The following is a 144179-nucleotide window of genomic DNA, read 5'->3' as shown; positions in this document are numbered from 1 at the left end:
TTAGAGGGCTCCTAGGACTGGCAGCAAATCTTATGACAAAGATGTTGAAGACAAGACCCTTGTACCTTGTCCATGACTCAATTTTAGCAACTGGCCAGCCATGTCTGGAGCATTGGAGAGCGGTAACGGTTGCTGAAAGAGGATTTTGCCTGTGTTTAAAGGCTCCGGTGCACCACGGTGCTCCAATTATTCCACCTTACCGCTTGAACCCTTTCCGCTGAGCCCCTGTGTGCCCGCGATTAGAGCAATGAACCTGCTCCCTCCAGACGGCCGGCGCGAACCGCTGGCAAGCGCTCAAAACAGAGAGTCACCAAGTGAGACCCTGAAAAGGACAGGGAAAGACGGTGCAAAAGAAACAAGAGGAGGGAGGGTTTCGGTGTCTATTAGGAGCTCCAGCTGTAAGGGATTTGGCCTGACATTTTTGCAGTGCAATTAGGGAGCTCTTTTTTTGCTCCTCGCAGCTATCATGAGATGCTTCTGCGGCTTCTGGTCTATGCAGGGCTTGAGCCAGGGGTATATCAGGCCAGTTTCAGAGCGATGGCTTTGCATGATGGGTTTGATTCGAGCCCATTAGGGATGTAATACATTCATGAACGAAAAGCAAGGTGCCACCTGATGTCTGCCCGCTGAGGGAAAGAGATGTCACCAAACCCGAAATTGGGAAACACAGAGAGCACCGCGAAAATCACGGAGATGCTCCCAGATCGGGCCGGGGCCCGGCAGGGTTATTGACAGAGGTAACTTTGTCTGTCTGCCAGAGTTGAAAGCCCTTGACAGATCTTAGGCCAGGCTGTTTGATCAGTGAGGTTTAGACAGGCCGTTGGTGATCCTCCCATGGTTGCACTGATTACAGAACAGAGGATCCTTTCTTTCTTTCCAAATGCAGTCTTTGATTCTTTCGGTTCTCATGCAAGCATTCCTCACCCAGGGGTTGTGACCATTCACACTGACCAATGGTTACCATCCTCCATCTTTCTGTGGAGAGCTTCAAGGTTTTGATCTTCAGAACGAATCTCCTACATTCTGAGGATATTTCTGCTTTTGTAAATGATAGAATACATACACTATTATGACAAAAGTCTTGGGACACCTTCCTACTCTTTGTTTCAGCCTTAAACATTAGCACCACTGGCAGGAGGAGTTCAAAACACTGATCATCTTCATCTACAGTGGCACCTGTCAAAGGGCTGGATATCTTAAGCAGTCAGGGCAAGCTTAAGGATCTGAGCCACTTTGTTGTCAGAACATCTCCAAACCATCAAGCAGGTCTTGTCTGTGTTTTTTGAAAGGACAACCGGTGAACCAACAACAGGGTCATGGGCATCTAAGGCTCACTGATGCTCATGGAGGTTGTACCTCACAATGTACAGGACTGAAAGGATCTTATGCTACCATCTGAAGGAGGCCACTGAATACATTCAGAGGTCTTGTGGAGTCTGTAAACCCTTTAATCTGCTGCCTCATTTATCACATCAACTAATGAAGCTAAAGTCTGAACTACAGAAGCCATGCAACTCAGGATCTCAGGAAGGGCTTTGCTTATTAATATTAAATGCCAAAACATCTGGTCACACTGGCATGTGTCAAGCGGTGGCAATATAAGGCAGCAAGGGTCTGATAGTTCCTTGTCCCATGAGTTTATCAGTCACTACCTGTGTTAGCTAGTTAGCATTAAATGGGCCAGCCATGGCCTGAAGGTAAGAGCTTTGTGACCGGAAGGTCGCCAGTTCGATCCCCTTAACCAACAAGATGCAACAGAAGTGCCATTGAGCAAGGCATTCAACCCCTTCCCTAACTGCTTCCCAGGCAGCGCAGCTAGTATTGCATGTGTGCTCACTGGATGGATGGTTTAAATGTGGAAGACAAATTCTTGTGTGTTTGCAGCCCAGCTGGTTATTGAGTGGCTCCTCCCTCTTCTTGCTTCCAGCAGCATTATACAGATTTACAGAGTTTACATACCTGTAACGTCGCAAATTCAGTGGCCAACGGCATCCCCTTTGCATGTAACAGTTTTCTCCATTTTGGAAAAGCACTTTCAATGTTTGCGGCAGCTCAGCATGCTTTTTGTGCCCTTCGCAATTCTCAGACCACACATGTTCTGATGCCATTGCTCAAATAATGATTATTTGATTAGGTTCTACATATTTTACAGTTTTAATAAGTAAAATTAGTAATTAGCAATTGACTAATGTACCATTAAGCTCTTCAATATAATATTTAGAACAGGTTCACAACTTGCCTTTTCGAGGAAAGCTCTGCCACTTTAGTAACAGTATCAGGCTCACATTTCATGGTCTTCATATCTTTGCTAATTGCGATGTCAACAGGGTAACTTTGTCAGGTGTCACTCTTCACTCTTCAGCTTTTGTTGGGCTAAATTACGGAGAATAAAGATGGCTAATTGTGGCTTGATTGGCTTGCTACCCTGACCCCCCCAGTTAAATTTTGCAGCCTAATGCCACTCAGAAGCAAATGCCATGTGTATGCTTTTCTGACATGCTGACAAAACCGTATTTTTCAAAGACGTTTTTTTTTAATTATCTTAACTTGTCAAGCTCCTTGCGAGAATTATCTGTGATTAAAATCCCTCACAATTTCATACTTTGTTCTACCACGATTGTCACATTATAACACTGTTTGGGCAATTACTGCCTCTTTCATAGGGGAATTACTTTTGCATTTCATAAAAAAAGGAGCTGCAAGAATAATTGCATGTCTTTTTTCATTCCATCTTCTCCCTCCCCTCGCTCTCTCTGACTCTCTCTCTCTCTCCTCCCCTCTCTCTGTATATAAGCAGAGGAACAAATAGGCAGGCGTCGAATGAAATTTGTTTGAAACTGCGAATAACTCAAGAATAAATCCGCCGTCGTCGAGGGGATTCCGCATCAACCCCAAGCTTTCTGACTGGGAGGGAAAACAATGTGCATATTGACTCTGACTCTCAGAGAAGCTTACATTTCCACCACCCCTCCCCTTCCAACCCCCACCCACCCTCTCCGGCTCCCGCTCCTGCTCCCCTCCCTGCAGCCTGAGACAATTCAGGCGGCTGTTTTGACATGCTTGAGAAAACGATGCAGGTGCAATAGCTGCTCGTGCCGACGTAACCCAGCTCGCTTGGTTTGCTTTTGCTTCTGCTTTCCCAGACGTTCAACGCTGTGAGCCTGGTTAGTGTTTATTGTCGTTGTGCTGGGAGTCGGAATGACATGCGCCAAGCCGAGCCGAGCTGAGCCAAGGTGGAAGACATAAAACGTTCTCTTCCAAATCCTCTGAGGCTTCGCTGTTCCGACTAAATGCTGCCTTGAACCCTGCAATGCCCCTGCAGTGACCCTAGTCCACTGGTCCACAAGTATGCACATGTGGGCAGCCTGATGTCTGCAGCACATTGTTCATTCCTTCTTCCTTCCAGCAGCATTATACAGATTTACGGAGTTTACACACCTGTAACGTCGCCAATTCAGCGGCTAACTGCATCCCTTTTGCGTGTAACAATTCTCTCCATTTTGGAAAAGCACTTCCAATGTTGGTGGCAGTTCAGCATGCTTTTTGTGCCCTAAGCAATTCTCAGACCACACATGTTCTGATGCCATTGCTCAAATAAAGATTGTTTGATTAGGTTATACATTTTTTTGCCTAGTTTTAATTAGTAAAATTAGTAATTAGTAATGGAGGAGACGTGTTAAGCCCTTATCCTCCTAGTGTTGAAAGCTTTGCCAGCGCAGGTGGGTTAATTAGCAGTACAAAATTTTGCAAAGAAAATTGGCAAACAAGATTAAAAATATGTAAAAACATCCTAATGTTTTTTTGGTCTTTTTTTTTGTTTTTGGGAAAACGGGGACAATATATATATTCAAAATTTAATAATGTATAAAATTTACAAACTGCTCCATCACAAGTCGTAATTTACTGGGACAAAGTAATTAAAGTAATAAGCCACAAGAGGCCCAGTGCTACTGCAATTTTATCACAGCGATTCCTAAAATTGTCTTTCCTGTGATAAAGTTGCATGTGGCTTATTGCTTATTTAAAACCGTGGCTTATTGCTTGTTTAAAATATAATAAATACACCAATGTTCAATTCATTAATGTATTTATTTACAAAAAACTTACAATAAACTACTCTTCAGCAACACAATGTAGTTCATTAACATTTAGCAGTTAGCTAGGCAACATGTAGCTAGCCTAGTCGCACCGCAAAACATAATGTGTTTACGTGAATTCAAGGTTTTTAGCTAGGCAGATTTTCCCTCTTCCGGAAGGGACTCTACATGGGGAAGCATCTTCATGCTGTAGATAGTAGACAAACGTCTGGCATGATGGTGGGAGAGACAGGAAATGTAAAGCTAGAACGGGTGGGATGTGAAAGGCAGGCCGTCATGAGTCACAGCAGCCGTGATGGGTGTCCATGGGTGGATGGCATTGCAATATCATCGAAAGGGGAATATAGCCTGTCCCCCTGCCGTTCCTGCCTCTCTCTGTGCTGAGGGGAGGGTAATCGGCCTCCTCAGCTCCAGCTCCCCTTTCTGTAAGGCAGCATCATTCGCAAGTAAATCCTTCAGGAGCGTTGTTATTCATTCCTGCTATTTTGTTGGTGTTGTTTTTTTTCGATAGATGGGATATTGAGGAATGTAAAGGCATGTGAATCAGAGGTATGAGGAGTGGAAGCTCAGCAAACATGAAATTCAGGCCGTTCAGGGTCTGGATGCTGAGTGGAGAGAGTTGAGGCCTTTTCCAATGGCAGAGCTCCCCCTACAGGAGGGAGAAGGAACACCTCAAAATACGCCCACCTCGCTCAGGCCGGGAAAAAAAAAAGAGCAGAGCTGCCTTGTCACAGCATAATCACAATCTCACTAAGCAGACCTCCTTTCGGCTTATTGCGAAACTGGAGACGCGCATTCATTCGCACACAAAGGCGGCGTTCAAAGCCCTAAACGAAGCTTTTACGGCCTGCTCGCGAGAGCCCGGGCGCATCTAGCTGACTGACGGACTCCGGGCCCGTTCACTCCACCGAGGGCTGCCTTATAACCCTAACAAGCCTTTCATGAACAAAAGAAAATAACCCATGGGATTCTGAAACAATTCACAGGTCCCACCTGATAATCACTCTCAGCCACCCCCCCACCCTCCCGCCCCCCTCAAACTTGTCTCCATAGCTTCGAAAAAGCAAAGGCCCCTACTGATTCAATTCAAAATTAGGGAGAATAAGAAATTGCCTTTTCGAATTGCTCAGGCCTGACGTGATAGGGAGTGAAGTGGGGGCTGAATGCTAAGCATAGAGAAGTGGCAGTGGAGCATGACCCCCACATGCTAATCTGAGAATAGACGAAACAAGCACAATGACCAACAAGCGCGGTCCAAGATCAGCCTTGAAGCTAGGGAGCAGGCACCCAGGCAAATGTGCAAACCGCCCAGTCATCAGCAATGACATTAAGCACTCTAATAAAGCGTAACCTTGAAGAGGCGGCGGCTGAGAAGATTCAGGCTTTCTCAAGGTGGCTTCGCCTTTCGCCTTGTAAACATCACACTCTGGCTCACCGCTGAAGCGAGGCGCACTCGCGAGGTCAGCAGCATCTGTTTATTGCTCCCTTTGGTTTAATGTTTGCGCTATAAAACCTGGAAAATTCCCCATAAAAGCCAGGAGCAGAGCCGGAAATACTCATCTCACCCCTGCGAAGAACCGTGAACCTGCAGCTTAGACAATACACGTCCAAAAGTTTGTAGACACGTCCAGGATTTTTTCCCAAATCAAATGAAAAGGTATTAAAAGGGAAACTCCTTGTATCCTTTGCTGCAGTAAGAGCCTCTACTCTTCTGGGAAGGTTTTACCCTACATGTTGGAACATTGCTGGAACAGAATTTGATTGCATTCAACCCTTATAAGTTTTAGTATTATTGTAGTCAGGTCCGTTCTGGATCACGAACGCCACTCCGGCTCATCTCAAAGGTACTAGAGAGAATGCAGTCCCACTGTTTCACAGATCAGGGCTGGGAGCTTCTATACTCCATATCTTGCCAACACTTGGGCATGGATTTGGCTCATGTGCAGCTCCTCCATAGCGCCCCACTCTATTTGCAATGCATGTCTAGAGAGCTGTGCCCATGCAGACAGTTGCCTAGTGCCTAATTAGAAGGACATATGGACACTTTGGGATATATTTATTGCGGTGGTTCCCAATCCTGGTCCTGGACAATGTCCTGATTTGACTTCATCTCCAGAACATCCAACAAAATATGCAGCAAAGTACCATAGCAGAGAACCACAGGGTTATTTCAGTGGTTATCCAATGTGTCGGCTTTGGCATGGAACCTTGTAAGCTTTTTAAAAGCACTGTTTTTTAAAGCATCCATCCTTTTTGGCTGGGGAGTGGAAAAGGCCTTTGTTTTTCTGCGCTCCTTGAAGCAGATGCTGAGTCAGAAATTGTCCACACTCAAACTTCATATGCTTGCTGTAGAGCTTTGAACAATCTTATTTTGCTGACACCTCATTTCCCATCACTGTATCTGCTCACAGACATTGCTAGTAATGCTACAAATCACAGGGGCTTTCCCTTCCTAGTAGGCCAACCCTTGGGATCTGACTGCTCCTGGGGTTCGGGCATGTTCAGACATCACAACCAATTGTTTGAGGACCTACCTTGATTGGATTTTAGCTTGCAATCAACTGTGCATTAGTTTACTGGAAAAGATGGCGATTTCTTCTCTGGTAGGTGGTGGTCAGGTGCGGAATGGCTTGGGACAGGGTTCAGATTCCACACTTGCTGCTGTAGGTCAGTTCAGGCTAGATTATAGGCCTGTCCAAAGCTCTACACCCAGGATATCAAAGAACCACTCTCTCATTGCTCATCTCACTTGCTGCTTTAGCGTCACCCTCTAAAGAGTCACTGGATCAGGCTGGGATGTAAAGCGGGTCATTGGGCAGGCAGCGGCACGGTTAGTTCCACGGGAGGTCTTTCATTTAAAAGGCCGGAGCTGGAAAATGTCAGCCAGTGAAAACAGTCCAGCTTTTAGAGTCGCCAGCCAGGCTGCTGGAGCGACGGACCAGGGAGTGGATCTGAAGCCCGGCTACACTGGCGCTGATTAAGTATTCAGCACTTTAGATTGAGAAAAGTGAATTATTGAAAGTGGAGTGCTCAGCAGAAAGGGAGGTGAGGGCACAGCTGCGAGAAACACCGTAGCTTAGAGGAAGGGGATGGCTGTGGCAGGTTAAGAACCTCTGGAAGTGATTGGAATTGTAGTGTAATATGCCCTTGTGAAAGCATGTCGAGGGGTAGGCTGCCCATCAAAAGTTTGGGTACTCAGAATGCACCCAGATGCACCTAACTTACACCCCGTTCACCCCTGACACCCCATTTGCCAAGACTGCATCTGCTCACAGACATTGCTAGCAATGCTGCAAATCACAGGACACACTAGTTACAACCTTTGGGACCTGACTGTTTCTGGGATCCCTTCTCAAACAATTGTTGGGCTCAGTTCAAGGACCTACCTTAATTGGATTTTAGCTTGGTCTCACCTCAACATTAGTTTAATGGAAATGTGCAAGAAAAGGTCGTTTCTGAAATGTCAGTTGATGGTGGTCGGGTTCGGAATGGCTTGGGACATTAGTCCTTGGAAAGAGGGCAAGGTGTCTCCAAACTTCTGACGAGCAGAGTGTATGTTCAGTGAATCAAGCCCAAACACACACACATCTCTTGTGCAATCAAGTGAGGACGCCTCCAGTTAAAAGGACCAACGGGGACCAAAGGCAAGGCGACGATAAAATTTGGAACCTGTCCGCCTCCTGTAATCTCGGCCCCTGCAGGAAGAAGCGGAACGATGGATCTTCAGGGTGGGGGTTGTGGGGGTTTCGCTGGCATTTCCCCACGACCTGTCCTCTATCCATCCTCCAGTGGCTCTATTCGGGCTGGGGAGGAGTGCCAATAATGTGTCGGCCTGCTGATGGAGGGAAGCACAGAGCCTTGCCAGATAAGACATGCCTCTTTATTTCACCCCCAGCCGCCCAATTCCACCATTGAAATGCCAGCAAGGCTTCGTTCCCACCCTCACCCCAACACACACAGCTACCACTTTGTACCACAGGACCTAAAACATCGTAATAAAACTTCGCTGGAATCGATTCTACAGAAGAAGAAGGGAGCAGGAAAAGGCTTACTGCAGCTTTCTTTTTGGAAGTAGCAACTGAAGAGTACCTTCTAGACCGCTGTCAGAATGGACACATGATCATTCTAGATCCGGGTCAGTTCTGGATGTAGTGGGCCAAAGTCCAAGAGCGTTCAGTGATGCCCCTGCTCAAACTCATCTAGGCCTCTAGGACCAGAATGACACGATGACCCCTGCTTTAGATGATATAGTATAATAGAGCATTTAACCCTGAAACTAACTCACAGACAACCGAGCTCAGTACACAATGAAGCTGTTAGTCCTCACATAACTACAGTTCCTTTTTTTGTGTGTGTTCACAGATGTTGTTGATATTAAATTCCATTACGGAAACCCCCCAGATCTGGTGTAACAGTTTGTTTATTGCCTAAATAAGAAAGGGTGATCATCGAATACTGGGTCTCTTAGCAAGAATTCACATGAAGAGCCTAATTAGGCCACCTGCAAGCTGTAGAACACAGCATGTTTGAACATCTGTGCTTCCTATCCTGTTGCTTTATCTATAGAAACGAGGATTGTTAGAACTTTGTGGAATGGGGCTGAGCACTGGTCTATATATATCGATTGCTTAGATATTATTGTGACCCTTAAATCATTTAACACAAGAAAATTCTAGTCTAGGGTAATAACACATGTTGAATAAGTTCAACTGTCCACTTATTTTACCATCTTTACCATTCCTTTTTCCTTCTTTTGGCATTAAACAACTACTTGGTCAATAAATGGAGTCAGCTTGGGTGAAGGACCATGCCCAAACTCCTCCTCTCCATTACTACGCACACTAAAACCACCCCTCTCCTGATTCTGAAGGTCCCATCTAGGCGTAGTTGATGGTAGCTAAGAAAATGACAGAGTAGACAAAACATCAGTAGCCAGTCAAAACAGGAGCAACAGGAGCTGACAAGGTCTCCAGAATGTTCCAGAAGGAAGCAACATTTCACACCCTACCCTCTGACTGCCACAGGAAAATACCAGCTAATATAAAATACATCATTTTTCGTGCAGAAGGAAGTTGTAGATTGTAAAAGTGTAGACAACAAGGTCATTTGGTGTGGTTTGGTGTAAAATACATTGTTACATTGCTTAAAATCCCCTTAACACTCTGAGGCCTATTACACACTAATGTGTATCACTCACAGCTGGTGGGGCTATTCTTTGGCAATAGAAGTTTGTAGTAACACTTTCACCCCAGAAAGGAGGACACTGCACAAACTGCTCTCCATCATGGACGATGATGGTCACCCACTGCACACCATCATTATGGACCAAAGGAGCAAGTTTAGTGGCAGGTTGCTGTCTCTACACAACTGCTCTACAGACTCAGGAGATCCTTTGTTCTGAGAGCCATCATATAACAGACTGAATCTCTTATGTTTAATCATAGGTTTATTTATCTGCACATCCTGTACATCTGGACACTTTACTTTACTTTAATACCAATATATACACGAATACACATTCCTTATTGGTTATAACGACACTGCCTTTCATCTCCTGTTGGTTTCAATTGCACATTTTAACATTTTATTTTATTTATCCTTATTATTGTAATTATTGTATTGCATTGCTGTGTTGGATTGTGCAATTGCTATTGGCTGCTAAATTTCCTTTGGGATCAATACAGTATCTGTCTATCTATCTGTCTATCTATCTGTCAATCTATATAGATGCCTGTACTTTCTCTCTGTTACAGTCAGTGGGGTTGACATGGGCTAAATTGGCCCACATAACGTTGCTTTAATGATACAGAATTTGGTAGCAAGTTGAAGCTCTCCTGTAATCTGGTTCACACAGATCATTAGCTTAGCGCAACGCTTTACAAAATCCATTTTTCCATAAAGGTGCCACTAAGAAGAGACTTGGTTTCACAATGAAAAGTCAAGCTTGGCCTTGGGTTCCCCAAAGGGTTGTACCTTTTGATCATTATATAATAGAGCAACTATCAGCTTGGACGCTCGCTCTGCAGTTTAATGAAGGTCCTTATGGTGTGCAGCATTTGGGGACACTGCTCTGGACAGTGCAATTACATATTGTGACAGATCCCTTCTTATTAAACGTTGGAGACAATGTTGGCTCCATTCGCACCGTCACGCGACTCAGACTAGACCTGGCAGTAGCTCCCTGCTCAGTTAATGCTGCTAATTACGCTGGGGGAAAAGGCATTTAAAAAAAAGGGCCAGAGAGAGTCACACAAGACTATTTCTATCTGCTTAGGGCTTAATTATGACCTTGGTGTGTGTGTGTGTGTGTGTGTGTGTGTGTGTGATGGAACGTCTTTAACTCCAGCTAAACTTCATGCTCTCCTCCAGCACTGTGCCACTAACTACCAGCCTATAGAGTCTCGTCTCTCTGGCACTGCAGTAATGAGCTCGAAAAATGAGCGGCTTTTTAAATGGCTCTCATGCAGCCCTAGGGTGACGAAGGGCCACAGACGCGGCTCAGATAATGTATTTCACACTGATGCATGCATGGGCCCTTCAGCGCGTGACATCCATGTTCTGCTCTGCATTAGGAAGCCATGGCCTGTTTAGCAATTAGCAGTAGGAAAGCCATTAGCAGTATGCACAATGGAAAGGCTGTGCAATAATGTGTCTATGAGCAATGAAGAGGAAAGTGGACTTTGATTGAAAGTCCAGCAGAGAATCTTAAGGCCTTTTCTTTGAAACAGCACTTTTCTCTTAGTCTGAGCATTTTCAGAGTCCAAAATATAAACACACCCACTCACAAGTTCGGAAATGCCTTGCCAAGACCAAGGCCTCCTAACTTCCCGTTAGCACTCGTCGGATTGACCAACACGCAGTACAATGACAAAAGCCGAAGAGCTCAGGTCAGATTGGAGAAGATTGGATGTAATCGTGGTCAGTTATATCACTTGAAGCGATTCCAAGATCACCAGTTCAAACAACTGTATGTACATTTTGGAAGAAGACCCAAACTGTCACCTTCAGCTGAGAGGAAAACACTTCTGATGGTTGGGAACAAACCAGAAACCACTCAGGCACAGACATGCCATTACCTGGAAGCTGGAAGCTGGAAGGTTTACGGCCCCATGAGCTGAGAGGCCCCTGCTCAATAATCAACACCTTCAAGGTCCACTTTGACAGCTGACCACATGGTCAAGCCTATCGGACGAGAGTTTTACAGCGAGGAGACCAAAATTACACAGATTGTCCACAATGACCACAGGTACACTGTGTGTCCAAATGTTTATGGACACTACTTCTTATGAATGCACCCATTGCTGACACAGATGTGCGAATGCACACATACAGCTTGTCTAGTCCCTTTGGAGAATAATGGCCAATAGATTAGGACTATGGCCTCCTAATGCCAGGTATAGGCTAGAGGGGTCCCCAGCATTGAGCTGTGGAGCAGTGGAACTACTGTGTTCTCTGGAAAGATGGATCCAATACCTTTGGGATGAGCTGGGGAGTTGAGGTGGAGGAATGAGGTGGGGTGGTGATTGCCCAACATCCTGACCTCAATAACTTTACTCTTGTCGAGAATGCAATCAAATCCTCACAGCAATGCACATAGCTCCTCCAAAATCTAGTAGAAACCCTTTATTCACTGGACAGTAGAGACAGTTACTCCAACAAAAGCAGGACAAACTCTTTTCAATAGCCTTGATTTAGGAAGAAACAATGAATGAGCAGGTGTCCCAATACCTTTGTCCATATAGAGTATGTTTGGAGGAGGTATCTCGGTATCTAACGGTATCCAGCAAACCATTAGGTAGATGTTTGAAGCATCAGAGCAACAGAGAAGCTCAACTCGGACTCAAACCGTAGAGACCTGAGACTCTACTCGGACTTGAACCTTAGGGACTCAGAGACTCAAGACTCGACTCGACTTGGACTTGCGAGATGCGACTTGTGAACATCTCTGCTGCACACAACACACAACACATGTCTCGGGGTCCTTGTACCACTTGCACAGACATTTGGCTTAAAATTGTGACGATAGGCTAAATTATTTACATTGTTATAAATAATTCACCGCCGCTGAAAAAAGTAAGCATTGCAGACTGTTACCAATCTGTCTGTGTTCATGTATTTTAATGTCTTCTGCAGAGGCTTGCATATAGTAGCTGGCAACGCTTAGAACGGTTCCCAATTAAAGAATAACATACAACCAGGCAGCGTTTCTCTGGAGGAACAAGAAACAACTCTTGGGACAATGATTCGTGCCAGTGCTGAAGGCCGAGCTGAAGACGCCGCTCAACAATTCAGGGCCGGATAACGAAAAAAGACAGCAGCACTGAGGATGGTGGTGAAAACAAGACGTCGCAGAAGAACCAGAAGCCCAACCTTTCCAAAGACTGACAGTCAGAGCAGGCTGAAGAACCCGCAATGCGACCCAGATTTGTTGCAATATTAATTAACCCCGGTCGCTCTCTGTCATCAAGCAGTGCACTCTCTCCCATCGTCTCACCCCTTCCTGATGCACAGCACATCCGCTAGTGACAAAGACAGCGATTACAGTTGGGCACAAAGGGAAAGCCGACTCCTTCACAACTTGACAATGCAATAAAGTTGCCGTTCACGGGATTCACAAGCTCCGTACACAGTTTCAGTAAATAATCCTCGCCCCCTAATCCCTGCAAGGCCTTTGAAGACAGACTGCTGTGAACAAGGTAATAGAAAAGGAGGGACGGCGGAGGAATGCCGTTGTTCTTCACTGTCCCTGGCGTGCCTTAGCTTTCTCCACACGTGCCGCTGAGAGTTCCCGCAGGCCAGGGGAAGGCGCTGGGAGTCGGTGGACATCTGAGATAAAAATAATTAGCACTAGCAGGTCCTAATTCAAAGCCGCTGCATAATAGCTGGAGTGTGTGTAAGCACAGAGCTGAAGAATGTCGTGGGGTTGGGTGAGGAATTGTTGAGATGGATTAGCGTTGGAGAGACAGAAAGACTGTTGAGTGTGAAGGATAGCAGGTGATTTGTTGAACCTCCTGATGCTGATTTGAAGGGCCTGGAATTCCCTAAAAATTGTAACTGTGGAAGGATAATATTGTAGAGCTGGGTCCAAGCTTCTCAGCATTATTTTCAACATTCAGTGTTTAGAATTATAATTGTGGAATTCACATATAGATCATACAGGTTTGATGAGCTTTTATATTTCTTTAAAAGATGCCATCAGAAAATTTCAGATAGAATCTTTTACTTCACATCATTATTGTCCTAAACAGTCACATCTCCTAAATAGTTTCATTTCTAAGTTTTATTTCTATCCTCAGCAGATTTCTAACTTTGGACAAAAAAGGTTCATCAAATGATCACTGTTACCAACCAAAACAACCAGCTAATCTTTTGTTTTAATTTCATTGATTAATTGATAGATAGATAGATAGATTGATTGATTGATTGATTTATTGATAGACAGACAGACAGACTGATTGACAGACAGACAGATAGACAGATAGATAGATAGATAGATAGATAGACAGATACATAGATAGATTGATAGATAGATTGATTGATAGACAGATAGATAGATAGACAGATAGATAGATTGATAGATACATAGATAGATTGATAGATAGATTGATTGATTGACAGACAGATAGATAGATAGACAGATAGATAGATTGATTAATTGATAGACAGACAGATAGACTGATAGATTGATAGACAGATAGATAGATAGATAGATAGATAGATAGACAGACAGACAGACAGACAGACAGACTGATTGATTGATTGATTGATTGATTGATAGACATACAGACAGACAGACAGACAGATAGATAGATAGATAGATTGATTGATTGATTGATAGACAGATAGATAGATATATAGATAGATAGATAGATAGATAGATTAATTGATACCCAACATAAATATGGTGCATTAGCTAAGGTATATTACCATTCCTCCACCTGTACACAATCCTACTTGAAAATTTCAGACGCATCTAGTTCGGGTTCAACACCTGCAGATAACAATGTTGCTCTGAAAACATCTGGAAGTACGACTCGCAAAAGCCCAGTCAAGAGGCTGTCACTCATCTGAAACACTGTTAACAACTGGGTTTGTAGATGAGGCTCTCTAAGCAAACATGAATCATTTACCTGTGTTGATCATTCAAATTCAAGAACACACGCACAGCTGTTGGATACAGGCCTTGCGCTTCACTGTACTGTTAATCGTCATGGTAGCGTGAATGAAACAGTGTCTTTCGCTTTGTAAAATATCATAAATGGATCTAATGTGGGAGGGATAATACAGCTGGCAGTAGCAATCCGAAATGATTCTGACTGATTGCAAATGAATTAGGCACCCTTTTCCAATAAAGCATTAGCTGAGACTGGAGTGGGGATGCCATTACTTCTGTTACAGAGCAAAAGCATTCATAAACAGGGATGTCGATCAGATTTCCAAAGCTGTATACTTAGATAGATATATAGATAGACAGATAGACAGATAGATAGATAGACAGAGCGACAGATAGATAGACAGATAGATAGATAGATAGATAGACAGATAGATAGATAGATAGATAGACAGAGAGAGATAGATATATAGATAGACAGACAGATAGATAGATAGCTAGACAGACAGATAGATAGACAGATATATAGATAGAGAAAGAGATAGACAGAGATATAAATAGATGGACAGACAGATAGATAGACAGATAGATAGATAGATAGATAGATAGATAGACAGATAGATAGACAGATAGATAGATAGATAGACAGATAGATAGATAGATAGATAGATAGATAAACAGATAGACAGAGAGAGATAGATATATAGATAGACAGACAGAGAGACAGATAGATAGATACTTTATTGATCCTGAAGAAAAGTTAGCAAAAACAGACCTCCTTTGGTATCCATAAAGTATGTTACACATAATGTAAAGAACAACTGTCAAGAACTGAAAAATGGTCCAAAATGGAGACACAAGGTTTTTGCATGACAGTGACAATATTTTTGTCTATTCATAAACATAAAAGTAAAAATTCTAAAATAAAAATGTCCAAAACGTCCAGCCACTTACAGTGGACAAAGTGAGGCAAAAAGCACTGCCCAGCCCAGCACCACTTTGTGGCACTGACACTGCCCACGCCAAAGCCATCAGCCTGTGAAATGTGGCAGCTAATGCCTGAGCAATTCCGCCAGGCACAATCTGAGAATAAATCTCAGCTGGGGAGGAAAATAAATAAATAAAAAAGTGGGGAAACACTCCACATCCACATAGCTGGCATTTGGGCTCCCACCTTTACCACCACAAGGACAGAAATGGGGTTGTCGGGTTGTCGGGTTGTTTATTAGCCGCTAACCCTGCAAAGAGCGCCTGCTAGCTCTATGGGTTTGACACCCTCCTCCATCCGATCCCAGGCCTGGTGGTGTTTATTTGGCTTGCCGCCAGGCATCATCATCATTTTCGTCCTTCAGGCCCCTCTGTCCAGCCAAAAGATGAAAGAGCATGCTCACTTTTTCTTCCCGCTGCAGCTTCACTTTTCATGTCGGAAAACATCAAAATCAGGGCACAGGTTAAACTCAGATGACTTTCCTGCTTTGTTGTGGGTGGCCATGTCCACCCTATACCTGTCTCTCTCCGAGGCTTCAAACACAAGTGAGCAGTATGGCTCCAGAAAGAAGATTACTCTTCTGGGTACAACTGGCAGAAGATCTGGGATTTCTTAGGTTTTTATTTTTTTATTATTTTAATTATTAAACAAGCCACAGTCTGGATGTCAGCATCTGCATAAGTATTCCATTTGCGTCTGTGGCCAGCGCCTCTGCTTTTAATGGCAGCCTGCCAGTGTATACATTAATGCGTGTACAAATCAAACCGACCCTAGGGTTGTCAGAATCAATCCCCATCTACAGCTGATAACACTCAGGATGTCATGTGCCAGGATCCAGCGGCAGGGCGCTCAGGCCCTGATCTGCCTCTGATCATCCTACACTTTGGTGAAAGCCTCCAGGGAGTGGATGTGGAAGGAGTGCGAAACAGAAGAAAGAAATAGCGTTGTTGTAGCGAGAACTGAGGACTGCCCATGGTCCAGTGGGTGTAGAACAGTGGGAAGCATTCAAATCAGATACAGCCTTTCAGAGCAGAATCTGCAAGCGCACAGGTTACCAGAGTTCAACCGTTTGAACATGGGCCCAGTTTTGCTAGAGGATCATCATACAGCTGGGGTCACACTTGTAAGTCAGGAGAAGAACCTACAAGAGCATTCCTGTAATCATACAGATGCTGTTGATGGTGTGGCCACATACTTCCAGAACTTCTCCATGCATTACATCATCGCTGCTGGCCGACAGCCTCTGAGAAAAATATATTTGGATTCAGCACCTGCTTCGAAAATGCCATTTTGGACATTCCAGCCTCTGGTAGTGTGCCACTAATAGGAAATATGAATATGAGAGATTAATAACTGGCATTTTCAATCTGGCATAATGCAGAGCTTCTAAAAAAAACAGGTATTTTCCTTTTGTGAAGCTTCAACCAGGTGTGGAGGGCTACACGGTCAGATGTCAATATGTATCGCCTTCAGTTCTGCCTCCGTGTTGAGTCCCTTTCTCTACAGAGCGTTCATTTCGACCAAGCCAGCCAGACAGCGAGACGCTTCTCTCAATGGCTCCCATTGTTTGAGAGAAAACAGGTGTGCAAATAGCTTTGGCGTGGTATTATGCAGCTGTTGCAGAGGAGGACATGTGCTCCATTCCTCGACGAGAGTGATATTATCCAAATTGTATAAAATAGCACACAGGACGGGATGGACTCGGACTCATGCTAGAGATGCTAGAACATGTTTCCATTTTTTTGTCCTCTACTTTCTCCCAGTTTCTGGTTGAAGGTCACTCCCCATCATAAGGTACCTGCTTTGGTCCATCAGGGCAGTAGGCATGGAACCCACCACAGCTCCAGGTACCACCAGCTTCATCCTCAAGTACCTCAACATATTTGCTAAGAAGTCCAGGCGGCTGGCCAGAATAAGAATAATTCCTGATGTGGCAAAAAAAAAAGGGCAGCATTGGTATTAATGATATGTGGGCTGACCTCTGTTGCCAAGCAGTGCTTCTGCAAGGCACCGGACAGGTACGCTACAGTTTGTTCTTTGGTTGCACATTTTCTCTCGCATCCAATACATCTTTCTGGCCAAATAGTGCCATACATCATCTATTACAATGCAGGGGGAAATGATAAAGTAATGACATAAGCACCTACGGTAGTTTGAGAAATCTGAAGAACCTCCAAAAAAACAAATCCTCTGAAAACCATTGGCGAGAGTAAGCAGAGGTTAACAGAGGACGGCGATATGATGGATTGGAACAGAAATGCTGGCTAATAAACTCTTGGCTCTGATCCCCCGTCTCCGCAAAAGGAAAACTACAGGGATTGCTGTCCTCTGCTTTCTTTGCCTTTTACTACCCTAAAGTGCCACATCGGGGACATTTAACTTTCATTAATGCGGCCCGCTGACAGCTGATCCAGCATCTCTCTCTGTCTTTCTGTTCCCATCTAGATGAGCACTGGAGGATGGCAGGTACACAGCAGGGAGCCCGTGTTGCAACGGCTGCGGTGGCGACAGTGGCTGTAGTGGAGCAGCATTCCCAATATGGCCGCTCTTGGGGCACAGAGCATGTGGCCTGCCCAGCTGCTGTAACGAGGTGATTAAAGCCAGATCAGGTTGGAGAGTCACTGAAGAGACCGAAGTCCCTTTCTTGCTATACCTTTGCTGTACTCGAACAGCTCCCAAAGCGCAGGAATATACGGCTTGTTGGAGTTTGATGCAATGCTGTTCGGGTTCGGCAATGCGCCCATTATAAGTTAACACATATACGTGCCGCCAGGATGAGGACCAGAGGTTTCCATGTCTGAGCAGTCCCTGCTGCAGGTCTATTATGTATTCACTGATGCACTCAAAGTGTTCTAGCGCACACCTTAGGCCCCCTTCATCTGACGCCTTCGTTTGGCCTCATTAGTGAGTGCTGGTGAAGGAGTTTCTGGGCTAATGAGTTTTTTGTCGTACATTATACAGTGGTGAGCTGGAGAGGAATTCTCGGCGGGTCAAAAAAATGTCAAAAGAACATTAAAAGGAGGTCTGCCAGATGATTAGTGGTGAGCTATGACAGGAATATCAAACATTGGTCATGCTTAAGACTACTGATTTTCTCATTTGTACGGTAGGTTGTTTGTAGAATCAAGCACTTTTTAGAATGAGTGAAAAAATGGTTGGGTGGCATAGTGGGTAACACCATTGCTGTGGGACAATAAGATCAGGATTTGATTCCACATCCAGACTATTTCTATTAGAAGTTCTTTTGGCAGCGCTAACTTTTAGAGATTTATGAATATCAACTGCATCAGCTCCTCATCCAGCAAGTCCAGTGTCCACCAGCTCCAAGGCTTCCCAGACCTCCCAGCTCTGTACTCTTAAAAATAAAGGCGCTGGTTTATTAGTTGGGTTGGAGCATTCGGTTTGAATGAAGTTCATGTTGTCTAACTCGGTCATGCAGATTCCTCCTGTACAACATCCGGAGAATTCCACCCTTCCTCTCTAGAGAGTCGCCCAGGTGCTGGTTCAGTCTCTCGTCACTTCAAGACTTGACCACTGCAGCTCTCTCCTTGCTGGTCTCCCTCTGCGCACCGGCACAGGTCATCTTCAACGGTCCTAAATACACTCATGTTCAGCACCACTGCTGTGTTCTCTCTTCACGGTAGCTTCCTGTAGCTGCTGCCCAGGTCATCAGATTCAGAACCCTGACTCTGGCCTACAAAGCCAAGACTGGACCAGCCAGCCCCTCTGTACTTGATGGCGATGGTCAAAAGCCGATCCGCACCAAGAGCCCTTCCAGCTTCAAGTACGGCTCGGCTCGACCCACCATCCTTTAAGATCCACGGAAGACGAGCGTCCAGACTTTTTACTGTCCTGCACCGAAGTGGTGGAACGAACTTCCTCTGGGTGTCCGAACAGCAGAGTCCAACACTCGCTGTCCTCAAACCCAGACTGAAGACCCTCCTCTTCTGAGAGGACTTGGGTGAATAGTAGAGTATTATGGTCTCCTTATTGACTTGTGTTTAGTAGAGTCTAAACTTAGAGGATCTTTGAACTATTAGTCTATTTAAACTAGCTGAGGTTTTTCTTGAGTAAATAGCAAAGCACTTTTGTAAGTCGCTCTGGAGAAGACCGTCTGCTAAATGCTGTAAATGTAATGTAAATGTCTAACAACATGAATCCAGTCTTATTTTTTTTTTATACAAATCTGATTAAACATCATGCCTCCAATTAATATTGTTAATCAAACCCTAATCAAGAGCTTAATGTGTTGCTGTTTCTGACGCTACACAGTGAGACTCTCTGGATTCAAACATAGACCAAACATGGTGGGTCTCGAGAAGAGCTATCCTTTCCTTTTTGATCTCTTTTTATTTTGTATTTCAAGACCAGGTTCTCTCCACCAACTCTCCTCTGCTGTTGGGAGTTCTCCTTCATTAGCTGAATCCTGGCTGTTCAGGGACGTACAAAACTCCAGGCTTGTGGAGTCTCTTCAGGACTGGAGCTACGTTACCCGACATGGAAAAACAAAAACAGCTACACTGATCTCAAGTCAGTACAGCAAAGTGAAAAAGGACAGCTTCTGCTTTAGGCCTACAGAGGGAGGCTTTTTTTTTTGTATGGTAGTCGTGTCATACCAGATAAGCCTATGGCAAACTAACCCAGAGATGAACTCACAAACTCTGCTGTTTGTATTTGCTTTAAGGAGGTCGCTCATGTTCTCTCTTATTTGAAAGGGAGTCTGTGCACATGATTACCAGAAGCGCATGGTGATTATGCAGGGCAAAGTTTGATCCTGACTGTTTGTGTGTGGCCTAAAAAAAAAAAAAAAAAGCTCTGCTCTCTAATTTAATCCAGAGCTGAATCACATATTTACATCAAAGTGCACCTTGTACAGTAGAGCCAACTTCAAAGGGAAGGCATGCGACAGTCATTCCAACCTCATATTTATTTATCTGTCATGCTCAGTCATTTCTTAATGTATTCATTTTGTTCCCTGCGGTTCTCAGTCTTGGTAAAATTCGACCAAACAAGACGTTCCTTGGTCCAATGGAAGGGAATCCTCTAACAGGGCCTTTGATTTTCGCCTTGGTGTATGTTCTTGCAGTAGCTGCATACGCCAACATTTGCATGCATACTTATACATGGCCCTGGATGACTTCCAATAAACAGATATTCAACATAACGCTTGCTGTAAGATAGCCAGCTGAAGTTTATGCGGTACTGAGCTACGTAACACCCACTCACCTTCAGCATAGGGAATCTGCAGAGTCTAAATTCAGGCAGATATTGGCTTTGCTTGATTATCTAATTACAATTTCAGCACCCATAATCCACCATAATGGAGGAAGAAAAACAACCTCGAATCTGACTGCATGAGGGGAAGGGCTACAACTTGCTCCACTGAGTGTTATCATAAAGCTAAGGGCGCCCTCTGTTGGTCATACATACATGCACAGTGTCTTTTTCAGGGGGGAGGTACTGGGCCTGGGAGCTTCTGCCCACTGTATAGTCCTTTAAGGAATGAGATGATATGGCTAGCTAGAACTGATTAGTTCAGTATGTAATGTTATTTAAACTGTTATTTCTGATTCCCATCGCTACCAGTGCTTCTCAGCTCTAGAACCGGATGCTGTCTGGTAAAAACCCCTACAAAACCTTTAAGAAGGACCTTGGTATGAAATTGTATAAAAGTCCCTCAAACATGATTAGGTTCTCCTTGGAACCAAAAGTTCTATGTTCCTCTATGGACTCCCTCAAAGAACCCAACCCAACAACCCATATTTTAAGTGTACACCATAGCGGCAAAACATTATGACATTATGTGCAATGCAGGTGGACTACGGCCCGATTAACAGTAAAGGTCCCTGGTGCTACAATCTATGGAGGCCTTACTAAGATCTTACTGTTCCTAGGTGTATTTCTGTTAATCCACCAACACCCCCGAGGAATGGGTTGATATGTGTTGATATGCTTGCCAGCATACATACCAAAAACCAACGAAACAATAATAAAGGCTCCTAGTGGCTCTTGGGGGAACGTTCTAGGAAAAGAACCTGTGGTGTTCTTTTACATTAGGGTTAGGTTTCTTTAAATGCAATGTTCTTCACAAATAAACGTCTCCATACAAAAGGACGTCTGTATAGAACTACATTTATATCTACATTTAAGGCATTCAGCAGACGCTCTTACCCTTAGCTTTGCTATTTACCAAAGAAAAACCTCAGCTAGTTTGAATAGACTAATAATTCAAAGATCTTCTAAACAGTAGAAGTCAGTAAGGAGACCACTCTGCTATTCGCCCAAGTACTCTCAGAAGAGGAGGGTCTTCAGTCTGGGGTTTGAAGACAGCGAGCGTTGCACTCTGCCGTTCGGACACCCAGGAGAAGCTTGTTCCTTCATTAGTGGTTATTCTATGGTTTCTCCCAATGAACTGTGTTGCAGCATTATTTTTAAGAGTGTATGTCGAAGCAGCAAAGCAGCTATTCGCCCAAGTACTCTCTGAAGAGGAGGGTCTTCAGTCTAGGTTTGAGGGCAGCGAACGTTGAACTCTGCTGTTCGGACACCCAGGGGAAGTTCATCCACCACTTCGGTACAGGACAGAAAAAAGCCTGGACACTTGTCTTCCGTGGATTTTGAGGGATGGCGGGTCGAGCCGAGCCGTACTTGAAGCTCGAATACCTCCCAAATGGTCACAGAGAAATCCAAAAGTGGTTCATCTACAGCACCTCTTAAAGAACCGTTGGCGGCACCTCTAGAAGAGTGTTTGCCATATCAGCAAAACATGAACATGTGTGCAATGTCTGAGGAACACAGTCTGAAAACCATAAGGGTTCCTGAATGGCTTTCGGTGGTTTCAGGAAAAGGCCTTAAGGTGTACTTTCTGTAGCCTACCTACAGCTTCTTCCAACTCCAAGTTCTTCACAATGTGACGTCTCAGTACAAAAAGATTGGATTCCATAGGTGTTGAAAAGTGGTTCTTTTAAAGCATCGCTCCAAAGAACCCTCTGTGGCACCTTTATTGTCAAGATTGTAGAGCATTTGAGCTGCGAAACACTGATCCAAGCCACGGTAAAGTGGAAAGCTGTGAAGCCAAATGAACAGCAAGTGCATCCGTCAAGGCAAACAATCACCTGCTATCGACGTTGGCTCCGGCATTATGCTGCGCTCTGCATTCGTAATAACAGTGAAATTCCGAACAATGGGGTATCGATTTAATGTCACTTGTGTGCCGGCGGCGCGGCGCGTATGAAAGACAGTGACGGGGTGCACTTTTGGACTAGGGTGGGAACAACAAGGCCTCTGGTTCTTTTAGCGGCACAAATCACCTTCAGTTCTGGCCCGGCTCCTCTTTCTGTCCCCGAAACGAAACACCTTTCTTTCGGCAGCCCCATTTCAGTCTCCTCTTTGAACTGTTGTTTTTTTTTTTCTGCATCGTAAGGCCTTATCTCACTTTTCTGCGGAAAGAGCTGACACGCTCTGACACCCTGCCAGGAGAAAATTTGGGCTGCAGAGCCCTGACCCGCTCTTTCTGCACAATCTGCTTGTCAGACGCTGCTGTCGCTCTATATCATCAGCCGAAAGCTAGACTTCTCCGTCGCCACAGCCTCGGCCTCTGCACAGACCCCCACCTTCACCACACTCAGGAATACAGCTCCATTCGCCTGGAGGCGACGGAGTGAGGTAGTATCGGTTGCACCTCAACTCTTCGTTGACTGATAAAAGTAATTAGCCGGCTTGCCGAGTGGTCCCGGCTTTATTCCCTTCGTTTAATCACCAGCTAATTAAAATGTTAGCGAGATAGCCGACTCGCACGGCAGCACGCTGGAGAGTTTCGAGAGTTGCAGCATTCAGGAGAGTGGAGATTAAAGCAGGAGGCTTTCGAGAGGTGAAGCCAGTGTGTTATCAGCATTTTTTAACAATTTCTGCCCATTTTTATATCCAATGATAAGCCTTTGATGTCTGCACCCATACGCTGCAGTGCATTCAACCTTCCAGCTACAGATCATCGACACCATCTTCTCCGCTTTAAGACTCCAATACAGACAGCAGTTATAAAGCTACACTGGCGACGGTTGAAGAGTTTCGTGATACACCGTATTCACAGGGACAGAATGGGACTCGTTATCACTCCGAGATGTACATGATGCAGAATAGCTACCCCAACCTCTAGCTGTGTATTTATTCTCCTCAAATAGCACATAGCCTAATAAAAAAAAGAAGAGCTAAAAATCAGCAAGGAAACATCTCTTTAACCGGGCAAAGACTACACACAGCTTGGCCAGCTCAGGCTGGTTAAACTGGTCGACTAGCTTAGCTCTTAACCAGCATAGGGGATGTTTTTGCTTGATTTGATGGTTTATCTGGTCTACAAGCAAGCTGGACAACCAGTATAACCAAGCTTGGCCATGCTGGTTGACCAGCTTGCTCTTGACCAGCATGACCAATCTGGTTGACCAGCATTACCAGCTAAATCAAGCTGGTCATGCATCATGTCCATGACCAGAAACAAATGTGACATACAGTATACTGCTTAAACAGCTAGTTTACCAGCACAGGGTAGGTGTAGGCCTGGATGACCAGCTTTTTTTAACCAACCTGACCATCTAAGAGACCAGCTAACACCATCCAGAACCAGACACCAGCAAAACCTGGACTCAAAACTTGTCATTTCCTACTTGTATTTATTTCCTATCATGTGAAACTAGCCAGGTAGAACCAAAGTAGAAACTGGAGAAAGCTTTTATCTTAAATATGACAATAACAATAACTAGCTAACATGCTATAAACCAATGCTAGCTTTTCTTCCAGTGCTACAAACAACATATCTAATATTTTGGAGATATGTTGGAAATGTGCTTCACCAATAACCCCAAATAGCTTTAATAAATAATTAGCTACTAATAAACTACTACGTTCACACAGACATGCTAAATTTGATTCACTACTCTTGAGGCTGATGTTGGCAGTTATTGCGTACTCTCAACACTATGAAGTATTACACTGTTAGCTCCAGTTAGCCTGAATTGAACGTCAGCTAGAGTTAGCCTGCATTAGCCTGAGTTAAACCGATTAGCCAGAGCCTGTATTGCAGTTAGTCTGTATTATGCAAAAGCTGTGGTAATGTTAAAATACAATGTATGGGCTTCCTGAGTGGCGTCTAAGCGTCGGCCCAATCATTGCGAGATATCAACCCCAGCTGGATCCCTGGTGATGCCACAGCCATCCATCACCGAGAGTACCAGACTTTGGCTGGGTATGGTCCACTCATTCTTGCTGGGACCATACCCAGAGCTAGCAGTTAGCGCTCTCCTCCAAGCATTGCTACACATGCTAGCTTTTTTCCTTCTTGTCATGCTGCCTGCCATCAGCAGCCGGAGCCAGAGAGAGCACAATTGACCTTCCTCCCTCCGGGCGGGTAGACGTCTCTCTCACTCCCCACATCACTTTAGTGTCAGGGCGTCTGCAGAAGTGGGTACCTGGTGCTTTTCTCAGAGTGCGTTGGTTGCCTGGTGATGTTGCATCGGCCACAGTTTGGCTGGTTGCGAATGTGTCGGAGGAGGCATGTGTCAGCCCTCACCCTCCCAGTGTTGGGAGCATGACATGTGATAGGGGAGAGTACTACTAACGAGTGGGTTGAGTAATTGGCTAAATTACATGAAAACCTTAGCTTGCTTTAGCTATTTAGCATGGCTAAGGTTCATGCCTTGCATCTTTGTGTACCTTCCTGAATGTGCGCAATTCATCCAATAACCTTGTAAAAATCGTTATCGGTATTCAAGGGCAGTAAGGCGAGGATGGGGGTGTAGGATAAGGCTCCAGACCTGCATCGAATAGCATCACACTATTTCGCTTTTTCTGGGGTAAACAAGCAATGGTATCTGTCTTTCTTATGATCTATGTGTTCAGTGCTCTGGAAGCACTGATGATTCCCAATAATACACTCAGACAAAAATGGATTATGATGTAATTTATCACAATAATGATAACACCTTGTCACATTGTCCGCTCCTGCACTCCATATTACTGAGCACAAGCTATGACCTTATCTAATATATTTGTTCCCCAAATCACCAGCAGTAGTTAGAACACCTGCTCTGTTGTAGCTATTTCCTCTTGATAACGGGGGAAATCTGCCTCCTCAGTGTCGAGAGAGCCCCTTTTGGGCCTTACGAGACCTGAGATCTTCCTGCTGCACCTGCAGTGTTTCGTGATCTGTCTCTGTGGTGGGCTGCCTGCTTCATCAGGTCATATTTAGTCTGGGATTGTCTTTGCCCAGAACGCTGAACGTGTGTATTTTTGGCCCATCAATTTAGCCTTTATGATGCAGTGAAGCTGTGGGTGGAAGGACGAGGCAGAGGCAATGACGTGCTGGGGTGTGCAGTTTTGCACTCGGAGAGGAAGCATAGGTAGTGCTGACATGTTTTTTGCAGATTGTTCTCGTGTAGGCCCACAGACCATATGTTCATCGAAAGTGTGTGAAATTACATATTCATGTACATATGCAGGAAGTATTTAATAGATGCTGCTGAGAGTGTGGGCTGGAGACAGCTAGCAGACCTGCTGGAGACACTGGATTTAGCCTGTGTTTAGAGACATCCACCAAAATCCAAAATCAAGGGTATTAATTGTGAGTTAACCCCATTCTGCTGCAGTAATAGCTTTACACTAGATGTTAGAACATTGCTGCGAGCATTTTATGGCATTCATCAATGCCAAAATTATTATATATATTATAAGCAAAAGCTGTGGTAATGTTAAAATACAATGTATGGGCTTCCTGAGTGGCGTCTAAGCGTCGGCCCAATCATTGCGAGATATCAGCTCCAGCTGGATCCCTGGTGATGCCACAGCCATCCATCACCGAGAGTACCAGACTTTGGCTGGGTATGGTCCACTCATTCTGCTGGGACCATACCCAGAGCTAGCAGTTAGCGCTCTCCTCCAAGCATTGCTACACATGCTAGCTTTTTTCCTTCTTGTCATGCTGCCTGCCATCAGCAGCCGGCGGGTAGACGTCTCTCTCACTCCCCACATCACTTTAGTGTCAGGGCGTCTGCAGAAGTGGGTACCTGGTGCTTTTCTCAGAGTGCGTTGGTTGTCTGGTGATGTTGCATCCGCCACAGTTTGGCTGGTTGCGAATGTGTCGGAGGAGGCATGTGTCAGCCCTCACCCTGACATTGTCTGATTGGCGGCCGGGAGAGAGTTTGAACTGCATTAGCCACTTTATCCCACGACAGCCTAATGCTCGGGACCATTTATCCTCTTGGAAACTGCAAAAGCAGACACTGCATGTCAGACTTCATGCTCTCGCTTATCATCGACTCACTTCCAGTCACTGTGGGAAATCAGACTTTGCCTAGATTGCTCGAAATGATCATCGCAGGCTTCCCACAATACCCACTTCAGCTAGCATGTTTACTTTAGCCAAAGGTTAATCAGCCCATGAGTGATGAAGAGCGTATGCTTGCACTGGGCCCCACTGCTACGTCACAGTGCTGGCTTAGCAGATGCCTCTTCGTGGAGTGCGCCGTTAAGGCTTGTTCAGTAGAGGCTAATCAACACCTGCTAGCGAGTTAATTAGGCTGCTTTTGGATGGAGATACGGGCACATAAACTGTGGTGTAATGAGTGCTAAGAACAACTGGGGGGATTTCATTTGCAGTCTGACCTTCACTGATGTGAGCTTCGGGTGTTGGGTTTTAGTATGAGATACAATATTCTGAAACTCCAGGATATTACGAACTGTAGCGGCGCAGCTTATAGCGATGTATCCATATGTGTGCTAACTGTATCCGCAAGCTTCTGCAGGCCTGAATTAGGAGAGGACTACATAAAAGTTCACTGTTGGACCTGAAACTGGTTGGGATTACACAGATTTACATAACCTGAGTTTTACCACTTTACCACATACCACTATCTACTATCACTATCTACTGGCCATGGTATGAACTGCATGGTTACAGAAGACTCAGAAGGTCTGATGTCCTCACATTCGACATCACAGTGATTGATTAAGCTCAGCCTGATTCCTGTTGTGAGTTTGTATCACATTGTTGGTACATCATAAGTGAATTTAACTGATCAGTAACACTTTATACTAAGATCCTGATGTCAATGGTCAAACCCTGATCTGTACCAAGAGGCCCTTTGCGCTTCAAGTACGGCTAGGCTTGACCCACCATCCCTCAAGATGTTTGGAAGACATGCATCTAGACTTTTCTCTGTCCAGGTTCCACTGCCATATATTCAAACTGAAATTTTCAGGAAATCTAGTGAAAACTAAATTCTGGTAAACGTTTAGTTAAACTTTCACTAGATTTCACCACATTTTTACCAAAATATTACCAAACGTTCATCAATTTGTTTTATCAGATTTCACCAATAACCTTTTACCAGATTTTCACCAGATTTCTCCTAATTTTAACCAAACATTAACTACATTTTTACCAGATGTCACCAAAATGTCAGAGACCCTTTACAGAAAGTGTTACTAGATTTTAAGACAATTTCAAGTTGAATATATGGCAGTGGAACCCTGGACAGAGAAACATCTAGATGCTTATCTTCCAAAATTTGATGGTGGGTTAAGCCAGGTAAAAATGTGTTAAATGTTTGGTAAAATCTGACAAAAATATTTGGTAAGTGTTTGGTGATATTTTGGTGAAATCTGGTGAAATTTTAGTAAAGGTTTGGTCAAATCAGACAAAAATATTTGGTAAGTGTTTGGTGATATTTTGGTGAAATCTGGTGAAATTTTAGTAAAGGTTTGGTCAAATCAGACAAAAATATTTGGTAAGTGTTTGGTGATATTTTGGTAAAATCTGGTGAAATTTTAGTAAAAGTTCGGTCAAATCAGATCAAATTTTATATATTTTTCTTTAATATCAAAATATATTTCACAGAACAAAGAAATATTGCAATCTGAGTTTATGTCAGTAGTTCATAGACAGAGATAAATGATGTACATTGTTTTACGGGTCACTGAAACAGCGCACCACTGTCAGGCCACACAGTCATTATACCCATAGTGGGCACTGAGAGCACACCACACTGCACTTCAGCACCTGTTTGGCATTCTCCCTCAGCCCCGTCACGTACTTTCAGTGTGTCGCAGCAGCTTGGACTCGCTCATATCCACAGTGTAACTCTGAAGGGCGACACAAATGGTTCCCATCTGCACGCTTATCCCCCGCTAATCCTCCCCCTGGGGCAGGGCCATTTCTCTTCTCTGTCCACACTTGGGACACCTGTCTGCCTGTCCGTCAACAGTCCCACCTCTTTATTCGCTCTGGCGCGGCCGGTCTCACTTACAGTCAGCAAAGAGGTGCACTTGAGACAAACACAGACTCTCTCATTTCAACAATGGCCAAAGTAGATCCCAAGGGCTTTCAAAGGGATTGGATAGCAGTGCAAGAGAGTGACTGAGCGACTGGAACTGTGCTGTACTTTCCCAATGTTGCTCTTAATCAGTGTTCAAAACTAGTTTAAAGAATATTTTACGCTGTTTTTGACGTATACATAGTAAGTGTGTGACTTTAGTTGGAGTAAAGTGCAGCTTTACAAGCTTATTTACCACCCTGTTATTTCGCTGTAGAATGAAAGTGCAATGCAATGTGTTGTTAGCAAACTGACAAGCTGGTTAGCTTGTAGCCTAGCCCTCGCTCACCTCCCCAGGCTTGGTTTTCTTCTCAAGTCTTCTTCTCAAACCAGTGTTTTCCCTTCTGGTGTGAGTTTACCTCCAGTTTGGCTCAGCTTAGGGGGTCCAGGGAGTGGAACGATGGAGAGTAGAGATGGTAACGGCTAACAGTGGCTAGTGTTCCCCCAGCTTTCACTTCATCGCTAGCCTAGTTTGAGCTCCACTTCTGCGGACACTGGCACAGGAAAAGCCCTGGTCGTGAGGCCTGGTTCATGGGTCTGTAGGTGATGAGCTGCTCTCCAGTATTAACACCAGCATGGGGGGGGTTATGTCAGTTTTGGCCGAGACTGTGATGTAACAGTTTTAGGGTTTTGGAAACTGCCTGTTTTCCAGCTCTGCTCTGGTTCTGCTGGATGTTATTTTGAGGGAGGAACAGCAGTGTTTGAATGTTTGAGGTTCACGGTTTGTCACTTCCATATACTGAACTCTCATTACTCAACTATGCCAAGATAACAACACGGCCTATGGCCTTTCCAATAGCAAGGCTAGGGTTCGATTCCCTGGCCAAGATAGTTGCTGGGTCCTGTCACCCTGAGACATTGTTTCTCACTTATTGACAGACTCACATCCACAGCTGCACACCCGAGCAGGTTCATGGGCAGTTATATTTTCAGCATGCAGTTGGCAGATGTTCCTAACTAGGAGGATAGGCAGCTTGATGGCAGTCAGTAATTGAGAGGAGACAGCGATGTTACCAGGATTCCACTGTTGGGTGGGTATATGAATATGACATGGATGTGTAGGGTGGGCAATTGCATTCGTTTTCCTGACTGACACAAAGTGTTGGAGGATATCTGCTATGGCTTCTATAGCAGAGCCGATTGCAAAAGCGCAGTGAGGCAATCAGCAATTCAGCAACACACAGTGACAGGCTTCACACACACACCTACAGCTAACAGTGCAGCCTTCCTGAGGTGCTGAGAGAGAGCCCTATTACACTGGGAACGGTGGCTATGATTAAACCTGGAGGAAATTGTTCGAACACAAGAAAGAGTAAATGAGGCCTGCGTGAGAAGCCCTCTGACAAGTCCAAAGAAAGGCCTGGATGTCTAATTGTAGCAGAGGGTAAGCATACACTCCCACCCTGACAGTGATGGATGCAGCACAGGTGTGGACCCGAACCGTAAGTAACTCAGGCCAGGTACAGTAAATCATCTGCAGAGATCCACCAAAGCCAGTTATGGATGTTCACACATGACAGACACTTAAATGTCAGTGGACGTCCTGGACAAAAGGAAAGCTGCCAAATATAACGGAGTGCAGGAGGACACCTGAAGTACACTGTGACTGAGGACCTGCATATATGATCATTTATGACAAGCTTAAAGACAGAGTGTTTATATGATCAATAGAATTGATCATATATACAGTGACCATCTGTCCACACGATAAACACTCATTTAAAGGGCCCGTATCCAAATTTTTGACTTGTAATTGATCAGATTTATGGATTTATAATGCTTGATTATATAATATCTGTTATATGTACATGAAAAGGCGTGATTCACTGCTGTGTCACAACGACATATTTGCATATACCAGCTTAGTCCGCCTGCTGCAGCTTAGCTCCGCCCATTCAGGTCAAAGTTATATAGCCAAAGAGTTTCAGCTCAGATTACTTCATGAAGGAGCCACAAAACAGGACAGCCAATTGGAACAGAGCTTATTAGCATGAACCAACACACACCATAGGTTTCATCATAGGAGCGGAAACACAAGAAATATGTAGAATATGGACTTTTATGGGGTTAGCCATGGCTTAAAGGTCAGTATTCTGGTATTCTGTCAGAATTGTTAGAGAGCAGCTCCCCTGACCGGCAGGAAATGGGGGCGGTGCCCTTGAGCAAGGCACCTAACCCCCTATTGCTCCCTAGGTGGATGCCCACTGTCCTGGATGTGTGTGCTGACTGCCCTTTGTCACTAATGTGAGTGTGTGTGTGTTTTACTGGCAAAGATGGAGTTAATTGGCAGGGGGGCCCAGAATTATTAATTAATATTATGTTAATTAAGCCACAAGAAGAGTATTGATTAGAAGAATACAAAGATCTTTGACTAGCACTGGTGTCTGCATCTAATTCAGCCACTGTCTGTAGGCCCGCCGTCCTCCCTCGTTCTACTCCAGCAGTTGCGGCCGGCCACCGGGACAGTCTGGCCAGCGTGAGGCCTGAAGCGCAGGTCATTACAAGCCAACAGGAGACTGACTCCAGTGTCCCACTCATCTTTCACTGGCTGGAATGATTGGCCGCGTTGACCCTCATCTGACCGGCCGCGGCTTGTTAAGAGCAGAACGCTCCTGCTGGCCATGTGTCATTTCGTACAGCGGGGGAGGATTAATTAAAACATCCAGAGAGGAAGGGTGACTGGCACTTGCATCCTGAGGATGGAGAGACCCTGCTGCCTCTGAGCATGTGAACAAGCGCCATTGCAATAACCGGCCACAAGGGGGAGGCAGACCGACGGAGATTAGCTCAGTGCAGCGGTTCACCATCTGTCATGATGCTCTTCCAGTTGAAAGCCATAAATTAATCATTGGAAGCAATAAGGCTGCTCAAAAACAACTGGCCGGCTTAAAGCAGGTTGAACAGCTCAGCTCTCGACCTGCATAGGCTATGCAGCCATGCTGACAGACCAGGAAAAGCATCCATATGGGCACCCACATAAAAACATAGGTGCTTTTATATATATATATATATATATATATATGCAGGTCAAAACCTCAGCTAGTCTGCCAGCTATTTCAGATGGATGACCATCTTTTTAACCACCTTGACCATCAAACACCAGCTGATTATTAGCAAACGCAGATTTTAATCTGTATTTTTTTAGTAGGGCATTTAAGGAATTTTAGACATCTTTATCAGAATCAGAGGCTTTTATTTTGCTTAGTTTGAAAGTGTTCACAACATCCCGTTAAAATAATCATCACGAAGATGACAGAAATCCTCTCATTTTAATCGTTGACGCTAGGTGGCGGTAAATTTCAAGTGATGACAAGTGAGGGATCCTTTAGGAATTAAAATAACTGTAAAACAATAATTATACGCTACTTATTATTAAAAATATAAAATATATTCGATAATCGGGCTTTATTGCTGTGTTTTAGCTGAAAGTATTATCTGCTTGTTTACGTTTCATCGTGCGGCGCTTTTTCTTTTTCTTTTCCCACCCGTACTCCGCCACCCTGCGCGGGGATTGGCTAAGTAGTTCCTGCTCAGAAGCAGCGCACCAATCACAGAGCAGGAGCTGGGCTCGCAGCGGCCGCATTCAGCACGGGGGAGGGCGGGGCTTGGCTGAGAACGGGCGGAGAGCTGCCCACCTCGTCTCGGCACGGCTTGCTGCTGGGGCTCCATGTGGGTTTGTTAACTCTGGGGCTTCACAGCGGCTTTAAGGATGCTGGTTTGGGTCGCACCGCGGCTGGGATTAATTCTGGAGAAGCGAGGTAGTGTTTTGCGGGGACGTGGGGAGGGTTAGAGGGGGTGATCATGAAGAAATGGAGGAAGAAATGAATGAATTGGGGACGCATTGTTTTTTCAGTTAGCCTCTCATTTGTCTGGTGTAATTGGATCTCTCTCTCTCTCTCTCTCACTCACTCATTGTTCACATCAGGGTTGTCTCTCTCTCTCTCTCTCTCCCCCCTTACAGTAAAAGCCTCGCACTGACACAATGTGGACATCAGCCGGGATTATATAGCGAACACCATTCCAGCTGGGTTTGTTTTCCTATCTGCGCATTCATTCATTCATTCACGCCGGTGTCCCTCCAGGAAAGAAGGTAGGACGATTTCCTCTGTCACTCTTCTCATGATCACAACTGCAGTTTGTCTGTCTAATAGAACTAAAACCTCGTAACGAAAGGCGAAAGATAAATAAACAATTGGCTCAAGCATTAATAAAATAAAATTAATAAAATAACCCGCGTCCCCGTGTGTCCCGTAGTGGACAATGCAGCGCCAGACCACCGTGAACGCGCCTCGACTTTATCATATAACTTTCAGAGCACCAGCCTGCGAGCCTGCACGCACATTTCTCATCAGATTTGATTGAATCTGCCTGCTAACAGGTTAGTTACAGGTTAGTTGAATTCAAGGCACTTGTGCTTGGTTGGTTTTGCTGAGCTCCGGATTGGTTCCGCGGCCGTGCGGACCGCGCTTAGCCGAGGCAGAGCAGCCTGAAGCCGGCGAGCGTGCGGGGCTCGGTCGCGGTCGCAGCTCCGGGGGCTGTGGGTGGCAGATGGCAGTGAGCTCGACAGATGTTCGCACATTTTGACAGTGGTTGGGGCAGCCACTCATCTCCATTGTTAGGTGAAGATGCTAAAGAGGTGGAGGAGGAGGGGGGGGGGGGGGTGGAGAAAAGAACAACAACTGGCAGTGCAAATGTTCAAAGGTTGTCCCAAAGGGGTGGAGGAGCACGGACGCCTAATTTGATTAGCAGGACAGGAGGGAGGCCAGGCTGCACTGAGTAAGACTTCCTCTTATTTCTCTCTCTTTTTATTTTTGCAATAAATTCAGATTTATTTCATCTTAGTTTTGAGCTGGTGGCATATTTAACACTTTATATATTTAGCAAATCCAATAATAATGGCTTCTTTCACTTTTAGTACTTAAAAACCTTGTATCTCCATTTTTGCACCTTTGACTTTTTCACTTCGTTTGAACGGACCGCTGTTCTTTACATTGTGTCCAAATTTTATGATGAATGGACCGATAGAAATGCACAAAAATGACCTCCATTGAAAGTTATTATTTTGTGTTTGTGTTTAAGGATCGTCCCAAAGGTGGCAAATTATTAAACGTGTCTCATTTTGGATTCATAACCTTAGTCATAAGCTGGTGGCACGTTTCCCACGTTGGAAAATCCCAGAATAATGTCCACACACAAAAAACTTGTATCTTAATTTTTCACTTTTTGGCATAACTTAATCTGGCGGTTGGTCTCTACATTGTGTCGTAGTCAGTCTTGACGAATGGACCAATAGAAATGCTCCAAAATCAAAAGTTAAAAGTTAAAAAGTTGAGAATTTTTTGTTTACTCCTCATGTAAAGTTCTCATTTTGAAAATCCCTACATTTATATATGCAAATGTTCGAGGGTTGTTCATGGGTCGGCCCGAAAGGCAAAGCTCAGCGTCTGATTTGATTACCGGGCCTTTGTTCAGACCAGAGTTTGAGCAGGCCAAGCTAAACTGAGTAAGACTTACTTTATGAATAGATTCAGATTCATGTAACCGTGGCGTTGAGCTGGTGGCATGTTTCCAACTTTGGAAAATCCAATAACAATGTCCACAAACACAAAGCACGTATCTCCATTTTTCCCTTTTTGGCATAATTTTGGTATAATCAGAATCTGGCAGTTGTTCTTTATATTGTTCTAGAGTTTCTTGACGAATGGACCAATAGAAATGCTCCAAAATGACGTGGAATAACAACATCTGTTTACATTGACTTCCATTGAAAGTTAAGGTTTGTTGCTTCTCCTGTATTGTTGCTATTTGGAAAATAATTACAAAAAGTACTGTCCCAAAACTGGACAAGTATTGGAATGGATCAATGGAAATTCTCCAGAATTCATTAAAAAGTTTTTTTTTTTTTTGCTTCTCCTGTAAAGTTCTCATTATGGAGAGACATACATTTACATATGCAAATGTTCAAGGGGTTATTACATTGTGGCATAGTCATTCTTGATGATTGGACCAATAGAAATGCTCCAAATGACTTTGATGATGATAAGGAATCCAATAATAACGTCCACACACAAAAAGCTTGTATCTCCATTTTTCACTTTTTGGCATAATCTGAAATTTTCAGAATTTTTTCAGACTTCTTGATGATTGGATCAATAGAAATGCTCCAAAATGACTGGAAAAACAACATCTTTTTACATTGACTTCCATTGAAAGTTAGGAAGGCTTGTTACTTCTTCTGTAAAATTCCCATTTTGGCATTTTCCCTTAAACATACATGCTGTGCACAGAAAAAAATCTTATCTCCAAAACCTTCAATGGAAGTCAATGTAAAATATTTGATTTAAGCCATGGAGCATTTCTATTGGTCCACTCATCCAGAAATATTTACACAGGATACAGAGCGGCGCCATGGATCAAAGGATGAATGGACTTTTAAATTTTCTTGCAATAAATGGACCAATAGAAATGCTCCAAAAAGAGATCAATGGGGAAATATATATATATATATATATATATATATATATATATATATGTATATTTACATTGACTTCCATTGAACGTTAAGAAGGCTTGTTACTTCTTCTGTAAAATTCCCATTTTGGAATTTTCCCTTACACATACAGAATGTTGCTGGGCACAGAAAAACTCATATCTCCAAAACCTTCAATGGAAGTCAATGTAAAATATTTGCTTTAAGTCATTTTGGAGCATTTCTATTGGTCCATATATCCAGAACTATTTACATAGGATACAGAGCGGTGCCGTGGATCAAAGAATGATTGGACTTTAAAATTTTCTTGCAATAAATGGACCAATAGAAATGCTCCAAAATGACTGGAATAACAACATCTTTTTACATTGACTTCCATTGAGTTAGTTGAGACTTTTTATGCCTTAAGTTAACATTTTGCAGACGTATACATACACACAAACGGTCAAGGATTGTCCCAAAGACGGTGCTGGACATTTGACGAGGCTAAAAAGGCGGCAAACCTACTGACCTTTTTTTTTCTTTTAATACATTCTGAGCTGGTGGCACATTTAACACTAATAATAACGTCCACCCAGAAACCTTTAATCGCAACGTTGTACATTTACATTGAAATGTGTGATGATGAATGGACCAATAGAAATGCTCCACCACGACTTCCGAACTTTTTTTACATTGACCTCCAGTTGGAGATACGTCGTTTTGAGCTGGTGGCACATTGACCACCTTAAAAATTCCTTAAAAATCAGTATATCTGAGGAAGTTCAGACGGTTCAGACGACCGGGGAGTGAAGTCGTGTCTGGGTTTGAGAAGAAAGGAGACTTTGTCTGAGGATGGACACGTGAAAAGCAGATGCCGACACGCTGGGTTGTTAAGAAGATGAAAACGGGGCCTGGTGTTGCTTTGGCTTTTAGTGGAAACTGACCGGCGAGATGCATCTTCACTTCCAGTCATCTTCACTCGTAGCGCCGGTCAGTTTCCACTAAAAGCCAAAGCAACGTAAAAAAAAAGGCTCAGGATTTAGGCCTGGGTTACTTCTTTGCTCAGGGCTTCATCACACAGCGCCCTCTCCGTTCTGACAGCGGAAACATGAAAGTAGCCTCAAAATGTCCACCGAGCAGCGAGGCCTTTTGAACGTCGCTACTTGATATTTGGATCAGCCGGCGCTTCTGACTAAGTGCCTTCTTTTAGGAAAAAATGCGCAGTTGCATTCAAGTAATTGTCCCTGTTGGATGCACGGAAGAAGTGTAGCAAATCACATTAGCTGTGGGCTCGGATTAAACCTCTGGTGAGCACAAGACCCTGCTTATTTACTCTTGCAGGGTAATGTGTGTGTATATCGTAAAACTTGTATCTCCATTTATTTTTTTACATATATTTATAATGTAAGGCCTCCTGTCAATATATATATATATATATATATATATATATATATATACTTCTGTCAAGGGGTGGGGGCTGTGATAGTCTAGATGACTGGAGAGTCAGAACCAGCGACAGGGTCATGGACACCCAGGGCTCGTTGATGCGCATGGAGGTCCCACCCTCCTCACAACTTACAGGACTTGTAGAAAGGTCCTGCTGCTAACATTGGTCTTGCTGCCAGATACCACAGCAGGACGCCTTCAGAGGCGCTGTTGTGGCGACACACGGGGACCAGCTCAGTATTGGGCATGTGATGCTAATGTTATGGTGGATTGGGGTATAGCTTGTGTTATAGTTCACATATTAATTATGTTTAGGTATTTTTATGTAGCTATATCTATAAGAGGAGGTGGAGACTGTATGTCTGGATATCAAGAGACTGTATCTGGCCAATATCACTTATTTTAGTCCAATCTTTGATACACACAGGACATATCACAGCAAAAAACACACACGTGATATATATATAAACGTAGCCTATTACAGATGTCATTATATATATATGTGTATATAGATATATAATGTATAGCCTATATTTCATTTATATAGTCTATTGCAGTGTGTGTGTGTGTGTGTATGTGTATGTATATATATATATATATATATATATATATATATATATATATATATATATATATACACACAATAGGCTATATATGCTATATATATTTATCGAGCTGGGCAATATGACAATATTGTATCATATCGTAATACATTTTGTTATGATACATAGTATACTTTTCCAAGCATATGGAGGATACTGTTTGTCCTGTTGGTAATAGACGTTAAATAACGTAATTAGATGTTAGTAATTAGTAATTTGATGAAGTTCAGCAGATGTTGAATAAAAATCACTGTACTCAGTACGGAAGAGTATCTAAGTAGTAGTTTTTAAGAATCTGTCGCTACTAATGTTTTTGGTCTGTGATTACGTTTTATGTATTGTGATAAATATTGTGTTTCAAGAAAAATGTCTTTAAATATAATGATATAGTATTTTTACCATATCGCCCAGCCTTAAATATATATATATATATATATATATATATATATATATATATATATATATATATATATATATATATATATATATATATGTGTATATATATATATGTATATATATATATATATATATATTAGTTTTGCTTCTAAAAACACCAAATCACATAATATGATAATAAAATAAGAATAACAATAATTGTAATTAGAATAATACTATAATAATTATTACATAAATAATCTGTAAATGAATTTATTAATTCTTGTTCCTGTGTTTTGATTTTCTTGTATTAAAAGACCAGGACTGCTGCAGGGCTAATTTCAGAGGCCTGGAATAGCTGATAAACTTGCACTAACCAAACTTGATAGAGATTCTCGGACCAGGCCTCATGTAGCTTCGGTCATAACACACCTCAGTAACTCCACTCCTGCAAAGCAGCCCTTCCCTGTCTGCTAAATGTGAGGGAAATTACACTCAGTGGTGTAATTAAACTGGCCTGTAATTCTGAATACTCACTGATGCGTGCTCCCTACACTGCAATTGGTCCAAATAATGTGCGGTTCGGGAACGTAAACACCTTTTATTTCTCATCAGCCGTGGTGTTGAGACTACACCTGCAGTCACTCTGACTCTTAGCTGACGGATATCCCTTACAACATTTAGTCCCGCTTTATATTGAGTGGTTGATGATCGTGTAATTGCACATGAATAAGCCGTGGTGGTGTAGTACACACGGTCCGATCGAGAGTCCAGTAGTGTAGACTGTGTGAATTCAGCATCACCTTCAGTATAGACTCTTGTAATTTCACAAGTGTGTAGAAATAGTGGTAATTGGACAAGCTGTTACTGTTACAGCTATTGCGTATTTACATATGCTGTATCAGTGTAATCCATCTGGAACAGCAAATACTGTTATTATAAGGGTTGTTAACGTGTAGCTTCACAGTTATTAAAGACACTTAACCCTTTAAAGCCTGAACCATCAAATAATAATTGCCAGAAAAAAAAAATATTTTTTACTTAGACTGGAGTGTTTATTTGACCTTTATTTTTATATAAAAACAAATAAACAAACAAACCAAAACAAAATAAATATAACACATTGAATAAAGACTTTCACTCTATCATATTTAATATATCTGGCATGTACTGCTCCTAGTAGTTTTTTTAAGTAAACTAAAATATCTAGAACACAAAAATATAAACAAAATTTAATAAATAAACTGAATATAAATACATATTTATTGACTTTATTTATGTTTTAAATATATACATATTTTTTATAGTAAACTAAAATACATAGAACACAAAATATAAACAAGATATAATAAATAAACTGAATATAAAAATATTTTGAATTGATTTATTTATATATTTTATTATATACATTTTGTTTATAGTTAACTAAAATACAAAGAACACAAAATGATAAACAAAATAAATAAATACATAAGCCAAATATAAATACATATTTCTATTGATTTATTTCAAGATTTTAATATATAAGTTTTTTAAAGTAAACTTAAATATATAACAAAATTTCAAACAAACTATAATAAATTAGTTAAATAAGTAAATAATACATTGGATATTATGAAGACTTTTACTTGATCATATTTGATATATCTGGAATGTATTGCTACCAGCAGTAAACTAAAACAGATTGAACACAGAATTATAAACCAGTATGTATCTATACATTTTCTTATGTAATTCTTTCTTATTTATTTAATTGATTATATATGCCAGTTATTAGTTGTATATAATTTAATAATTATTTAAGGTCATTCATTATTTTATCATCACACTGATGTTGCAGAGGTCTCAACCCCCCCACCCCCCACCCCCCCCAAAAAAAACCCCAAAAAAACAAAAACAACAACAACAGATATTAACCCTTGGCATCAAAGTGATTGCATGTTGGAGGTATTGCGTACAGCACAGCAGAGCATGGTCCCCTTTTTCTGACATCTCCACCAGGAACGCCACTCCCCTTGGAAGCGGCCCTGCAGTCAGCTGTCACTAATCCAGTGATTCCGATAAGGATGCGGTTCTGACTTCCCGGCGATTCCAGATTCCGAGTGCGTTTGCGCAGCATAAATGCATGTGATTAATGCAGATTTGCCTCGCCTCTTTTTCTTCTTGTTTATTTCCTCCTCCGGTGTTTGTAGTTCAAAGCCAAGCTTGGCGCATCTCACGGGCCTGAGGCGGGAGGTTGTGGAGGCCGAGTTGATCATCTGTAAGTGGTGCTTTATCAAAGAGAGTTCAGTGCAGATATCGATCATTTGCCTGTACAGTGGCATCAGTAGCCAGAGTCCCCCCCCCCCTTTCCCCAGGCTTGCAATGTGACTTCCAGGATTAGAAAGCTAAGAGCGTGCAGAGTTTAAAGGCCCGGAAGGCGTCTTTCATTTCTGCTTAACCTTTCCTGATTATTCTGCAACGGATAAAACACTGCATTTGATGGTAGGACTCCTGCGAGGTGTCCAAGAACTTTATGGAGAAGATCGTCTTATGATGGAAGGAGACACTTTTACCCCACTGCTGTAAATGCAAATCACACTTTAGGCCCACCCCCCAAATGGACAGCTGTACACATGCTTTTGTTGACAGTCTGCTTTTATTGGCTGGTTTACGGCACTGGCGACTGGTCACCCCCCCCCAATCCCCCCATGTAGCTTACAGTTTTAGCACTGCTACAGAAACACTGCCATTATTATCTGGCTGTTAGCAAGCTGGTGAGATTGTAGCCAGTTAGCTTGTAGCCTTCTAGTCTTTCCAGAATAAATACACCAGTGCTTTCCCTTCTGATGTGAGTTTAGCTCCAGATTGGTTCTGATGAGGAGGTCCGGCTTGCAGCCAGCTTAGCTTTTAGCCTAGCATGGACTTCCAGTTGACACTGGCACAGGAAAAGCCACGGTTAGGAGGCCTGGAGGTGATGAGCTGCTCTCCAGGATCAACAACACCATATTGTCCTGAGATTTCCGTCAAGTTTTACTAGCTGGAGCTAGTAAAACTCCAGTGGACGGGGGTTATGTCAATTTTGGGTGTGTAAGGATTACACGCGTCAAGACTGTGATGTAACAGTCTGGGGGTTTTGGAGTCGGCCCGTTTTACAGCTCTGATAGAGGCTCGTCACAGGTCGTCCCAAACTTTCATTATTCAACTATTCCAGGGAATGTGCAGTTTTCCATCCTAGGGTCCCTACTGAAGAGGTCAGAGCTACTATTCACAGACCGTGACGTGAATCAGACCAGTAAGACCAGTAAGTTCCCCACCAGTTCAGCTTAGACTTCAGTTTTCCACCGGTTCTTCCTCATACGCTATTTCCTCCTGCCCAATGCGTCGACTCACACGGGTCTGTTTTCCTACCCGTTTCATTTATAGGTCCAGCTCCACGGTTAAAAATATGTTGACCGATGGAACGTTCCAGATCTTAGAGGCCTTTTCTGGCTGGTCATTGGTCACCGGACATTGTGAACCCTGGTCTGATTAGACAACTCGACTGAAGCGCTGCACCGCGCCGCGTCCGGACCGGCATGCTAATTCCAGGTATTAGGGACATCACGTTCAACCTCTGCTCAACCTGCTCAAAAAGATTAACGAAATTCCCTTCTCCTCAAGCCAGCCAGACCCTTGGTCGAAGCCAGGAATGCCGAGACAAAGTGGTTATCAGCCGACCCCTCATTTAATGGGGAGGCTGTAGCTGTAGCTGCTGTAGCTGCTGCTGTTGCTTTTGTCTGGAGACCAGGTCTAAACTTAGAGCCTGTTCTCTCCTGCGCTTGTTGTTTGCCACTCATATCCACTTCAATTGGAATTCTTTCCCCATCAGTGTCAAAGCTCACACCCCCCCCAACCCCCACCTCCCCCACTCTCCTCTCTCTCGCTGTCAGTGTTGCTGCCTTTACTTCAAACTTTCCCTGAGCCTCTTTGATATGTTCCTTTGCAGGAAGGTGTAGCAATTTAGGGCTCGGAAAGCGCTCCTGCCGCAACGAGACGCATCCCAGGTTCATCCGTGTCGCGCCCCGGTTTCCCCGAGTCGTAATTATAAAAAATCAAATAAATAATAAGGAGATGTTGATGTGTTTTGCAGACGGGAATCAGGCTGGGACGAGCACGCCGTGTCCTGGCCTTGCTAGACGAATACGAAAGAGGTCCTTGGTACGATGGTGCTCCGTACCAGACTGTAGACTGGTGGCGTTTGCAGGGACTGTGTCATTTCTCGCTACGTCCCTTTTATAAGCCTGTAATGTGCAATATTCAACACAGCAGGCCTTTTATTCAGAGAATGACATATATTGTATATTGTTCCGGGTGAGCTAGCGCCAGAGACTGCATAGAAGACAATCTTCCGTTTTTTGAACAAACAGCCCCTTCTCTGCTTCGGGAGAGATTGAGGTCATTGTTAATTGAAACTCAGACACATGTTAATTAGAGATTTTTTTTTTTTTTTTTTTTTTGTCCACAGGAGTCTCCCTAATCATCGCTGTCCTTCATTAAATCATGTTCTTTTCAATGCTACGTGTGGAAGCTATGCACTCCACCGAAAACGAGCTGGAAAAAATCCTCAATATTGAGACGGAGACCAAAAATAGATGCTCGGCTAATGAGGTGTGTTCGGCTAATAATGCGTTCTTGTGCTTTGTTTGCTTTCATCTGTTTACTCATTCTTTGCTATTAAATATTCTTCACGAATTCACTAAAATAGATGTCTAATGAAGTAAAAGGATACACCAATCAGCCCTAGCCTTGTACAAGGCCCTTACGTGCCACTACAGCTCACCACAAGACCTCTGCAGGCGCCCTGTGGGGTCCCGCACCAAGACCAGCCATAGCAACAGATCCTTTACGCCAAGGACTCCGCCTTTTAACCCGTCCCGCTTGCCGAGAGCCTGGGTGTCGAACCCACAACCCTCTCATCAATAGCCCCGTGCTGTAACTGCTGAGCCACCACTGCCTTTAAGTCCGGGGAGTTGTGAGGTAGGGCCTCCATGAGAATCAGTGAGTCTTGAGTAGGTACTGACCACTGCATACTGGAAACACCCCACGAGGACCTGCCTTTTGGACATTTTGGAGACATCACAGACGTCTCGGTTTCCTATGCATGCCCTTTCAAGACCTGACTTTTGCTGGCTAATATGTAGATCCAAGATCTGTCGATCCCAGATCGTCAATCCCAGATATGTAGATCCCAGATACGTAGATCCCAGATACCTAGATCCCATCCCTTTGACAGGTTCCACTGGAATCACCTCATCAGTGCTACCCACTTCACCTGTCGGTGGTTTTCACGTTATGTCTGATTGGTGTATAATTGGTCTGGCATGCGTATCCAGCACCTGCCCTGCCAAACAGTATGGTTGCCAACCTCTATTGCAATCAGACACCAGAGAGCTGTCGTGGCGTGTCAGGCTCACTCACTCACTTATTTCCTGCCTCAAAAAAGCCGGACACTCGTATCCTGAAGGTCTCCAGGTGACCACGTTTACGAATTCCAGTGCTGACCTCTCACACCCGCAAACAATGTCCATCACAGCAAGATTTGCCCACACAGAACTGGACCGTGGGCTGAGAGCTAGCCAGAGATCGGCTTGGCACGTCGTACGCCGCTCTGAGACGCCCGCCCGCCCCTTGTCCTTCTCATGTGTTTCTATATGAGCGCTTGAGAGAGTTAAGTGTTGGGGACTGGGGACAGTCTGGACCTCTGGGCTTTCTTGCTGCTGCTGGAGGCAAATGAAAGGAGCAGCGAGAAGAAGGAAAAAGGAGGACTCGTTTCAGAGCACTCTCTGAGGAACAGCCGAGTGCACCGGAGCTGAGATCCGCCATCAGATTGTGTGGGTGTGGGGGTTACAGGTTAATAACTGACTAGAGGGGGGAGAACCTGAGCTCTTTTGTCGTGTCCTGTACCCGGTAGGTCCTGGAGAGCTACCAGTTACAAAGACCCTCAGGCTGAGTCAGCTGATAGCACAGGACCGGAGTCAGGATTCATCATGCAGGCGCTTTTACCCCTTAGGTTCTTGTCCTCTTGAGTATGATGGATGATGTTGAGTAGGTGTGTAAATGTTAGTTAAACCCTCAATCAATCATCAGGGTGTTGGTAATTAGTCAAAGCTGTGTTCCTCACGTCCAGGGGAGGTAGGTACAGTAGGCTTGGGCGATAAGACGTAACTCAGTCCTGCAGATTTCTTCTGTACAACATCTGGAGAATTCGACCCTTCCTCTCTAGAGAGTCGCCCAGGTGCTTGTTCAGTCTCTCGTCACTTCAAGACTTGACCACTGCAGCTCTCTTCTGGCTGGTCTCCCTCTGCGCACCATCAGGCCCCTGCAACTCATCCCGAATGCAGCGGCACGGGTCGTCTTCAATGTCCCAAAATTCAGCCATGTCACTCCACTGCTGCGTTCTCTCCACTGGCTTCCTGTAGCTGCTGCCCGCATCAGATTTAAAACACTGACGCTGGCCTACAAAGCCAAGAACTGACCAGCCCCTCCGTATCTGATGGCGATGGTCAAAAGCCGATCCGCACCAAGAGCCCTTCGAGCTTCAAGTACGGCTCGGCTCGACCTGCCATCCCTCAAAATCCGCGGAAGACAAGCGTCCAGGCTTTTTTCTGTCCTGGCACCAAAGTGGTGGAACGAGCTGCCCCTGGGTGTCCGAACGGCCGAGTCGCTCGCTGTCTTCAAACGCAGACTGAAGACCCACCTTTTCCGAGAATACTTGGACGAATAGTTCTATGATCGCCTTATTGTCTTGTGTTTAGTAATGTCTAAGCTTAGAGGTATCTTTTGAACTATTAGTCTATTCAAACTAGCTAAGGTTTTTGTTGGGTAAATAGCAAAGCACTTTGTAAGTCGCTCTGGATAAGAGCGTCTGCTAAATGCCGTAAATGTAAATGTAAATGTAAGACGGTGTCTTAAAATGAGGATGGTGTTAAAAACGATGATGGCGGGATAAGCTCATTCCTCCAGGTGCATTTAAGAAAGTGGGAAAGAACAAGCCCACCATAGTTGCAAGTTCAGCGACGCTGATGAGCCTGAAAACAGGGGAAAACCCTCCTAAGACCATTCGCTCCACTCTGTGCTCTCGGGTATGAGGCTTAGTCCTCTAAACCTGTGTGATTTGGGCCTCAGTTCGCTGGAACACGGCCTGTGCTGTGGTGTTTAGGCTGCTAGCTAACTTATCTAAGTCTAGACAGCCGAGTCCAAACACAGCAGAACCGGTCTCTCATCTCTCCTTTCCGTTTCTCCCAACACCAGCCGCTCGACTTCGCTCTCAGACACCAGATTTTTGGGTCAGCACTTGTGTCTGGGCTCAGCAGTTAGTCAGCAGCAGCTGCTCTGGGCTTTCTGATACTCAGTGGAGCTGTAGCTGAGCTAGCTAAGCAGAGACTAGCTTAGTGACCATGGAGAAACAACCTTCAGTGTCAGCTTTCTGTGCTTGACTTGAATTAGTTCTGTGTTATCCTGCTAACGGCTAAGCTAATGCTAACCAGCGTCTCTCTCCTGATTCAGAGCAGTTTCATATTTGATAATTTAATACTGGTCAGCATGATGACCAACCCTAAGGTACGGTCAGCTTTGTCCATGCTATAAACATTAGCTGGAATGGAATAGAACATATCTGTTTTACTGTATATTTAGTAATTGTCCAAAACAAATATAGACAGACAGACAGATAGACAGAATATATATGGGGAGACAGACAGACAGATGGATAGACAGATAAATATATATGGGGAGACAGACAGACAGATTGATATATAGATAGAAGGACAGATAAAGAGCAATAGACAGACAGATCAATAGACAAATGGATAGACAGACAGATGGATAGGCAGCTAGACAGTTAGATATCTAAATAGATAGATATAGAGATAAATTGATAGATAGACAGATGAATAGATGGACAACTGAACAAACAAATAGATAGATTAATAGAAAGACAGATCAATAGATAGACAGATAAATGGACAGACAGTTAGATAGATAGATAGATAGATAGATAGATAGATAGACAGACAGACCGACAGACAGACCTACAGACAGTTAGATAGATAGACAGACAGACAGACAGACAGATAGATAGACCGACCGACAGACAGACCGATAGATAGATGGACGGACGGACGGACGGACGGACGGATAGATAGATAGATAGATCAAAAGACAGATAAATGGACAGACAGTTAGATAGATAGATAGACAGATCAAAAGACAGATAAATGGACAGACAGTTAGATAGATAGATAGATAGATAGACAGACAGACCGACAGACAGACAGACCGACAGACAGACCTACAGACAGACAGACAGACAGACAGATAGATAGATAGACAGACAGACAGATAGATAGATAGATAGACCGACCGACAGACAGACCGATAGATGGACGGACGGACGGACGGACGGACGGACAGATAGATAGATAGATAGATCAAAAGACAGATAAATGGACAGACAGTTAGATAGATAGATAGATAGACAGATAGATAGATAGATAGATAGACAGACAGACAGACAGACAGACCAACAGATAGATAGATAGATAGACAGACAGACAGACAGATAGATAGACCGACAGACAGATAGACAGACAGATAGACAGATAGATAGACAGACAGATAGATAGACAGATCAAAAGACAGATAAATGGACAGTTAGATAGATAGATAGACAGACAGACAGTTAGACAGACAAATAGATAGATTAATAGACAGACAGCGAGATAGACAGATAGATAGACAGACAGCTAGACAGACAAATAAATAAACAAACAAATAGACAGATTAATAGACAGACAGATCAATAGACAGACAGACAGACAGACAGACTGATAGAACTGTCCATTGTGGATCATAATTGCTGGAGCGAATGAAACAAGTCGACGAGCAAAAACAAGCCTGGAACCCAGTAGGCCTCCAATCATCCGCGTAATCGAGTTGAACATGTGTGTGCTTTTCCCATCTCTAATGTGCAGCTCTGCAGGATCTAGGTCAAATGGCGTGCAACGTTAAGAGGACCAGCCAAGACAGCCATTATTGTTAGAGCTGCCCCTTCTCTGGAAGTGGGTTATACTGTCCCATACCACCCCCCCCACCCCCCCACCAACAAAAACCTAGCCTTGTTCCCTCGTCCGTCCTGCCCTGTTCAGGCATGGCCGCACAATCACGTCAAGCTAAGCCAAGGAACAAGCAAGTCCTGGCTGTAGTGAACCCTGTGGACTCGGGGGTTCTCTGTTTACCATGGTGGGACTTGTGTGCATAATCCAGGCCTTAGACCCCAGGTTCTGAAATTGTCTGACTGAAGGCAGCTTAATGAGCCGACTGTGTAGCGTTTATACCTGGGCGTAGTTGCGTCTGCGTCGCTCTGGTGGGGTGGGGATGTGGGGGGGGGTCTTTTAATGCCGCTGTGTTTACTCTCTTGGCGTATTGCAAACACTGGTGGCTGAAGCTGAGCGGATTACGTTGGAGTTGAAGCGAAATAGCTGTTGATACTGTTACTAGAATTTCTGCAACGAAAGAGAGAGGACAGTCTGGACGGCCTTTGAACCGATTGAGGCAGAAGGAGGATGACATTTCTGTGCTTGACCGGCTACTGACCGGCCAGTGCTATGCTATGCGTAGGCTACTCATAAGCTACTGCATAAACTGGCCTTTTCTAAAGAGGGATCTGGACATGTTTGACCTATGAGCACCACCGAGATGTTACCTTACCCATCCATCTGAGCTCCTCAATCAGGGGACCTCAGGTGACACAGACAAATGTCCAGTGCTTTTTTAGTGGGGCACAAGTGGGGAACATTGACACGGCAAGGTCGTGTTACTACATCAAGTGGGAATGAGGCTTGGGGGGGGGGGGCTCCCTGTCGATTCCATCTTTAATTAAGTCGGCGTATGGGAGAATATTCAATGAGGAGGGCTGATTTGAAAGAGCAGGGGCACACGTGGCAGAGTGGTGCTTCTGGAAATTTCCCCGAGCTTATCAAAAGGTACAAATTAATCCTCGGGCACGTCTGAAACCCACTCCCCCTGCTCCTTCCCTCGGGAGGCGATGGTCCCATTTGAAATCTTAATCTTTTCTTTTAAAGACAAAGTAGCTGCTCCAACCTTTTCATGAGACGGCCGTCTCGCCTCGTCTCGTCTCGTCTTGTCTCTCTATGTCATAGACAGGGACTGGGTAATAGGACCTTGTGAGCAGCTTGCAGAAGAAAGAGGTTCTTCATTCGTTCGCTCGGCTGCAGCGGCCCTGACTGAGGAACCGGCCATAATGGATGCTTACATGTCACGAAGAATGCTCCTACGGCCCTGAGCGGTGGCAGCGGCGGGGGCTGGGATTGCGTGGGTGCATGCATGCACGTCTTTATTCACTGACGCATCAGTGGGATTCGTGCAATGACAGTGCGGCCACTGTGCTACGAGCCTCCGCCCGTCATTCCCCAGCTCACAAGGGGCAGCTTTGTGTGCATGTCAGCCCCGGCATGGCATAGCACAAAGATGGCGGCGGGGTAATCCAGGGCCCAGGACAGGCCCTTTTAATTATTTATTTATTTATTTAATTAAAAAAAAACGCTGACCCTGGATCCGTTTGGCGTGAGGAAGAGGAGCGTGATGAAGAGGCAGTATCCATCCCCGTCCTGGATTTAATATCCTAATGTGGTCTTGGAATCGCAGATCTAATAAGGAAGGAGAGGGAGAGCGAGCGAGGGAGGGATAGAGAGAGAGAGAGAGAGAGAGAGAGAGAGAGAGATAGAGGGTAGGAGGCCTTTTTCAATAATGAAAACTGGCCGGAGATCTCTCAAGCAACTGGAGGGAGGAGGGTGAGCGGGTGGGGTAGGGAGGGGTGATGCCCTCCATAAATTACCCAGCCCAGAGAGTGACACATGCATCTCCAAAGGCTATTAGAAATGCCAATAACTGGACTCGTTTGTACAGCAAAGATGCAGCAGCAGCAGCAGCAGCAGCAGGCAAAAAGGGCTTTGCTGGGTGGAAATCTCCACGCCGAAGCACTGCTGACCTAGTGGAGTGATCGGCCCTATGAAATCCCAGACTCAACTTCGGAGAGACTGTGGATATCCATCAGTGCAGAGGTAGATCCTCCCAGTCAGTATGGGCATAGCCGTTTATTTACATATATATGATGGGATCAGCTGACTTTTTGTGGGCAGTGCCCTCGGTTCCCTGCTCTTTTAGAGTCCCGTATTTGGATTTTTTAAAATTCTGACGTCTGTAAATGACATTTATCAACGAGGAACGTTTCAGGCTAGCTTTTTGTTCCGGACCCCTAGGAGCGCATTGCTCTGAGAGCTCGGGAGCAGCCCAGAGAACCGATCTCTGGTCCCTTCGGAAATCCCGTGGTGATCTAGGGTCGGCTTCAAGCCAACAGTGGTGCGGTCTGCTGCATGTGTGGAAGTGATCCGAACCCGGTTCAACATTCTGATTGCCGATAAGTCCTTCAGTGTATCGCCGACGTGTCTAAAACCTGCTCCTATGAGAACACCTCCATGTTCTGCAATAATGAAAAGCAATAAGCAGATGAGGCAAGGCTTTCCCATTCGTCATTTGACTGTTTCGAACTGTGTAAAAAAGGAAATCGGGGAAAATAAGCCCCTCCCCTCGAAAATGGCCCAGTGTGCAGGCTAACAATTTCCACGTAGTGCCACGATTAGCAGCACTGAAAGGGGGGAAACTGGACAAATTATGGAATTTGGCTGGAGAACTTAGTGATCGAACCCTAGTGTGCAGGTGGGCGGGGCGGGGCAGGCAGTCCACCAACCATCCAACTTATAGCAGCAGGATCTCACAAACGTGTCAGAAAATTCTTTCCGTTTAGCAGGATAACGTCCTCCACTAAGTGGCGCTATTAGAGCTTTCGTTGAAACATTGTTGAAAGGGAGGAAACTGACAGGAACCCACACCAGCAGGAAACCCCAGTAACATATCTTCAGTAGGGCTGGGCAATATGGTAAAAAATCCTATTTCACGATATTTAAAAATATTTTTTCACGATACACAATATTTATCAAGATATATCGTAATGGTAATTACCAACTAAATACATCAGTAGCAACAGATTCTTAAAAACTACAATTCAGATACTCTCCTGTATTGAACAGGAATTTTTATTCAATTGTATTATTTATAATATAAAGATATAAGTGTTTATTAAGCACTAACCGTCTCCTCCATATGCTTAGAAAAGCATGTTGTGTATCACAATAACAAAATTCATCCCGATACGATAAAATATCGTCATATTGCCCAGCTCTGATCTTCAGTCCAATTTAGTTTCGTTTTGAGATTGTATGAAGTACAAGACTAATTACACCAAATACTACACGTGTTTGAGTCGAGCCCATCTCCAATATTCATGCATTTCTGCGGTTAAGTCTCGAGATCTCATCTGATCTGAAGTCGTAATTCAGAGATTCTACTCATTTTCTTCGGGCCCTTCTCGTACGCCGTCACCCACACAGCTCATTTGCATTCGCATTTACCGCGTTTGGAAGGCACTCTTGTTCAAAGCGACTTACAGAAGTTCTTTGTTGTCTACTCGGAGAGCTCGTGTTTATGCTAATGTAAATAGGCCCGAGTCTGAGGCATCCGTTATTTCATGCTTTGCCGTATCACATGTGGAGTATCACATCTGTCCATCTCGGGCAAAGCTCAGTCTCGTCTCGTTCTCAGTTTGACGTCCTGGCGGTCCTCGCTCTCTGAGTATACATGTCTGTGCCGGTAATTACCCAGCAGATCTCTTTGTTATTAAGCACTAAGGATGTGGTGTCAGTATGAATTAGGGATGAGACAGCCCTGAAGCTGATGGCTGCATGCGCTCATTTTTGAAGATATAATCATCTTCCCTTATGGTACCGGCATACTACACGCACCCTCCCTCCTCCTCCTCCTCCCTCATTCTTTGCATCCTAACACAACCTAATCGCTACGATTATCTCGGCAGGTTTCTCCAAAATGAATGGATTATGCTGACCTACTTTCCAGGGTTTCGGGGTAAAGCTACGTAAAGGAAGGAAGCCCCAGCCGAGTCTGAGAGGCTCCTCCTACCAACGGGCCTTCTGTAGGTCCTGGGTCAAGTCTGGATGCCTCTAAGCTCTGAATACAACCTGATTGTTGTCCGTGATGCATTGTAAGGATTGTGGGCACAACAGGTCATAAGGGGCAGTTCAAAGGTGAGAAAATAAGAAATAAGTAAAACAGGCCTTTCAGGGCCAAACGCAACGGCTAATTCAGGCTAATATGGAAGAAGGGCAAGGTCCGGATCAAGTGGACCTATGGGTTCCAAAGTGATGGACATAGGAGAGCCAAAAGTAAGGGTCAGGAGGAGAGCTGGTGAAGCAAGCAGGTGCTAGGCTAAAAGCTAACCCTAATAGATCCAGCCACTCCGACTACAATCTCTTGAGTTAGCTAACTACACACCATGCTGCCTGCGCACTGAGAGGACCTGGAGAGGACAGCAACACTATTCAGTAAGACAATGGCTAAGCTAGGCTAGGCTAAGTTATGCTGTGTTGCAAGCGTGGGTCATTTCGGTGCCGTAAACCAGCCAATAAAAGCAGAGCTAATCAGTTTTATCAGTTCGTTTTTGTACGATCTCTCTGTAAAAGGAAAATGAGTGTGTAACAGGGTGGTAAATCGCATTTTGCCGTTGTTTTTATTTTTTTACATACAGATGAAGCATTTTTTGGCACCGTTCAGTACCCAGAAAAGGAGATTTCTTCTATCTCGTCTTTATCTTTACCTGCTTGCTCTCATCCATCCACCCTAGTGGAACACTCCAGCTTGTCAAACTTATCAGTCCGCTCTCCCAAAATAACCCACCCCACTGTACTGGCCATCGTCTTCTGGGACAGGGGCTGCTGTCCTCTGCGTTTGTGATGCAGAAGGATAGCTCGGTGTACCTGTACGACCAAAAACGAGACAACAACCCATTACAGCAGGAGGAAGGAGAACAACGCCGATCACATGGGGGGTGGAGGTGGGGTGGAGGTGCATGCATGCAAGCTTGTGCTTCTGGCTTTTCATCAAGCCTTGAACAGGGGGCAGCCTGGCCGGGAACTACAGCACCGAATGCGATCATTTGCTACATTTATTTATTAATGCTACATTTATTTGTGTATTTGTGGCCAGTTTGTTTTCCTGCATCCGGACTTCACCTGCGTTAGCGCTCGGCTTTCCACTCCGCTCGATCGTGGGTGGCCGTGCATGCGGCAGCGGCAGCGAAGGAGCAGGCATCACCGAACCCACTTACTTATCATGCTAGTGGGCTCGCACAGCACGGCTGGATGCCTCTCGTACGCTTTGATCAAGCCCCGAACCCAGGCACTCGCTCGCTCAGCTCGCTCCCTCCCTCCCCCTCCCTTCCAGGTACGTCCAGGGAGATTGCTACAGGTTACCTAAGCATATGACAGTCATCCCGCCTTCCCAAAAAAAGCCCAGTCACTTTCTTTTTAATGGCCTGCCAGGGGTTTTCAGAGAGCATCACGGGTTATTATGCGCATGGTCTAGGAGCGCTGGCTTCCCCTCCCTCCATGCTACCACCACCATCACCCCCACCTTTACCACCACATCCACAAACAAACAAACACACACACACACACATACTATATCCGTTTTGCCGGCACCGTGACAGCGGCCACTGCTAACGCCTGCTAAAAGCAGACGGCTTTTCCTAGCACTGCTAATCTCATTGGGCTTTTTCCCTGCATTTTGGCCGGTCAGGAAGCCAGCACCTAAATAACTGCTCTGGGTTTGAGGAGGGAGCGCTGCCCGGGAACGAGGCAGGCAGGCAGGCAGGCGGGTGGTTGGTTGGTTGGTTTGTTACCCGGCAAGACGGAGGGAGACGAGAGTAGAAGGAAAGACTCAACGTTTTTCAGATTTATTTATTTATTGCATTTTTATGCCGTCACGGCTTAATCTCCGAGGGTTTGGCAGAAAACGTAATGCAATGCAGCGACGATAAATATATTTATGCCTTCCAATGCAGGTCAGAGAACTTCAGCATTCTGCACCGCCGTGTTTTGTGTTTGCAGGTTTTTCAGTAGAGGGGGGCTTTTTGCGCTCCTTTCTGCCAGCCGAGTGCCTAAAATATTTAACAAGGCTTGTGCTATTTTTGGTTTGCTGCTCACTCTCCTCCCTCTGTCTGTGAGTGAGAGTGTGTGTGTGTGTGTGTGTGTGTGTGTGTGTGTGTGTGTGGTCCCACCACCCCCCTACCCTCGCTACCCTTATCCTCTCCGCGATGCCACAGCAGTGACTTTCCCACTGCGAGAGGGATCTGCCCAGGCCGGAGAGGGCAGCCGAGGTGGACGGCGCGGAGGCCCGAGCGTGCATCCGTGCAAAGCTCTAATCAGACAGCGAGGCTCGGTCGCGTGTTCGGCTGGAGAAGATTGACGGAATGCAAATAGTGCACCAGTCACGCGCATGCACGGCGTTCAGTCAGGGCTCGCAGCCTAGTGGCGTGCATGTTAATCAGATTTAGGAGCATCCCAGATCTTTTTTTTCCCCCCGTTTCTTTCTCTGTCTCATCCTTGTTGTTGTTTCACCCCCCTCCCCAACCATGCCCTGCACCTGTCGATCAATGTGACAGACAGATGGGGTATTGCAGAAAGGAAATCGGCATGGAAATCTGTTGTTCTCTCAAACCTAGAGGCCAGGAGCCTGAATTTAAGAACAAATCTCAGGAGTAACGGCATTATCTATCGCTCTGTTTAATAGATGAGGTATGACCACGTGATCCCACTGGGTACACAAACAGCGGCTGGTCTAATCATCCTTTGACCGTACTGGGTGGAGGCTGAATGTGGGAACAGGTCAGTAGATGTTCAGTGAGCCTCCAACACTCAAACACGGCTGTTCCTCCTTCAAAAGAACCTCCAGCAGAACCAGAACTGAGCTGCAAAACAGGCCAAAGTCCAAAACCCCAAAACTGTTACATCACAGTCCTCACATCAAAGCTAAACGCCAGGGTTACTTACTAGCAAGGCTAAAAAGGCTAAGAACTAATGCTAGGCCTGCCGACGCAAGTGCTGCTGTGGTTAGAGTCGCTGGAGCAGCTTTAAACACCAGAACCCTCCGGAGCGAAAAGTTAATGCTAGCCCAACCTGAGCTGACCGGAGCTAGCTCTGCTGCGGTTGGGTACTGTTGGTGCTGTGGTGCATGGACGCCTCTGGAGTGGCTGAAAAGGCTAGAAGCTAACCGAGCTGACAGTCTTTTCTGCTAGTTAACTGCACATAGTGTTGTCTGGACACTAAAAAGGACCCGGAAAGGACAGCACAGCAACATCATCCAGTAAGTACCGAACATCTGTTCGAAGCTAGGCTATGTTAGGCTAGGCTAGGCTAAGCTAGGCTGTGTGACTGTGGGGCATAAGCAGACTTACTGTTTTTGGTTTAAAAGGTAAATGATTTTCAGGTAGAGTAACAGGGTGGTAAATCAGCTTGGTAAGCATTTTGAAGCTGTACTAAAGTCACATGCTTATTTATTATGCATCAAAAAGCTTAAAATACTCAAAATATGCCTTCTGGGGGCTCGCTGGCCGATCGAATCCCGGTCAGGCTGCAAGCCATCGGCAGCCGAGGCCCCAAGAGAGAGAGCGCAACTGGTCTTGCTCTCTCCAGGGTGGGTAGATGGCGCTCTCTCCCCACATGGCTCTTCGGGGCACGTCGGTTGTTCGACGTTCGAAAAATGAGAGGCTTGACTTCGCACATGTCGAAGGGGGCGTGTGTTGGTCCTCCCTTACTAGTGTTGGGGGTCCAAATTGGGAAGAAAATGGGTGAAAATCTCAAAAAAATATATAAATTATCAAAATAATAAATAATAATTCTGTATTATTACAGTTTCTCTTTTAACAAATACATTTTACAGCGAAGTGGTCCTTAGACAGATCACCCACTCTGACATTTCGCTTATAAACATGCTCACGGAGAGGAAGAAGGGGCCTTTATTTGCCGTATGCGGACCGCCTCTCCAGCTACTGTTTGTACACAGCTGCTGCAGTGTATGCCGGAATTCTTTCGGATAACGGCCAAGACGTCCAAACAAAGCGATTCTCCAGCAGTGTGGGATCTCCATCTAGACACACACACACACACACACACACCCTCAAAGCATGCCGTCCTGGGCGAGATGTAAAGGTCAGATGTTTCTCTGTGCTGGCTGCTTGTTTGGGAGTGGGAGAGTCTGCTCTGAGTGATGTCTTTCGGTAACCGCCTTGACAGGTCTTTCACACTGCCGGCGCTGCATGTAGGACCAACCTGAGTTTGCATCAGGAACTGCATTCAGGTTTCTCGCTGGAGGGCCTGTTCTCCATCTTTCCCGGGCTGGAGCAAGGAATTGGTGACGATCTCCTCTCGTGATGCTTTTTTTTTTTTAGATTTTTCGGGCGATTTTTGGATGATAGCGCACATGCTCGATTATCCAGATGGCGGTCTAGACGGTTTGGATTACAGCCTGCCAAAGATTATTTTTTGGGCTGGATGAATTGAATTCGGGAATCGATTGTGGGCGTGGGGGGATATCCTTGTCGGTTTATCTTGGTTTGTTTACTGTTGAACAGATTAGATCGAGAAGAGCTTTCGGAATCCCGAGGGCTTTAGCGGTTATGCTGGAAACCAGTTGGAAGGGATTTGAAAGGGGGATTTTTAATCAAAACGCGACAATAAAAGTGTACAAGCAGTAAGCGTGACCTCATCTGGCACGGCTACCTTCCGATGGTAGTATTCGTAGAGTCAAGTAAACGCACCAAAACGATCGCTGGGTTAAAGACTGCCCAGTTGGGGTAATTTTCACAAGCCCAATGATGGAATACTATATATCAGATCATACACAGGGTCAAATCACACCAGTCTAGCAGTTAAAAGATACTAGTATAAGATCCTTGAGGAACTCCTGGAGTTTTTTTCAGCTGGAAACTGTGGAGGAACCTCTTCAGGTGCTTTGAGGAACCTTCAAGAAAAGGCTTTTAGAAGAAAAAAACTTGCCTTGAAGGTTCCTCAAACCACCTTTAGAGGTTCCTCCACCACTTCTTGTTATCCTGTTCCTACACCTTACTTAGTTGTGGCCACAACTTAGGATCTTGTTCCCACACCTTACCTACTACCTTACCTTTCCTCAAGGTCCAGGCAGATGCTAAGTGTCTCCATTGTCTCCATGCCTTACTACGTTGTGGCCACCACTTTACTTATCTTGTTCCTGCACCTTACTAAGTGGTGGCTACAACTTAGAATCTTGTTCCTATGCCTTACTAAGTCGTGGCCACCACTTACTTATCTTGTTCCCACACCTTATTACCTTACCTTTCCTCAAGGTCCAGGCAGATGCTAAGTGTCTCCATTGTCTCCATTCCTTGCTAAGTCCTGGCCACAACTTAGGCGCTTATTCTTATGCCTTACTAAGTCGTGGCCACCACTTAGTTATCTTGTTCCCACACCTTACTACCTTACCTTTCCTCAAGGTCCAGGCAGATGCTAAGTGTCTCCATTGTCTCCATTCCTTGCTAAGTCCTGGCCACAACTTAGGCGCTTATTCCTATGCCTTGCTAAGTCGTGGCCACCACTTACTTATCTTGTTCCCATGCCTTACCACCTTACCTTTCCTCAAGGTCCAGGCAAATGTTTAGAACCTGAAAGCTGGCCTGTTCACACCTGGCATTAACATGCATTCTGGATCTCCTTCTCCTATACCTCTACTGCCATGACATGAAAGATCTTGCCCACAGAACGTTCCACTCCTACAAAATAAAGGTGCCACAAAGGGTTCTCCGAGTGATGCTATAGAAGAACCAGTTTTGTAAAGGAGCTGTGAGGGTGAGGAGCCTTTACGATGGTAGAGAACCTTTACGAGCGACTTCTTTAAACCATCAGAAGGTTCTTCACAGCTGCACCGCAGGAAAGGGAACCCAGATCTGTGTCTAAATGCTATTTACAAGCTTCAGCTCCAGTGCGAGAGCTTCGTCCTTCTACGCTCTGCATTTTTAAAACCTGCACTCTGGCCACTCAGCTAGACCTGTTCCCTTCGCACGAGATCAGTCAAAGCCGGGTGCGAGAGATATCTCTCCTGCAGGTCATGTATTAGTCTTCGTTACTGTGCTTCTCCCTGACGTGAGGGAAGGTACTTTGCTGAAGAATGTCTTTCTATTTTCTTTCTTGTCTCTTTCACAGAGCTGCTAGGCCAAGAGGGAGCGCGCTAAAAGTAAAAATAGCCTGGTTGTCGTCTTCTGCATGCTAATGTAATAATCATTTCTTTACGCTCGTAAAAAAGGAAGCCGCCACAAATGGTTCTTTGTGCGATGCCGTAGAAGAAGCACTGCTCCAGAAGGAGCCATGCTCGGAGAATAGCACTTTTTGAAGGCTTAAAGAACCTTCAGATGCTGGTGGTCTTTCTGTGGCGTCGCTCAAAGAACCCTTCGTTTTTTTAAGAGTGATGATGTTCGACGAGTCCTCCTGTGAAAAGGTCCAGGGGTACTGGAATGAGCGGAAAGGCTAAAGAGCCGCAGCAGGGTAGACGGGGGTGGGGGTAAATACGAGATCTGTGTGCACATAATCAAATTAAGAATAGCTCGGCTCGAATTACAACCAATTTAGGCACGAGGACGAAATGTACAATGTTCTTTTAGCGTTTTCCTGGTCTGAGGACGAGCTGGAGATCAGATGATCAGCAGAAATAAATAGAAACGGACGTTGGTTTGTCCTTTGGTGTTTCCACCCACCTGTTTGTTTACTTTTCTGTAATATTTTCACTAGAAGAATGAACATGAGCATTCCTACCAACGGTCCAGGCTATATGGGTAGTTGGATGAACATCAGTAACACCAGAATAATAATAATAATCATTAATAAAGGCTTTATTAAAGACAGTCTACCGATTAATGGAGGAAATAATTAGTAGATTAATCTGTAATAAAAATAATTATTAGCTTAATATGAAATAGTTTGAAAGGCTCCAACTTATGTGTAGCTTTCTTATTTTATTATATATATATATATATAATATACATATTTATTTTTTTTGCACCAAAAAGGGAAACTTCTATATATTGTATATACATAATATATATATATAATAATAATAAATAATATATATATATATATATATTATTATTATTACTATTATTAACTTGTTAATGTTTTAATATGTTTATTAAAATATACTGTATAACAATATATATATATATATATATATATATATATATATAAAAAAGCATTTGTTCATTCATTTTTTTTATTCTTTGAAGGGATATTTATATAGAGGATTTTGTCTTATTAGCAGCTTTGCATAATAAACGTCAAGGTATTATACATATGGGTAACAGCTTGGGTCTAGTCCTTGTAGAATAGAGCTACCAATAGAATAGGACTCTCTAGGACTCTCTCTCTCTACATATATGCTGGGCGATATGGTAAAAATACTATATCACGATATTTAAATACACTTTTCTCGATACACGATATTTGTTTATCACGATACGTCGCAATCTGCTTTTATTCTAACATTTTTAACATCTGCTGCCCTTCATCTAATTAAACCAGTCTAATTACTCTGAAACTTGCAGCTGATCAGGGTTCTTTAAGCACTAACAGTATCCTCGATATATTAGGAAAGCATATTGTGTATCACGATAACAAAATTTATCACAATACGATAAAATATCGTCATATTGCCCAGCTCTAATAGATATCAAAAAGCTTACATCTTCAAATACAGCAGTTTTATTGTTATTATTTTTATTATTATTGACTTTTTATCAATAATTTGCTCAAGGTTTCTTCCTTCAGCTCTGAGGGAGTTTTGCCACTGTCGCCGTTGGCTGCTCTCTGGGGGTCTTCGATTTTTCATGTCTTTTTATGTTATAGATTTTTTGTCTTTTACTAATTACTGATTGTGTAAAGCTGATTTGTGACAATAATTGTTGTATAAAGCTCTTTACAAGTAATTTAGATTAGATTTACAGGACAAGGAAAAGTCAAAAAGTGAAAATCTATTTTTGGCAGGACGATAAATAATTCCCGTCCATTTGACAGAAACCAGTTTCTCAAAGGCAACAAAATTCTTTCACTTAATGTTGAAGTAAGCTGTTTTTTACAGGTTTTTTTTTTTTTTGGGTGGGGGTGGGGGTGGTGTGGTGTTGGGGGAGGGACGGCTCTCCTGATCCACTGAAGTTCTTTATCCGTGCTTATCCTCATCTTAACCTCTTACCCTTTTCCAGAAGCCTCCTTCAGGCTATCTCAGCGGGACAGATGTATCTCGGCAGAGCTATAAGATAAGTCTCAGGAAAGGCTGATTTGGTTTGCTAATTTATATATTTATCTCACTCAGAAATGCAGAATTCTCATGCTAATTTTACACTGTACAAACCCTTCCCAACTCCACTCTCTGAGTTTCCGGGAACAACACATCCAAAGGCTGCGAGCTGTCAGGATATGAAAGTGTAGCTTCAAAAGGGTTGATGTGTCCCACCCAAAAAAACCTGGCAACAACAACAACGAAAAACGTCCACATTTATTTATCCCCCATATTTCCTCCACTGTGGTTGAGCTGCATTGTTTCCTGTCTGTGTAACAGGAGCGCAGCGATCGATGGGCTAATATGCCGTATACATTTCTCCGGCGCTTTATGAAAGAGGAAGAATTTCAGTAAGCAGGGGGCAACACAGATACCCACAACCTGCTCTGTCGTGCCGTTAGGAGGCTATCGATCATTAACCCCCCCCCCCCCCCCTCCCTCCCCTCCTCACTACCTCCCTCAGCCCCTCTATCTCCTGTGGGTTCTCGGGTTGCAAGCATCATCATCAGCTATCGGGGAAGTGGAGTAGGGTAACAGACAGGAGGCACAACCTTCACCCTAGGAAAGGGTCGAAAGGCTGGATAGTCTTTTCAGAAGAGCGTCACTCAATCACTGCAGTCGTAGACCTGGGCCTGATTATTTACCCAGCAGGCACTAGGGTTGCAGTGGTATTCTGGCTTTAGGTATACAATTAAAAAAATTGACACCAATTAATTACTACTTTCAGAATTTAATAAACCAGTCAATCGATTAATGGAGAAAATAAGCTGCAGATTAATCTGTAATAAAAATAATTATTAACTTAATATGAAATCATTTAAAAGATTCCAACTTATGTGTAGCTTTCTTATTTTATTTTATTTTATTTTATTTATTATTTATTATTAATTGTTTAAATTACCAGTAAGGGAAACTTGTTACATATATGTTCAATAAAATATATAACAAATTATATATAATAAAGCATTTATTAGTATTTTTTTATTCTTTGAATAATGATTTTATCTGATTATGATGATAATAATAATAATAATAATAATACTTAGTAAATACTGTGTACTTTGTTACCGTGAAACGGTGATATTTTCTTAGAGAGTTACAATTCCGTTCAAATCTCATACCATTGCAACCCTAGCAGGCATCAGCCGTTATTTCGACCTTAGAAAAACATTGTACTCTAACATTAGACAGATGTTCAATTTTAGCTGACAGCAAAAAACAACACTGTGATAATGCAAAGCTCCAACATTAGACAGATGTTGCGTTTTGGTTAACTGATACCACAAACTGTCTAACCACGCTGATATCACGTTGTATGGACGTCGAGATTATGATATTGACCAGAGGTTGGGTTTTTGTCAGCATACCTCTTTAACGTCAATGTGACGTTGGCAGGTGACGTGTGGAAAACGTTGGACTTTGGTTACTTAACATCACTCAAACTCAAAACCAATAGCATATCAGCATCTAATGGCGTTAGAATATCTCGTGGTGTGGACGATAAGATTATGACGTTGACCAGATGTTGGTTTTTGTCCACATACGTTTGGAAGACGTTGGATTTAGGTTTTTAACATCACTCAAACTTAAAACCAATAACATATCCACATCTAATGGCGTTAGAATATCGTGTGGTGTAGACAATAAGATTGACGTTGACTAGATGTTTGGTTTTTGTCCACATACGTTTGGAAGACGTTGGACGTTGGTTACTTAACATCACTCGAACTCAAAACCAATAACATATCAGCATCTAATGGCGTTAGAATATCGCGTGGTGTGGACGATAAGATGATGACGTTGACCAGATGTTTGATTTTTGTCCACATACGTTTGGAAGACGTTGGACGTTGGTTACTTAACATCACTCGAACTCAAAACCAATAACATATCAGCATCTAATGGCATTAGAATATTGTGTGGTGTGGACAATAAGATTGACATTGTGGACGAAAACCAGATGTTTGGTTTTCGTCCACATACATTTGGAAGACGTTGGATTTTGATTACTCAATTTTTGGTCCCCCAACATCACGACCTGCATTTAACCACATATAAACTATATGGTTGGTGGCCAGCTGGGTCGGGTGTGACGCGAACGTCAGCAGATGGTGGAAGATTACCCGGCTGCTTTGGTGGTCGCGCAACTAAAAGCAAAGTGGACAGACTGGAGGTCGAGACTGAATTTAAGGCAGCACAGGGAATACGTCCAGGACGTAGCTGTGGGAAAGACTGTATGCAGATGACAAAAGGACACAAATGGAGCCCGAGGGCTTGAGTTGTCCTCAGAGTGCTCTGTGCTCCCCTGTGCCTCCGCGCCCATTTACTCTCCTGCCTAGAGCCTTTTATCACATGATTACTCAATGTGAAGAAGGGTGCATGTCATTAGCGAGCCACAAGGCCGTGGCTCTCCAAGGAGACTTGCTGTGGCACTTTGTCTCTGCCTTGTGATCCCTATTACAGGTCAGACTGGATGTGGAATGTAAGGCAAGCTCTAGCGCATGGTCTTCCCTTAGGATATTTACCCCTAGACGCCTTAGTGTTACCCTTAAAGTCGGACAGTTCCGCTTGATCCACGGTATCTTCATGTGGTTGTGCTTAGTGGTCAAAGGCTATGGGGTTCAACAGGCTCTCCCAACCACCTTCAAAATCCAGAGTACTAGATTAGCACTAGATAGTACAAGGAGTCTTTAAGCGATGCCATAGAGGAACCACTTTAGGTTCTTTTAGGCCTTAAGAAGTTCTACACCCCTCCAACCCACGCCTGGCCTGGCATTAGGCAGCATGCGGCCAGTAGGTTCATGTTTATTTATCTGCTCCAGAGAGTCCTAATCTATTGGCAGTACTTCTCTACGGGGACTAGACAAGCTGTATGTTTGGGTTTGCACATCTGTGTCAGCAATAGGTGCAGCTTAAAGTAGCTAAATGCATTCATTACAAGGGGTGTCCACAAATATTTGGACATAGCGTGTATGATTCTGCATGTCTGACCTATTTCAGAATGCCGGGGATGAGGTGGAGCGCTGCGGTCATGTGTTCTTCTGGTACATCGGCGCTCCAGTTAACCTGCAAACGGAGGATGTTTGATTGGGTGTGTTCTAGGAAATGACCGGGGCTGGAACTGGACTGTCAATTACAAACATCTGTCAATCTGTCTTTTCCATCCCATCGATTAAAAAGCTTTGTCCGGGGCCTCATCTCAGAGATCCTTTTGTGCGCGTGGGTGTGTGTGTGTATGTGTGTGTCGAGACGGAAGTATGGCCCCGTTGGCCGTCCAGATGTCCATTAGCTTAATTGAATGTAGGAACAGCAGACTGGTGGAGAACTTCTGGAAGGAAAGAGGCAGGGCCAGAGCAGGGGGGATGGGGACGGCAGAGGGGGCAACAAGCCAAGAAGCCAATTTCTCAGATGCCGTCTACGTCGTCCGTCCATGAGAAGGGCCCACTGTAGGACTTCACCTCCCAACGCCCTCTCGGCCCATAAAACCTGCAAGGCCGGCACCCTGCCCTCTCTTTAGCCAAAATGGTCGGGCTGTTGGTGCCCGTACTGACATAATGGTCCCATTACATGCTGGCTTGTGGTGGCAGGAGCCATGAGGCTTCATCCTTTTGTCGTTCAGGCAGACAAAGGGATATTTTTACACGTGGTGGTGGTGATGTTCTCCCACTGTCTGGGCTCTGGAGACACTGGGCTCAGCGACCTGATCCACCCCGAGCCAGTCTGAACCACAGACGCCGTGATGTATGTGAAGTATTCCCAGGTACATACATGTAGCAGTAGGGAGGTCACTGGTTTAAGAGCCTTTAAAAAAAATACAACTCATTCTTGTTCTCGTCAGTACGTGGTTCTGTGTTTAACGATATTTAAGTGTGCGAAAGAATACATTTATCGAGTACTGGAGTCGATGTTTGAGGCATAAATAGTAAATGCGTGACTTTGGTTGGGGTGAGAAATGCTCTGATGCAATTTTACATGCCTATTTACCACCCTGTTATTTTATTCTAGAATGAAACACGTTGATTTTCTTCTTACGGGGAAAATATTTAAAGTAATATACAGTAAAATACAGTAATTCTAGCCTGTTTATTGAAGGCCATCAGCTTGTTGTTGTTTTTTTTATTTTTATTTAGGCCCGATCTGATCCAAATCATTTAATAAGTATAATAAGTATTAGTCGTTACAATCTGATCTTCATGTTTGTATAAATAATCCAGCCCCACAGTTTAGATCAAACGAGCTGCTGATTAATGGATTCAGTAAAATCTATTTATTTTTAGTCTCAGTTTCTTTCTTAGTCGAGACTTTTCTTAAAATCTAATCCAGTCTGACTCTCCTCCCTGACCAATCAGCTCCCAGCTCCTTTACAGCACTGCAGTCTGATCACTTCCATCACTGTGGTTGTTATTGGTCTACTGGTGTGTAATAACTGGTTTATAGTGGGTGAATGTGCTGTTTGTGTGTGCGGTTTCTATAGCGTATGTGTGTGTTAGCATTAGCATTAGCCTCCACTCTGTTCTGAATGGGTTCTTCAGTGCTGGTTTATAAACAGAGAAAGGCGAGTGCCGGTTCTCCGGTTCTCCCGCTGGTAAAACAGAGCGTTTCAGTGAGAGTTTTATAAAGGGTCAGATATTATGGTCTGTTTCAGGTTCCACTGTAAAATAGCTCCACACTGCAGAACCTCAACTCCTTTATTTACCTTCTGAGAACGTCCGCACTGCTGCTGCAGCCGGCTGGAGATAATGTCCGTTAATGGGGGCATTGAGGACAGCAGGTGGCGCTCTGAGCATCGTGGTTACAACAAAGACTCGAAACTGGCGATACCCGATCCATTATAATATGCCTGGACTGCATCGACTCTCTCCATTTCTGTATTTGCACAATTCCTGTTGTCCTTTACTCTTTGAAACAACCGTAATCGCCATTGGAATACATGATTTTAATTAGGGGAAAATATGAGGCGCTGACTGTGGCTCTCTCGTGACCGTATGCAATATCCAGCCATTATCTGGGGTAGAGCTTCTCCACCAAAGCAAACACACAAACTGATATTAATACAAGGCCAGTGCATGTGTTTGCTTTGAGGCCTTGCAGTGCATTATTATGAGTATGATGACATTGTGAGCAAATGTGCTGGAGAAGGCACACGTGTAAGGGAAAGGAGGTCACCGGTTCGTTCTTTAAAAAGAGCAAAGCATGTAGTAGTAGTAGTAGTCTTACGCGGAGACCAGTGCTGTATCGGTGTCGGCGCTGATACCGGCACTCGCCCACAGTTTTGGGGGTTTGCAGTCGGCCTGCTTTCCAGCTCTGCTTGGGTGGTTCTGCTGGATGTTGTCGGGGGGTTGTAGTTCACAGAAATCCCGTAATTCAACTACCCCCCTATAATAGCATTCGACAGTCGTGAGCCGTGGGAATGGAGAACTGCAGCGGACAGGAAAGCTCGCATTACGTTCACCTGAGTAACGAGGAATTAGCACAGCGGTGGTGCATGGAGCAAGATGCTTCAAGAGGAGGATGAAAATCAATAGGTGCTGGGAGGGTTAATGAGCAGATGTACTGTATGTAGCGAGGGGGCTATCCAGACAGCTGGCATGAAGGTAAAAAAAAGCAGCGTTTCGGGGAGCAGGCCTCAAATTGCAGCCCCCCAGGGACTGACCCAGAGTGGATGAAACATGGACGGACATGCTGGATGCAGGATTGATGCTATTATCACGCAAGTGGCTACGCAGCGCTGAGCTAGGCCGAACGTGTGAGCCGCTGAGGCAACTTGCAGGCTCCTCTGTTGTAGTTCAGACCCATACTGAGAACCATGCATGAGGACTAGAAGCCTAGTCTCTGTCTCTAGCATCTGTCAACAGGGTTTTCATGCTACTCATACCATTCTCTTTCTTAAAGGGGTCCTTAAAAAATGGCAAACTACGTTTATCTTGATGTAGTTGAGCAATGAGAGTTCGATACATGGAATTGACAAAGCGTGAAAGAACATCCAGCAGAACCAGGACAGCTGCAAAATGCGCCAGTTCCAAAACCCAAAAACTGTTACATCACAGTTTTGCCCTTTTAGATTTACACCCTCCAAATTTACACACCCAGCACACTAGCAAAAGCCTTTCCAGGCTAAATTTAAAGGTAAGGGTGCACGTATTGGTCACTGTACAGTGAAATGTGTCCTCTGCACTTGACCCATCTGTGGTAGTGAACACACACACACATACACACACACACACTAGTGGAACTAGGGGCACTGAGCGGTGGGCAGCCAACTCCAGTGCTTGGGGAGCAGAGAGGGTGAAGAAGGGCCTTGCTCAATGGCCCAACAGTGGCAGCTTGCCGAGCCCAGGAATCGAACCCACATCCGTTGTCGTCAATAGCAACTGAGCTAAAAGGTAAAAGGTTGCAGTATTTTCAGCGAGCCTCTGGACACTGAGAGGACCCATAGAGGACAACAGCACTGTCCAGCAAAACTTAATAACAGCATAATTCTTATATATTTATTTTTTAAATTGATGTATATTTTTTGTTACAGCGCTGAAACAAAGCTATGCTAAGCGATGCTACGCCACATGGCTCCTGTGAGCCCCCGCAGTGCTATAAACTAGCTAGACAAAGCAGAGGTCATTATTTTTTTTACAGGCTCACCATAAAAAAGGAAAATCAGCGCGAATAACAGGGTGGTAAACCTCTGTAATAAGTCCTGGGACATAATGAGCACAGAATGACATCGAGTGACGGGACAAAAGCTGACTGACAGGCTTCACATTGGCTTTCCTTCATTAGCGCTGCTAATTGGTGACAAAATCAACAGCGGGTCGCGTCGGAGGGCCGCGCCGAAACCTTCAGCCGATGCTTGGTGAGATGACACCACGCGGGACGAGCCGCCGCACCATTCTTCCGCGTCGACGAGGGGAGACATTTACTAATGAGGCCAAGCCTTCCAGCCTGTCAGGCTACTCCATCATGCGCACACACACACACACACACACACACACACACACACACACATATATAAGTGCTTGGTGACTAGAAACAGCACTAAATCACAATTAGAATGACACGGCTTAACAAGCCTCATACCGAGCCCCGCTGTTAATACTGTACACCCCCAGAATTACGACAGCGTAGCTAATAATTAGATCATTTGTATTACTGCGCATTAATTGCTGTGCCGTGGTCATGCTTCGCTGTTATTCTTACGTGTTTATTTTACAAAATGAACGCCAAGACTTCCCTTCTTCATTGCTGGTCTTCAAGAACTCTGAAGGAGCTTCAGCCAAGATTAGCCAGGATTCAGGAAACGCAACCTCCAGCAGCTAGGAGGCGTAAACACAACAACACGGGAGCCATTTCCCCCTCAGATCCTTCTTTAAATACACAAATGTAGCTAATGCTAGGTCAGCTGCGGCTAACAATGCTAACTAACTAGCGCAGGCAGTGACCGATAATCTGTAATCATGCTAGCCATGCACTCGTACACGTACATCTGAGGGAACATCTGTTGATTTCGGTTGTTTACGAAGGTGTAAGGTTGTCTAGTTCGAAATTTAGCTACTTAAGAGCGAGATTTTAAACCTTCAAACACTTTTTACTTTTTAATTAGCCCATTTTTTAACGAAGCCTTTTGAATTAGCTGTTAGCAAACCTCACTGCAACCTGCATGTGTTCCTTTTGTTCGCTAGCTGTTTTGCTTGCAATATCAGGTGGCTAATAGCTCATTGCTATGGGATATAAATGGATGTAGATGTTTGTAGATATGTTTGTAGGTGTAGATTGTAAATTTAGCACGAATACTGCATATATATAATATATAATCATGCTGTTTCTGTCTAGAAACCGCTACAAGGGATGAAGCATGACGCACCGCTACACTGATTAGCGTAGGAGCTTGTCGTTAATGGTGCTAAGCCACTGTGAATAGAGCTATATGGCAATATGACAATATTTTATCGTATCGTATTATCGTATTATTATAAATTGTCTTATTGTGGTACAGAATATGCTTTTATGAGTGAATCGTGAATATTGTTAGTGCTTAAAGAGCACTGATTAACTGTTCTTAACATTAACATGTTTCATTACAAAGAGATTTTTACTATTTAGTTTAATTATTTAATTATTATTATTATTTAATTCAGTGAAGTGCAGCATATTTTGAGTTAAAATCTCGGTACTCAGTATGCGAGAGTATTTTTTAAAACTTTTACGCTGTTGCTGCATTTTGTCTACGTGACAAAATATTGTGATAAATATCGTATATCGTAAAAAACGCTAAACGTCTTTAAATATCATAATAGAATTTTTTTCTCAAGTCAAGTGTATTCACTGTCTGAAAAGTTCTTTGTATTGAAGCTTTAATGAGTTTATCAGTCCCCGCCTGTGTTAGCTAGCTAGTTAGCACCGTTAGCTGCAGTTGACCAGCATTCTGTGTATTTCTCTTTACTCAGCTCTCTAAGGGATGAAAGGTTTATCTACTAGATTTGTTTACGTGAAATTGACGATTTAAACAGTTCAGTTCGAATCGGTCAGGTCAGCCTGACAGGAGATCGGGTAGACGGGTAAACGGAGGCAAGGTCCGGATCGCGGTGCTTTTTTTTAAACAGGCTTTCTCAGGCACCCGATACACACATGCTGAGACCATCGCGAAAGTTCTCATTATTTCGTGATGTTCTAGATATTTGACACTTAAATGATCAGAAATCCAAGAGAAAATCAGGTACTGCTCCTTTAATACCTAAAAAAATGAATAATAATTAAATACAGATGGAATTGATCATTCTTCGGTAACATTAGCTCTTGCTAATTAAAGCGAAAGACAAAGCTCTCCACCTCGTCTCCACGTTTAGTTTATGACTCAGGAGAGAGTCACACAAAGCTGTGGGATAAGCCTTCACCTCGTAAAACAATTTCCATGAATGACGCCCCCCCTCCACTCTCCTCCTCCCCTTTTAGGAGAATTGGATTATCTGCTGTGATTGATTTCCAGGGTATTGTGCAGCGTCTTCGTTTAGAATGTAAATAAATCAGAAGGTCACCTTTACTTAATTAGCTCTGATTTGGGCATTGCTTGGCCGGCAAACGTTGCATTCGGATGTTGGCAAATAAAACGCTGGAAATACATGGATACAAGCCCTTATTAGTACTAGACAAAGTGGCTGTTTGCCTGGATATTCCTGGAATTGCGTTTGGGTGGGGAGGGGGTGGAGGCGTCAGCTGAGGTGTAAGTGCCACAAGTGCAGCTGAAGACGCTTCTAATGTCCCTCCTACATTGGTAGGAATTGTTGGATCTTTCTCTGTTCGTGGGAAAAGTGCCGCCAGCATAGGCCAATATTACCGTCAACACCCTGTTAAAAATGTCAAGTTCTGGTAATGACGGACATCTAACGAGATTGGACCTAAATCCTCGGCATGATAAAGAACCCCAATACTCAACAGCAGTGGAATTTGCGGTTGTACCAGCCAATTTACCACCCTGTTATTCCACCACAGTATGAAACACACTGACTGTCCTTTTATGTATATAAGAAAAAAAGAAAAAAAATACAATAAACTTTGCTGTTATTGGCTGGTTTACGGCACCGGTGTCGGCACACAGAACCCACATTTTATAGTATACTTCTAACACTGTAACAAAAAACACCGCCATTGTTCCAGAGTCTCGCCGGATAGCGCTGCCGCTGTCCTCTGGTTGTGTCCTCTCAGTGTGCCGTGCTGTTGGCAAGCTGAAGAGATTTCAGCAGGTTAGCTTTTAGCCTAGCCCATACTCACGACCCCGGGTGTGTCTTTCTCAAGCCTTACCTTCTGATGTGTGTTCGTCTACCGGTTCGGAGGGAGCAGACGATGGAGAGACGCGATGGGTACCAAAGCTAGCACTGGCTAATGTTAAGTATTAGCCCAGCGCAGGTCCCAGTTTGCTGCCCCTGGCTTTCGCTTTTTTTTTGCTGGACGAGTTTGAGCTGCCCGTCTGTGAAAGCTGGGGTCAGGAGTTTGGACTCTGGAGATGACGTCTGGATCCAAACCTGGGCAAGAAAATACAGGCTTCCTTTCTGGGGCACTTTTAAGCAAGTGATTCTGTGGCAGAGAGCGCCTCGTAATGTGCCCCACGCCAGACCCGGTGTTGATTCTTAATTATTAGGAGAGGGCCTTTGGTTTTAATTGTGTCCACAGCTCTCCTCTGAAAGGACGGGGGAGGGGGCAAAGGTCATGGTGTTTGCACAGTGTCAGCTAGAGTAAGAGGCTTTGGCTCCCTGTAGGCCTCATTAGGCCGTTATGGGAAGTGGAGAGAGTCTGGCCACCGTACCGCGTTTGAGAGGAGCTCTGGCATTTAACTATAAGCGCACCACGTATCTTTAAAAGCACCGGCTTAAAGTTTGTGGCTCAACTCAATCTCAATCCCAGACCAAACAAACAAACATACAATTATATAATTCTTGCTTTATAAAGACATGTGTGTGTGTTAGGGTTGCAAAGGGGTGGAAAATTACCGGTACCTTTTCTTGGAACTTTTGGGAGCTTATTGGAATTAATAGGAAATATTTGATCATGTAAAGCAACTTTATCATACACTATGCGGAGGACAGTGAAATGTGTCCTCTGCATTTGACCCATCTGTGGTAGTGAACACACACACACACAAACACACACACACTAGTGAACTAGGGGCAGTGAGTACACACATACCCAGAGCGGTGGGCAGCCAACTCCAGCACCCGGGAAGCAGAGAGGGCGAAGAAGGGCCTTGCTTAAGGGCCCAACAGTGGCAGCTTGCCAAGCCCCGGGTATCGAACCCACAACCCTGTCATCAATAGCCCAGAGCTCTAACCGCTGAGCCAGCTCCAAATGTGTGCTTCAGCAGTGGTGAGTTGAGCGTCCGGTTTCTAGAAATCATCTGGACATGTGTTGGACATGTGATGGAGGAATAAACAGTGCAGCAGGGGCTGTGGTCCCAATAGCCCTGCAGTGTGTAAGGTGCCATGTGCCTGGGATTTTAGCAGGTTAGCTTTTAGCCTAGCCCACACTCACGTCCCCGGGTTTGTCTTTCTCAAGCCTTACCTTCTGATGTGTGTTCGTCTCCAGTTCGGAGTCCAGTTTGTTTCTGAGGGAGCAGACGATGGAGAGACGCGATGGGTACCACAGCTAGCGCTGGCTAATGTTAAGTATTAGCCCAGCGCAGATCCCTGTTTGCTGCCCCTGGCTTTCGCTTTGTTGCAACCTGATACAGGTTTCCTTTCTAGGGCACCTTTAAGCAAGTGATTCTATGAGTTGGGAGTTTGGCTCGTAATGTATAACACGGCCAGCCCCACGCCAGACCCGGTGTTGATTCTTAATTATTGCCTGGGATCGAGGAGAAGCTTTGCTAATCAGCTGTTTTTGGATCATATCTAATTATTTATTATTATTTGACCCACTATATGTAAGCTTCTCACCTTTAGCTTCGAATATTCCCATTTTATTCCCATTAATTTCTGTTCATTCCAGTAATTACCCGTTTATTTCCATGGTATAGCTTTGAAAATTGCCAGAACTTTGCTACCCTAGGTGTGTGAATGTGTGTGTGTGTGTGTGTGTGTGTATATATATATACATAGCAAGAGCTGGGCAATATGACAACTTTATTTTATCGTGATACACAACACGCTTTTCTAGGCATAATAAAAATGTTGTAAATGCTTAAAGAACTCTGATCAGCTGCAGGTTTCATTACAAACAGAGTAATTAGACTGGTTTGCTTAGATGAAGAGCAGCAGGAGAGGATCTGAATAGTAGTTTTTAAGAATCTGACGCTACTGATGTATTTAGTCTATGACTACGATCATGATAAATATTGTGTATCGTGAAAAATGTCTGTAAATATTGTGATATAGAATTTTTACCATATCGCCCAGCCCTTATATATAGCCTTTATTAAGGCTTTGGGGGAAGTTTCAGCTAGAAATCACATTTTCTTATTTTTAGCGAAAGTAGAGAAGAATCTGGGGTTCAGTCATTTTTATTTCAGGAGGGAATTTCACCTCGGATTGTTCCTCTGTTTCCCATTTCTCTGATTCATGACACATATGCTGATGGAAACATATAGCCTTTTGAACTGATGGCCTGGTATTGAAGCGAAACTTCCAATGGGGTCTATTTATAGCCTTGCCAGATGATGAAAGCTTGACAAATCAAAACTGGGAAGTGTTGTGTTTTATTTTTGTGCTTTTTACCGAACCCTACCACCCTTTTCTCTCAGCTCATCAGTGACAGGCATTCACGGCCGACATGATTTGTGGATCAAATGCTCCTTTAATCTGTGGCTGAGAAAGCAATCTCAAAGCTAGGGGCAAAGCGAGCGTTCTCAAGAACTAAGGCTTGACGTATCCGTGCCTTAGCGAACGCAAAGCTACGGCGGATCTCTCGGCCTGTGTTTTGCTGTTGCGGGAGTCGGCGTAGTAGAGGAGCACGGCCACGGCCTAGCGCGGTCAGTATTAATAGAAGTAATGAGCAGGGATTAGAGCTAGCCTGACGTCGCACCCCAGTAACGAGGCATGCTTTTAAGGAAAGCCTGGTATCTCATTGTCTCCTGCCGACTCCAGTGGCTTGTCTGAAGTGCCCCGCCAATACCACAGTCCCCACCTCCCTACCTTCTACCCCCGCTGGGCTCCAGCTGTCCGGTCTGGAACAGCTGAGGAGCTTCCCCAAGATCAGAGGCATACGCCCAAACCTCTCTGCTTGCACAGCTGACAAAACCCTGCCATGGCGCTATGCACTCAACCCCCCCCCCTCCCATCAGCATACTACCCCAACACTCCCCAGCCTTGCGCCTTTTGCTTCGGGGCCGCAGTGCCGGAATGCACCGCAGTGCCGAGGGTGTGGGTGGCACGCTCTGTTGTTTTAGCAACACGCTCCACTGGTCCCAGGCGTCAAGTCCCTAAACCAAGCGTGTCCGAGACACATATCTGTCACTGGAGAGCGCCGGCCTCTCTCTAGCTTAGATATCTCAAGCCCCAGCCCCTTCTTGGAAAAAAAGCAGACGGCGGAATAATGAAGGCTCCCAAACCCGAGCTTTGCTTCCATTGAAATGGAAGGAGCGTTGCAGTGGAATTATATTATGTATTTGGGTCAGTTTGTGTCAGGCTGGCCTGAGTTTGCTCATCAAGAGCTGGATTTTTCTCCACTAATCTCCGAGTAATGCAGGAAACAAGAAACAGAATCTTTCAGCTGAGATTTTGAAGATGCCCTCGCAAAAAAAGTTTCCTCAGGGAATTAATTCCAACTTTATGTAACTTATGTGCTCTGACCAAGGGGGGACTCTTGTGATGGGCACCAAGCAGCCTCCCCAATCACCTCATCAGCATGGAAGCAAGACCAGTAAGGGCCAGGCTCTGCTAGCTTTTCCAATCTCAACTTTCTTTACACTTCCATCACTCACCCGGGTCTTCGGGCCTCGCCAGATCTGGGGTCACAAACGGCAAACGAGAGAAAACACCACGAGATGCCCCCACCCCTCCTTTCCCACCGCCTTCCTTTCCCTTGAGCCAATATTCTCTGCCCCGTGACCTTCTGTGCAGCTGAGGTGGAGGAAGCCAGAGGAAACCAGCGAGGCAGTGGCTGAGAGGCTGAGCAAGAAGAGTGGAAATGTTGGAAATGAGTTTCCTGCTGGGCACGCCAGACCTGCTGCCAGGGCCCAGGAAGGATAATAACTGCACTGCCTTTGTGGAGCATCTAATTAAATCAAAAAAGAGAGGGGGGGGCAGTTCCAGGTTATTGCCTCTACTCATTAAATACCTACTCAGCCCTCGTACTCCCAGCCTAGCTAGATCACCCAACAAATTTAATTCAGCGCCTGCTCTCAGCGGGAGCTTTTCTCACTAAATGAGAAGAAACGCAGACGAGATGGGACCGTTGCGACTCAAGGTGCGAGCAGAACCTTTGGGGACGTTGATACGTCAGTGGCGGTGGTCCGATGACTGTGGTTGGAGAACTGTAAAACAGTGAACACCCAAGCTCAATTAAAAACGAGGAGTTCCTCAATTTGAAACTATGGAGGAACCTCTTAAGGTGCTTTGAGGAACCTTCAAGGAACCTTTGTCTTCTAAAAACCCTTTTTGAAGATCCCTCGACACCCGAACAGGTTCCTCCTCAAGGAACTTTATACTTTTAAGTGTGCGAGCGAAAGCCTTCTGCTAAACACAATGGCTACTTCAGGAGAATATGGAAACCAGGCTAAAAAGGCTAAAAGCTAACACTAGGCTGACTAGTGTAGGAAGAAGGGCTGACCGGAGAAGGCACCACTGTGGGTCTTCATGCAGGGAAGCTGGTGAAGCGATTGAGTGCTAGGCTGAAAGCTAACCCAGGCTACGATACTGACTGGCTACGATCTCTTGGTTTAGCTAACCGCACACTGACACCGAAAGGACAGCAACACTATCCGTAAGACTTGGGAATAATTACCAAAAATAGTGACGGTGGTCTTGTCACAATGCTAGAAACAGTGCTAGGCTAGCTGTGGATCGTCGTAGTGCCGTAAACCAGCCTATTATAGCACAGTCGATCAATATTTTTGACAGTCAGTGTGTCGGTTTCATTCTGAGGCAAAATAACAGGGTGGTAAATAGACTTGTAACATCTCGTTTTTTTACCTCAACCAAAAATAATCACGATAACTATTTATACATCAAACAACGGCGATAAAAAAAATGATCAGTAAATGCTTTCTTTCTTTGGCACCTTTCAATTTCGCGGTTAAGCAATAAGAACTTAGACTTCTTGTGAATAAAAAAAATTACAGAAGGAAAAAACACTAGAAAGACGCCACAGAGAGCCAGAGTGAAATTTTAAGCATGAATACGTTCGCTAATTATCCTAAAAAAAAAACAAAGCCGTTCGTTCATTTTAAGCTCCAAACAATGAGGATTAGGTACAGAGGTTGGAGGAGATACGCTGCACCTTTACCTCACATCCCCTCACTGCCCTCTCTAATCCCGTCCCAAGCTGATTGAGTCTTGACTTGCGCAGGGTCACCGGTAGCGCTGTAATTCCTAAGCCTGAAGACTGAATGCTAATTTAAGCGACAGCAGCCAGCAACAAAGACCGCCTCTGTTAGGGGTTTTTTTTCTGGAGATCTGGTGCAGGAAATCAAAGCGCCTCCTCCAGCAACACACACTCTCACAGTGGAAGATATTCCGACAAATGCAAAAGCTCAGCCCGTTTGAATGTTAAGACGTTAAGATGAAGGTCTTGATGGCCGGCGTTTAGGACCAGCTTGTGGTGTACAGCTCTAGATTTAGGATCTTCATGTTTCCTAAGATTAAGATTCCTAAGAACCTCCTGGTCAGGTTGTGCACCGCTGCCGGATCTTCCTCAGTGAGGTTTTGTGTAATGTGTGCTGACTGAAATGGGAGATTTCGGCATTATTCCTGCAGAGGTCATTAGGGTCACAGAGGATCAATATCCTTGAAACACGACATGGACAAGTCCGCCCCCTCCAAACGACATTAGAACGCTATCATATCAGTTCCGTCCCGTCATCCGTGCCGTAATGGTGGGGCATGGTATCAGGGACGCGCTCTCGGATGCTGACATTCAAATGCTTGGTGCTTGGTGGTGCCAGGAATTTGAATAACGCTCTGGCTTTCTCTCAGGACAAACAGTGGTGACTCCGATCGAGTGCGAATGGAGGTCGCAGGCCAGGTTTGTCCAGGCTCACAGTGCTGGTGGTGTTAAGTTTTCTTTATTATTAGATGATTAAGGGAAGGATTTGAGACTGGACGGGAATCGACCCGGAATTTATGGGAGTCCTGGTGAGTTATGCCAGAATCTGTCAGCTTCCCTTAACCTGATTTGTTCACCATCAAAGATATTGATCTGGCTTCCCGTCTGATTCGTGCTGCTGATTAGCGGAGTTGCTAAACAGTGGGGGGCTTTTCTGTGTTTTTGAGCAGTGTGATTGCTTCAGCTTTCGGTCTTATCCGAGACTATTCCAGGGTGCATCTTTTCCCCCGTTGACATTCAATCCAAGAGGGGGAAATTTTGCAAGAGCGTCTTGGCTTAGCGCTCAAATCCATCTTATAGATCTTACCCGCTTCCTCCTGGTCGAGATCAAAGTGGCTATCTGGACTCTCTGGGCGCAAGGCCGGAATACCCCCTGGACGGGGCCATTTTAGTCCAGTTTTTGAGAGGGTGTTGGGGTCTGATTGCGTCCATAACTTGGCACCGGATGTCCTGTATGTATGGCAGAGGGTTTTCTTGGTCGAGATCACAGTGGGTGCCTGGAATCTCTGGCCGTAAGGCAGGAATACCCCCTGGACGGGGCCATTTTAGTCCATTTTGTCTGTCCAGCTGCTCATTTCTTCGTTTTTGAGAGGGTGTTGGGGTCTGATTGCTTCTAAAACTTGGCACCGGATGTCCTGTATGTATGGTGGAGTGTTTTCCTGGTCGAGATCATGATGGGTGCCTGAAATCTCAGGAAAACCCCCTGGACGGGGCCATTTTAGTCCAGTTTGTCCGTCCAACTGCTCATTTCTTCTTTTTGAGAGGGTGTCGGGGTCTGATTGCGTCCATAACTTGGCACCGGATGTCCTGTATGTATGCCGGAGTGTTTTCCTGGTCAAGATCAAAGTGGCTACCTGGACTCTCTGGGCGCAAGGCAGGAATACCCCCTCAACAGGCCCATTTTAGTCCATTTTGTCCGTCCAGCTGCTCATTTCTTCGTTTTTGAGAGGGTGTTGGGGTCTGATTGCGTCCATAACTTGGCACCAGATGTCCTGTATGTATTCCGGAGTGTTTTCCTGGTCGAGATCACAGTGGGTGCCTGGAATCTCTGGGCGTAAGGCAGGAATACCCCCTGGACAGTGCGCCAGTCCATTTTGTCCTTCCAACTGCTTATTTGTTTGTCTTTGAGAGTGTGTCGGTGTCTGATTGCATCCATAACTTGGCACCGGGTCGTCTTGTATGTATGGTGGAGCGTTTTCCACATGTGGCGCCCCCTCCTCCTTCCTCCCCCCCTCCCTTGCAAGTTAGTCCCAGTGCTGTACAGCAAGTGCCAAAGCGCCAGGCAATATTCCTCCAGTTCCATTCCAGTCCTCCCCCTCCACTGTCCCACCCCCTCCACGGTCCCTCCCCCTCTCTGAGTAGCTTCCAGGCCCCCTTATAAATCTCCGCCGGACACCAGCGGCCCTCAAGTGGCCAAGGTCACTGGTGCCATTTTGGCTGTCAGTCATACCCCATGGCTCCTTTCAATCCGCAGTGCTTTCTTCCAGTCTGCAGCGCTGTGCACTCAGCTCTTTTCGAGAGAGGGACAGAGGGCGCGAGAAAGAGAGAGAGAGAAACAGAGAGAGAGAGAGAGAGAGAGAAACAGAGAGAGAGAGAGAGAAAGAGAGCGCGAGAGATAGAGTAAATATTACCACAGCAACAAAAAGTCCTGGCACTTCAGTTTTCCTCTGAAGTCGGCCCCCAATTCTCCACACGAGAAGCCCCGGAAGAATCTGCAGGCGCCGGGAACCCGCCGTAATTATGATAATACCACCTGAAAGCTTTTGACGACAAAATGACTTCTCACCCAACCCCGCCCCCCTCACCCCCCCCCCCCCCCCAACATGCTGCTATCTCGACCTTGGTTGGAGGGGAGCGCAAACTATTGCATTTATTGACCTTTAAGCTGTTGTTGCAGACAAGGTTGCTGGTAAGGAAATTGATTTAGGAAGATAGCGATCAGAAAATCCGCCCATCACCAGAAACCCGTTCTTCTGTTTGTGCTTTCAGCTTCTTCTGAGCCCCTCATGATTTCTCCACGAGCCATGCGCTAGCTGCCGCCATGCCATCGGTGATTGCTGTGAAGTGTGATGGACTGCCGCACTCGCAATGAGCGAGAGCGTTAGTCATAAAAGAGCGAATTGACTCTTAAGCCTCTACAGTCAAGCCCATGGAGCTCAGTGTCTTCAGAACAGAGACCTCGGCTGCACCCCTGCTATTATATTCAGCGTAATTACAGTGATCGCAAGCTCTGGAGAGAGAGAGAGAGAGAGTGGGAGAGCGAACGAGAAAGAGAGCATGGGTACATGTGAGAGAGAGCTTGCATGCGCGAGAGAGAGAGGGAGAGCTAGAGATAGGGAAGCTGTAGGAGGAGTGACAAAGCAGCCTCATCTTTTTTCCCAGTCTTCTCTATTTGCTCTGTCAAGGCCTGGTCAGTGCAGAGGCGAATTGCTCTCAGAGTGAGCGAGTGTTTGTGTGTGTGTGTGTGTGTGTGCCCACATGTGCCAGTTCAGTTTGAAAGCCTTTCAGCTAGCATGCATGCGTCACCATGACATCACGACCGGCCAGAAGTGCTCCGCATAACCACTGCCTCCAAGATCAAAGATGGCAATGCCTCGAGGAGCGTCACTTCATGTCAGCCCAGTCTCGAGAACTAATGAGGTCTGCTGTGCAGCTCCAGCTTGTTCAGGAGGTGAAATGCACTTAGCAAAGCATCCGTCTTGATGCAGTATTGAAGGTTTTACCTAATTAATCACATCCAGGATGGATAAACCTGACATTTCGGGACAGCTGTCCGTTTCTGCGCCTTGTTTGTAGCTTGTTTGTAGCAAGAACAGTACTTAGTAGAAAGGAGTATAGAGTAGAAGTACAGTTTTAGGCCTTGTCCACACGTTTCCGTATATTTCCCGTATCATTTCCAAATAATTTCCTTATATTTTCTGTAGAATTTCCAAATAATTTTCATATATTTTCCATAGAATTGCCAAATAATTTCTGTATATTTTCTGTAGAATTTCTGTATATTTTCGGTATAATTTCCAAATAATTACGTATATTTTCCGTAGAATTTCCAAAGAATTTTTGTTTATTTTCGGTATAATTTCCAAATAATTTCCGTATATTTTCCATAGAATTGCCAAATAATTTCCGTATAATTTTTATATATTTTCTGTAGAATTTCCAAATAATTTCCGTATATTTTCGGTAAAATTACCAAATAATTTCTGTATATTTTCGCTATAATTTCCAAATAATTTTCGTATATTTTCCATAGAATTTCCGTATAATTTCTGTATATTTTCCATAGAATTTCCGTATATTTTCCATAGAATTTCCAAATAATTTCCAAATAATTTCCGTATATATTCCGCATATTTTCCGTTGAATTTTCAAAATCCTTGAAGGATTGCTCAGTGGTGGTGCTCACTGTTCTACTGTGCAGCAACTCCGGCACAGATATGACCTTCCTGAAAGAGCCATTAGAAGAAAAGTCCTGTGGATTTCTGCATGCTACTGTTAAGGACTTATTCTGGAGGTTCTATACAGCACCAGAAAAAGGTTCCACCTCTAACAATTAGCTTGGAGCGTATCCATAGGACTGTGAATCGCTCCTTGCAGCGATCATTACATGCACAGCTCTGTTCTTGTAACTGCTAATGGCGGCTAAAGTTACAAAAATGCTCATTTTTATTTTAACGTTAAAGAAAGCCAGCAAAGCCAGGCTTATTATTTTTGGTAATGGCGCCCGTTTAGGACTCTGCATAACCAGACAGCGTGTTAATAACGGCAGCACAGCTGTGAGGTAATGTTTGCATTAGCACAGCATGCCCTCACAAGCCCAAGGCCAGCCAGTGCTGAAACTCCAGAAGAGCTGTTTAGGGAGGGAGCCCTGACCATTAGATGGAATGATGGCCACGCTAGCACTAAACCCAAGAGACAGGCCATGAATCAGTCATGCAAGGGGTCAGGAGCCTGCTATAACCAGCGAGACTACAGGGAAAGGCTGAAGCGCATGCGGAAGCGCCCGTGCGGGATTTGGGGGAGGTGTGGAAGTGAATGGAGGTTTGAATCTCATCCCAAACAGCATTTTGGAAGCACTGATTCTAGCACTATGTATTGTGTGTGTGTGATTCAGCCGCCCCACCACCTCCACCACCACCTCCACCACCGCCCAAGCTCTCTGAATTAATCCAGCCGCCAGAGCGAAGCCCTGGAGGAAAATCGCATCGGCAAACATTGCAATCTCGTCCAATCACGGCCACGGTCCTTTCTTCTGCACGTAAATATAAATAAAAATATAAATAATTTGCATAGTGGAGCGAAAATCAAAAGCCCAAGTCGCCATCTAGGCACCTGTTTACTCCCCTGACCCCCCCACCCCGGTCATACCTCTGCCTTTTTAGAGAGACGTACACGTGGTGTAACAGTGGCGAGGAAGGTGGAATGCGCCACTGCGGGGTTCGGGGGTGGGGAGGTTGAGAGGGGTAAGCATGCATTAAGCTGCCATGTTCGAGTGCGCAGCCTTGACTTGGATACGTGAGCCGTGCTTCGAGAAGAAGGGGGTGTCGTAAGCAGCGGCGGGGTCATGAAAATATTAGCGTGTATATCTGCCGTGGCTCTAGCATGTCTGCCTGCGTGCAGATGCTCTGGATGACTCCAAGGCTTTTGTAACCTGCGCTGAGTGCGGAGAGCCAGGCACCCGTGTCAAGGTTGGAGAGCACATCGATCTCAAACACACAAAAAAAAAGACTAACAAGACATTAGAAAGTCCAAAATCGATCAGCCGTCATAAATTTTGGAGCGAGGTATAGGTCCCCTCCTTATTAGTTCCGACAAGAAATTCAATTCCGGACTCATTTGACCGTACTCGGAGACTACGGCAGCATGCTAGCCGTGGATCCTGCGAAGGCTGGAATTTAATATGATGGAGCTTCGTTGGGTTGAATTGGAGTGAAAGAAATTGAAATTCCTAGCATGTGTTTTCATACTCATACATTATGCTGTCTTATGTTTTACACAAACTTGGACTTTTGGATTAGACCACGTTCTATGTCCGAGATAGCACAGTTTGCTGAAGTCCATTACAACCAGTCCTGACAGCGATTGGCCTTAAGTCACCACAGGACTCCTGAGAAGCTCTTCATTAAGTCCAGTGATTTTTTTCCTCCTAGAAAAAAGTTGGAAACTTGGAATTTTGGGTTTGACCACAGTCCATGTCTAAGGGACAGGCACTTCCCTGGTTTCTGAGCTGGTTTCTTACAGCTTGACTACTGTCCACTACAGCCAAACCTGCCGGTGAGTGTCTTCAAGTCACTGCAGGACGCCTGAAAAGTCGTATAACTGCTGCTCTTCATTGCTCTTCGTTGCTCTTCATTAAGCCCAGGGTTCAGAAACCTGGACTTTAGGCCACATGTCAAGTGCCTGTCTTCCCCGACCTCTCCCCATGGCATGTTGGGAGTTTCTGAGCTTCTTACGGCCTGGCTGAAGTCCATTACAGCCAGTCCTGAAAGCGATTGGCCTTAAGCCACCACAGGACGCCTGAAAAGACGTTTAATCGCTGCTCTTCGTTGCTCTTCATTAAGTCCAGTGTTTTATTTTTGTGTTTCTCCTCAAAAAGAAAAGTTTTTTTTTGGGGGGGGGGACTTTTGACCACGTTCCCTGGCCTCATCCTACAGCCTGTGAGAGTTTTTGAGCTTCTTACAGCTCAGCTATTGTCCACTACAGCCAATCCTGCCGGCGAGTGTCTTCAAGTCACCGCAGGACATCTGAAAAGTCGTTTACCTGCTGCTCTTCATTGCTCTTCATTAAGTCCAGTGTTTTATCTATTTCTTCACAAAAAAAGGTTCAGAAACCTGGACTTTTGGCCACATGCCAAGTGCCTGTCTTCCCCAACCTCTCCCCACGGCATGTTGGGAGTTTCTGAGCTTCTTACTTGGCTGAAGTCCATTACAGCCAGTCCTGACAGCGATTGGCCTTAAGCCACCACAGGACGCCTGAAAAGTCGTTTACCTGCTGCTCTTCATTAAAGTCCAGTGATTGATTTTATGTTTTCCTTCTTAAAAAAAAGTCGGAACCTTGGAATTTTGGGTTTGACCACAGTCCATGTCTAAGGTACAGGCACTTCCCTGGCCTCTGAGCTTCTTACAGCTTGACTAATGTCCACTACAGCCAATCCTGACAGCGAGTGCCTTCAAGTCACCGCAGGACACCTGAAAAGTCGTTTACCTGCTGCTCTTCATTGCTTTTCATTAAGTCCAGTGCTTTATCTATTTCTTAAAAAAAAATGGATGGACCTTTGGCCACATCTCAAGTGCCAGTCTTCCCTGACCTCTCCTCATGGCATGTTATAGTTTCTGAGCTTCTTACAGCTCAGCTACTGTCCACTACAGCCAGTCCTGACAGCGAGTGTCTTCAAGTCACCGCAGGACGCCTGAAAAGTCATTTAATCGCTGCTCTTCATTAAGTCCAGTGATTGATTTATGTTTTCCTCCTGGAAACAAGTCAGAAACCTCCCTGGCCTCATCCTACAGCCTGTGAGAGTTTCTGAACCTCTTACAGCTCAGCTAATGTCCACTACAGCCGATCCTGCCGGCGAGTGTCTTCAAGTCACCGCAGGACGCCTGAAAAGTCGTTTACCTGCTGCTCTTCATTGCTCTTCATTAAGTCCAGTGTTTTATTGTTTTATTGAGAAAAGTCGGAACCTTGGAATTTGGGGTTTGACCACAGTCCATGTCTAATGTCCACTACAGCCAATCCTGACTGTGACGGCCTTTAAGTCACCGCAGGACACCTGAAAAGTCGTTTATCTGCTGCTCTTCATTGCTTTTCATTGTTCTTCATTAAGTCCAGTGCTTTATCACTTCCAAACTAGGAGACAGTGCCAGAGCTTCACATCAGTCAGGGACACCGTAACACAACCTTGCCTCAAGGCTCAAACGTGGACAGAACTGTCTCGGTGTGACCACTCGGGACGACGTCTTTTTTTAATTGGAATGTGAAGGTGGTGGTGGGGGGGTCTGACGTCTGTACCCTAATGATGCAAACATGTCCCCCACGTCCTGACGTGACAAGCCGAGTGACAGACTATTAACCCCCACCAGGCCCCCCTACTCAGACCAGAAGGCTTCATTACTTATGCAGCTCACGTGACCGACTCATCCTTTCATTTCTGAGCCAGCATCAAATTTCTGACCTACTTTCCCCTCCCCCCCCCCCCTCACTTTACCCTGCCAGACTCACTTGTCACTTGCAGGAAAATTCGGCATCGCTGACGACCCCTCCAAACACACATGCCTGTAGACTTGCCTGTGTCGAGCTGGCACGACAATGGAGCCCGCAATTAACCTGTCCACTGGCTTTTCCCACACATCAAAGGGGAGGATTTTCAGACTTCCACTGCGGCAAGACAGATGTCGGAACGCACGCCTCGGTTTCTTATCCCGAAAGCCGAGCGAGCCCCTTATTAGCATGCGGAGATGCCACGTCTGTAGCATGTGTGATGTCTGCCAGAGTGGCCTCTATTTTCCCTCTCTTCCTTCCCTTTCCTCTTGATATTCGGCACAAGTGGCACGTCGGAGCCAAGAGCTTATTTAATTCTCCCTTAAGCTTTTAACAGACTTGGCAATTAATTTTTTAATCACGACGCATCCAGACTCATTCCATGATCTTTAGAAGGCTGGGATGAAACGCTGTAGTGCTTAGTCCAGATGAATTGAACTATTCAGGTGAAGTGGATTGAAATTAGGTTTTTTTCTTTGTCTTTTTTTTTTTGGCTCGTTGCTTGTTTTCACTGCCCTCCCACCTCCTTGTTTATTCTCATAGCCATCCATTACATTCGCTTTTCCCAATATCAGCTTCATTCTGGTCATATTTTCCCGGCTATTTCTTTTGCAAATGAGATATTTTGGCTGCCGCAACAGCTGGCGAGATGATATCGGGAGTGCATCCCATGAAACACAGCCCCTGATTGAATGGTTGTTCTGCACTGTTTGGATTGGTGTAATTTTTTGACACTGCCTTGAAAAGCAGCCAGGCCGTGCCTGCAGACTGCCCCGGGGGTCTCGAGGAGAACGACTGGCTAATGGAGACGCAACCTGCAATTACCTCACAGCTATGACACGTACAATTCCCCCGAAACTGATGCATCTTGCCTGATTGCCTGCAGTGCACGAATACTTGCTTGGATACAGAAGGAAGAGCCTAGAACAGCCTTCTCAGGCAAGCCTCTGCCGACTTTTATTCCACTTCACGGGGCGAAAGCAGCTGAAGTGGTGATCCTTTGCTCCGAGAGGCCTACAGTGCACCGTGCTATTGTGTAACAGAACGCCTCATTATGTCTGTCAGCTGTCCCGTACATCGTCATGAGCGGCGCTATGTTTGTCTTCATTTAGCATCTGAGCGCAAAGAACAGTTGGCACATGTCGCCGCTTGCACCTCGGCTGCACAAGCTGGACGCCCAGGCCTCGTTTCAGGCATGCGATAGCCTTTTCTGCTGTGCTGGGTTGAATTCAGGAGCAACCCTGGGCTCTGTTTTTACTGACCGTGATCCTTTCTCATTTAAAAACATGAGGCAGAGGGGTCAAGGTGCTGTTCAAGACTATGGACACCAGTTCTGCCCTGTTTGTTGACCATCAAAGCTCTTTTTGGGTTTTGGGTTTTTTCATGTTGTCTTAGATTTCAGCAATTTCAAGTTAAGACAAAAATATGATGCCAGGAGTGAGGAGGGGGTAAACGCTTTGCTACAGTATGGTCAGGCTTTCAGTGTTTGACCTTAAGAATGCAGGTAATGGGGGCCCCAGAGCCTGATCATAGGGAGATTGCCAGATCATTCCCTGGTGTTGCCTCAGGCATCCGTGGTCAGGAGTCCCAGAGAGTATAACTGGCCTCGCTCTCTCTGGATGGGCAAGATGGCCCTCCCTCTCCCCCCCAATCACTAAGCATGATGCTAGCCGTGGCCGGGAGTCGCAGACATCCGTGACCGGGAGTCCCAGAGAGTATAACTGGCCTTGCTCTCTCTGGGTGGTCAGGGTGGCCCTCCCTCTCCCCCCAATCACTAAGCATGATGCTAGCCGGTGAGGCTGCCAGGTAGCTGATGTAGCAGAATTAGCAGTGAGTGTTATCCTCTAGCATTGTGTCCTCTGGAATGATGGATGGATTTTTGACTTGGATTTTTGACATCAGCTGGGGATGATGAGGTGGGGTGGTAATCATCCAACATCCTGACCTCACTAACGCTCTTGTCAGTGAATGCAATCAAACCCTCACCTCAATGCTCCTCCAAAATCTAGTAACATACATAAGCAGGATCAAGTCTTTTTATTACCCTTGATTTGTGAAGAAACAATGAATGAGCAGGTGTCCCAATACTTTTGTCCGCATTGTGTATGTTTTAGTGTAAAAATACACCTAAAGGATAAAGGATAAAGGATAAAGGTGCACGTATTCGTCACTGTACAGTGTGGACTGTACAGCGAAATGTGTCCTCCGCATTTAACCCATCTGGTAGTTAACACACACTCACACACACACACGTGTTAGGGGCAGTGAGTACACACACACACCCAGAGCGGTGGGCAGCCAACTCCAGCGCCCGGGGAGCAGAGAGGGTAAAGGGCCTTGCTCAAGGGCCCAACAGTGGCAGCTTGCCGAGCCCGGGAATCGAACCCACAACCCTGTTATCGATATCCCGGCGCTCTAACCGCTGAGCCACCACTGCCCCCACCTGAAACAAGCCTTTAGTGCATTATTTGCATATAAAAAGTGTAACAAGTAGGCTACATGTAGGCACTGGACCTGCTTCGTACATTACCTATTGTGATGCCTCCAAGACCAACATTACCCTAATTCTAAAGCGTCCACAAATTTCTGTCTTTTGGAGTCTTAAGGGATACAGCATCCCTATGTCTGATCTAATGATCTAATGTGCTTTCTTGTGTTGTCTTCAACCACAGCGCTGTGAAGAAGTAGAAGAAGAAGAAAGAGAAGAAGAAGAAGCAGATAGATCCCGTGTCCCCCTCCCCCTGACAGCTCCATCATCTACATCGCTTCTTTCATGCGACTCCCTGGGCCAGACTCCACAGCCAGAATGAACTGTGAGCAGGACTTCGGAGACGGGGGCATGAACGTCACTCTCACCCTCAGGTTGCTCATGCATGGCAAGGTAGGTCAAAAGCGCATGTATCTAAAAGCACACACACACACACCCTCGCGCACACACACACACACCTTACCCTGAAATAGCAACACCTAACAGTAGAAGCTCGGTATTACACGGTATTACACTTCTGATCCAGGATGAAATCATGTGACACTCTCTTGCACTCTCTTGCACTCTCTGAGTAATTCCTGGGCTGTGTTGCCTTTGGGAGACTCACCCTAGAAGCTCAATTGTGTTGATATGAGGGGTATAAATAATACGTATGACTTTGATTGGGGGTTAAAAATGCTCAGATGAGGTTTTCCAATCCTACTTACCACCCTGTTACTTTATCTCGGAATAAAAACGGCTCATAGAACAAAAACACTAGAATTATTCCTGAGATTGCAGCCGGTTAGCTTTTAGCCTTGCCCCCACTCACCTTCACCGGGTTTGGCCAAAAAGAACCCAGTGCCTTCCTTGCTGATGTGAGTTTGGCTCCAGTTTGGTTTAGCTAAGCGAGTCCAGGAGCAAACAATGGAGAGAACAGATGGTAAAAGCTAGGGTGGGCTAGCGTTAGCTTTTAGCCTAGTGCAGATCCCCATTTGCTCCCCTCTTGGCTCTCGCTTGGTGACATCCCGGGTTTGAGCCCCCCTTTTGCAGATGCTAGCACAGGAAAAGCAGAGCCTATAAGGTTCTGGTTCCCGTAGCAACCGGTATTCCCATAACTAGCAGAGTCTGAAGGTGATGAGCTGCTCTCCAGTATCAACACCACCATCTTCTCCTGAAGTCGTCGTCAAGTTTTACCGCTTCACCAGCTTTTACCAAGGCTTCTGCTAGTGGGCGAGTTTGTGTAAATTTCAGGGTGGAAATATAAACAGGTCCAGACTGTGATGTAACAGTTTTGGGGTTTTGGAATCGACCTGTTTTCTGTTGAGTTTGAGGAAACGAAGAAAATAAGGCTTTTGGCTGTGGCTAGGTCTAAGGCTAGGAGAGCCCATGCCCACAGATAAATAAATGATTTACATGTCTGTTTGTATGTAATTAAATATATGTAGAAACAGATAAATGCTTGGTGTATACACATGCACTTAATTGTATGCAAATGGCAAATTTCATTTTCCATTTGCATGTAATTACGCATGAATAAGTTGTCAAATGAAATATTTATACACAGTGCAGTCATTAATAAAACATTACAGATTACTGCTGTGCAGATTAACCCATTAAACTGCCAGGGCCCTTTTGTGGGCACCCACTTTAGACCTTCATCACTCTCTCCACTATATAGCTCAAATATCCGCACTGCAGTTACCGAAAAAATTCTGAGAATTTACTAATAATAAGTATTTGGACAAATAACTGAGAGGTATGAGGGCTTACTGTCCGTTTATTTATCCACTTTTTACATATTTCTAAATATAAGAGATGTAGATGTTCCTTGATGACTTCCTGACCTTCTTCCTGACCCCACGTTTAAAAAAGTCATGGTTAAATAAATAATAATTATACAGAAATCGGGTTAAAAATGTGTGTATGTATATGTGTGTGTGTATATATATATATATATATATATATATATATATATATATATATATATATATATATATATACTTATATATATGTTCATTCATATGAATTAGGTTTGGGGGTCTTACTTAATTTATTAATCCTGTATTCGTTCTCTAATTCTTTATTATTGTCACTGTTATTATTAGTTGTATTATTTTCCTCCTGTTCTTTCAGAAAGGGGTCATGGTTGTTTTCTTTCTGTATGCACTTACAGAATCAATCAATAAATTAACACTTAAGTATGAAATAAATAAATAAATAAACACAAACTGGTCGAGTCAAGCCAGGTTAAAATTGTATGTCAGGACCTGACGACCCCAGACTGGGAGGCATTTGACATAACTGAATTTCGGGAGAAGGACTACGTCCCAAACTCCTCCTCCTGGCCCTCAATCCCTTTATAAAACCCTGCTTTTCAGTCCAACTGCATCCGAGGGTCCGGCTTCATGCGCAGACCACAGTAAAGCCAACCCAGACTCCACCTGGAGTCCGCTCTCCTGTTCCATCGCAGAGTGTGGTCCACACTAGCCAATGGCGTGCTGAGCCCTTGCTGGGATTTGAACTCATGATCCTCAGACTTAAAAAAGCAGCAGTTAGACTGTAGGGCCGGCCTAGAGCTGTGAAACTACACTACATAAAAACACAGTTCTGAGAAAATGTACCTTTCCCGTCTTTGCCTTTCATGCACACATATATACGTGGTTCCACAGCTGTAGAGTGGTGCAGCTGTCTAACTGCCTGCTTGTCAAGACACATCACTAGCCCTCTATGGTCAGGAGTCTGAAAATAGGTAGCCCTCCCTCCATGTCTCAACCTGGTACATTGAACAAATCGAAGAGGAACAAAATGCTCTGTAATCAGTTACTTTATCATTTTAATTTGGCCTAATTCACATTTTACAGTGTAATCAGTCAGCAGTACAGCTGGAGCTCATAATATATGCTTTTAGATCTTTCCTTCCAATTAAGAAAATGATGTTTGTTCCATCTATTCCTGCGGACGCTTCAAATCTCCAGACGGCTTCTCAAAGCTTAAACTGTGTGCCAATAAAATGAAGTGTTGGTGGAGGGATTTGATGAGGACATTGCCGGCCAGCTTTCCTCGGGAGAGTGGAAGCCTCATCTGATTGTGATCAGACGGGTTTGTTGTAGCCGTGACCAGGTCCAGCTCACAGACGTGTAAAGCCACAGACAGATGTCTGGGGAGAAGTGCTCCAATCAATACTCTGACATTTGCTTCATGTTGTTTTCTCTCTTTTTTCTGTTTTGCAGGAGGTTGGAAGCATCATAGGCAAGGTGAGCATCTCTGAATTTCTCATTTGCATTTTATGGATGTGATCATTACCCTGCTGCTGTTTGTTGCACTCTAATACAACATGGATTTCCTTTCTGTTCATATGATTACTGGCGTTAGGTTAGCATTTGGAGGTTACGAGACGTTGACTTTGCTGTAATTGCATAATTTTGCATATTTCATTAATTAATTACACATATATTTCATTTACTTTTGGCATCGGCAGCTTTGTAATTCCAATTACAGCCATTCTACCAAAATACAAAGTACTTATAACCACAAATGTGGTATTAGCTAAAGGTTTAGTCAAAGGTTAATCCAGATTTCAACATCATATCGTCTTAGAATACTGCCCCAAGTCCTCAAATTCTCAAAAAAGCCATTAAAAATGTGAACATAAATAACATCTGGCAGTTGTTCTTTACATGATGATCTTTGCATGTCTTAATAAATGTAATAGAATCCATAGAAATGCTCCAAAATGACTTGGAATTCAATCTTTACATGACTTTAATAGGCCCTAGAATTGAACCTTGTGGCACTCCACAAAGCCACTATACATATAGTATAGTGTATATATGCATAGTTTTCACTGAAGGATTAGGCCATAGAGTCATTATCATGGGGTTTTGGGGGTTAAATAAACCTAATGAGGACTAAATCTGAGCATAGCATTTTGAATTAGCTGTTAGCAGACCTAGCTAGCTGTTTTGTTTACTATATCAGTTGGAAAGTAGTGAATTATTGTGTAATTGTGTATTAGTACTTACTTTGGGCTCTAGCAGTTTCAGATATAGATGATTGTTGGTAGGTTTGCAGGCCTTGACTGTACATTTAGCATGAATACCGCACATGTACTAATGCTATTGACCCAAAGTGTATTTTTCCGCAAATGTTTGTTTTTATTATATTTATTTATTTATTTTTCCGTTACTAAAAATGTCTTGTTTTGACCAAAAACAAATGTCTGCTAAACATTTTTTTGTAGTTCGTCAATTTTAGTAATTAGTAATTTTCTAAACACCAAAGTAGTAAAAACTCAAGTAACTCAAATTGTGAAGTTAATAACTCAAATAATAACTCAAATTCTTTCATGTAAACCATAATTACTAACGAAGTGCTTTAATAGTCTTGAGTGTGTGCAGTATAGTAATGATGAGAATTGCTAGGATTTGTATGATATTTACACCCAGCCATAACATTAGTACCACCTACATAATATAGAGTCATAATATACAGCAGATCTGAGCATTCGAGGTACAGACACGGACTGAAGGTGTCCCGTAGACAAACTTCACCTGCAGATCCTTTAAGTCCTGTAGGCTGGGAGGTGAAGCCTTCATGAATCTGCCCTGCTGACCACTGCGTACCAGTAAAACCCCCAGTAAAACCTGCCCGATGATCCAGTAGTCCAAAAGAACATCACAGCTTGGTCTCCTTTCTTTCTTACGCAAGACAGTGGAAAGCAGGACTTTTTAAAAGCTTTTTTTTATATATATCAAACCACTCAATTAATCCTGGTGGTATACAATAATGATGCCAATTGGTTACATTTCTCATCTCGTATCGTTTAATACTCTCGCTGACACTGTTTATCCCTGAAGGCAGCATGAATGGAGCTGTCTGCGGTGATTTCATAACAGCGAAGCCCATTATCATTAACATGCAGTGTGGAAATGCCACGTGTGTGTGTGTGTTTGTATGTGTGTGTGCTGCTCTTTTGAGCCTTTCACTGTTAGCTATCTCTAGGTCCTGCAGCGTTTATGCACACACACACACACACTCTCTCTCTCTACACTCTATGTTAGCCTGTCCTTGGCTTTCAAAGAATCACTTGCAACATGGAGGGAGGCTTCCTCCACAGAACCACAGACTGCTAATAGGTCCCTGGGTTTCCGCCAGTGTTTTGCCTTTCCCAACACACACTCTCTCTCTCTCTCTCACACACACACACACACACACACACTCACACACACACCACCCATAACCCCCAGGAGAAGAAGCAGACACTAGCACACAGTGAGCTGGCGCATGATGGAGTTGAGTGTGTGACAGATAGTCCAGCGTTCACTGGAGACGGATTGACTTATCAGGGTCTGCGCTGCGGAGCGGCGGCGTCGGGTTGGCTAGACGTTATCTACTCTAGCTGAGGTTGGCTAGACGTTATCTACTCTAGCTGAGGTTGGCTAGACGTTATCTACTCTAGCTGAGGTTGGCTAGACGTTATCTACTCTAGCTGAGGTTGGCTAGACGTTATCTACACTAGCTGAGGTTGGCTAGATGCTAACTATACTGGCTGAGGTTGGCTAGACATTATCTACTCTAGCTGAGGTTGGCTAGACGTTATCTACTCTAGCTGAGGTTGGCTAGACGTTATCTACTCTAGCTGAGGTTGGCTAGACGTTATCTACTCTAGCTGAGATTGGCTAGATGCTAACTATACTAGCTGAGGTTGGCTAGACGTTATCTACTCTAGCTGAGGTTGGCTCGATGTTATCTACTCTAGCTGAGGTTAGCTCGATGTTATCTACACTAGCTGAGGTTGGCTAGACGTTATCTACTCTAGCTGAGGTTGGCTCGATGTTATCTACACTAGCTGAGGTTGGCTAGATGCTAACTATACTAGCTGAGGTTGGCTAGACGTTATCTACACTAGCTGAGGTTGGCTAAATGCTAACTACACTAGCTGAGGTTGGCTAGATGTTATCTACACTAGCTGAGGTTGGCTAGATGTTATCTACACTAGCTGAGGTTGGCTCGATGTTATCTACACTAGCTGATGTTAGCCAGATGTTATTTACTCTACCTGATATTAGCCAGATGTTATTTACTCTAGCTGATGTTTGGTAGATGTTAACTACTCTGATGTTAGCCAGATGTTATTTACTCTAACTGATGTTAGCCAGATGTTATTTACTCTAGCTGATGTTTGGTAGATGTTAACTACTCTAGCTTTTATTAGCCAGATGTTATTTACTCTAGCTGATATTAGCCAGATGTTAACTACTCTAGCTGATGTTAGCCAGACGTTAACTACTCTAGCTGATGTTAGCCAGATGTTAACTACTCTAGCTGATGTTAGGTAGATGTTAACTACTCTAGTTGATGTTAGGTAGATGTTATCTACTCTAGCTGATGTTAGGTAGATGTTAACTACTCTAACTGATGATAAATGTGGTCATTTTTGTAGATTTTTATTTGCTGCTTGATACAAAAGAAAAATTCACACTGTTCTAATTTTCTTTATTTATCATTATTATATATATTTATTTAATTTACCCTTTATTTAACCAGGTTGGTCCCTTAGAGACACAATGATCTCTTTTCCAAGGGAAGCCTGGCCAAGACAGCAGCCTAAAACACACATATATATATATGTACTTTCACTGTCCAGTGAAAAACCTGTATCTCCATTATGGTGACTTTACAGGAACAGGCAGCACATGTCCTGAACTCTGAATGGAAGTCAATGTAGAATAAGACTTTTGTCCCAGTACTTCAGAGCATTTCTATTGGTCTATTCATCCAGGAGTATTTACCCAGTGTACAGAAGCAGCTACAGGGTTCAAACTATTAAAACCCCTAAAAATGGCCAAAAATGAAGATACAGATTTTTCATTGCAGCGTAATATATATATATATACAGTCCCGGTCAAATGTCTGGACAGTGATTGGAGGGGTTTTCATTATTTGACCTATTTCCTACATTTTAGAAAAACAAGACATCAAAATTATGAAATATCCCACCTAAAATATTCCACCCAGTAAAGCCAGTGAGAACCACGTACCTAATTGGCTCATATACATTAGGAAGCACAGACATTCCACTGATGGCTTTTTTTTTTTTACGGGATCCAGCGTTTCCCGACTGTGCTGTTCTGAATGGAAGCTGCTTGGAACCTATTTTAATGGATTTCTAGAAAAACACAGGCCTCAACTTAACGGCAGACTTCAAGCACGAGCCTTGAGACCAAAACAAGAACACTAGGTCAGGTGTGTCTAAACCTCTGACCAGTACAGTGTGTGTGTGTGTGTAAGGGTTTCGCATTGCAGCCCTCCAATTAAAGCAAAACTAGCCTTGCGTTACTCTCTTCAGTTGGGACATAAAAGTCCTCATTGTCCTGATATTAAGACAATAGGGGGAAAGCAGTCAGCCCAGCTCCGCACAGGTATTTGGATCTACTCCCGTAACAGTGATCTGTTCTCCGGTTCCTATAGCGGGGGGGTAGGGGGGTGAGGGTGGGTTCAAGAGCTGTTTACAAGAACCCTGCTCCACTGCGGCCTTCAGCTGCAGCTACTCCCAAGATCCTCAGCCTCTTTTCCTTACAGCAAAACAATAACAGCAATTATTATTGTTTACATTATTATACCCCACTGTATTACATACAGTATTATATGCAAATGTTTGGACACCCTTTTTTTCTGCACCCTTTTTTCTCCAAAAAAAAAAACCTGCTAACCATATCGTCAAATCCGGGTTCTGTTTGGTATCCGTCAACGGATCGGGTTTGAGTACGGAGGCGGAGCCTCGTGGTGAGCAATTCAATCCTGCCTATGCTGTGGAGTGACACACACACCACTACCTGCTGGTGGGATGGTCTTGGCAGCAGTCGGTCACCCCCCTAGCAGCGATACGAGGAACACCAACAGCTCAGGGCTTCCGACTGGACTGGCACTTTCAGCAGGATAATGCTCGCCCACATACAGCAAGGGGTACCCAGTCCTGCCTGCTTGCCAGATTTCTCACCAGTCGAGCGTTTTAATGGGACCGGCTGGGACGCCAGCTTCGGCAACCCCACGAGGGTGCAGGTGCTGCAGGATGCCGTACGGAACCTGTAGGCCTCCACGCCCAACCATATCTCATCTTGCATCCAGGTGAGAGGCGGCCCAGCAGGGTACCAGAGCCTCCTTCAGTTGTACGGTTTCCCTCAAAGGACTGCTTTACGACACCCATCATTGTTTTGATGTTCTTTATAGGGGTTTTGCACAATATTCTTCAAAATCATACGACACCCTATTCTGTAGATATTCACATTTATACCAGTCCACCCCGTCTGAAAGCTCTGTATGTGAGACAGCAAAGGCAGCTTCTGCACAAGTGATTTAAGGGTTATTGATTCCTTTAGTCGTAGCAGTCCGTAGGGCCTCAATCTGGGAGCTGGCTCCTGTGGGACCTGTTCATGCAAAAGCCATATTGCAGCGTAGCGAAGCAGAATTGCTATTAATTATCTGCTCATCTAGTGAAGCTCATTTATTCGCCAGGTAGAAGGACATGAGCGCAGACAGCGAGGCAGGTAGAAGGTTGAAGCAGGAGAAGAGAAGAGGAGCTCATGATGATGTTTTGTCCCTTTGTTTTACAGAAAGGGGAAACTGTGAAGAGGATACGAGAGGAGGTAAGACCTGCTGGGTTTCTTGGTCTCCCTTAAATGTCCCTGTACCTTGACCTTTACACTTTTGGTAGCCATCAGCAAGCTTCTGGCAGAATTCTAGGTAGAGACTTCACCACTATTGTTGGCAGAACTGCTCGAGTTCAGTTGAATTTGTTGGTTTTCTGGCGCAGATCCGACTTTTACGCACAGTCCACATATTTGTGACACACGTATCAGGTCAGGACTTTCCAAAAGCTTGATGTTAGCCTGCTTTCTCCATTCCACAACCACCCCTGATGTGTGTTTGGGGTCACTGTCTAGTGGAAAGCCATCTTCCCTGGACAGTAGAGACAGTTACTCCAACAAAAGCAGGATAAACTCTTTTTAATATCTTTGATTTCAGAGGAAACAGTGGATGAGCAGGTGTCCCAATACTTTTGACCGTATAGTGTAGTTTTCAGATGAACTCTTAAGACAAATATCTGAGTGTCGAACACCCAGTTGTCATTATTTCATCCACGTTATGCAAAATACTAGGTTCCCCTGACAAAGCAAAACGGCCCCAGAGCATGGTGCTACCGCCACCATGTTTAACAGCTGTTACAGTGTCCTCGGGGTTGAATGCCTCACCAGTCCCCCCCCCCCCAACATCTTTCTCTCATCTGACCTTAAAACCTTTCTCCAGAAACTTTTTGTTTGTCTTTAGGGTTCAGCTGAAAACTACACTAATCTGTCAAAAGTATTGGGACGCCTGCTCATTCACTGTTTCCTCTGAAATCAAGGATATAAAAAATGAGTTGATCCTGCTTTTGTTGGAGTGACTGTCTCCACTGTTCAGAGGAAAATGCTTTCTACTATATCTTTTTTAGGAGGTGCATTGCTGTGAGGATTTGATTGCATTCAGTCATGACAGCGTTAAAGAGGTCAGGCTGTTGGATGATGATCACCAGCTCCCCAACTCATCCCAAAAAAGTACTGGATGGAGCACAGACCATCATTCCAGAGAACACTGCAGTTCCACTGCTCCACTGCTTAATGCCGGGGGGGGCTTTATACCCCTCTAGCCCACGCCTGGCATTAGGCAGCATGGTCCCAATAGGTTCATGATGTTTATCTGCTCCTATTCTATTGGCAGTACGTCTCTACAGGGACGTGTGTGTGCATTTGCATAACTGTGTCAGCAGCAAAGGGTGCAACTTAAAGGAGCTGAATGCATCTATTAGAGGTCAAGAGGTGTCCACAAATATTGGGACATCATATGCAATCAAATCTGGACATTTCATCCATACCAAAATCTCAAGAAAGGTGGTCCTGAAGCAAGCGAACCTCCTCCACATCCACACAGACGAGACAGCTCTGTGCTGACACGAAAAGGAGAGGAGCAATAGGAGCATGAATATTTAAATGAAGATTTTCATCTCAAGGGTCCTCAAACACACACACACACACACACAACCTCTGAACACAATACAAATTCATTAACTCCTGCTTAATGACAATGTTGGTATTTCAAGGCTGTTGCCATTAAAGTGTGACAACCTGAGACAGACTGGGTAGGGCTTAGAAGGGAAAAAGGCCCAGGTGGGCCTGTATCTGTGTGTGTGTGTTTGTGTGTGTGTGTACTTGTATTTTATACAGCATCGGGACAACAATGAAGAGAAGCAGGGGTAGGTGTTGGTTGTATGGTTAAACTGTCCAAAACTTTGTGGACACCCCTTCTCATGAATGCATTCAGCTTCTTTACGTTGCACCCATTGCTGACACAGATGTGCAATGCACACACACACACACACACACACGCATACGCATACAGCTTGTCTAGTCTCTATAGAGACGTATTGCCAATAGAATAGGACTCTCTGCAGCAGATAAACCTAGATGGACCTGTTGGCACCATGCTGCCTAATGCCAGGCCAGGCGTGGGCTCGAGGGGTATGTAGAAAGCCCCCCAGCATTGAGCTGTGGAATGATGGTGGTGCTCCATCCAGTCATTTTGGGATGAGTTGGGCAGTTGGTGGATGAGGTGGGGTGACAATCGTCCAGCATCCTAACCTCACAAATGCTCTGAAATGCTCTGTTCTACCAGCGGGAGAACCACACTCCTCTCTTTGGTTCTATAGCAGCTCTAATGCTAATGCTACTGGTAATGCACACACGCTAGGTGATCTAACTGCAGAGTTGTTGAAGCTGAATGGTTGGTCAGGTAGGTCATTCAGACTGGACTGTCAGATATTAAACACTCAGTGACTTTACTGCTGTTTACTAGTGTGGATTAGCATGTCTTACCTAAGGCTGTGAGGCTGCGTTATTTATAGAAACAGAAAGATCGGATCAGATCCGATCGGTATCAGCTGACTCGGATCGGATAAGGGGGTGAAAAACTTGGATCAGGTCATCCCTACTTATTGCATATGGTTACTTATGGTGGTTTATGTAGTGCATATCTTACATATACACCACATAATATATAATACAGCTAGCACATTTGATCCATATATGTGGGACATGCAGCATAAGCGACCCCAGGTCCTCACTCTGCATTAAAACGAGTGTCAGTGTGAATGTGTGTGTGCACCGTGCCGCTGCTCATGAAAAATGCCTTTTTATCCCACCTATAAAGACACTGATGTAAAGCTGTAGCTCCTTATAAGATGCTTTTCTGTCTGGCGCGCACACACACACATTCACACTCATTCACACACACACACACACATTCACACAGGCAGCATAACAATGCCTTTGACAGACATATGCTCCCTGCCACCCTGAAATGAAGACTAATGGTTTTTTGCCTCCTTATTACATAAAGACACAGTCCAGGCCTCTCTCCGGCTCTCCTAATTAGCATCTTGAGGGCCATCCGACGAGGGCCAGGCATCATTTGCCGCTAGGAAGGCACAGCAGGGTCGAGCAGGGGTCAGCAGCAACATCAAAAAGCATGGCGTGCACGCGCAGCTATTTCCGTGCATCGTTTATGCGCGGGCCCAAATCACCACCCCCCACCCCCCCCATCCCCAAACCCCGATCAGCTGCCGCCACTTATCAACACCTCGCGGCTCGAAAACGAGGAACAGCATCCACCGTCTCTTTTATGTTGTTTTGAGGCGAGCAGCTCAGATTAGATGAACGGGAAACCCACACTTTTCCACATCCAGTAAAGCAATAAACAAGAAGCCACCACCAGTGTTTGAGTGCGGAGACGTGTCGGGCAGTCGGGCTGAGGACACACTAACCCAAAACCACTGCACTGGCCCCCACCTTCCCAGGCTGAAGCTTTTTCTTAAAGGCAGTACGGGGGATTTGGAGAGCCATTGTTGTTCATGTTGGTCAAATCTGTGTAGAAGCACAGCAATGCCTTACCTGCTGCTCATTTGCTGGCGTAATTCTATAGCAGTGGCTGTATTTGCGAATAGGGCTTGACCAGTGTATCACTTATCTGATAATATTGTCCAATATCAATCCCTTAAACAGCCTGTGGCTTGCTGGATGACGTCCCTGTAGTATCAGCCGATACCGATCCGATCTGATCCGATCTTTGTGTTTGTAAAAATAATCCGACGAGCTGCTGATTAATACAGTTTCTATAATCAGACTTTCTGGACTGATTAATTCAGTTTAGTCAAGACTTTTCTTAAAATTACTGTTTTATACTGTTTAATATCGTCTAATCCAGTCTGATCTCCTCCCTGACCAATCAGCTCCCAGCTCCTTTAAAACACTGCAGTCTAATCTCTTCCTGTGTGTGTGTGAGAGTGTGTGTGTAGTGGTACACACTCTGGACTGGTATCTGTGGTTGTTGTTGGTCTACTGGTGTGTAATAACTGGTTTATAGTGGGTGAATGTGCTGTGTGTGTTAGCATTAGCATTCTGAACTCGGTTCTGAATGGGTTCTTCAGTGCTGGTTTATAAACAGAGAAAGGCCAGTGCCGGTTCTCCGGCTGGTAAAACGGAGCGTTTCAGTGAGAGTTTTATTAAGGGTCAGATATTTTGGTCTGTTTTCAGGTTCCACTGTAAAATAGCTCCACACTGCAGAACCTCAACTCCTTTATTTACCTTCTGAGAACGTCCGCACTGCTGCTGCTGCAGCCGGCTGGAGATAATGTCCGTTAATGGGGGCATTGAGGACAGCAGGTGGCGCTCTGAACACTGTGGCTAAAAGAAAGAATTGGAGCTGGATTGGGATTAAAATAGCCGATACTCGATCCATTAAAATATGCCTGGGGCCCAGAGTGGTCCAGCGGACTAAGGCGCTGTCACTATGATCAGAGATTCGCTGGTTCGGGAATTGGCGTTGTTGCTCTCTAGGTGGGTAGATGGCGCTCTCTCCCCACATCGCTTTTCTGCTGGTGTCTGCGGGCCGGTGTGTTGTGATGTTGCATCGGTGGCATCGGTGGCAGTTTGAAAAATTAGGGGTTTGACTGAGCAGGGTTGTGGGTTCGATACCCAGGCTCGGCAAGCTGCCACTGTTGGGCCCTTGAGCAAGGCCGTTTACCCTCACTGCTCCCTGGACTGCCCACTGCTCCGAGCATGTGTGCCCACGGTCCACTGTGTGTTTGTTCACTGGTGTGTATGTGTGTGTTCACTGCATGGATTGGATAAAAGTGGAAGCCAAATTCCATCTGTGTCATAAATGGTAAATATGGTTGTCTTGTCTCGTCAAAGATTGGTGGCAGACGGTGGTTCATTTAGTGTTGTGTTTGAACCCCGACCACTAGATGGCAGTGTACTGTCTCCAGATCCCACTGTTATACGTAAGATGGTGTGTTTTCCTTAAATTTGACTTAGAAAAAGCGACGTATTGTGTTGAGTCAAGAGTCGTGTCATTGACCCCTACAGCAGACATGCACCCCCCCCCTCCCCCCTCTGTGTGCGGCGCCCCGTTATGAAATCGCTGGTTGTGACTGAAGTAGATTATGACAGAATTATCCTGCAGTGTGTGTCGCAATCATCCGACGTATGGACGGAGGCGAGGTCCGGGTGTGTGCACGCGTACACGTGTGCATGCATGCGTGTGTGAGACGCTGAGTGATGGAAAGATCAGTGTTAATGGAGAGAGACAGTGGGGGGCCTTAAGGAAGATGATTCACACACTGCAGCCCAGCTCCACTCTTTCTTTAGTCATCTTCACACACACACACACACACACACACACACACACACACACACTGCTGCCACTGGAGAATGAGTCAGTGAGCATACAAGTGGAAGGGAACACAAAACACACACACACACACACACACACACACACACACTAAATGAACATTTATAGTCGCTCAGGCTGTCATCTATTTTTAAAAATATTAGTACACGCACGTCTGTTTCTCTCTCACTCACACACACACTCACACACACACACACAAAATTTGATCAGATACTGTTCTAGTCCACATGCATACTCGCACAGTAACACATGCACACACACACACTTACTTGTTTTTATATTTTACTGGGATGTGGGGTTTTTTATTATACACTACGTGTCCAAATGTTTGTGGACACGTTATACACCTATATAAATAAATATATATAGATCAATTATATTAATTACTCATAAAATTAATTATATTTTTAAAAAGTAGGTCCTGGCAGTGCATAAAAACAAACACATAGACATGTTAACACACATTTACAGTGACTTGTGCATTTTTTTTTTAAATTGTGTACACACACACACACACACACATCCTTTTGTGTGTCTCTCCCCTTTCACTCTGACACACACACACATAAAACACACCCCAAACATCTTTTATCAGACATCGCTTTGGTTCAAATGCGTGCTCATACAGCCACACACACACACACACACACACACTCACACAGATCACATCCCCTCTTCCCCATGCATATTTTAGAGAGCTGCTAAACAAAGCAAAGGAACACAGGAAGCTGCCTCAGCCAGCCATGTGATTACCACACCAGTACTTTGAGGAGAGAGAGAGAGAGAGAGAGAGAGAAGGATAGAGAGAGAAGGATAGGGGGGAGGGAGGGAGGAAGACAGAGATAGCGCGAGAGTGTGAGTGAGAGAGAGAGAGAGAGAGAGCTCTAGGTGGAGTGCAGAGCAGCAGAAGCAATCTTCGTCATCCCTCCCTCTCTCTCTCTCTCTCTCTGTCTCTCTCTCTCCCTCTCTCTCTCTCTCTCTCTGTCTCTCTCTCTCTCTGTCTCTCTCTCTCTGTCTCTCTGTCTCTCTCTGTCTCTCTCTCTCTGTCTCTCTCTCTCTCTCTCTCTCTCTCTCTCTCTGTCTCTCTCTGTCTCTCTGTCTCTCTCTCTCTCTCTCTCTCTCTCTCTCTGTCTCTCTCTCTCTCTCTCTCTGTCTCTCTCTCTCTCTCTCTCTCTCTCTCTCTCTCTCCTGCTCTGGTTTCCTCCTGCTCTGTCTGTGCTGTCGTTTGATTCTCCTTCTCTGGTCTGTCTGTCCCAACAGAGCAGTGCACGCATCAATATCTCAGAGGGCTCCTGCCCAGAGCGGATCATCACCATCACCGGCCCCACGGAGTGTGTGTTCCGAGCCTTCACTATGATCACAATAAAGCTCGAGGAGGTGAGGCGCAGTCCCACACACACACTGCATTAACGTATGACCATCCAAATTAGGCCTATACTGTGCCATGACACCCCATTCACACAATTCACACACGGACACACACACACACTATCAGTGGTCAGCCTTGAATCTAAAGGAAGGAGGCCTCTCTCAGTTTTGAGGTCTGTTATACAACAAAATGTAATAATTGTACACTCACCACTTACCTAATCTGCCGATCATGTGGCAGCTGTGAGTTCCATAATAAATATTCCCTTCAACCATCAGAACAAGGAATAAATACAATTAGTCAATTTTCTTTTCTTTTTTTTCTCCCAATCCGCGTCTGCCAATTACCCCCCCCCCCTTCAGCCCCCCCTAGCACTAGCAATGCTCCCGACACCAGGAGGGTAAGGACTTAACACACGTCTCCTCCCATACATACGAATCCAGACACCACCCCCAACATCTCATTATTAAGAGTACTGAGGGGCAGAGAGAGCGCCATCTACCCACCCACAGCCAGTTGTGCTCTCTCAGACTCCGGCTGCTGATGGCAAAGCAGCATGGCTTGGGATTCGAGCTCACGACCCCTGGGCCATAGTGCTGGTGCATTAGGAGCCCCATGATCTCATTTGGTGCCAACATTGGGGGGTTTGAGTGCTTTTAGAGCTGCTGATTACCTGGGATTTCCAGAACAACAGTGACTCAGAATGGTAGAATAAAGAAAACCCATCTAGTGAGCGGCAGATCTGCAGTTTGGCAGACGGAAACGCCTTGGTGGTCATCAGAGAGGTCAACGGAGAATGGTCAGGCTGGTTGGTGAGCAGAAAAGCATCTCTGAATCTTCAACACGTTCAACTTTGAGGAGGATGGGATACAATGGCAGAAGACCACGTCTGGGCTGTGCTGAGGCTTGCCAGCACTGGACCCTTGAAACTGGATCTAGAGCATGAATCTATGGACCCTGCCTGCCTTGAGTTACAGCAGTCCAGGTTGGTGGAGGTGGTGGTGTAATGGTGTGGAGAAGGCTTTCATGGCAGACTTTAGGTCTGTTAAGACCAGTCAATCATCGCTTGAAGGCCACAGCCTGGTTCTGACCATGTGCATCCCTTCATGACCTTCTCAATTGACCTTCACAATCTTCTAACAGCACGATGTTGGAAGTTGATGGACCAGGTCACAAAGCAAAAGTCTCTCAAACCGGTTCCATTAAGGGTTCTTCAGAGCGGATCGGAATCCGGCAGAGCACCTTTGGGATGTGGTAGAACGGGAGAATCACAGCATGGAGGTGCTTTGGGAACAAATCAGCAGGAATTACGTGATCCAGTGGTCTCAAAGTCTCAAAAAAACGTCACCATGTTGTGGAATCCATGTCACGCAGAATTGAGGCTGCTCTGACCTCAAAAGAAGGTCCTACCCTGTCTTAAGAAGGCGTTTCTAATAAATCGCTCAGTGAGTGAATAATAAAAGCCCCCGTGAAGAGCCACCCAAATACAATTACACTCACCACTACACCATTACAGCCATATTCCCCCTACATACACACATACACACACACACACTTCTCCCAAAACCACCCCCCAGCTGCCACTCAACACGCTGTGCATTTCTCCCCTCAGCCAAGTGCAGAGAACGAGTCCCCCTAATGACTCCACTGCCTCAACAGACCCTCTATCAGGAGCCGTGTCTTTCTGCCTCAGTGCTTAAAACAAACCCATTATTTCCTTTACATTGTGTTGCGCCAGGCAGGGCGCCGCTCATTAAACAGCTGTTCGGGAATCTCCCCCCATGCCCCTCCCCGTTCCGATCCTGCCTCGTTCCGCCTCGCCCAGAAAGGAAGGAGTTGTCATAGAAACCCTGGAGGTGGTGACCGAGGTTCGGCTCGCGCCAATCACATGATGCACGTTACCAATCCAGAGTTTTACAAGGAGCTCCATTCAGGAGATGGTCTGGCTTCAGGAGCTGACTGGCTTTTGGATTTAGAGAGCAGTGAAACCGAGGGAGGGTGGAATGATGCTCCGCATCCAGAATCTGTCGGCTGGTTGCGTTTGCACTGGCAGGAATATGAGGAGAACATGCAAAGAACATTAATAAATATTGAAAGAATATTGAAATTCTAGAATATTGAAAGTAATTTCCAAGCATTGCGGGAGCACCTGCCCTAAGACGAATCCACAGAAGAATGAGGATGTGTCCAGTGACTAGTCACCTAATGGACGTTTATTAGGTCAAACTGCTGCCTGCAGCCCAATTCAGTCCTGTTAGAGGACGGATTTGTTGGCAGATTGAAGCCCAGTAATGAACTTGGTCTGCAGCAGTTACTTATTTATGCTTTCCACTATTCACATTTTAAGTTTTCCACTGTTTCTACAAGTGTTTGTCCTCAAAGAGCATAAACATGAACACTTACCCCTACCCTCACACTCACAACACACCAGGCTTGGATGTTACCATGATGCAAAGGGCGAAAAGTGCCAGGGTAGTGCTCAAGGAGGGCTTTCTAACCCACCTTTCTTTGTACTGGAAGCCTAACTCAGCACCAGCCTGCAAAAAATTGCCACCTGAAACACGGTCTCGCTGTAAATTTCACGATATGACGTAATCTTGTCTACAATTATTGGTCTAACAAGCAACTCATTGGTAAATGACACCCAGTTGACCTTTTAACCTGACTTTATTGTCTGGATATTTTATTTATTTTAAATTTTCTTACAGCATTTAGCTGACGCTCTTATCCAGAGCGACTTACAAGGTTACTGGTATTACAGATGAGGGCCAATGTAGTGTTAGGAGTCTTGCCCAAGGACTCTTATTGGTGTAGCACAGCATAGCCACCCAGACCGGGAATCGAACCCCAGTCTTCCACGTGGTGAGAATTTGCACTTACACTTGTGGCATTTGCACAGCAGTCTGATCCAGAGCTCTTACATCTGATGTTACACAAGGGCTCTTATTGGTGTTGTGTGGTGTGCTTTCCCCAGCTGTGGAATCGAACCCTAGTCTGCAATGGAGAATGTGGTGCCGAGCTTCGAGCTTTAATGTGCATTAGCTTGACGCACTGGGTCAGCACTTCCAGAATAGGGCTGTAAAATTCACCACAGGTTGAATTCTGAGCCCCTCCCACCACTGACCAGCAGTGCACTTCATAAGCAGGTGAGCAAGCCGCGGAGGGAGGTTGATATCATGCCTGATGATTTATCATTCACCAGGCTGTGCAAGTAGATTAGAAGGAGGAGGAAGGTGAAAGGGTGGGCCTGGACATCTTGCTAGCACTTCAAATTACACCGAGGGGCGCCGGGAAAGACACGTACCGCTCACGCCTATTAAGACACAAAGCATATTTTGAAATTAAATCTAGAAGGTGACTCCTGTATCTCCCTGACTCAGACGAGGACGGACTGCTGCAGAGGTGAAAGTGCAGCTCCTCCAGCGAGGGGCTGGCGAGAGCCTCACAGAGGGAAGAGGGAATCATTTATCTCTCAGTCACACATTTCCAGCATTCATCACCTGTTTATTTTCGAAAGGCTGCTATATTTTCGGGAACAGCTGCACGGATCTGTTTCTTTTCTTTTTTTTTCCTCTCCTGTCCGTTCTCAGGAGGTTTCAGAAGTAGATGTCGGAGGAATTGCAAAAGGCAGTATCTCCCAAACAAACCCCCGCCGCAAGCGCAAACACTAAACGCGGGAATAAATCCTTTGTCGGGCGCCATTCGGAGGCGCCCACTCAAGTCATGATAATTCTGTTCACGTAGTGAGAGAGCGGGAGTTGATGGGCAGCGAGACAGCAGCCGCTATTTACATTTCAAACCCCGGCATGAGTCCTGCTCCCCACTAATTGATTGCCGCGATGGTGGGCCACGACTCGGACTTATATTTATTGCCTGGCTTAATTAAAGAAAGAGCCTCTGAAATTGCGTCGTCTGACTAATGGACATTCGGGCCCATTCCTCTCAGCTCGCCGAGAATGTCAGGGAAAGCTGCCCTCGGCTGCTGATCTCAGGCCACATTTGCACAGTTTTACCTGTCATGTCTAAGGATAGGCTTTAGATAGGGGTCGCCGGTTCCAGGCTGGCCGGTTGGCCCAAGAGACGCCAGGACACTTTAGAATTGTTCAGAAGCCAGCGCTCCGAAACGAACACTTCAGGTGTAAATACTGTCCATAATCTGGTGGTGGCAGAGATCGACGGGAGTCCAAAAAAAAAGCCTGGCTTAACTTGGTTCAATCATCGGTAACCTTTATCCAGGGGGTCGCATTGATTTGTAAACTGTGAATAGGGGGAATTGATCAAATTGCAAGGCTGGGAAAGGGACAAGCATGGAGGCGGATGCCTCGGAAGGTCCTCACATAGAATGAAATGCAGTCTTCTGGAATGGTCTCGTTTCAGAAGGTCTAGACTGGGATATGGTTGGAACTGAGCCATGACTGATTTGATCAGCCTCAAAAACGATCAGACGTCTTTGAGAAGACCCTGGGATCGATAGATATGCCTGTGAAGGGGATCCTCTACGAGCATGCAGTCGGTTGCTCCAGGTCCTCACACAGAATTCCAGCCTTCTGGAATGGTCTCGTTTCAGAAGATACAGGCCAGAATCAAGACGGAAGCAGGCCACAGTTGAATTGATCTGCAGCTACAAATGAGTTCAGAAGTTATTTAAGATGTCTTAAGGAAGACCCTGGGATTGATCAATAGATGTCACTGTTAACGTGGCTGTGGAAGGGACCTTCCTCAAGCATGGAATCAGATGCTCCAGGTCCTCACACAGAATGAAATCCAGTCTTCTGGAATGGTCTCATTTCAGAAGGTCTAGACTGGGATAAGGTTGTAACTGAGCCATGACTGATTTGATCAGCCTCAAATGCGATCAGACATCTTTGAGAAGACCCTGGAATCGATAGATGTCACTGTTGACGTGCCTGTAAAAGGGACCCTCTACGAGCATGGAATCGGATTCTCAAGGTTCTCACACAGAATTCCAGTCTTCTGGATTGTTCTCATTTCAGAAGATACAGAGCGGACTCAGGACAGACGCAGGCCACAGTTGAATTGATCAGCTGCAAATGAGTTCAGAAGTCATTAAAGATATCTTAAGGAAGACCCTGGAATCGATCAATAGATGTCACTGTCAGCGTGGAGAGATCTTGCTAAAACAACAGTGCAAGCCCTTGTAGCCCAGGCTAATGGCCCTCAGAGTGGTGTTTTACATAGAAGATCCTTGAAGACAACACCGCACAGCACTGATCCATCTGATTCGTCAAGAACAGCATCCATTCGGGCCAGTTTTACACCCTGTTTAGGCAGCTCGGGTGCTCAGATGTCTTGAACCGTCCCTCAGTACCAAGCTCCCCACATAATTCAACACTGTTGAAAATGTCAAAGCACTCTATTTTCATTCGCCCCCCAGTGTCCGTTAAGTCCACAGCATCGCCAGTCTGACCGCTCTACTCTTTCTGTATGTATCCCAGGACCTGACTGCTCTCGTGGCTAATGGTACAGTCACCAGCAAGCCTCCAGTCACGTTGCGGCTGGTCATCCCCGCCAGCCAGTGCGGTTCTCTCATCGGCAAGGGTGGCTCCAAAATCAAAGAAATCAGAGAGGTAAGTGCTGTCTCTCTCTCTCTCCCTCCCTCCCTCTCCCTCTCTACTTCTCTCTCCCTCAACCTCCTCTAGAAGACCTCTGAGGAGCAGTGCTCTATGTTAAAACTGCTTGCTCCATTGCATATTTCATGGCTCTGGATGCCAGTAAAAACCCATTTATTTTACATTTATGGTCTCCCTGCTGCCGGGGCTGGGGATGAGGTAATGCCGAATGCTGGGTCATGCTAACTTTGGGAGTGGTCACTAATGCAGGAAATGGAAGGAGGTGGATGGCAGGAAATGTGTTAAGCTAATCGAAGAGGGGTTGAGAGTCGGTTGAGAGGGCTAGGGCTTATGCTGGGTTATTTCATGCTGTACAAAACAACAACAGTGTGGGGGGGGCAGTATGTGGAATGTCTGCTAGGGAATGACTGGCTTTACACTATCTAAATGGTATGGTCATTTACTGTTGAATGAGTCTGGCTTCCTTTATGTTGCCTTGACCTGATTTCACTAGATAAAGACCTCTAGTTTCTTATATAAGCAAAAGCCAACCCTAAGAATGTGTGTTTGTGATACCAGATACTGTAATGTAAAATATTAAAAATGTTTAGATAAGGCCAATCTCTAGAGTCCCAAACTCCCAAAAAGTGGCATATGCATAATTTCTGACTTCATAGGGGCTCTGTCTAGGTTTGGTGACGCAATCGATAGCACACTGGACTTCTAGATGAAGTCCAAAAGGTGGCCATGCTCCACATGTACTGTATGTACTGCTACATTTGGGTTATTCTTTTGTCCACAGAGCACAGGGGCACAAGTTCAGGTAGCAGGAGACCTGCTTCCCAATTCCACAGAAAGAGGGGTGACGATATCTGGAAGCCAAGAGGCCATCATCCAGTGTGTCAAACTCATCTGCACTGTCATACTCGAGGTACTGCTGGGTCATATCTGTCTTTTTATTTAACGGCTAGGTTCCATAACTCGTTGAGTCACTCGCAGAAGCAGTCGCACAAAAGAACCAATCTGTGCAGAAGTGAATAGTGCATTTTCTACGTTAAGGTTACTGATGGGAGCATTTTATTTACTCTATGTTTCAATGAATTGAATGAACCAATTCAGGCAGAGATTCCACACCTGGGTGAAGGATTTGCCCCTCAGTATGTGCAAATCTTGTATAGCTTGTGTAGACCTTGGCTCAGAAAGAAGTTGAAAGTACTTCCCAGCCAACATGCTTATATGGGGCCCACATGGGTGGACCGTGGGATAGGTGGGTTCCAGGTGAACGTGGGATTTCCAAATGGTTGGGCTTCCCAAATGGACCTCAGCCCATCCTAATCTCACATGGGTCCCATGGGAACTGGACTTGCACCCAAAGACCTGGGACTTGACTCGGACTCACCCCCCCAGAGACTCGAGACTTGACTCAGACTTGCACTTCAAAGACTCACAAATTGGGCTTGCATGCAGAAACTCAGGAGACCTCGGAGACTCAGGACTCGAATTGCACCCCAAAGCATCAAGTTCCAGGCATTGGCTCTAAATGGGTTTGTACATGAGTTGGGCCTCCCAAGTTGGCCCCATTGTTACATCCCATCCTACTCTCACATGGGTCCCATCTAGGCCCTATGTGCAGTGTACAACCCAGATGGAGCCCATGTTTAATCCACGGTTGCATTCACTGACCCTGGTGAAACCAACATGGGACTACATGGAACCCATGGACAAAACCTTCTGGTTCCCAGTTGGGCTACCCATACAGGACCCCATCGGCATGTTATCTGGGTTGGTCAAGACCATTACGCAATCATGGTTGGGTGTATATTTGTCTTTTGTATTTTGTAGTTTGGAACCTACTTAAACATCACAGGTTTGACTTGGTTTGATCTTAAACCATGAAATGATGAACAAGAACGTCAAAAGAGAATAAAAATCACGATGACTGAACGGCAAACTATGTCAAGTACGTCAAGTACATCAGAAACATCAAAGCTGTCAAAGATCTAATCAAAAAGACATTACTTGGTTGCATTTGATCTCACTGTGCTAAAAATCTCACACAGTTAGACCAAGTAATCTTCTCTGAAGGCCTCAAAAATGACTGTGATGTTTTCTAGCATCAGCATTTTCATTTGCCACCTAGCCAGAAATGATAGCTTGTATCCAGTTTGATCTGGAAGTATGAAACAGTGTCTAATCCTGAGGGCTGTAGGAGTCAGGCAGGTGGTACTTGCACATGTACTTGACATCTACCCATTAATGAGCCTCTGATGACATCACAAGTGTGCAGCACAAGAGGTGAGCTGTGACGGGGAGAGCAAAGCTGTTATTTTTCTTCATCTGAGAACTGTGTCAGATCATGTACTTTTGTCAGAATTTGAGAGACACTCAGCTTAAACAGGGTGGAAGTTAAGATGACAGGTTAGCAGGTGTATGAAGCCTGTTTTGGTGAGGAAACTGCTGTAAAGATTTGCTTAATGGGTGTTCCACAGGGTTCTGTCTGCAAGTAATTAGAAGAACCATTGGGGGGCTGAAGTCAGTGACTCAGACCTTAAGTCGCATGTTTACTGACTATGTACTTATAGCCCAGAGACACAAGACTGGGCTTAGACTTGTACCACTTCTTGTACCTCATGCTTGAGACTGAACCCAGACTCGAGAGTTTCAAGACTTGAGTCAGACTTGCACACTGAAGGCTCATGACTACATTCAGACTTACACCCCAGAGACTCAAGACTCGCATTGGACTTGCACCCTGAGGCCCAAGACTTGACTCGGACTCACACCCCTAAGACTGAACTCAGACCTGCACTCCAAGGACTCAAGACTCTCATGTTGGGCTTGCATGCAGATACCAGAGACTTGACTCAGACTCACACCCCTGAGACTCAAGACTTGCACCCCAAAGACTCGAGACTTGCATTTGACTTGCACACAAAGACTTGAGACTCGACTTAGACTTATAGCCCAGAGACTTAAGACTTGACTCAGACTCACACCCTACAGACTCATGATACAACTTAGATTCACACTCCAGAGTCAAGACTTGAATCAGATTTGTATCTCAGAGTCTCAAGACTTGACACGGATTCAACCCTTGCAAGTTGATTCACACCTGGAACTTGGGCGTGATTCTCAAGACTCCAATCAAACTTGCAATCAAAATCCTTAAACTTGACTCCAGAGGCTTAAAACTCGGCTTGGACTCACATGAGTCGACTCTGGTTCTGGCCTAGAATCAAGTCAGAGACTCACTAAGACTTGCACCCCAAAGACTTCAGACTTCAAACTTGCAACCAAAGTGGACCAAGACTTGATAGATTTCCACTCGGGAGACTCAACTCAGACTTGCACCTGGACTGGACTGAACCCTAAACACTAGACTCTCAAGACTAGAATAAGACTCACACCCCAGAGACTTCAGACTCAAGTTGGACTTAATTCCCAGAGTCTTGTGACTCTAATCAAACTTGCAACCAAAGTATTAAGACTTGACTCAGATTTCCACTCGAGAGGCTTAAAACTCGTCTTGGATCCATGCGAGCCAACTCTGGTTCTGACTCACTATCTTGAGACTCAACTCAGACTTGCACCTGGACTGGACTGAAACCTAAACACTAGACTCTCAAGACTAGATAGAATAAGACTCACACACCAGAGACTCAAGACGCGACTAAGACTTGCACCCCAAAGACTTCAGACTCGAGTTGGACTTAATTCCCAGAGTCTTGTGACTTTAATCAAACTTGCAACCAAAGTATTAAGACTTGACTCAGATTTCCACTCCAGAGGCTTAAAACTGGGACTCGTCTTGGAGTCGACTTTGGCTCACACGCCAGAATCTTGAGACTCAACTCGGACTTCACCTCAAAGGCTTGAGGCTTGACTGAAACCTAAACACTAGACTCTCAAACCTACAATAAGACTCAAGACACAATTCAGATTCTCACCACAGAGTTTCAAGACTCAACTCAGACTCGCGTCGGAGTCTTAATACTTGACTCGAATTTGCATGAAGCAATAGATTCCGGGTCCACTTCAGTGATGCTGGGACAGAGCTGTTAAAAAGTTGCTAAATTGTGCTCGTCAGTGTCACTGGTAATCCTTTTAGGGTTTTTAGGTTAAGCCATTGCTGGCCTTGGGGTGACACATTTTTTTGCAGTTCCTCATTGGAGCTTTTAATACAAATATACAGGCTGTAAAGCTTGACAAAGCTTTAAAAGGCTTGTCTAAAATATTGCACAGTATTTGCAGCTTCTTCTCGAGCAGCGCTTGTGCGGACTGTTATAATAATCTCCCGCAGAGCATGAAGTGATTTGTAATTTTTTATGCACTTTCTATCTGCTTCTGAGGGCTGCTTCTAAATGAGCAGAAAAGATCTGTCACCGAGGTACGATCACTGAGTTTATTCCTTCAGATCCGAAATGAATTCGCTTCAAAATCATTGTCCTTTTACTCAAACGGGAGAGGGTTTTACTTTTTAATCAGCCGAGTTCATAAGCGCACTTCTGCTTGCAGCGTTAAAGAGCCAGAAGGCAGAATGGCTTTTTGGAGACGTGTTTTTGCCAAGCCCAGCACTGGAAGCTGTAGGCCTCGCTTCAGGAATGCTCCTCGCTGGCTGTTGTCACCTGCCGGGGGATGCAAATTATGCAAAGTGACCTGATGAATGTTTTAAAACATTCGTTTCACCTGACTGAGCAGAGATAGGAGTGTGCCTCACTGAATCTGGAGCACTCCTTTTGTGGCCCGTTGTAGGACTGTATCTGTTAGATAAAGCTTTAGATACTCGTAAAGCAAACGCTTCTGTGATACTGATGATACTAATCAAAGCACCTGGTAGACAAGCACTTGGGACTCGACTTGGACACGCGTCCCAGAGTTTCAGGACGTGGACTAGACTTGCACCTAGAGACTCAAGACTCAGATTTGATCTGTCCAGACCTCCAAAGAAACTCAGGACTTAACTCAGACTTGCACTTCAGAACTTTGAGACTTGAGTTTCAAGACATGACAGACTTTCAAGAGACAACACGGAGACTAGACTTGCACCCCAGAGACTAGAGACTCAAATTGGACGTGTACCTCAAAGGCTAAAGACTCAAATTGGACGTGTACCTCAAAGGCTAAAGACTCAAATTGGACTTGTACCTTGAAGACTAGAGACTCAAATTGGACTTGTATGTCAAAGGCTAAAGACTCAAATTGGGCATGTACATCAAAGGCTAAAGACTCAAATTGGGCATGTACATCAAAGGCTAAAGACTCAAATTGGGCATGTACCTTGAAGACTAGAGACTCAAATTGGACTTGTATGTCAAAGGCTAAAGACTCAAATTGGGCATGTACATCAAAGGCTAAAGACTCAAATTGGACATGTACCTCAAAGACTAGGGACTCAAATTGGACTTGTACCTCAAAGACTAGGGACTCAAATTGGACTTGTACGTCAAAGACTAGGGACTCAAATTGGGCGTGTACCTCAAAGGCTATAGACTCAAATTGGACGTGTACCTTAAAGACTAGAGACTCAAATGGGACTTGTACCCACTTGTACCCAAATGGCACGTGTACCTCAAAACCCACCGAGAAGGCTCATTGAATCTGTATATCTTGATCTTAAGCTACAGTAGTGTCCAGAAGTTTGGGATCATTTTTTTGGAACTAGCTTTTTTTATTTAATAAAAATAATAAAAATTGTAAGAATTAATTTTAGGGAAAAATTCAAATGTATGTCATACTAATGTTGGACATTGACCTACTAGAGCAATCTCAATGGCCTCCAGTAGAACCTCTTATTGCAGTGCTATTCCAACGACAACAGTACATCCTCTACAGCCTACACCAGCACAAATCCCAACTAACATCCAAACGAGAGGACACCTGTATCTTCCAGGATCAATTCTCAAGTTCCTTTACTTCAAAGCTCTAAATGGCTGAGCACCTGCATACCTCCCTGACTGCCTGTCTGTTCATATTCCAACTTCTAACAGATCTGCAGACTTCAGCCTTCTGCAAATCCCCTGCGTAATTACAGAATTACCGAAAATGGAGAGGCCTCTTTCTGTTATTATGCTTCCAAACTGTGGAACTCATCAGTTGAAACTCATCAGTTGCATCTTTTATTGGACAGTTAAGCTCAGAACATACATTTAAGAAACATTGAAAACTGTATCTCTTTAGCTTTTAATTAAAATTCCACTTTTCTTTCTGTGCTGATCTATTTAATTACACCCCTGCTGAACAAAACAGCTTAGACCAGCATGGACTGACCAGAAGACTAGTGTTCAATATACAACAGAAGCCCTATTCAGACCAGATTAGTTTTTCTCTGTGAGTTTAGTCCCATCAGAATGCACCATGCCAGCCATTTTATCACCGATAACAGAATCTTATAAGTTAAGATTCTGGCGTCTTTTACCTTTTACCTGTAAAACTAGGCGTAAAAATGACCCCAGGTTAAATTAATCCCATGATTTTGTCATAGTTCATGGTTTTTCGTAGTTTTCTGAGGTTTTTCGAGGTATGGAGGTGCTTGAGAAGGTACTTGTGCATGGCACAGATACCTTGGGTCGTTCCAGTCTGTTGTAAACCTGTATTGTACGGTGTACAACGCTCAAATCCAGGACAAGCCAAGATCTTCTCAGAGTCATGGAAGGCTTCTGTGTAGCGTAGCCTATAGCTGCAGATTTTCACGCTAAACTATAAGTGTTATTGGGGGTGACGGCAGTGTGCAGAAGAGTAGCCACACCCCTCTCATTCATCTATGCCGAGAATTCTTATAATTCAGAATTTTACAGACGTCCTGTCGTAAAATTACGCTACTCCGCCTTCAAACGGGGCTATAGACAAAGATATTTGCTGGTCTGATACTGGTCTGGGGCTGGTTGACCAGCCTTCCAAGCGTTCAGGACATCATTTCAGCACTGTCTCTCAATAAACTTGATAAATAAAGCGAGACTTATTGTATCCATTTTTCCATTTTTCGATTTTTGACACACGGTGAATCTGACTGTTGTTATTTACATTAGTTCAGAATTTCATGATGACCAATAGAAATGCTCCAAACTGACGTCCATTGACTTCCTTTGAAAGTTTCTGTTTTGCAAGTTATTTGGGTAACAGTGTCGATATGCTGGCGTCTGTTGATCTGGTGCTGGAAGACCAGCCTACAAAAAAAACAGCATATGCTGGTTTTAGCTGGTGAGCCGAGCTGGTCTGCGGCTCTGTTGTATGAAAGTGCGCTATAAATATATTTTAATACTTGTGTTATATTTAAACTGATGGTACAAAGCAGTGGAAACAACAAAGCTCCCATTAATCTCTATTTTTAAACTGCGCAGCTTCAGAAATAGCATCAATAACACATCAGTGCTCCAATCAGATCAATAGCCCAGGCTCTCGAAACATGCTTTCTTTTTTTAAGTTTAGACTCTTTATAAGAAGAAACATTTTGCATCACATCTGGACCAAACGTAGCCACGTGAAGTGATGCAGAGGTGATGGACGCTCAGCTCCACCCACTGGAGTCACTGTATTGTGTAGATGAATAGCTGAAGAGCTCTGTACAGCCCTGACAAGGGGTCTTTACCTCGTAACAACAGTAATTAAGTTCTGTGTAGAACCATTTTTTAAAAAGGTTTCATATAAAGGTGTGTTCAGAAGATCATATGAACATGAATACCATTGCAGAATTTGTTCATACATTCACATTTACATTTTAATAGAAAAAATGTTTTAAAAGTTAAATTTTTTAGGTTTCTCTATAATCTGTTTTCTAAAAAATGTCAAAATTAAATATTACATTATACACCCAATTAGAATAAAGAGGTGCTGAAACTTCTACAAGGTCTCCTAACTTTTAGAGGCTGATAGCCCTTAACATACTGAACCCTATCCAGTGTGCTTATTATTCAGTTATTAATCCTTCATTTATTAATAATTTGGAAGCTGTCTAGTTTAGCACATATTGTGGCGTCCCACAAGGTTCAATTTTAGGGTTATTGAACATGTTAAAAAGGCAAAAAACTAAAGGGGGAAGAGGGGTGTAAATATATTTATTTGGTAGAAGGTCCTAAAAAAGTAACAGAAATATCAAAAATAAAGAAAACTCATTAAATGAAAAGTTTATTAATTGTAATTGTATTAATTATACATTTATAAATGAGAGTTTATAGACTTTTGACTGGTACATTTTACATCAGTATCAATGTTTCAGTCTCTATTTTAAGTAATTTACTAAGTATTTAAAGTAATAAAGTTATTTTCCCTGCTCCGACACCTCCCGGGACTGTAGCTCAAAAAATGAGAAAGTGCTGTTTTTCTATTAAATATGTGTAAATGTTGGAAGGTTCAGAAAAAGATCAGTTCAGAGTAATCACTGAAAGCCCGAAACAGCCATGGCTCTCACGTCCGTGATGAGTGTATGTAAACTTCCAACCTCTTCTAACTGAGGAACCATCTAGAAAATGTTTTCCACCAATGAGAAGAACCCTTTCATCAGGCACAGAACCTTTTAAGCATTCAGAACATTAGAATAAGCCGTGCGGAGGAACGAGGCCTCTGAGATGACTAATTTTTGGCAGCACTTTTAGAAGTAATGTTGATTTGTCCAGTTCACTCAAGCTTAATTGAGGACGCCTTATTCAGGCACGGCCGCCAGAAAGCCTCATCAATCTCGACAATATACAGAAAATAATCTAAGCAAATGGCTTCCTGTTTAAAGATAATGGGCCGCTCTTAAGTAATGTGCCGGAGAACTGATCGATAAGCACATTACATTTGTGTTCAGCTTGTCAGCATTTCTACTCATTAAGGTAATACAAGAGCCCTGGTCTCCACCGGCCGCTACTCAGACCAGTCCCCGGTTTTCTCTGAATCTCCACAGTCGCTAGAAACTTTCCTCTATAGCTGCTCTAAAGCCTGCATATCCTCACTGTTCCATCAGATGTTCGATTAGATCCAGGCCAGCGGCCCATTCAGCAGCTCGTGATGAATAGATGAGTGGAGATGATCCAGAGTTACTTAATAGGGAACACTATAGCAACCACCTGAAATACCACAGCAACCATGAAGCATACATCCAGCAAACTGCGCAGCAAATACTTAACAATATCCTAGCAACAGCCTAGCCACTACTAAACAACACCATAGCAACTGCTTAGTAACATTATAGCACTTATCTAGCAGCCACTTAGCAACCACCTGGAATAGCACAGCAACCATGTAGCATGCATCCAGCAAACTGCACAGCAAATATTTAGCAATATCCTAGCAACTGCCTAGCCACCACTAAACAACACCATAGCAACTGCTTAGCAACACTATAGCACTCATCTAGCAGCCACTTAGCTATCACCTGGCAATGCCATAGCAGCCACCTAGTAAAGACTACACTAAAGAGACCACCTGGAATACCACAACAACCATGTAGCAAAACTGCTAACTGCTCAACATATATTTAGCAACATCCTAGCAACTGCCTAGCAATCATTAAGCAACATCGTAGCAACTGCCTAGCAACCACTAAGCAACACCATAGCAACTGTCTAGCAACCTTATAGTATCTATATAGCAACCACTTACAGCACTACCTATACTTGGCAACACCACAGTGACCACCAAGTAACACTCTAGCTCAGCAACCACTTAGCAACACCTTGGGATACTACAGCAAGCACCAAGCAACACCAAAGCCTGGCCATAGCGACCACCTAGTAACACTATAGTAACACCAAAGTGACACTAGTAACATCTAGTAACGCTATAGCAAGGCCTTAGCGATCACCTAGCAATACCGTAGCAACCACCTGGGACACCACAGCAAGCGCTTGGCAACGCCTTAGCGACCACCTGGCAACACCATCCACCTAGTAACACTATAGTAACACTGAAGTGACCATCTAGTAACAATATAGCAATGCCTTAACAATCACATCAACCACTTGCCAACACCTTAGCAACCACCTGGCAACACCATAGCGACCGCCTAGCAACACTATAGCAACCACCTGTGATATCATCCATTAAGCAACACCTTAGAAGCCATCCAGCAACACAGTTTCACCCTAGTGATCACGTAGCAACAGCCTAGCAACAGCCTGGCAGCTGTATGACACTTCTGTTTCTCCTTCAGGAGCTGCACTATTCTAGTTCATAAATGACATCATTGTTTGATGAATGAATTTTACACCCAGCAGTGTTTAATCAGCCCGTTTAAGAGGTACTAGATCCAGCAGCCTGGTTTGAATACAGTAGTGATCCAGCACTGCAGGAGTATGTTCTCCTGTTTGCTCCCTAATTGGAGAACCTTTGCGAGTGAGAATTCAATTCAGTTCAATTGCCTCTGTATTTGCTCTGGATACACAGGCTCCAGCAAATAAACCCTGAAATCGCAGCCCGTAAACCAAGCGCTTCCTCGCGCTTTCCATTCATTCAGTGCAGCCTGAAAAAAATAAATCATCACAGAATGTCACGCCTCGCTTCGGCAAACACGATCCAATTCTGTCTTCTTCTTCTTCCCGTCTTCCGCAGTCACCTCCGAAGGGCGCCACGATTCCGTACCGTCCGAGTCCCTCACCGGGGGCCGTACTGCTGTCTGGAAATCAGGTGAGTGCTTCACAAACCCGCCATCCACCACAAGCCACGCCACACCACACCACACCCAACCCACACCCACTGTACTACTCAGTCTTGTAAAGTTCATACAGTAAAAGTCAAAAGTTTGGACGCTTCTGATTAGGTCTGTCTGTGAAGTGTGGCCTTTTTTGATCATAAGACCTCCCCTAAAATGATTTTCTTTTTCTTTTTTTTTGAAGATATGTAAATTATGCACAATCCAGTTTATGAAATGTGCTTGATTTACTTGAGTGAAATTGAGAGGTGGAGATTTTTCTACCACAGCCATCATTCTATCATTCAGTCACTACCTGCTGTTTATTAGTAGTTGAGGTGGGTGGGTCTAATGCAGGTTTACTTCATAGAAGGTCACCTAGAAGGTCTGCTAAGGTCATCTACATTCATTGCCAAATGTTAGTTTCCAAACTTTTGACTGCTATGACTAACATCAGCCCTGGTCCTGGAGTATGTGATTGTGGTATTTTGCTCCTGCTCTGACACCTGCAGGGTTTGTAGGACAATCCTCTGAGTAGTTTGGTGTGAAATGCTCCGTTCTAGAAAATTGCTCTCAGTGGTGGGAAATGGAACCGGTCGTATAAAGAGTTTAATGCTAGCTCACATGAAAAGGTCAGGAACGCACTGCTCCAGACATTCGTTTCTCAATAGTGCTGAGATGAGATTTATTGTATTGTATGTTTTTCAGTACATGCAGGATGGAGAGGTACATGCAGGGTCTTATTTGACAAATAATCACCTAATGATACGTTTGTTTGTGCTCAGATTTATCAGCATCAGTATATCATATAAAACCCAGAATAAAACCCACGGGCAGGTTATAGAACTGCTATATTCTCAATATATACGCTCTTAATAATAGCAGTTATTCGAGTGGTTCTTTGAGTGATGCCAAAATGTGGTTGAAAACACTGCTGACAGTCAGCTGACAGCACTTCTACACAGCAACAGCACTTTCTATCTTGATTTCATTCTTTTAAATGTATTGTTTTAATCAATTATTTATTTATTTATTTATTTATTTTATGACATATTTTGTAACAAATCCTAAGCTTAGGTTTAAAAAAAAATAAAACATTCCCATTAACAGCCTAGAGGTTGGTTACCTCAAAGTAAGGTTTTAATAAAAGTAAAGTATGTAAAGGTGCACATATTTGTCACTGCACTATGTACAGCGAAATGTGTCCTCCACATTTAACCCACCTGTGGTAGTGAACACACACACACACACACACAAACACACACACACACACACACACACACACACACACACCCAGAGCGGTGGGCAGCCAACTCCAGCCCCCGGGGAGCAGAGAGGGTGAAGGGCCTTGCTCAAGGGCACAACAGTGGGAGCTTGCCGAGCCCGGGAATCGAACCCACAACCCTGTTATCAACAGCCGGGCGCTCTAACCGCTGAGTCACAGCTGCTTATCAACTTATTTTTCAATGACTTTTCAGACTTGGAGTGCTGGAACTACTCTAGGACTCTCTGTTGTTCTAAGCTTTATCAACTCCTGGAGTTGGTTTTAAGAAGTATGCTAGCATAGGTATCCCCAAGATTAATTACAGCCGCTATAGCTATTTTAATTACTTATTTATTTATTATTATTTTTTAATGCTTTTGCCATTTTCTACAAAATAAATAAAATAAAAACCGGCCTTGCCTTTATAAAATAAAGCTTTTTCACACTCCTTTATGGAGCCAAAAGTGTTTATCTACGGCATTCAAAAAATCCTTTAATGCACCTTTATTGCGAAGAGTGTAGACATCACGCTCCATCACCACCACTGTAAAGAGATCGATCAGTAAATTTACTCCATTATTAATCATTTCACATCAAATCACTGTGAACAACTTTCATTTATTGCATTTGCTATTGACCATATAGTAACTATAGCAATGCCTTAGCGATCATTGCAACCACCTGGGATACCACAACAACCACTTGGCGCATCTTAGCAACCACCTGGCAACACCATAGCGACCACCTAGCAACACTATAGCAACCACCTGTGATATCATTCATTGAGCAACACCTTAGCAGACATCTAGCAAAACAGTTTCACCCTAGTGATCACGTAGCAACAGCCGTACTGCTGTTGGGCCGTACTGGGCTGTCCTGCTGTTGGGCTGTACTGGGCCATACTGCTGTTGGGCTGTACTGGGCCATACTGCTGTTGGGCTGTACTGGGCCATACTGCTGTTGGGCTGTACTGGGCTGTACTGCTGTTGGGCACTGAACACACTGCTTTATGAAGGGCAGTCACACTCCAGCAGCAGGACTGAGAGCCATTATGCCACACTAACAACTGCAGTGCCTCCAAACCCATCAGTTAGGAAGGAATGTACTATACTGAGCACCATCAGCTGCTATAAACCTTATTAAAACTGTGTAATTTTGATAAATCTGATTAAAACTTATTGCATTTACAATCTTACCGAAAGCAAAAGCTAATTTTTCATATTTGTTCCAGTTGAGTTTTTTCCTTTGTTTTTTTTTTTTAATCACTTTCTGAGATCAAAACAAACAGAGAAGTGTTAGAAGTGCCAATATCAGTGTCAACGGTATGCAAATGCATCGTTGCATAACTGTATAATTAATGTAAGGATGCAGAGTTTGAACTAAATCCATGAATATGAAGTTATGAAGAGCTGTGGATAGAACAGAGAGAAGCATTGCTGTTCTTTGAGTGTTCGTCTTTTTATTTTTCTCTTGACGTTTGAGTGTTAAAGGTGCCCTGGAATGTGTAACAGTGTTTATCTTGGCTTATGTGAATAATGAGAGTTCAGTAGCTGGAAGTGACAAATCGTGAACCTCAACCACGGCTGTTCCTCCTTCAAAAGAACCTCCAGCAGAACCAGAGCAGAGCTGGAAAACAGGCCGATTCCAAAACCCTAAAACTGTTACATCACAGTCTAGACCTGTTGTATTTACACCAACAAAAATTTACATAACCCCACCCACTTAAGAAAGCCGTTAAAACGATAAAACGCGATGACGACTTCTAGAGAATATTATGTTATTGATCCTGGAGAGCAGCTCATCACCTCCAGACTCTGCTAGTTATGGGAATACGGGGCGCTAAGAGAACCAGGCCTGTCTCAGTGTCCGCAGAAGGGGGAGGCAAGCTCGGCACGTGACAGAGCGAATGCCAGGAGAGCAAACGGGGATCTGCGCTAGGCTAAAAGCTAATGCTAGCTAGCTTAACCATCTCTTTTCTCTCTCTCTAAAACAAACTGGAGCCAAACTCACATCAGAAGGGAAACCAGCTTTTTTTTTTTTTACCAGTAAGACTCAAGAAAGACTTGGGGACCTGAGTGGGGGCTAGGCTATAAGCTAACCAGCTACAATCTCTTCAGCTTGCTCATAGCACATCACACCGAGAGGACCCAGTTAGTGTGCCCCAATTCAAAAGACTTCATCCTGCGGAGGCTGTATTAAAAGGCTGATTGTGCCACAGTAGTATGACTAGGAGGCTGTCCCATTTGGAAGGCTCCTTCATATGAGGCCGAAAAATGCGTCCTTCTTTTCCATGCTAAAGAAATATCTGACGGGCGGCTTCTTCGCCAGCCAACGTATCCCGAGATTCTTCGCTTGTCGGCGAGGATGTCAATAAACACACTTTTGCGGACATTTTTTGGTATCATTTGATGACTACATATACATAAAACATCACAATCAAGGACAAAATAACCTACCAAACTAAAGATAAACTACAAAATTAGGAGATTCGATTCTTGGCGTTATGTTGAGGGCAGGAACAGCAGATCTGTGACGCAAACAGGAAATCCGACTGTCTCATTTCGGTTCGGCCTACGCAGTCTATGCAGCCTTTGGAGGCTACATCTTCGTCGACCACGGCCTTCGTCACCGGTGCCATAAAGCAGACAGTAAAAGCAGAGCTTGTTGTTGTTGTTGTTTTTTACGGAAGCCCTCCATAAGAGGAATATCAGCGTTTCTCATTGGGAGGTGAAATAACAGGGTGGTAAATAGGCCTGTAAGTCACATATTTGCCATTTATACTTCAAAACACAACTGAAATACTCAATAAACGCTTTCTATGGCACCTTTAACTCAATGCAGAGCCTGTCTAAACTGTCACTGTGATGGGAGGGAAGGGAGGCTATCAATAATGCTCCCAAGACACTAATGATGTAATGCTAGATCGATTTCTTCATTACTGTTATGCCTGAGACCAACAGTACTGCATGTATCATATCATCATAGAAAGCCGCCGTTTAACGAATTTTACATTAAGAGTCCTGCTCATATTTGAGTGGCTCGGGTTCCTGGCCTTTGACTCCCGCTGTGCGTCCGATTCGTCTCAGCCAATTGACACTCGGTACTCAACCCAGTAGACTTCAGTAGAACGACTGTAATATTTATTCATCTTGGCTTGACTGTTCGTTACCAGCACGCCTTCGCTTCAAGCAACAGTAACATTACGATTAGTCATGCTCATGAATATTCATCATTATTAGAACTGTTCCTGAGCCGGCAGAAAAAAAACGCCGCATGTGGCTGCGATGATGCCGAACTTTGATACGTCGGCCCGTCACAGACGAGAGCGAGATTAGCGCCTATCAGTGAAAATGAATGCCGGGGAGCTCTTTAGTTGCGACCATGTTGGCATTCATGGCACATTTCTGATAATGACAATAATAACAGGCTAGCACTGATGATAATACCAACCGTTATTGTTTAAGATCAGTTACAGGAATGATATGCAAATAAAGGCCTTTGGTGTTTGTTTTTCTGTCCCCATTCTGCCTTTTTAAGGTTTTCGAAGCCTCTGAGTTTGGGTCTCACCCTCTTTTCTCAGTGGCTCAAGGAGCTCTGGATCTGCAACAAGTGAGTATCACCAATATCAAAGACTGTTCTAAAGGGAATAGGCTTGGGCCTGACCGATATGATGTGTTGGTTTGGAGGAATTGAAGATTTGGCATCTGCAAAAATCCAGCCAATAACCATATTGCTTTAAAGTGTATATATATAGTATATACTTTTAATAATCATTTTGTTGCTGATTTAAGTAGCTGGGACTTGAACTCAAGGTGAAGTAAATGTTAGCAAGCTTGTGCAGCTAACCAGCATTATCTCACACAGAAACGGCCATATAGGTTGATTGTTCCAGTACAGACGTACAACCAATTTGGTTGTTTTTGAATCCCTCCACGAGTAGCGCTGTTTAGCAAAATTCCCATGAATACATGTGCATGAAGAAGACTTGATAAACCAGTGCTGGAAGCTTGTGTTGTCGAAAATCAACCGTTTAACTGCTTTTTGGAGATACTTTGAGGTACTGAGTGACCAAAGCCTCTCTCTCCCATATCTGTGTATTGCATATACTCAGCCCCTCACCCCCAGGTTAGTACTGGACCCAGTACAATGACATGGGCTGATTCAGTTATTCTAAAATCCTGATCGGCAGCAGCACTTTCGCATCGGTCGGGCCCCGGAATACATTTCCTTCATTCTTCTAACATGACCGCCTCTGAACATGGAGGTGAACCCGGACTCTCCTGTCATGCTTCTTGCCGCATGTTGCAGCCAGACTGGTTCTTGAGCCAGAGAGAAACGTCGCACAGGAAAGCTTTTGTTTGCTGACTGGCGATTTCTCATGTTTGTGCATGGCTCCCTCCCCCTCCCCTCCCCTGCCCTCCCCTCGTTCCTGGCTTCTTTGTTTATTAGCATATTGCGTGTTCCTAATGAAATGAAAGTCCTTGAGAACGTTGTGTTTTATAGCAGGTATTTCAGCGTCGCTCAGTCTCTCCTCCTGGTGGGGAAACGCTGAGTTATCTAACGCTCTTTTCAAAGTTTGTTCAGCACCTGTTGGACTTTCCTGAGTGCTGTGGTTTGATGTTTGAGGGGAAGTGAACGATTCAAATGGCTCATGCTCTGGTTTTTTAAGCTACTGCTCTAAGTTCTAGCCTCTGTTTGCTTGGCCTGTATTTACTCCTGTCCTCTTACAAATGCTTGAAGGTGCTTCCAGTGGTTCTTTGAGCGAAGAGATCCCAGGTCATCAAATCTGGACCTTCAGTCCAGTTTCCAATCCTGGATTTTGTAATAAGGGAACCGCTGATGATTGTGATTGGCAGCGTCACACCTCCCAAGGATCACAGAGTCCAGGACCGAAAACCCAGACTCTGCAGATTCGAGTGGCGGCTCAGTGGTTAGAGCCCTGGGTTTGCTTAGGTGCTACTGTTGGGCCCTTGAGCAAGACCCTTAACCCTCTCTGCTCACTGGGTGGGACACTCATGGTGAATATGGTTGACTGTGTCTTTAAGGTCCAGATTTGAAGACCTCTTTTGGTTCCATGAGTATGAGTCTCTATTAAAAGCGCAGTTCTTCATGGAACCAAAATTGGTTCCAGCCATAACATTAAAACCACCTGCTTGTGCCACTAAAACAGCTCTGACCATTCGAGGCACAGACTCCACAAGACCCCCGAAGGTGTCCTGTGGTATCTGGCAGTGCTGGCACCGAGACGTTCTGTACGGCGTCAGGTGGGGCCTTCATAATAACACCAGTGAGCCTTGGAAGCCCGGGACCCTGACTTCCTTGGAGCACTTTTGACAAGACAAGACCACTGCGTACCTTCTACAGTAGTCTTCTAGGAGGTGGAGGTTGGACTCATGGGATCACGGGACTGTCTGTTTGAGTGCAAGTCGGACCGCTGGGGCCAACAGAGGGGGGTGGTCAGGTCATGGGCCTGGTTAGAGATAAAATCAGCTATTCCACAGTTAGCAGCTTAGCACAGTGGAGAAGGCTGGGGGGCATATAATATCAAGGCCAAGTCTGCTTGTATAAGTGTGTGAGTGTGTTTGTGTGTGTGTGTGTGTGTGTGTGTACTCTGTGTGGGCCTCGTGCTCAGTGACGCTAGCGATGCTCTTATCTGACTATGGCTAAAACAGGGGAGGCATCTGACCAGCACAAACAAACAAACACACGCACAAACACACACACACACATACACACTCTCTCACTCAGTCACTCAGTCACTCACTGGAGCAGGGACATGACACTAGGCGGGCCGAAGCGTTTGGCAGCCCCCGAAATGAGTTCAGATAAGTGCTGCCTGGCAAGAACCTGGGGACTGTCAGCATCACAGCGGCTCTCGCTAATGAAGGCGCCGCATGAGTGCATTGAGTGTGTGTGTGTGAGAGAGTGTGTGTGAGAGAGAGTTGGGGAGTGGGGGGGGGATTACGCTGTGTTAAGTGCTTCGGTAAGGCGATTAATGCTTTTACACATTATTTACGAGGGTGCTGCGCTCAGACTGAAGAGACGGAATAGAGAGAGGAGAAGAAGAAGAGCGGCAGGAAATAAATGAAGTCGAGTAAACGGAGGACGTCCTCCCTCCCTCTCCATTCCCTAACCTGCTTTCACTCAGACGGCTCATGAGAACCTGAGGAAACACCACGCCGACAGAACGGGCTGGCGGGAACTCTCTGCTCTGAAGGCTTTGTTTCCCACCATTTTCATTTATGCAGAACTGTGGGAAGACGAGGTTCGGGAAGGGCTGGGGGCATCAGTTGCATCCTCGTTCATTTCAGAACAGTCCTCGACGACTTAGCGGCCGAGAAATGCAGCCTAGGCTTTTGGATTTGGAACACAGCCTACTGCCTACATCCTGGTTACGAACATGTAGCTGCTAATTCTTACACTTTCATCATCACTATAAGGGGGCTATTGGAGGGGGCGGTAGTTTGCGAGTCGATTAGCCACTCCCATCTCGTCCGGTTTCCCGAATCGGCCGTCATTTTACAGACAGGCCCGCAGACGCCAGTGATGGCCAGCACCGCAGTGAAGCGATATGGGGACAGAGCGCCATCTACCCAAGGCCAGTCGTGCTCTCTCGGGGCTTCGGCTGCTGATGGCTAGCGACATGACCAGGATCCGAACCAGCGACCCTCAGCACTCAGAGCCCCCCTATAGTGCAATTTCTGAAGTAAACAAATACCAAGATGCTCCAGATATCCGGATATTTGAATAATCCCGCCCACGTCTCGCACATACAGCTACACAAAAGCCCCGATATGAAGGTCAGGGCCAGCTCCTAAACACACACACCAGCTTCTCCCAGCCTCCTACGGGTGTCTGAGACCCCCTGAAGAGAACATGAGCAGTTCACAGTGACCATAGAGGCTCTTCTCTCTCCTTTTCTACCCCAAAAAACCTTCTTCTGAGAGTCTGTGACTTATTGTTCTCAATAAATGAAGCGGTGAGGAAAGCAAACCCGGCGTCCTCCGCGACGTGACTCTCTCCAGCTCAGGCTCTCCCTTTCCTATCTCCCCTGCTGTCTCCCTGAGTATCTCTCTTCTTCCTCCTCCTCCTCCTCCTCCTCTCCCTCCCTCTCCCTCCCTCTCTCTCCCTCTCTCTCTCTCTTTCTCTTTCTGCAGTGTGTTTAAACTTTTAAACAGGCTTATACAAGAGCGCCTCTGGGAATAGCACGTAGTGCTCCCTTTAGCCGCTGCGTCTGCTCACTGTGCTTCGTATTCTCTTTGATGCCGAGGCCCCGAACTCAAAAGTTCTTCGAATTGAAAGTGAGCCTCATGAGAGCCTGCTGCTGCAGTGGCGTCTGTAAAGATCCAAAGCAGGCGCCGTCGACACGCGTTGACTCCACAAAACCTGCTCTAGATGTCTGGAACAGGTTTCGTGTTCCGCCGAGGCTCGGAGACCGCAGACATCAACAGTCCTCCGAACTCTCAGAGGATACAGAAGCACATGACCTGCCCTTCGGCTCGGTTCTGATCACTCTGCTTGGACAGCTCAAAGCTCGTATCTCCACTTTCACTTTTTTTTGACATGATGTCAATTGTGAAAAAAATACATTTTTATGAACGGACCAATAGAAACGCTCCAAAATGACTTTTGGATTTTTTCCCTTTTGGGATAGATTGAATCTGACAGTTGTCATAATTTGGGTGTGATAATTTCATGAAGAAAGGACCAATAGAAATGCTCTAAAATGACTGGGAATGACATCTTTTTGCATTGACTCCCATTTAAGGCTAAGAAGCTGTAAAGGGGCCATTGTGGAGCACATATATGCCCTGCACTGACCCACAAATGCACTCTGGACGATGGCCACGTGATCTGCACATGCGCAGTGAATGAGTGGGATGTAAACAAAAGCAGGTTTAAATGAAATCTGGTGGTTCTGGTTCTGGTTGCATTGGTCTGTATATACACGACTGTCCAAAAGCTCAGAATCACTAATAATATTATATTATTATATTTTTAGGTTTTATGTACAGTAATGACTCGTACATTGTGTTTGTAGACATTTATTATATATAATAACAAACTTGTATAGCTGAAATAGCAGCTTTACAGGAGAAGAAAAAAAAAATAACGTATAATGGAAGTATATAGAGAATACGTTCTATTGGTCCATTCATCATTAAATGTTAAATAATATTTTAAAGGAAATTGTATACAGTAATTCTCTGTTTACAGTTTGTTTATTCATTTTCTCAGCGATTTTAGGATCTTCTACAGCTATGATCATCATTCTGGACACTTCGTAGCCTCATACTGATGATCTGAACGCTGTGGATTGTGGATTGTTACTGAAAGCATTGACTGAACAGTGATCTCAGACTACTGAACGTGTCTCATCTACTCAAACACACCCGTCTCTTCTGTTGTTCTCTGTTTTCCAGGCGTACACTGTACAGAACCAATACGGCATTCCACATTCAGAGGTAAGATCTGTGGAGACGAGCTGCTCAGCCTGGCTCCTCGCAGTAGTTAACAGTGAGCTATAGCTCACTCTGGTGTTCAGGGGCCGGATTCATAAAAGTGTCATAAGGAAGACGTTTGTTAGATTAGCATTTTTCTTCACGTTTACTAGTTGTTAACTTACTAGTTGTTCTGCAAAACTTCTTTTTTACTTTTCTTTTAAGAAGAAAATCGAAGGACAATTTTTAATATTTAAAAATAGATATTTTCTTAAATGTTACAATTTTTAATTAAATGAAATCAAAGTTTGTCACTTAATCATACATGATACAGCCAGTAGTAAAATGCTTGATTAAACTGCTTGGTCACATGAAACAATCGTGAAACAACAATGGCCAGGATAAGCAGACAGAGTGTATAAAATAAAGATATATAAATCAAATATAAAAATAAAAAGTTTTTTTTTTTTTAAATATGAAAAGAAAAAGAAAAAGTGAACAGCTAAATAAAAATCTATGCATAATATGTAAATAGATACAAATATATACAAATATGCATACAAATATATACATAAAAAAGAACAATAAATTAATATGCATGTGTATATCATGAAAAAAAGCAGTTGAACTTTATAATGCGTCCCAATTCCATTATAAATGATAATCTCCAAAATGACCTGGAATAAAATCTGTCTAAATTGACCTCTGTTGAAAGTTGAGAAGTTCTTTTCCTCCTCCAGTAAGGTTGTCATTTGTAAGATAGAGGGTTTTTCTAAAACACTGATGATATATGGTTTGTAAAGCTGTACTTCAGTGCTACCTTATTCCTGAAACAGGAAGGTAAAAATTCAGTTAATCTTACAAGTAAAGGTGCTGCAAAGGGTTCCGCCTTTTTGGGGGAACCACTTTTGGGTACATGAAGAACTGTGTTTGTAGTAGAGATGGTTCCTGATTCTTCAAATCTGGACCTTAAATCCAGTTTCCAGTCCAGCAGCCAGCTACACCTGCTGAATGCGGGTTCGATTGTAGGTTCAGGTGTAAAGTCAGTTCAGGAAGTGCAGGATTTCAGTTGCGCTACATAGACTTGAGGTACGTCTTAGATAGGACCATGTAAAGTGACGGTAGCTCGCGTAGGTTGGCGCTTTTATCCCTCTGCAGTAGTGCTGCACCGATACCGATACCGATACTGTATCAGCCATCAGCTCAGCAGCAGAACCTTTGTAGGACCTTGATTTTGAAGAGTGTAAGCCGTCATACATTAATTCACTCATGTCTCTCTCTCTTTCTCTTTTAGTTGGCCAAGCTGCATCAGTTGTCCATGCAACAGGGACTTGCACCCATTGCCCAGCCAGCAGCTACCCCTGTCCTGCCTGGTAGGTTTGCCCAGCCTTGCTGCCTTTTGCGTATAAAGCGTAGAGTCACACAAACGAGGCTAAACAGATCTTAAGAAGGTCTGCCAGGTTGCCAGATTGTGCTTAAATACCTCCCTTATACCACATTGCCTCTGTGATTTCTTATTCGCCGTGAACCACGGACAGGCAGTGGTCAAGATCAAGCGTCCCAGTCCTTTCTGTCTTGTCTAATGTAGCTTCTTCCCGACCCCTGCGTCACCGCGTCACGCCTGTACTTTCAGAAGACATCCCAGGGTGAAGCACCCGGGTGCATAAATGTAGATCAAATGGACCTCCCACCACTGCCTGCGCCAGTCTAGCTAATGCACCTGCACTCTGAGGAGCATATGGTTTGCGTAGATTAGACCTGAGAAAAATAGGGCCAGCCTTAGCGAGGATTTCACAGTAAGCACCAGAGGCTTTTCAAGTCCAATTTCCAGCCAGGCCAAAGGATGGGATCTGCTCAAACCCTCCCAGGAACCTGCAGACATGGGATATTACCCCCCCTGCTCCTGCATCGTTCCAAAACATGGCAAGATCTCCTGCCACGTTCCCGTGTATTTGTTTAGTTTTCTCCAAGCAGCCTATTTCCTAGTCAATCGACTGTTAAGCATTAGGGTAAATAAGCACTTTGGCTCAGAAAAGAAGAGGAGGAAGAGGAGGGAGGAGGGGTAAAAGCCTCTGAGCAATTTCCGTGCGTCGAAAAACGAGCACAATAGTAGCTTCCTCCTGCTGCCGAAGCTGGGAGAGCATATCCCTCTCATGATATGGCTGGGGAATTCGATTATGTTGGAGGTAAAAAGCTCATCTGTCAAGGCACTGTTTCAGTCTATTAAAAAGGGCTCCTGACGGGCAAGGAGGGAGGGCGGCTCAGGCCTCTGGCCCAGACAGGAAGCGCGGTGGCTGGCGTTAAACGCCGAGCGATAGCATCCAGGTGGCCGGAGCAGATAGCATGGGATGGTCATGGTCAGGGATGAAGATGTCGGTGCTGGACAGTGCCGTCCAAAGATACCGAAGTCTAGGGAAGAGATTTACAGTAAAACTAAGTAAAAGTAACTTGGACAGCACAGTGAACAGAGCTCAGTTCTACACTCTCAGACTACCACGCAGAGCTGGGCGATACGACCTCAAATCAGGATCAGTTGAAGATTTTACCTCGATTATGATTAATAAGAGATTCTATTGGCTGCTCGAGTTGCTCAGTTGGCTCGGTGTTTAAATTCTCCTCCCTGTTGCTTCCATGTCGTAGACACGTGGTAAAGGCGTGGTAGTGTTTTTAGGGGGACAGTGCATAAACACTCAGTGGAGAAAGTATTAACAGATTTTTTTTTAGTTGAAATAATTGGCAAGATTGTCCATTAGAGGATCTGAATGTTGGTACCAAGTTTTATATGATTTTATTTTTATGATTTAAGGTTTTATTTTAATAATTATTTTTATTAATCTGAATTATTGTTAGTAACTATTTAACCTTTTAATTTTACATTTCCACTTTTTTTTATTTATAATATTTTATTTTAATTAATTTGTGCATTTTATTGTGATCCCTGTTTGACTTATCATTTATCAGTTTTGCTATTTTCTGTTTTTGGTTTCTTTTATCAGATTTTTAATTATTTGGATTTATCTACTATAATTGATCACTCAATCAGCAATCAAATCCTCACAGCAATGCTAGTAGAAAGCATTTTTGTTTTCTGGACTGTAGAAAAAGTTACTCCAACAAAAACAGAATCATTTTTTGTATATACTCCTTGATTTTGGAAAAAGCAATGAATTAGCAGGGGTGTCCAAATACTTTTGTCCATATAGTGTGTGTGTGTATGTGTGTGTTTGTATATATCAACAAAATGCAGTAGAACAGAAAACGAAGGGGGAAAAAAATCCTCACAAATGCCTCTAAACCATCCATCAGGTCCCATCCGGGAGACTGAGCTCCGTGTCTAGACTGATGGGGGAACAGTCAGCATGGCGGGAAAGAGGAGATATAATTCAGCGCCGCTTTAATGCCGTTACAGTTGTTCTCAGTTTTTGCGGAAGTTCTCCTGGGCTTGATTAACGCAGTAACCTTCCTTTCTCTCAGCAGGCATGGACTCCAATTCCCAGACGGCATCGCAGGAGCTCCTCATTCCGAATGACGTAAGAGTCCCGCTCTAAGGCCTTATTATTTCACAGAAGTGCTTTTATGGCTTAATTCCTACAGCTCTGATTTAGTTACACTTGGCTAATGAGGCAGTCTGTCTTCGCTTCAGAAGAAGGCCTTCAGATTGAAGATGCAGTCTCCAGGTTTCAAGGCTAGGCTTTAGTTGACTAATGATATTGAATGTGGCTGTGCGGAAGACTGTAGTCTGGATGAATGAAGCCCGACACGTAGCTTTACGGCAAGCTGGAGAACCCCCAACCCTCCAGATTGTAGTGCTTACCTTGCTCCCGACACACCTGATCCAGCTAATTAGCTAATTACCAAGCCCTTCCTGAGCTGAAGGTGGTGTGTACCCTGCTGCGTAGGGTAAGGTGGTCCTCCAGGTTCAGAGTTGGGAACCACGGGTCTATGAGATTTATGAGAAGGACACAACCCGAACCAAAGCTGTTATAAATCCTCCAGGCCTAAAATCTTGTGTGTGGAGGCAAGTTTAATATATTAACACGGACGGTCCCTTTGACATGCACCTGTGGGCTTGTCGTCGAGGATCTGCGAGAGTTCATAACGTTACTGAGAGCGCAGCCCCAGCAGGCCTCAGAGAACAGTTCTTCTTCGAACTTTCCATATTTCCTCATGTAACCTAGATTCATCAAAGCGTCAACAGAAACACTCCTCCATCCATCCATCCATGCGTCTATCTATCCGTGCCCGTCCCACTGCCTGGCTCCCCCTGAGGAGCGTCAGAAGGTTCGGTTCAATCCTGTCACGCCGGCTGACGTACTTCGTGCCCCTCTGCTGTCAAAACAGAGCGGTAAATAAAGCAACCCTGGAGCCTTTCATCGGAGCCCCCAGCTCACAATACAGCAGCCCGCCACTCTGGAGGATAGCTCAACGTGCCTGTCATGCCTGCAGACTGGGGCTCCCCCCCTGCCCTCATGTCTCGCTGAGATCACTGGATTAATCTCCTGGCTGTGGGTCCAGCCAAAGGCTCCGACCAGTGGTGATATGCAGTGGTGGATTGTGGGCTTTGTGCTTGGATAGTGGGGAGAATGCTTTGGTGGGGTTGAGGTGTTCTTGGTCGGGCTGCTGCGTTGACGGGTAGGATTGGAGTTGTTTGAAAGAAGTAGGCGAGTGATCGCTCCTCTTTTGGAGGGAGTAATCCAGATTCCTATTCAACTGAGACATGTTAAAGAGGCGAAATAACAGGGTGGTAAACAGGGTGGTAGATCTGAGCATTTTCACCTCAACAAAGTCACCTTCAAATTCACTATTTTATACATTAAAGAACAAGTTAAAATACTAAATAAATGTGTTATTTCGCACCTTTAATAGTATAAACATACACAGTATAGTTCAGTTATATTCACAAAACTGCACTGATTATCAAAATAATATAAATTACCTTCTCAAATGATCATAAACATAATTAAAAAAAACAAATCTTTACTAAATATGAACTTCAAGCACAATAAAATTGGCATTAAAATGAACTTAAAGTCTTTAATATTCATAATTGTAAGTCAAGATTATACCAAGTCATATGTATATTAATATGTTCAAACCAGTTAAACCTAATTTAGTAATATAGCACACTTCAAACAAAATTGACAAAACAAAATATTGAAACAGTTTAAAACAATATTTTAAACAGAAACAATAAAAAATTGATAATTAAGATAGAAGATAAATAACAGACATTTTTAATCCTAGACAAAAGTTTTATTCAAAGTACTTTACAAGCGATTGATAAAACAATATATTAAAATAGATTTCAAAACGATTTTTTAAACTAAGAAAATCAAGATGGCTAGTTAAGATAGTAAAAGATAAATAATCAAATTATTAATTCTAAACAAATTAATATTTAAGTTTAAAGAACTTTAATCAGTTGATAAGATTTTAAAATAGATTTAAAAACACATTTTTCATTAAAAAACAAAAGATGGTATAAAAGATGGATAGTAAAGATAATAAAAGGTAAATAAATGAACATTGTTTAAACAAAGTAATTTATAATCTGTTGATATTACAATAGATTTAAAAACTAATCTTTTCAACAAATAAACGAGATAAATATATATGTATATGTATACGTATAAAATATGACAAAACATAAATAATAGAAAACAATACCTTTTTAGACCAATGTGCTTTAAATTCAGTGTGCAATTGACAAAATATAACATATTAAAATAGAGTTTTAAAACTATTTTTAAACTCTATTAAAAAATAAATAAATGTATTTATTACTCTATTTATTTTAAACTATAATATTAAAAAATGCTTGAAGAAAAATAACAGGATAGTAAGGATAAATAAGAGAAATGTTACAGGCAATGAAAAATGTAAGTATGCAAAGTAAAACAGTAAAATGTTTATCAAATGAAAATGAAATAAACGAACTAAACATAATCAGTAATAAATTCTATGAATAAATTAGTACAAATAAATAAGTGAATACAGAGTAAATAAATGATAAATAACAAATGAATACTAAGATCATACACATTTTATAAAACACTACATAAAAGCCAGAATCAATCAATAGATCTTCATGGTCAAGTCATTCTATATTAAATCTGCCCATGCAAATATATGATATGCTTTAAAATATATGAAATATATATATTCCCTTCCCACCGAAAGGGCATCCACATTCATATGCTCACAAAGAGGCTATAAGCAGAGAGCTAACGTGGCATTTATTATTGAAATGCCCTTGCAGCAGAGCGATTCCACAGCTAGGCGACATCAAACAGACATCAAACGGCTGGCAGACTAAGTTGTTTATCACTCGCAATCAGGTCCCACTCTCTAGAGGAGCTGCTTCTCCACGGCAGCCCACCCCTCTAAGTCTTCGGGAACATGTTGCAATTAGATTGGGATCAGACCCAGTGCTTGAGAACACAGCGGCAGAGACAAGTTGTCGGGTCTATAAGTCTGACGGCTGCCCAGCGAGCCGGCTCAGAGAGGCAGCCAGAAGCAGAGGGAGCGGCCTCATCTTCGCAGAGCTGTGTTCTCCTCCAGCTCCCTGCCTTTTCCGAATTACAAAATGCGGCAGGGATTCACCCCAAAATAGACCCGCCGCTACCTCAGAAGCCAGGGGATTTACCCTAGCTGATGTTATTTGTTCCTCTAGGGGGAAAAGCTCTGGAAGGCTGTGAACTGCTGACGTCAAAAAATAAATAAAATAATAAAAAAAAGTGGTTTTATGTTTTCGCTTCAAGTAGATATGAAATACGAGACCTGAGTTTGCGGGACCTGCTTTTGTCCCATCCTGAGCGTTAGAGCAGCCCTAGGATGGAAAACTGTATTTGCTGAATAAGGAGAGTTCAGTAGATGGAAGCGACAAACCGTGAACCTCAACCACGGCTGTTCCTCCTTCAAAAGAACCTCCAGCTGAACCAGAGCAGAGCTGGAAAACAGGCCGAACTCCAAAACTCTTACATCACCGTTATATTTACACCCTGAAATTTACATAAATGGTAAAACGTGACGCCGACTTCAGGAGAAAACGCTGCTGTTGATACTGCAGAGCAGCTCATCACCTCCAGACAGGTTGCTACCAGAACCAGACGAGGCAAAATCCAGGGACGCCAATGGCGATCCGCGCTTGGCTAAATGGGCTAACGCTAGCCAATGCTTGCAGACCAGCTTTTACCATCTCTTACATCTACATTTAAGGCATTTAGCAGACGCTCTTCTCCAGAGCGACTTACAAAAGTGCTTTGCTGTTTACCCAAGAAAAACCTGAACAGACAAATAGTTCAAAGATCCTCACAGTTTAGACTCTTTAGACCACTCTGCTGTTCGGCCAAGTATTCTCAGAAGAGGAGGGTCTTCAGTCTGTGTTTGAAGACAGCGAGCGTTGGACTCTGCTGTTCGGACACCCAGGGGAAGCAAGTTTCACCACTTCGGTGCAGGACAGAAAAAAGTCTGGACGCTCGTCTTCCGTGGATTTTGAGGGATGGCGGGTCGAGCCGAGCCGTACTAGAAGCTGGAAGGGCTCTTGGTGCGGATTGGCTTTTGACCATTGCCATCAAGTACGAAGGAGCTGGCTGGTCCAGTCTTGGCTTTGTAGACCAGAGTCAGGGTTCTGAATCTGATGACCTGGGCTGCAGCTACAGGAAGCCAGTGAAGAGAGAACGCAGCAGTGGAGAGACATGGCTGAATTTAGGAACGAAACTGGACTACCTCAGCTGAGCCAAACTGGAGCTAAATTCCTATCAGAAGAAAACAAGTGAAGAAGCAATTGGGGGCAAGGCTAAAAGCTAACCGACTACTACCTCGTCAGCTTGCTAACTGCACATGGAGAGAAGGAGAGGACAGCAGCAGAAATGGCATTGAAAAATATGCTGCAGTATGGGGGAGACATAGAGTTGTCACCAGTGACCTAAACCAGCCAATCAGAGCAGAGCTATTGGTTTGTTGTTGTTTTTTTTAAGCCAAATAACAGGGTGGTAAACAGGCTTTGCTAACTGACATATGAGCAGTTTTAATCCCGGAGTCATGCCTTTACTTTTTATACAACAGTCAACTGAAAATACTCAATAAACGCATTCTCTGACACCTCCGAGGGTGGACAGATAAATTCCTGAAAGCTTCATAAATGCGAGGATGCGGACAGACGGTGTGGAGGGGCTACGCCTGGGTGGCAACGAGACCTGCCGATCTTCCACCGAGCACTTAGACACCAACATAATCAGCTGAGCCATTAATAGCCCCAGGCACCGGGGAGAGCAGTGTGACAAATCAGGAGCTGCAGCGGCCGCATGACTTGTGAGGAAAGGAATGCTCTGTGGGTGAAACACACACACACACACACTCTCGAATGCTCTCAATGTGAGGGAGGAGTGCTGGGATAGGGAGGGGGAACCAAAAAAAAAAAGTGGGAGCTGTCTGTCAGACGAATGCCAAACTGCCAACGCATCTGCACCGGGGTCGCTTTATCATTGTCCAGGCCTGACACCGGGCCCTAAGGATCAAGGTCTCGGCACCCAGCCTCCTCCATCACGCAATCACCCATCCAGCCCCCAGGCCACAAGCTGAGACTAGCTGTCAGAGAGAACCTTCTACGGATTTGAGCGCCATGCATTCGTCCTGAGTGGGGTAGGACTCCCAGGCCACGGCCTGGTCTGTTGCAGGAATATGGAGACGCTCAGGGCGTCAGATCACACTTCCCTCTGCCTCCCTCTTTCAGGGCCGTTCTGTCCTTTTCAGGGGCCCTAAGCAGGACTCTTTTTTTGGGGGGGACCCCATCTACATAGGTCACTGACACGGAGTCAGGTCACATTTTGCCACTGTACACCAATCCAGCGTTCCTCAGTCTTCACAGGCTCGAAAGTAATTAGACAGCTGACTGATGAGGCTCCTGCTCAGATGTGGCCTGTTCCTTTATTATTTTACGGCAGATTGAGGAGTTAGGAGGTCTGGAGCAGAGTTCCAAGTGTAGAATTTCTCAAAAAAAAAAAAAAAAACACTTTTTGATCTTGCAGTTGTTTTATTTTACATTGTGGAAAATATCCAAGATGAATGGACCAATAGAAAAGCTCCAAACTAAAGTGCATCTCTAAAATTAGAATATTGTGAAAAAAGATAATATAATTAATTTATAATTTAATTATAAGGTAACTTGTCATTTTATAGTCACACATAAAATATCAATATTTCAAGCCTTTTGTTTTTATGTTGATACTTTTTGAACACTAATTTACTTAAACCTGAACAAAATATTGAAATAATTTTATAATTTAAGATTCTTGACTTGAATTATGTTATTTAGAGTTATTTTATCTTTTTGAATTATCAACTCAAATGAACATTTACACAATAATCTCATAATATAAACACAATTTCTATGTATTTACTGAGTTTAATATCATATATTTTTATATCAATATGTAACTTTTTCTATGACTAATTTTGAGGTGCGCTAGTATATGTGTGTGTGTGTGTGTGTGTATATGTATATATATATATATATATATATATATATATATATATATATATATATATATACACATTTTTAAGACATAAAAAAAGGAAAATCTTGTTTTTATTTTTTTTACTCAGGTCTCTAAAGCTAAATCCTGGCTGTGATTGGGTGGGCTGGACAACATGTTTAATCCTCGAATTGGCTCTAAAGAAATAATAAAAAATCCATAGAAAAAAATTGCCTGCTGAATGTCGAGGTGGGCAAATCCAGTCCTACAGGGCCTGATTCCTGCCTAGTTTTACGCTTTTCCTGCTCAAGCACTCCTGAATCATCTCACCTGGTAATTGCCAGGTGCAGTAAGTCTGTTAAAGCAGGGCCCTCGTTGCCCACCTCTGCTGTAATGTCATAGAAATAAAAAAGTCCCACTTTCCCCCTCGCTTGACCATCTTTCACATAACACTACAACAGAAACCCAAAAGCTGTTAGGAGACTTCCTGCCCTGTCGTCTTATTAGGTAGAGCCGGCTCTGCTCCAGCCGAGCTGATGTCGGGGGTCGAGAGGCTTGCCCGGCCCCCGACTGTCAAAACTATGCGGTCCGAGTACGAAGTGAGCAATGCGCCATTTGCTCGCTGCAAAAAATAAAGGAGCTGGATGAGTCAGAGTTCATCACCTGTTGTGGCTTCACACCAAGCGCCTGGATCCACTGAGCAAACACCACTATTAACCAACGCTCATCACAGAGACAATGCTGCCCACCGCTGTCGCCTTTCCATTTTGGGGGCTGATAATGAATAGATTGGGGCACGGCCCACTGACTCAGGGCCGTTTACTCAGCACAGCAGATGTTCCTGTAGCAGAGGGCTAAATGGAGGAGAGTTACATAACCACAGAGAATGTGTGCTCGGATGTGCGAGATACAGCCAGCGTTTCTGGGGTGTTGTCCTCAAACTCGTGTTTGAAAATCAATAGCCACTTAGCAGCACAGATGGGGGTCCAGCAGGGTGGTCTTGTTCTACACATTTTGATAGAACTTCAGTTGGCTGCCTAGATTTGACAGGTTTCACAGTATGAAGCTGGGCTTTAACTTTAACAGTGCTCCAGTGATAAAGAGGTGTGTAGACTGGCATCCTTTCCAGGGGGTCTTCCTGCGCCTACCACTGATTCTTTGCCCCCAATGATTCTGGGTACCCACCATGAGCCTGACCAAGAAGAACCTGATGGAACCAATCCATTAACTCCACGCATTCATTGTCCTCTCTCTTCTCTCCTCACAGCTGATCGGTTCCATCATCGGCAGACAAGGTACGAAAATCAACGAGATCCGTCAGGTATCTGGGGCTCAGATCAAAATCGGCAGTCAGCTGGACAGCACCAGTGACCGGCACGTCACCATCACTGGCTCTCCCATCAGCATCAACCTGGCTCAGTATCTCATCACATCCTGGTAAGCACCTCTATCCTGGCCATTGTTGTGGAACTGAAGCTCTTTGCAGTTGTCTGCCCACACACCCTCCGTCCCCCTCATACCCCCATATGCTAATCCAGGATCAATCTCCAGTCTCATCTTACCCGTAGCGAAGGCCTCAGATAAGGATCCAGTTGGAGAAAGCTGATTCTAGACCACAACCTCAGGCCATCTGCTAACGCGTGTGGCCTTCAGCAATCGATAGCTCTCGTCACAAACCGGACCGGGCTGTAGACGTTTTCGTAGCCGAGTCAGAGTCAGAAGCACCGTGCAGCTACAAAGCGGAGGAAAGGTGGCAAAAATAAGCCCAGCCGAGGAATTAATTGGCTGTGTTTCAAGCCAGCAGCTTGTTAGAGCTAAAGGCAGAGTACCTGGGCTGCCTCGCAGCCAGACTGTAATGCTCTCCCTGCAGAGCTCAGCATTCGCAAGTTTGATCAAATGTTGTCAGACAAGAACTGTACCAAGCTTTCCCCAATGTGAGGTTCTCCAGTGTTCTCCAGTCAGCGTATGACGGCAGTTGTCCAAAATGTGTCAAGCTGAAACCTCGTATCTCCAAAATCTTCAGAACTTTCAATGGAAGTCAAAGTTATTTTGCAGCATTTCTATTGGTCTAATTATCATGAAATTTGGACACAGTGTAAAGACCAACTGTCAGATTCATCGTGGAAAAACGTCAGAATTACACTTTGTCCAAATGTTTGTGGTTAAACTTTGGGTTTAATAGGACTCCCTAAACCAGGTAAACATAAACGAACTGCATGCCCAAGCTTCGACGCACCAGCCTGCAGGCCCTGGTGATGACCAGCCCCGCAGCGAAGCGATCTGCCCACCCTTTGAGAAAGCAAGGCCAACTGCGCTCTCTCTTAGGGCCTCGGCTGCTGATGGTTGGCAACATGACTGGGATTCGAACCAGCGATCCTCTGATCAAAGTGACAGTGCACCCTCACTCGGGGGCACCCTATGTTTTTATATTCATTGTTTCTTCTGAAAACAAGGGTGAGCAGGTGTCCCAATACTTTTGCCCGGTTCAAATTATGCCAAAAAAGCGGCTGCAGGTGGTGCAGCTGAATAAGGCACTGTCACTATGATCTGAGGATCGCTGGTTCGAATCCCAGTCATGCTGCTAGCCGAGTCCGCAAGAGAGAGCGCAATTGGCCTTGCTCTCTCCAGGGTGGGTAGATGGTGCTCTCTTCCCACATCGCTTCACTCCGGGCACATTGGTTACATGGTTTAAAAAATGAAAAAAAAGAGTGGCTTGACAGCGTCAATGTGTCAGAGGTGGTCTTCACCCTCACCAGTGTCAGGGACATCACATGCAATGGGAGGTACAGGTGATTGGCAGGTAGATTTTTTTAAAATCAATTTTTTCAAGATGGTAACACAAATAAAACACAAATACACAAATAAAAGCATGGTTTAGTCCAGAGTTCCAGGCGGCTCAGCAGTGCAGCAGAGCTGGAGACCCGGCACTTTCCTCCAAACGTGCCAGCTGCTCAGCAGTGTTGCATCAGTGGCAGTTCAAAAAGAGGCAGGGGCTGGTTTCACTTGTTTTGAAGGAAGCATGTGTTAAGCTCTTACCCTCCTAGTGTGGGGAGCACTGCCAGTGCTGCCAGTTTTCAAAAAAAATGAAAAGAAAATCAATATAAAATGTATTTTAATAAAAATAAAGTTAGTTATTTAGTTTAGTTCTTTGATGGCATAAAAGCACCGTTTTGTAAGGGAGCTACAGGTGTTTAGACCCTGTACATGCACATCTTTAAACCTTTGAGTAAGGTTCTTCACTCTCATCACCTTTAGTGAAGGGGTCTTCTATGGCATTGCTCAAAAATCAGCACAGTTTACTTTGGGTTTCCTTTGTTTTGCAGTAACTGGGTGTTTTACCATATTCACAGTCCCATATCTATGCTATATACGCTGCTGGAGAGTCAGGTGTTGGAGCTCTGTTTAGTTTAGTAGACTCCATTCTGAATCTGAAGGTTCACAGAGTGAATCATGAATAAATGTATGCTTGTCCCAGGTGTGTTCAACAAGCAGACTGGTGCACAGTCCGAGTCCGAGTCTTCCTAATAGCCAAAAAACATTTTTATTATGAGTATTGATTATTATTATTATTGCGATCTCCAGCATTCTCCAAGTTTCTCCAGCATTCTCCAAATTTCGTTTGTCGAAATGCTGCCAATTTGGTTCGTGATGAAGTTCTGAGACCGTGAGTCCAAAGGCACTCTACTCTGACAATGTTTCATTAACAAGTTCATTCAGTCTCGCTCTTTCATCTCAAAGAGTTTATTCACGTCTCAGAGCTCCGGTCGTCTACCAACGTCGCCCCCAATCGGGGTCGGCGTCAGAGAGCACATCCTTCGACAGACGCCGCATTACTGAGCATTGCATCAGGAAATTCTGCATATTGAACACACCACGTTGCTTCATTTTTGTCTATTGACCTCACAGTCACCTTAAAGGTCAGCGCACGCCCATAAGGCAAGGCATGGCAAGGCAGGTGTGGACAGGTGTGGTCGTGCCAATGTTCGCCTGCACTTGCAATGGAGACCGTACTGCCAAATGCATTTTCTTCTCTCTTTACCACCCAGTACAGGTTCAGGAAAAAATCCTAATGAATTTAAAATCGTTTTGTTTCTTTTCCCCAAGCCCCTACCCGAGCCATCACCCCGAATTAAACAGCACCTCCCCCATGAGTGCCAAGGTCCCCCCTCAAATAATCTGTTGCAACCTCCAGCAAAACACACCTCTCTTATGATTTTTCTTTTTTGTTTTGTTTTGTTTTGTTTCCTTTTTTGGTTTTTTCGACTTTTGTTTTCATTTTTCTCTCGATTTCTTTCTTTAACATGTCTTTTATTTAACCTTCTAACCCTTCTCCATCCGTGTCCCTTCCCCTTCCACCCTCCTCCCCAACACCTTTCCTCCTCCCTTCCTTCCTACCTACGTCCCTCCCCTTCCTCCTTCCCTCCCTTTCCTCCTTCCCTACCTTGTACAGTTTAGAGACCGCCAAATCCACCGCCCAGTCCTCCTCCATGTCGACCCCTGTAGACCTGAACATGAGCTTCACCCAGCCCGCCTCCCCTGCCTCGTCCTCCGCCGCAGCCCTGGCAGCGATGGGCGGCCTGCCCCACGCTCCCATCCTGGGCGCCCCCTATGCCCTCCCCCTCTCCAGCCTCCTGGGAATGAAATCCGTCCCCTTCCTGGCACTCTCCGCGCCCACTGCCACAGCAGCCGCAGCCGCCGCCGCCGCCGCAGCAGCCCCGGCCCACGGCACCCTGGCCTCCTACACGGCCAAAATCTCCTCGGCCAACGGCATCAAGAAGCCCGAGCGGCAGAAGTTCGCCCCCTACTGACATCGCCGGGGAAACGCAGCGGAGATCCTTCCGCACGACTTGTTCCAGGGACGGGAACCGGTGAGGGATTCCTTCAGCGGGCCTCCCCTCTTGCCCATTGTAGCCGTGTAGTCCAGAGACCTTTACTACCTTGATTTTGTTCGTTTGTTTGTTTAGTTTGATTTATTTGCATTTCTCATTCGGTTCCGTAGCGTCTTGAAGACCTGAAAAAAAAAAGAAATAATAAAAATATTAAGACACTATAATAGGAGGACGACGATTGCCTGTTCAGATCCATCTAGTTCTATTTATGTTTTCCGGCTACAGTAGCCTCGAAAGCCATAGCCTATTCCTGACCCGAAATTTGTTCCCCCTTCCTCCGGATCCTTATTATTACTATTATTATTATTCTAATTATAATCTACTCATCTATTGTCTGCTGTTATTTATTAACGATTAACGGAATATTCCCGCAGAAGAGTTTATGAGTTTATAAAGTTCGACACTGGGTGACTGATGCTAAACACACTTCTGTATCAGCTTTTATACAACAAATGTCTGTGTGTATGCTTCTGTATACAACTTTCTCATTTTTTTAAGAATCTTTAAACGATGTATAAAAAAAGGACATTTTTAAGACAACAGATTTAAACCTCGCTTTGTGTTACTGTTTGTTTTTATGTGCTGTTTTTTTTTTCGTTTCGCGTTTATTTGAAAATATTTATTTTATTTATTACGATTTCTCATTTTCTTTTGCAATCAATGTTTTATTTTCCATGACGAGACACACACACACACACACACACACACACACACACACACATACAAAACAGTGGTTTCTGCCCTCTCTCTGTCATGTTGGTACGACGTAACTTTTCTCGAGGTCTTGAGGTTTCTCTATTTAACTACTGAATATAAAAAATAATAAAAGGTGACGTGAGGAAGGAATTGTAAAGTCTGTAAGAGCTCGGACCTGCTTTACTTTAGCTATTTAATGCTAAACGAGAAGAAACGTGTCCTCCAGAGAGGCCAGGCTCCTCTCCGAAGGCCAGGCACACAAAGGCTACTATGCATGGTGACCGCCCTTGTCCGAAACTAGAGCTGCATGTTGACTCGGCCCACAGACACACACACACACAAACACACACACACACACACACACACACACACTCTTTCTGTCTCCCACACACACATATGCATACAGGGATGCACACACACTCCTAGCTAAAACAAACAGCAGCCTCGGTATCAAGCAGAAGCAGTGTAACAGCAAAGCAATACTAGACAAAAAAAAAGAAGTGTTGACTCTCTCTCTCACCCTCTCTCTCTCACACACACACACACACACACACACACACGTGCAGCAGACCTAGACGTAATTGTGCATCAACTGTAGCTATTGTAATCATGACTGTTTTCATCCACGAACGAGAATATTCTGTAGACTCTGTAGTTCGGTTCTATTTTAGTCCTTTTTTTTGTTTCATTTTTTTATAAATATATGAATATTATATAACTCACTTATTTTTGTAAAGCCAGATGTTATGAATTGAATGTGGCCATGGACGACTCACGGATTCATACATTTAGACGTGGTTAACTTTGACCCTGTGTTTGTGTTGGTTGTTTTTTTTTTGTTTGTGTTTTTGTTTTTATTTATTTCTAATTTGTTTTTTTCCACCACTAACATGTCTCACATACTCATTTGCATGAATTCAACTTTGGCGTCTATGCAAAACATCCCTTGATGGATTAACGAAGTATCCTGTGCCACGCCTCATTGACAGCCCTCAAAAGAACCACGCCGCCGGGGAAAGGGCTACGGGAGAACGATGAGGTGGACTGCAGGAAAAAGGGCAGGGCGATGGGCCCTGGACGTGCCGAAAAACACGTGATCTCTACTATATATTTGTTGTATTCTATCCATTCTCTCCTCATTCCAAACCTTAACACGTAACCACCATGTATACCTGTAGAAAATGCCACCGCGTTACTATATGCCATGCAGCGGCGTGACTCGCACTTGAACGGGATGATTCCACTACGGCCAAACGAGAATCGAGTGTGAAAATGTTCAACTGCTTGACTACTTTCTTCAGAACGTCCGTTTCGATCGGTTTTCGCATACCTGGATTTCACGCCGTGTCGACCGGGCACATGTGTGACTCTTGATTTCGCGCCATTCATCAATGCCATAGAAAAAAAATTCAATAAAAACAATACTGTATTAACTTGATTCTGCTGACCTCCTTTGTCATTCATGTGGTGTCTAATGTAAAGAACACTGATTATCTGGTTGCTATGGCACCTGTCATCAAGGGGGCGGGATCTACATATATTATACATATGGTTAAGCATAAGGATCTAATCACCTTGGACACCTTCACCTTGGTCAGAACACCTCCAAAAAGGTCTCAAAGCTCTCTTGGGTGTTTTCCCGCTGTTCGCAGTGGTCAGTACCAACCAAAAGTGCTCCAAAGAAGGACAACCAAAACCCAGTGGAGGCCCCACCTCCTAGGCCTCAACCTACAGGATCTTAAAGGAGTCAGATACCATAGGACACCTTCGGATGTCTTGTGGAGTCCATGCCTCAACAAATCAGTGCTGTTTTGGGAGCACGTAGAGGGCCTACTCAATATTAGACAGGTGGTTTTAATGTTATGGCTGTAACAGGTGTTGTTTTAGGGAGGATCTAACCTAACTGTGGTGACTAGACGACCACACTGACCAGGGTCAGAACATCCCCCAAAAGGTCTCAAAGCTCGTTTGGGTGTTCCCGGTATGCAGAGGTCAGTACCAACCAAGGGAAGGACAACCGAAACCTGTGAACCAGCAAAAGGGCCATGGGCTCCCTAAGCTCACTGATGCTCTGGAGGCCCCACCAACCTCACAACTTAACAGACCTCCAGCTGATCCACACAACGATTCCCCACACAGCACCCAAACGCTCTGTGGGTCTTCCATGGTCCTATACATCATCACCGTTACACAAAACCTTACAGGAGAAGGAAAATGCTTCCTAACTTCCAATGGAAGTCAATAGGAAAACCAGTATATTCCATATTCCAGGTCATGTTGGGGCGTTTCTATTGGTCCATTCATCAGGAAATTGGGATGCGAAGTAAAAAGCAACTCCCAGATTCCAAATAAGTCAAAAAGTGAAAAACGGCTAAAAAAAACACACTTTACGGTCAAAAATTTGTGGACACCCCTCCCTTTAAAGAAAGTGTTATCTTTAAGTTGCACTCATTACTGACACAGCTTGTGTAGTCCCCGTAGAGAAGTGTTGCCAATAGAATAGGACTCTCTGGAGCAGATAAACATGCATTTGGCCCTGGCACTAACAGCAGGCGTGGTCAAAAACAAATGCCAGATTCCTATTATGCCCAAAAAGTAAAAAACATGGACAATACTAGGTTTTTGCCTGAGAGTTCAACCTCACACTCTCTGGCAAAAAATTATAACATTTTTAAGATTAAGAAAATACAGGATTTACAGCACTAACACCTCCTACAAACTAAGTGAAGATATCCGTGTATATAAGAATAACCTCAGCTAGCTCGTCCTTATCTACAGTACATATAAATCCCAGCTAACATATGGGGTCCAACTGGGAACAAGAAAGGTTTGTCCTCAGGTCAGTGATGGGACCAGGAAGGGTTAAACCCATGTTAAATTAAGGTGGGCTGTAGCTGTGGGGCCAATTGGGGAAATGCACAAATGTACAAACCCACTCAGAGCCCACGCCCACCTGGAACCCACCTGGAACACCTGGAATAAATACCCAGACCTCACCTTTCTGTGGTTTAGTCAAATTTCAGGCTCATTTTCATGGCTTTAAAAAAAATAAATCGTGCGAGGCAGAGGCCGTTGGCCCACCCACTGGTAGACCCCGCCTCTCTGTTTTGACTCAGCTTAACCGGATCAGTCATTACTTACAGTGCATTTTCATTGGGCAGGAATAGCTCTGGAGAATCACTGGGATCTTTCTAGGAATAGCTGCTAATGTGAACATCGCTGTAATACACAGGTGCATCCATGAATCTACATTGACAAATCAGCTAGCCTTTCATCCCTCTGGCCTTCCGTTGGGTCCAGTCAGACAGCACCACCCAACTGGCCTGCCGTCATCCCCGCCCGAAAGAAACAAAGACTACAACCCCCCGAGATGAAAGCCTGCCATGCATAAGCTTACTCTACAACAGCTGCTCAAACACAAACAAATTCTTCCAGGCGGCAGGACTGGGGGTTATGCTGGGTGTGTACGTGTGTATGTGAGTGTATGAGTGTGTGTGTGTGTGTAAGGGAGAGAGAGAGAAAAAAAAAAGGGTGGCAGGGGATGTAATGATAACCCTACTACAGTCCCGGTGTCACACAAAAGACACTGGAGTTGTCTACACATACAATCAACCCGAGCATCCCGCAGAAGGCCACTTTACCCGCGCCTCCACCCGTGCTGATTTCCCCAACAACCTCCGCTTCACATTAGAGAACATCCCGAGACAAAAGGCCTGAGAAGTCACTGAGTAATTACAGTGCCGATAACCTCTTCCAGGCGGTGTTTGGAATAATAATTACAATTTACCAACAATTAAAAAAAGAGCCCGAGACAAAAGAGGCCCCGAAATGGAAGCTGGTAATTACAGGGTGACGGCCACTCG

General features: G+C 44.5%; 1 protein-coding gene across 5 annotated transcripts; it reads left to right on the top strand.

The window, feature by feature from the left end:
• Window positions 1-32184: 32184 nt before the first annotated feature.
• Window positions 32185-141740, top strand: pcbp4 (poly(rC) binding protein 4). Of its 5 annotated transcripts, none has more exons than XM_072666022.1 (15): window positions 32185-32312; window positions 32516-32644; window positions 84426-84634; window positions 87454-87477; window positions 92836-92868; window positions 99266-99382; window positions 104831-104962; window positions 105747-105875; window positions 115472-115546; window positions 120352-120423; window positions 125238-125279; window positions 126550-126628; window positions 128733-128785; window positions 135999-136168; window positions 139182-141740. In XM_072666022.1, exons 3-15 carry the CDS (start codon window positions 84527-84529, stop codon window positions 139537-139539), a joined length of 1392 nt encoding a protein of 463 aa, XP_072522123.1. In that variant the 5' UTR covers window positions 32185-32312; window positions 32516-32644; window positions 84426-84526; the 3' UTR covers window positions 139540-141740. The 5 variants fall into 5 exon arrangements, with proteins under 5 accessions (XP_072522123.1, XP_072522122.1, XP_072522126.1 ...); XM_072666021.1 differs by having other exon boundaries at window positions 128730-128785; XM_072666025.1 differs by lacking the exon at window positions 139182-141740 and adding an exon at window positions 138836-139168 and having other exon boundaries at window positions 128730-128785.
• Window positions 141741-144179: the final 2439 nt, after the last annotated feature.

The sequence above is a fragment of the Salminus brasiliensis genome, chromosome 21, assembly GCF_030463535.1.
Source record: "Salminus brasiliensis chromosome 21, fSalBra1.hap2, whole genome shotgun sequence".
NCBI classification, from domain to species: domain Eukaryota; kingdom Metazoa; phylum Chordata; class Actinopteri; order Characiformes; family Bryconidae; genus Salminus; species Salminus brasiliensis.
Note: the sequence above shows the minus strand (reverse complement) of the source record. Positions and strands in the feature narration are given on the sequence as shown.

What these genes read in the sequence shown, in the direction of transcription:
- pcbp4 (XM_072666021.1), top strand. Translation starts at nt 84,527, where the DNA reads ATGCGACTCCCTGGGCCAGACTCCACAGCCAGAATGAACTGTGAGCAG. An exon ending in TCACAATAAAGCTCGAGGAG is followed by an intron (nt 99,383 to 104,830) that starts GTGAGGCGCAGT and finishes TATGTATCCCAG; the next exon opens with GACCTGACTGCTCTCGTGGC. An exon ending in GAGCTCTGGATCTGCAACAA is followed by an intron (nt 120,424 to 125,237) that starts GTGAGTATCACC and finishes TCTGTTTTCCAG; the next exon opens with GCGTACACTGTACAGAACCA.